Below are 108,008 nucleotides of genomic sequence, written 5' to 3' on the forward strand. Positions count from 1 at the left end.
GTTATGATTTCAGACAAACAGTAACGTCTTAGAACCTCTATTATACTATATATATCCTCAGACCTAATTTCACGTACAAATTAAGTTTTTATAGTGGACTGATAATTAAGTACCTTTTATACAAACGCTAATTGTGCATGCCACTGAAAGTAAACATATATAGTGCACTTACAATCTAGTACATGTAGTTCACTATAAAACACTTTGTTTACTTGGGTCTCTCGTACGAATCTTTTGGCTATGTATGACAGAGAGGAGAAATTGTGATTAGACAATGTCAACAGCCAGAAGAGAAAAGAAGAAGAAGCTAATGCTATCTTAATGTGAATCGAGGGAATTAGATTGGGGAAAAAATGAATATATATATATATATATATATATATATATATATATATATATATATATATATATATATATATATATATATACACACTAATTTGTCCCTAGTTGGCGAAAAGACTTAGTCTAATTTGTCTTTAGCACCTTGGTCCAAATGGAAACTTCAAACTTTACACTTTCTCTATTGATACAAGGTTAGATAAGTAAAATATAGTTCCGTTGATTTGAAATCAATTTTTTTTATTTTGCCAATAAATTGGGACATCCGACCTTTAGATTTTTTAAAATAATTTATATATATATTTTATTTATTTAATATATTTAATCCAAAATATTTCATATAAATTGCGACATAAAAAATAGCAAAAAATAGGGCTAGACATATGCAGAAAATATTAGATTTTTTAAAAATAATTTATATATTGAGGCATATATATATATTATATAGAAATATTATAATTTACAAGGATTAACAATTTAATATATTTAATCCAAAATATTTCATATAAATTGCGACAAAAGTAGCAAAAAATAGGATTAGAGTCATTTTTAAGAATATGCAGAAAATATCACAGGAACCACTCGTGCAACATGAGCCCACGATGGTTTCTTTTTCCATGGTTGAGGCATATATATATATTATATAGAAATATTATATATATATATATATATATATTCAAAGTAGCAAAAAATAGGACTAGAGTCATTTTAAGAATATGCAGAAAATATCACAGGAACCACTCGTGCAACATGAGCCCACGATGGTTTCTTTTTCCAAGGTTGAGGCATATATATATATATATATATGCTATTTCACACGGCATCTGTATGTGCTCACTAGATTCTATTCTTATCCAAAATAGAATATTGAATTTAACTCAAGGAATTTGAAAATACTTAATTAGAAATTGTATAAATCAGTAATATAAATGAATTCTTGCCTGAGAAATCAAGATGTCAAGTTCAAGAAATTAATTCACATGTACGACAAGAAAATTATAGTGTCTTTTGTTTTCGTTGAAAAGAAATATTCAGGACTTTCAACTTGTAACAGCCCTAATTCACAAGTACAAATTTGTGTTCGATTTCTCCATCTCCACCTAATATTATTGCCCTGTTTTGCACGCTTTGTGCCCCATTAAACGTGTAGCCAGTTTTATTACAAGCTCGCAAGTTGGGTTCATGCATCATGCATGTATTTAAGTTATTACTCTGAAAGCTTAGTTTCTATATATACAACTTAAAAAATAAAACAGTTGTTTTAGTGAATACACCTCTAATTCTCCTTTTTTGAAAAAAAAATAAAATTGCCTTCTCTCTGCCAAAACCATATCTATCATTAAATTCTACTATTTATTATTTATTTGCATAACGAGAAAATTGGAAAACATACCTTCGTCATTTTTCGATGAAAACATATTGTGATTAATAGAGTGATTTATGTTAAATTCAATCAAAGGAAAGAAATCATAGAAGTCAGAAAAAGTCTAAGCTAATTAGGGGTCGCTTTTGGTCTTCGAAGCAAGTTGTGGTGCATGGATTAATAATGCAAAGGTGACCTAATATACGTGTGGATTAGTAGTACATGTATTCTAAAATAAGGATTAGTTTTTAGTGGATGTTTGAGTTGTTATCAATATGTTATGAGTCAATTCCATTTTATCCCCTAACATTTAAGAGTTGGGAAATAGTACCTCCTTCACATATTGAATGAGAACGATAACCCCCTTATACAATATTTTTTGGCGAGAATTTTCTTTTTTCTGAAAAAAAGATCTTTTTTCTTTTCTTGCTAGAATTAAAATACGAAAATATATAATTCTTATTATTTCCTTATTCACCTATTCCATTGATAATAATGCACTACTTTTAGGATATATATAACAACTACTTGGAATAATCTAAGCTATGCGACATTCATTTTGCCTGCATGCACATTAAATTTTTGGATTCTAATAGCACATCAACAGTCTACCTAATTTCTACCTGTGACATTACCTCGGGTAATTCCATTCTCTAAGATATATTTCACAACAATTTTCACATAAATCAATTAAAGCATATATATTTTTGTATTTTCAATACCACTTACATGTTAAAGGTTAAATCCATAAAACTCAAATCCGAAATCCATCTCTGATTAATCAATTCCATGCTTTCAAAAGTAAGCACTATAAAATTTTCTTTTAACTTGTTCAATTTAAAAGCAGTGACTTTTTCCATAAGTGCACCAAATCTGAGTTACTGCTCAGACGAGTTACTTTTTCCGGTAATTTTTTTTTATTCTCAAAACCACTCAGATGAGCCAAAGGTAACGTTACAGAAGAAACTTAGGTAGACTATTGATGTGCAATTAGAACCAAAAAATTTAATGTGTATGCTAACCGATTTATGTGGAAATTGTTGTGAAATATATCTTAGGGGATGGAACTACCCGAAGGAAATGTTACAGGAGAAATTAGGTAGAATGTTGATGTGCTATTAGAACCAAAAACTTAATGTGCATGCAAGTAAAACGAATGACATATAGTTTAAAATTTATTACAGATTACTTCAAGTAGTTGTTACTCCTTCCGGATCAAAAAGAGTGTCCACTTAGCTTTTTTTTTCTTGGGTCAAATCCACTTATCAAATCAAGAATGAATTAACCTTATTTTTTCATATTTTCCCCTATTAAGTGTTATGTGATTAAATCCTAGTACCTATTTAATTAGGGGTTTAGTCAAATTACCTATTTAGTGGACCCTTTTTTATATCCGGAAGGAGTATATCCTAAAAGTAGGGCATTATTATCAATGAAATAGGTGAATAAAACAATAATAAGAATTATATATTTTCAGATTTTTATTCTAGAAAGAAAAGGAAAAAAATCTTTATAAAATATTGTATATGGGGTTATCGTTCCCATTCAATACGTGAAGGGTTTATTGTTTCTCAACTCTTAAATGTTAGGAGGAGTAAAATGGGACTCACTCATATGTTATTTATTCTTCTCATAACACAAAAATTAGTTTTTAGATGAAGGGTTACTAAGTACTATCCAAACGCCACCTTAATTAAGGTTGCCCTAGCTAGTTTGAGAAAAAAACTAAATTAAGGAAATTAAGGTTGAATTTTCTAGGCATACTTACACACCCTACATTAAATGTCTGACGATGAGATCAACAATATTGTTGAACTTAATATTGATTGCATACACTGACTGGAAGCAAGAAAGGGGTTTTAATTTGTTTCTAACTGATTGAGAAGGATGGGCTTCAACTTAAAAGAAAAATGGCAATAATTTAGAGCAAGACTTTGATATCATTCATTAAATTCAAAACCTTATTTTGGCATGGAAAGCTGGGAACGGAACTAATATTACTTCCTCCTATTTATTTTACTTGTCATGATTACTAAAATATCCGGTCCAAAAATCTTGTTATTTTTAGAAAATTAAGTAGTTATCTTATGCCACTTTTTATTCTTACTTTAATAAATTTGGAAAGAGATTAATTTAGTGAAAGAAAGAATAGTAGTATTAAATTAAGATCAAGAAATAAATATGAGTTGTTTAGTTAAATTGTTCTCTTAATTACTACCTCCAGTCCAAACTAACTGATGTTTTAGCCTCTAAAAGTGTAACGACCCATTTGGTCGTTATAGTTCTTTTGGCACTTTTGCCTTTCTCGAGCATTGATTGGCTCACTTTTGACTCGAGATTGACTTTTGGGCAAACGGAACTTTTTCAGAGTTTCGTCAACTCTGATGGTCCGCATGGTTGTTTAGAACCTGTATGTATAATTGGTTCGGTTCCCAATGCATTGTGGTGCATTTCGGGACTTTGGATGGGAATAGGAAGTAGGCATCGGTGGATCACTCGGTCAATAAGACCTTCGTTGGAAATTTTGAGACCACGAGTGCGTTCGTAGCATATTTTTGTATGGGTTTAGGTGGTCGGGTTGTGAGCAGATGGCCTTGCGAATAACCCGGAATTTCGATTGAGGACTTATAAAATTTATGGAAATCTAGTGTCTGGTGCCCGCAACGGCGGCACGAAGCCGCCCAGCAAAGACCGCCATGGTGGTGTGATAGCCGTGGAAGTCATGAGTGAAATAGGTTGCACCGGCGATGTCCCGGCCGCCATGGCGGCGCATTTGTGGCGGCCCTCCACCAAGTGGCAGATCACGGGCAGTGATATTTCATTTAATGTGTCATAAATAAGTCTTAGACCCTCATTATATCATATCTCGATATTGGAGCTTGGGAAAGCTGTTCTTGGAGACAAATTGAGGAAATTCTTGGAGGTAAAACTTTGTCCAATCCTTTATTCTTCCTTAATCACAATCATCTTAGAATTCCTCCTTCCCTTTTACAATCCCTTAGAGTTGGAATTTGAAGAAGGGTTTTGGGAGATTTTCCCTTAGGGTCCCATATGATAAATTGATGATATTGATGATAAAACTTGATGAATCTAAGCTTAGTAATCATATATCTTTCACTTTTAACGTTGAATTTCGAATTTGGAGAATTAGGGTTCATACCCAAATTGGGGGTTTTTACTTGAAATTAGATTTAGACCAATTCTTGAGTTAAATCAATAATTAATGGTTGGGTTATGATCATCTAAGACTTCATTTGGTATTTTGCCTCCGAAATTTCTGTTTCGCCCTTGTGGGTCCGTTTTCGCAATTTCTAGGGTTAAAATAGACCTAATTGATGTCATAGCAATATTAGTATCATTTTTCCTGATTTCTAATATACAGTTTACTTATGCTTAGACTACTTTGGTTCTGAGCTTCAGAGGAAGGGCAAGGCAAAAGAGTGACTTGTTGGTGTTGCTGTTCGGCAGTCCAGGTAAGTTATGGTTTACCTTTGGTGAAACTTCGTATAGTGAATCACATATTTGGATTATGATGTCGGAGACAGCATGTGAACCTTCGGGTGTGAAGTTGGGATGGATATTGCTTAGGTTGGGCCTTGACGTGTGTTGGGACTAGCCACCCTGTTATATGTGTTTGATTATTCAATTGTGTTGGCTTGATGCCATGTGTAGTTAGTAGATAACAAATGTTGCTTGTTGTCCTGATTTGGATAGGATTGGCATACCCGTTGTTGGTATTTATACTTTGATATATTATTGGTGTACCCACTGTTAGTACTTGAGATTATTGATACATTATTAGCGTACCCGTTGTTGGTACTTGATTTATATATACTGGCATACCCACTGTTGGTATTGTGATGTGATGCATTGTTGGCGTACCCCGTTGAGATACTTGTGATATTGAGCTTGCTTGTTGATGATTGACATATGCATTGCACGCATTCCTCATATTTATCATGCACGGCCGATATCCGGTGATGATCCAGTATCGTTGATTGAGTGGAACTGACATTTGATAAACTCTTTTACTTGAGTGATTGTGAAAAGGTCGATGTCCGAAGATCCATTCCGGAATCGTTGTTGATATGAAACTGACACTTGATAAACTCTTTTACTTAAGTGATTGTGAGGAGGCCGATGTCCGAGGTTCAATTCCAGAATCGTTGATTTGTGAAACTGATATTTGACAGACTCTTTTGAGTGATTGTGAGGAGGCTGATGTTTGATGGTTATAGTCGGGCATCATTGTTGCATGGCCGATTCCGATGTTATTCCATAATCGTTGTTAGTGCATGGACTCTGCGGGTCCCCCAGGGTGGTGTCGGTGAGACTCTCCCTGTGAGCAATTAGCTAGGATCCCGTCTGTCTGTTGGGCAAAGATCCGGAACGGGTGACACTGAGACTTCGCGAGTCACGCTGGGTTGTGCTACCGAGACGTCGATATTTCCGTCCACAGTACATGTGTACACCTCATTTGCATGGCATGACGTCGCATTCATACCATTATTGCACTGCATTGTATTGTGACTTGAGTGAGATGTTGTGATATTTGGATTGTGGTGACTGTGTTATGATGATCAGATTGTGATGATTCCCCCGTGGTGATTGGTTCGAGTCGGATGTGCTCAGACTTATTATATTGGGGTTTAGATGTTACATAGGTGATGACGAATACTTGGTTATGATTATATTGTCTCATGTTGGTTGGGTTATTTGCTTATCTGCTTTATTTTCTAGATTGTGTTAACTATGCTTAGTCGGCCGATGATGCCTACCCGTCATGTTGTTTGTTGTTTGGCACTGCACTTGCTACATTCCTTTATGAATGTAGAGTACTGAAACGATCTACCTCTCGACTCGTGGTCGATCGACTCCTTTCTACTCTGAGTTTTCCGGGGTAAGCATGGCGTCCGCTGACCTCGAAGACTCTTCTATTGCTTATGTCTTACTTTTCTTTCAAGACATGATTTGAGACTATTTATGTATTATTATTCAGACCTTAGTATTCGATTTAAATGCTCTTGTATGACCAGACCAGATACTGGGGTGGATTTATTTATTTCCGCACTTATCTATATTATATTATATTATATTATATTATATTGTGAGACTTACGTCATTTTACTTCTTCCGCTATTATTTTATTGATTGCGAATGTTGAATTAAGGGTTTGCCTATCGAGGTGGGAAAGGTAGGTGCCCGCATGACCTAGGTTAAAACAGGTTGTGACAAAAAGGTGGTCCAAAATAATTGATGTTTCACAAAACTAAGAAATTATTTAATTATCTTTTCTAAATTTGCCCTTGACACATTCTCATATTCCTATGATAATTATCAACCTAAAAATAAAAGAAAATCATAATTAAGGGTATTTTACTCAAAAGCCCTCTTAATTTTTAGGAGTTAGTAAATCCTTAATTTATGTGCCCAAGTTTAAAACCTCAATTATTTTGGATCGGAGGGAGTAATATTTTCTTGAGGGGCTTGCAAAAAAAAAAAAAAACACAACAAGAAGTAAAATAGACCGGAAGGAGTAACAAAATATATCTGAACTATCTTGAGGTAGTTGGCTGCCCGCAGCTTATCGATTTTCAAGATCTCTCTCCTCTCTCTTCTCTGTCTCTCCTTTCTATTTGGTTTTAGTTCTTAATGTATTTTATGTTTTACCACTATGCCACTAAAATAGTTATGCATTGAATCCAGAAACGCGGTAAATTTATTACACATTAATGCATCAAAAGACTGCGTATTATCAAAGAAGAGAATATTTGTATCACATATTATTATTGAGGACTGCCACTATTAAAAAACAGATAAAAATTGACGGAAAAAACCGACAAACTATGGGTCATCGGTTTAGGTCATGTTGGTTTTGGAAAACCGTCGGAATCCATCGGTTATGTTAAAAAAAAAAAAAAAAAATTGTCGGACTTTTTTTTTTTTTTTTTGAAAATAAAATAATGAATGTAGCAACTTGGAATCGAACCCGGGTATGTTCCTTGCCATTAAAGGGTTGTACCATTAGACCACTCATGCTCTTTATTTAAATACTTCCATTGTTTTAATTTATACTATTTGTTAGCTCTAAAAACCAACGGACTCCGTCGGTTTTTTTATAAAAAAATAAAAAATAAAAAATAAAAAATAAAAAACCGACAGAGTACCTCGTTTTATTTTAAAAAACAATATAAAAGATAATTACAAAAATAACAGATGCTATCCACCGTTTTCTTAAAAAAAAAAAAAAAAAAAAAAGATTTAAAAAAAATTATGAAAAAAACCGAGTCGGTTTTTGCCAGTTTTTAGTAGTGTGCATGCAATTATTTGCCGGAAGCCATCAAGATCACTACTTAATATATTTGGCAACAAATGGAATCCATGCACATACTTAGAAGATTTGCTAATATGAATGTATCTGCCTAAAGATATGGAGTTTCTGCTCCTGACATAGTTGAACCATGTTGTTTATGAAGATTTTGAGAATTTTATCTAATTTTATGATGTATCAAGGAAAAATCAAACCTTTTGAAAGAAAACTTTGTTTTAAAATTTGTTGTCTTCAAAGTATTTTTGTTATTTATTACGAAAGTAAAGATCTAATGCTTGAAGCAACAATATTCTACTTTGTGAATACCTATTTACTAGTTGTAAGTTCCTAATTCATTATGTGAATTTTGATGATGAAGTAAGCTAGACGTCATGTTTGAAGAAAAAATTGTTCAAAATTTAGAAATCTAAGTAGCTATAAAAATAAAATTGCGATCCAATATTAATTACACGCGTGAAACACCAGTGACTTCATTCTATTTGGTTTTAGTTCTTGATGTATTTTATGTTTTATTACTATGCCATTAAAATAGTTATGCATTGAATCCAGAAATGCGGTAAATATATTACATATTAATGCATCAAAAGAATGCGTATTATTGTCAAGTTTATCAAAGAAGAGAATATTTGTATCACATATCACATATTATTATTGAGGACTGCCACTACTAAAAAACTGGCAAACATCGATGGAAGTCCGTCAGTTTTTCAGTGAAAACCGATAAAAAACGATGGACTATGGGTCATCGATTTAGGTTGCATTGGTTTTGGAAAACCGACGGACTTATGTAAAAAATAATAATAATAATAATAATAATAATAATAAATAAAAAAAAACGACGGTCTCCGTCGGATTTTTTTAAAAATAAAAATAAAATAATGGATTTTTTTAAAAATAAAAATAAAATAATGAATGTACTAACTTGGAATCGAACCCGGTTCCTTGGCATTAAAGGGCTCTACCACTAGACCACTCATGTTCTTTGTTCAAATACTTACGTTGTTTTAATTTATACTGTTTTTTCGCAGTCCGTCGGTTTTTTTAATAAAAAAAAATACGACGGAGTCCGTCGGTTTATTTTAGAAAACAATATAAAAAATAGTTATATTTTTCGCGCGAATAATAATCGACTCTGTCCATCGGCTTTCTTAAAAAAAAAAAAAAAAACGGTTTAAAAAAATTATTGAAAAAACCGACGGAATCCATTGATTTTTGCCAGTTTTTTAGTAGTGTGCATGCAATTATTTGCTGGAAGCCATCAAGATCAATATTTAAAATATTTGGCAACTCAATGTGCAATTTTTTTGACAAATGGAATCCATGCACATACTTAGAAGATTTGCTAATATGAATGTATCTGCCTAATGATATGGAGTTTTTGCTCCTGACATAGTTGAACCATGTTGTTTATGAAAGATTTTGAGAATTTTATCTAATTTTATGATGTATCAAGAAAAAATCAAACCTTTTGAAAGAAAACTTTTTTTAAAATTTGTTGTCTTCAGAGTATTTTTGTTGTTTATTACGAAAGTAAAGATCTAATGCTTGAAGCAACAACATTCTAATGTGTGAATGCCTAGTTACTAGTTGTAAGTTCCTAATTCATTATGTGAATTTTGATGATGAAGTAAGCTAGAGGTCATGTTTGAAGAAAGAATTGTTCAAAATTTAGAAATCTAAGTAGCAATAAAAATAAAATTGCGATCCAAAATTAATTACAGGCGTGAAACACCAGTGACTTCATTCTGATAAATTAATAATTTAAGGAAAATTTAGTTAAGGCAATCTAAATACCAATCACTTGAAAGCTTGCAAAATTGAAAATTGAAAATTTGTTGTTAATTGATCTTTTTTTTTTTTTTTTTTTTTTTTTGCGTGGTGACCAATATGTCACAAGACTAATCAGATCTAAAACTCTTTCCCTATGACTTCAAAATCTTGAAATGTCAATGTGAACCTAAAAAAAGATCTAAGTCGTTAGCAAAGGTGTCAAGGTCAAGATAGAAAATTACAAATTAGAACTTTTTACAAAAGTGAGGATAGAAATTGGGAGGTACATTAATTAGGCCTACTAATTAATCAAACGAAAACATGAAACATCAATCATATTCTTAGCAATAAAAGTTAAAAGTGAAGAAAGAAAAATGTGTGGTTTGGTAATGCTCAAGTAGAAAGGGATTAAAATGCATATATATAGTGACAAATATGTGCCCTAAAAGAAACATAAAAAGATTGGTCGGACGGCTTATGATCCTAAAATGGTCGGTTGATTAATTAATTGACTTCTCTCCAAAATGTGTCAAGATATTATTTTGGTCCTCGTGCATTCAATAGAGAATGTACATACAAAACTTCAATTGCTTCTTACTAATTCCCTATGAAAATAAATAATCGGCCTTATTTTTGAAATAACAAATTCTATTTATTTGTAGATATCTGATCGAATGGTATAAAAGTTGCTTACACTTATGATGTATATAACTTAAAGTCTGTATATTAATGGTCAAAATAACATACACTGAACTCTGATGTAATTTCTAAACAGTAAAATACTCTATGTTTTTCTAGTCTATTCTTTTCAGACATAACAATTTCTCTTTTACAAATGAAAATTACAGTCTTAATTCCTTAATCAGTGCCTATATCCCTACATATAATCCCCTGTCTCAAGAAAGTTCTAGACTGGATAACCTCTTGTCTAGTAAAAGGATGGCAATTTGGCTAAGAAATGCTACAAAGGGTTGACAACCGCCAAAATGGTCCAGGCCACAAGACTCTCGTGGGGATAATAGGAATTATTGATGGGCCCCCATCTGGTATGCCCCAATTTTAGCTAGTATTAGGACCAGCAGCCACCACTCTGATATTATTTGAAAGAATTTTAATACTTATTTGTTTCCAAAATTGTGGATAGAATTAATAGGGAACGAGGTCGGTATACATTTAGGAATTCACCAAATCGAACCTTTTTAGGAAAAATTTACAAATAGTCACTTTTTAATTTCTATTATTGAAGAATCTCAGAAGTTAATTGTGATATTTAATATTTCAGGATAGTGATTATTTTTCAAATATAAGATCGAAAAGTAACTAGTGGACGTTATCTCTACATCCATACCGGTTATGGTTACACCACTTGTGCCAACTCTGAATTTGTCATCGAAACCTAGAAAAATATTCAATTTGTGAATTTTTTCTAGTTATGTGCAACATAAAAAGTCATTTTCTTTTATTTAATTTGTAAGTGAGCATAAGAGATCATCTCCTCAAAAGGATATGACTTGTCGTTAAATGCAGTTAAAAACATAGGAGTATATTTTATTGGCTTATTATGTTCTAAACATAGAAAGCATGGTTGTCAGAATTAAGCACAATCAACTTCAATGACTAAAGCAAAGATATGAAAAGCTAAATAAACTACCGAGAGCTTTTATAATTTATTCTTGAAACGGTCGGAAGGACTTCAACAATATTACTGTTAATCACGACTGTTGGTGCAATGCTTATATAAAAATTAAATTAAACCAAGTGGTTCTTCTTCCTCTTTATTATATATTTATTATCTATGCGTTTTTTATGGATACTTTTTTTTTTCATTTTTTGGTGGAGTTCCAAGTGTCCTTTCTTAAATATCTTATAATTTCATATATTGTTATAGGTCACATCTACTTAGATACGGCAGTTCTCTAATTTTGATCTAGCATGTAACATAAAATACATAATAAATCGTTTTGCCTCAGTTTTACAAGCAATGATCCTGCAAACGACTATTGGAGAACTATATTAAATTGTTGCTTACCCATCTGTTTGACCCAATATGATGCCACTACAGGAGATATTAATCACAAGTCCAAATAGGGAAATGAAACTCTACCTACTTTTCCCCTTTAACCTAAGTCTTTCCATTATTGTTATTACGTGACAGCTCGTAAGAATGACGTAAGATGGTTACCTATACAATGTAATTTGTTAAAGTTTCATGACGATAGATTTCCCTGGTGCTAGACCACCTGAAGAAATTAATCAATAGATGTGTAATTAGTACTATTAGTCATGTTGTTGTTGCTGTTGTTTATGTGTCTGATAATTAAAAAGTTGTAAAATAACATACTTACATGCAAATTCTTGGGTTTTCAATACGGTATTGATGTTGCACTCAACTAGCTAGGAGCTTTTTATAAAATCTTTACACGCCGGAAATTATGAAGAAAAATTGAAAATTGACTTTTGAGTTGAAGTATTTTCCATAAAAAGACCGGAGTTAGTGGCTGTGCCACCCTGTTTTTCGATCAATGCATAGCTGAGAATCCATGTATGTGGGATGGATGAGATCCCTCCAATCTTAATAGGAAGTCCCGGATTCGAGAATAGAAATTCTTAATAGGAGGCAGTTTCCCCCTTTAATTGAACCTACATACGTGACGCGAATCCGGATTAGTGCCCAATGATGCCAAATAGTTATATAAGAAAGTACATAGGTGAGGGGGCCAGTCAAAAATTTACTAGGCTAACGGAAAGTCTACACTTTATTTGAAGTTTAATTTCAGAAATTGATTTTTCTGTTTCCTTTTTTCTTTTCTTTTTTTTGCTGAACAGAAGTTGATTTCATATCACCAAATGGTAGGGTTTTTTATTTCCAGATTTTCTTTTTTTTTTTAAATGTAGATCTTTGAGCTACAAATTAGTTGTTACTAGAGATTCACAAATCTTGAAATATTATTTTTCCTGAGCTTTGACTTATGACACTTCAGGGTGAGATGAAGACAAGAATGGATAAGTAGAAACCAAAAGGGGGTAAATTAGAAGAAACCAAAACTATAGAAACTCATTTATGAAATAACAGGAATTATGAAGTCAACCATCTAAATTGGAAGCAACTTCAAATTCACGAGAGAGAAAACATTCATGGGGTTCTTTTTTTTTGGTGGGTGGGGGGGGGGGGCAGGGGCGTGGGGAAACAAGTTTCTAGTAGACAAGACAAATAATTCATCATGGCTGAATATTACTACGTAAGAAATTAATAATCTGAAAAATTCTTTGTAGGAGGCTAACTGAGTATTCCAATAAATGGGGTCCAGTGAAAATGATTGGGGGCGGCAAAATAAGGCAAATTCTAGTCTCCAATAGGATTTTCTTGATTTCTCCTAATTAAGAAAATTAATGAGAAAAATTAACAGAGTCAATAGGTAGTCTTGTCATCATAATTTATATTATATGAATTAGGTGAAAATAATTAGCCTAACTTTCATCATTCTTGTTAAAGCACGTTACCTAATTGCAATCGAAGCAAATCAAATCTTCATTTGTTTTCTAGTTGGATGGATTATTAAACTATTTCACTGACTTTACTGTTTTAAAATAAATACTTATTCAACTCGCATGCTTTCGAATTGAAATTTTGTTTAGACAATTTAGGAAGAATATGATAGGAAGGCAGTCCTTTCATTGAAAAACTTTTCTATTAATACTGAATCATATAGTTGAATGATATTTAATTCATTAGAGTGTGATGCACAAAGAACATTCAAGTTATATTAGTAGTTATATTCTGGAACTTCTCTTTCTATTCTTTTCCTTTCATACTCCTTTCTATTCTTTTCCTTTCACACTCGTGACTAGAGAAACTAATATTTGTTTTTCCTCTACAATTCCAAAAGACCTGTGTGAATATCTTGTTTTCTCTGAAAGAAGACATGTTTTGACTCTTCTATATTGCAAACAACAATGTATAGTTTTTCTTCTTTTATTTTTTTTGGTTGTTTGTGGGAAGACTATCATATTAACGGGGCGGAGCCCAGCCATAGGATTTAGGTTCGGACAACCAAACCCGTAAATTTTTTGTCGAACTATATATTTGTATTAAAATTTTTGTCAAATATGTACAAATTATTAATTAAGAACCCAATAACTTTAAAAATTAGAACTTCGAACGTAAAACCGGATCACGACTCGCCTTACGATCATATATAATGAAATTAAAATTATAACTTTTTAAATATAATTGAATATACATTCAACAAAGCTGTGTTTAAATATTACTATTACTACTACATATAAGGGAGAATACCAATTTTTTGTAGTCCTCACATGGATTTTTTGTCTCTTTTTACCCCTACTTAAAGTTTTTATTACTTTGTGAACTCTTACAAATTTTGGTAAATTTTGAGAACCTTAAGGGCTTTTTTATGCCACTAAAGATGATGATGTCATGGAAAAGATTAGTGGTCCCCACAAAACATGCTTATACATATTTGAGTCTTTTATGAGAGATATATTAAATTTGTTTAAATTATATATTTCCTTAAGAATTTATTATAGACACTTAAAGAATATAATTATCATGTCAATCAAATTCTATAATATAGGATTAATTATTGAATTAAAATATTATTTTTATAATATTGTTTATTATTTGTTGATGTTAATTACCAATTATCATATGCTATTTAAAAATTTCCCGATTATAGATAAAGTTTTTTATTTTCTCCTATAATTCTGTGTTGTACATCTTTGGCAAAAATAAGTAATTAACAAAGATTTCACTTAAGGTAAAATTAGGTTTAAAATCAAAAGAATAAATTCAAATAGACTATCTTTGTTAAATATACTTAAAAATGAATCGAAATTGTAAATTACAGTCCGAAGTACGTTAGTTAATTATGCAAATTTTACGTGCGCACGCTTTCAACATAAAACTTATCTAATAATTTACTATATTAAAAGAGGAACTATAAAATATTATAGTTATGAAAGCAATGTAGTTAAAGAAACCAAACAGTAATAATACTAAACAATTGAAAAAAGTGGAGTATATTTTTTACCTTTTTAATATTAAAATATTTTGCAAAATACTGTATAATAGAAGACAAAATATTTAAATTCAACATGAAAAAGTTATTACAATGTGAATTTCATAAAATGATTTATTAAATTAAGAAAAAGAAAAAGATGTTATTTATAACATGCATCTTTTGGAAGGAAAATGAAAGCTTAAGGTAAGAACAATTTAATTTAATGGACTTTTCAATATTTTTTTCGTGTGTTTAATTTGACAAAACATCTACAAATATATCTTTTAATATCAAGGGTCTTAATTATTTATATTTATTTATAAGTTAACTTTATTGATTTCATCATACAACAATATTTTTTCACAGTATATATTTTTGACATTAATTGAATATTGTAATATTTTTTGGTAAAAAATAAGTAAGTTTAATTCAAAAAACAAATGAAATTAATTTAACATATGAAAAGCTGAATATGGATCATCGGAGATTTTAGTCTAAAGTATTTAAGTTAAATAGCAATTAGAAAAGCCAATGTTTGCTTTTTTTATAATATATAAACTAAAAAAAATGTTTTCCCTTAACTTTCGGATGGAAGTCTATTGAAAGTATCAAATTGATGCTAGAAAAACAAAGGAACAATAGCAGAAAATTTTTACAAAATATCTGCAAAATAAATTTTATAAGATCAGTTTGGGCCCGGGCCTAGCACAGGCCAAATGAAAATAGTTATGTTGTATATGTGGCACGTAATGGTTGCCCTTTAGTTGCAAAACAGTCAATAACATTACTAGTAGCTAGTATTTAGTGCCGTCAGTAATTATAATTAACGAGTAATTTGTTCATTATTTAAGGTAAAAATAACAAAGCAAGATGAAATCAAAGATTAAGTTCCTGTGATATTATTCATAATCATCGTAATTAGTTGCAGAGATCTGTCACGGGATTCTCTTGACAATTGCAAGCAGTCTCCCCCACACTCTATAAGTGGACTCCAACCCATTCCCAACTTAGCTAGGTCTATGCTACCTCTTTATCCTGCGTCAATTTTGGCTTCTCAAAAAAAGAAATCGTGTGTATATAAGTTAAATCCGTGTGTATATGTGTGCATGCGCGTTCATGTGAGTGTTCAAACCGAACAAAAATCAATTGATGACCTAAGGAAATTTCTTCAAATGAGAAGCAAACGAAAATATTTTATTAATAGACTCTATGAATTTCTATAATATCTTTTATTCTTTTTTGGTTTCACTTGTTATTAAAATAGCTAGCAGAATCCGTATTTACAATAATATAAAACCTATTTTAACTCAAAACAAGAAAATTTATTCATATATTAATTTAACTTTAAATCCTAACTAGATATGGATTAAAATATCAAATCCTAACCAATTTTGATTTCCTACAATTTGAATTATTATTTCCAACATTCTCCATAATTCAAAATTGTATATCTAATTCTTGATCCACTTGTCACAATCTTCAAATTGTCGAGGCACTTGTTTCCAACCCATCAATTGTTGAAGGACTTTCTCTTCAACCGTCACTCACCTTCTTCCAATTTGTTGAAACACTTTCTCTTCAACCTTTACAATTGTTGGAGCACTTTCTCTCCAACCTTCACAACCGTTGGAGCACTTTCTCTCCAACATTCCATTGTTGAAGCACTTTCTCTTCAACCTTCAATCATTGGAGCACTTTCTCTCCAACATTCCAATTTGTTGATGCACTTTCTCACCAACCTTCAATTGTTGAAGCACTTTCTCTTCGACCTTCACAATCGTTGGAGCACTTTCTCTCCAATATTCCAATTTATTGATGCACCTTCACACCAACCTGTAATTGTTGAAGTACTTTCTCTTCAACCTTCAACCATTGGAGCACTTTCTCTCCAACATTCCAATTTTGTTGATGCACTTTCTCAACAATCTTCAATTGTTGAAGCACTTTCTCTTCAACCTTCAACCGTTGGAGCACTTTCTCTCCAACATTCCAACTTTTTTGATGCACTTTCTCATCACCTTAAATTGTTGAAGCACTTTCTCTTCAACTTTCACAATCATTGGAGCACTTCTCTATAAATATTCCAATTTTGTTGATGCACTTTGTCATCAACCTTCAATTGTTGAAGCACTTTCTCTTCAACCTTCACAATCATTGGAGCACTTTCTCTCCGACATTCCAATTTTATTGATGCACTTTGTCATCAACCTTCAATTGTTGAAGCACTTTCTCTTTAACCTTCACAATCGTTGGAGTACTTTCTCTCCAACATTCCAACTTGTTGATGCACTTTCTCATCAACACCCAAGCAATTTTTTTTTTTTTTAACCCACTTCTCCGACTTCTAGAGAAGACAGTTCATTCCTCTTGTGCCTATTTTCTTGCACCTCTTTAAGCTTGCAATATTTTGTTAGTCCTTCTCAGCATCATTGTTTTTCATGCATATCATTAGCCCGACATTTGCCAACATCATCATCATTGGACAGACGGGCGGCATATATGAGTCATAGCCGCTCGCCGGCAGCGAAAGCTCTTTGATTTTCTACTAGGATCGTAGAAGCTCTGATGCCAATTTGAAGAAAAATATTTTATTAACAGACTCAATGAATCTCTACAATATCTCTTATTCTTTCTTGTTTTCACTTGTTATGAAAATAGCTAGCGGCATCCCTATTTATAATAGTATAAAACCTACTTTAACTCAAAACAGCAAAACCTATTCCTATATTAATTTGACTATAAATCCTAACTAGACATGAATTAAAATATCAAATCATAAACAATTTTGAATTATTATTATTATTATTATTTCCAACACTGCTCAAATAAGTAAACATGCAAAAGCAACATTATAATCATGAGAATATAGGTATTATGGTTCCTAATTAACATTATACGTGTATCTATATTATTTTAAAAGCATGAATATAAATGTTGGTTGACCAAAATATCCTTCAAATATTAAACGACTTTTATACCCTTTAAAGTTGAAATTTCTCTAAACAATTATTTCATATTGGATAAAATTGTAATATTACTTTTTTCCTAAAATGTAAGACTTTGGATTCAATTTCAACCGAAAATAAAAGCACGAATATAAATGTTGGTTGACCAAAATATCCTTCAAATATTCTTTCACAAAAACTCACAAGGAAGGACATAATTGAAAATACTACATATTAGGATGAAGAGTTGAAGTAGACTAGGTTTCTAATCCTATTTCAAATAAAATACTGTCTATTTACGTGTGCTGCTTTTCTTAAAAAAAAAAAAAAATCGATTTTAAAAAAAGTAAATTATAAAAAGAAATGGATTGAAATTCTTCTTCAAAATTTTAGAGGAAACAACACGTAAGAATACACCGAAATGTTTCAAATCCTATTTCTTTTTGTAATTAGATTCTTTAGTATTTACATTTTTTTAGCCGTATTTCTTTTACTACAATTATACACTAGAAGCTCTATTTATCATGAACTTTGGGATTCAATAACTAAAAAGCATTATTGTTCCTACGTATATTCTAAATTGTAAATAATAAGCAATTGTTTTCATATTTTAATTTTTTATTTGTCAAATAACTTGCAGTAATGTTAAAGACACCCGTACAATTATTAATTAAAAAGTATCTCGAATCGTTCATAAACAGACGACCTTTGAAGCCGAGGCCAAGGATGCCGACGTGATAGTTGGAGATAAAGTTGAATTCCTTGGCTTTGGAATTGGGTCACATAATGAAATTCAATCGAGTAGTGGGTAAAAAAAAATTGTTGGGGAGGGAGGGGGGGGGGGGGGATCTTTTTTATTTTTGAGCTGGCACGTGTCATTCCATTAAAAATAAGGGTTGTTAAAGTATAAAATGAGGGGTATATTTGGAACAAAAGTATGGCGAGGGTATATTGAAACCATTTCTAATAGAACAACGGTATGTCTGGCCCTTTTCAGTAAATAAATGTACATAATTATAAATATTATTATCTAATATTCCATCCGTCCCAATTTATATGACACTCTTTTTTTTTTAGTTAGTCTCAGAAAAAATGACACTTTCTATATTTAGTAACAATTTAACTTAAAGTACCCATTTTACTCTTAATGAAATGATTTGACTAAACAAATATCTATCACGTCTCTTTTTTTACCACAAGTTTCAAAAGTCTTCATTTCTTTTTTAAACTCCGTGTCAAGTCAAAGACCCCACATAAATTGGGACGGAAGGAGTATTTTTTACTATGATTGAAATTGCGTGGGAATAACGTGCAACTGCATGTTTATAGAGACTAGTTACTTTAAAACACGCCTATGCATGCAGAAATATTAAAATATTCTACTAAACTGCATTATTTAATTGTTAGTAAAGCCTTCCTGTTATAGCAGGTAATACCTTTGATTAATTTTTCACCGGTTTCTTCTTAGATAATCTAATAGGTACTACACACACAAACAAAAACAAAAAGAAAACAAAAAAAAAAAAGGGGCACAACAACAACTCATAATTGTAAAACATTGGAAAGGAAAGTAGTACGTAATGGTATAACTGGTAACTAAAGAAGAACAACTTTAATGGCAGATTTAAGAAAGCTCCAAACCCACCGCTAGACATTTATATGTAATTACACTAATATATGTTGAGTAAATATTTCTATTTTAATCTGTGATAGAAGATAATAACTTGTCTTATTTTTCTGGTCATTTTTTTGTTGTTTTTCACTCTGTGTTTGGTATTTTTTTTTTCTTTTTTCATTCAAATAGCTTGAACCCAAAACCTTTGATTACTTTTGGTGATTTATTTCAATTGATTCTACTTTTTATGAATGATTACAATTAGTTATCTCATGGGATTGTTATACCATCAGGGTGTAGATGTTAAATTTCTTAGAAATAAACTAAGAAATGTGAAATCTTGGATATGAAAGTACTAATAATAATAACAGTAATACAGTAACTAACAAAAACAACTTTATTAATAGCAGAATTACGAAAGCTCCAAACCCACCGCTAGCCAACCTGTCCTATTATTTGTGATGTCCCTTTCTCATCTTAACTCAACATCTTCTCATGTAGGGTCGATAGATAGCTATGTAGATCTTTCGATTAACTCCTCCCCCCACCCCACCTCCAATCAACAAAATTAATTGTAAAAATAATTTTTTTTTAAAAAGAACCTCCATTTTTTCTTCTACGTACCCTCTAGAGTAAGAGAGGGTACTATAATTAATAAGACTTTGACTTATGGGTTTATTTGTTACTCAATTTATCAATCTGTCTCTCGTCCGCAACTTGCATTATCGTACAATAACTCCAGGTAATATAAATCGACGAAGACTCCCCCCTTTTAACCTAAAAGATATACTTATCATTTTGGGAGTTGGATTCCCTTCATGACAAGTTACTGTTACTAAAGTATTTTTATGGCAATTGTCCCATTTACTACAAGCATCATGAGCCAATCCCAACAACAACAAGATGACAACATCGATAACACCATTAAAGGAGATCCTCATCATAATCATGAGGATGATGATGATCATGAACATGACATGGTCATGCCTGGTTTTCGTTTCCATCCTACTGAGGAAGAACTTGTAGAGTTTTACCTTCGCCGTAAGGTTGAAGGCAAACGTTTTAATGTCGAACTCATCACTTTTCTTGATCTTTATCGCTATGACCCGTGGGAGCTTCCTGGTATATACTATTCATTTTTTCCTCTTTTTTTTTTTTCTCTCTCAATTCCTAATTTCTTCCTTTCTCCACAATGGTATTAGTGCCGATCAGTTAGAGGCGAATTCAAAATTTAAATTTGATTAGTTCAATCTTTAAGGTTCTTAGACTGAATTCAGTGAACTTTTGTTATTATGACTTCATAATTAGGGATTTTCGTTGAAATTTTAGTGTTTTTTTCATAGATATATCTACATCCTATATCAAAACTGTTGGGTTCACACTTCTTGTACAAATTGCTTAATCAACTTTTCGGCGCTAGCTAGCACATAATTTGGATTATATTGAGTTTATGTGGGGGTTTTTTTTGATTTTTTTTGTTTTTTGTTTTTTTGTTTGGAAGTTTTATAACTTTATTTGCTTTGTTGGATTTAGCTTTGGCAGCAATTGGAGAGAAGGAATGGTATTTCTATGTGCCAAGAGATAGGAAGTACAGAAATGGGGATAGGCCTAATAGGGTCACAACTTCAGGTTATTGGAAAGCTACTGGAGCTGATAGAATGATTCGAAGTGAAAATTCGCGGTCGATTGGCCTGAAAAAGACATTGGTTTTCTACTCAGGCAAGGCTCCTAAAGGCATAAGAAGTAGCTGGATTATGAATGAATATCGTCTTCCACACCATGAGACTGAACGCCTACAAAAGGTATAGTCAATTCTCGAAACTTGCTCTAACTAAAATATGAGGAACTTCAGAAATTCTTTCTTTTGTTTGATGGTTTTTTGGTGTTCTTGATTATAGCAAAGGTGTCCATAAATATTTATCAAGCTTGACTATTGAACTTTCTGTTTATTTCGGAGAGGGAAGCTAAATAAATCTATATATGTTATAGTTCCAAATGGTTCATTAGAAAACCTAGTTATTAATTCATTCTCCTCCTCTTTGGGTTCTCATAGTTTCATAAAGGTCTAGATGCTTAGACACAGAAAGAAACTTAGATGATAAAGCAAAGATGAAAGCAGGCAATATATGAGGAAGAAAATTGTAAAGATCGAAGAAATGTGTTCAAGTTGATTGAGTTCTTAAATGCCAGTAAAAAAAGGCAGTACCAATTAAAACGCATGAAAGTTATAACTTATAAATGAGGATTCATTTCACTGACCTCCTCCTCCTTTCTTTAAATTCACAAGCACAAGATGTCAAATTCCGATTGTTATACTCCATAAGATATTACACATCTCTTCTTTGTTTTTTCAGGCAGAAATTTCACTTTGTCGTGTCTATAAAAGAGCCGGAGTGGAAGACCATCCATCTCTCCCACGATCCCTTCTAACAACAAGGGCGTCATCATCTTCTTCTTCAAGAGGAACAACTTCCATCAAGAAACAACAAGTAGCACAACAAGATTCGTCATTAATCTCTCCATTGTTTGTAGGACAATCTTCCCAACAAATCGACGAAAAATTAAATACTGAAACAAGTGCAAGCAGCACTAGCACTGATCACCATTACCATCATCATGTTGCTACATCACTTGGGCTCAATTCCCTTTCAAATTCTTACACTAACATCGCGTTAGACCCCATGGGGGGCGGTGTCACTTCAGCACTCACAACATCCACCTTGTCCTTGACACCTTTCACTTCATTGATATCATCAACAAATACTAGTGGTGTTATAGTGGATGATTTCCAGAAACTAATCAACTTAGAGCAGGCCGTCGCGTTTCATAATAATCAGCTCCATTTTCATAATCCCATTAACCATCCTGTTGTTGCAGCCCAGCAATTTTCTCCATTATTATTGCAGCAGCCACAATTAGCATCACAACAGCCACAATCTTTACTGCTTCAAGGGTCGTCGGCTTTTTCGGACAGATTGTGGGAATGGAATATTAATCAAACAGATGCAAACTGCAAAGATCACTACCAAGCCAATAATCCGTTCAAGTAATCATTTCATCACTGAACTGAACATATATATATTCATATAGATATCTTACTATATTGTCTACTGATATATTATTTTAGTTGTTGCATTATAAGTGAGGAGCAGTGATCAAAATAATGCAGTGCCTTTGTTAGGGTTTCGGGTAATTCTTGGTTAGAGTACTAGTATTATTTTAAGTACTTGTAATTTCTCTAGTTACTTTCAGCAGTACTTGATTAAATTAGCTGTGATGAGTTAGCTCTACTTTTCTAAGGAAAAGGTCAATCCATCTTCTTAGGGTTTTAAATTAACTTTTATGCTAATATATCCAACTTTTTTCTTTTTGTTTTTCTCAAGTAAAATGCCTTTTAGTGTGCAAGTTCCAGAAGCTATATATGGGAGTATGACTTTAAACTTTTCAATAAGCAAGATGAAAAACCAGCTACTTACATCAAGAAATATTTTAGGTATCAAAACAATTTCCTGATGTCCCTTCATTATTCAGGTAGTTCACCAAAAATGATAACTAGGCAAAATACTCCCTCTCTCGTCCCAATTTATGTGATGCACTTTCGTTCTTTATTTGCCAAAGTGCATCACATAAATTGTGACAGAGGATGATTTTCTATTGATGACAAAAAATAACTTTCATATCAATTGCTTGTGATGAAATTCTTACATCCCTTGTTACTTAAGAAATACGGGAAAAAAAAAAAAGCAAAAACAAAACAAAAGAGTTCAATCTCATGTTACACATTGAAGTTTTTGGAATGAAAATGGATGACCTCAGAAAGTAGTCTGTCAATAACACACTGTTATACGTGAGAAATAATGATGTAATTATTTATTCACAAACGACTATGAAAGACAAAGCTACAATAGCGAAAGGTTGGAAAAGGAGTTGGGCCATATAATTTCACAAGCCAACATCTAAATAGAAGACAAATTATTTGTATTAAGATTTGCCTGTATAGTTCTGGCAGTAACAAATCCATTACAAAGATTTCATTGTTTAGTAAAAAATTAAAATTTTTGCACGGATTGCCCTTCATACGGACTGGTTTTTTATTTTTTTGTCCTTGGTCGTTATTATTTAATGAAAATATCCAAATATACTTCGCTCGGCATATATTCTGTAACATTTTAATCTTTGAAAATTAAACTTTTGTCTCGCTCGGCACAAGTTCCATAGGAATTAGGCAGCATAAGTTATGTAGTATTTTTCAGATTATGTTGAGTCTTTTGAAAGTTTTGCCTTTTCCGGCATGACTTGTGTGGATGTGATGATACACATGCCGAAGCGCTAGCTAAACGCTAAGTCGCTAACTATGCAGAGCGAAATCTAAACTTATGCATTTTTTCAGATTATGTTGAATGTTGAAAGTTTTGTCTTGTTCGGCATAACTTGTGAGGAAGTTATTGATAGAATATGTAAATATTAAGTAGCATATTTTGTATATTGTGTAATCTCCTATTTTAGGTTAGAATATTATTCTCCTATTTTGTATATAAACCAATTCAAGTAATGAAAGGAGGACAGGGAAAATATTTCTTACATGGTATAAGAATAGGGTTTCTTTCTTCTTCCTCCTTCAGCTACGCCCTAAATCCCTATTTTTTGTTTTCCTCCCTAAGCCGTCGCCCCCTTCCTTTCTTTTCCCATGGCCGACGCACCAACCACCCCGGCTAAGCCCACGTTCCACCCGGTCCTCGCGGTCTCCAATATCAAGAATCACATCTCGTTACTTTGAGATGGAAAACTCACAATATGGTACATGGGCCGAGCTTTTCAAAATTTATGCTCGTTCTCACAAGGTCCTTCATCACATCATTCCTCCACCTAAGGGTAAGGAGAAGCGGCTCCCAAAACCGACGAGGAAATTGAATTATGGACCACCATTGACGCCACCGTGATTCAATGGATTTATTCGACGATTTCGAATAATGCGTTAAACACTATCCTCGAACCACGGATGCATCGCCATGGAGGCTTGGGACCGCTTACGTGATATCTTCCAAGATCATCAAACTTCTCGTGCAGTGACTCTTGAACAATAATTCACGACGACTCGTATGGAGGATTTTTCCAATGCCTCCGCCTATTGTCAACGTCTCAAGAGCCTTGCCGATCAACTGAAAAACGTTGGGGCTCCCGTGACGAATAGCCGCCTTGTCCTTCAACTGGTCTCGGGTCTCACTGATGCATACAAAGGGGTTGGGACACAAATTCGCCATGCAAAGACGCTCCCACCATTCACTGAGGCTCGGTCTTCTCTTGTTTTGGAAGAACGTGAACTTGCGCTATGGTGTCTCACGGTCCGGCTCGGCTGGTGGCCTCGGTCGACGACGCGCCACTCCCTCGGATAACTCAAGCTCACGCCGAGGGAAATCAAAAAAATTCCCGCGGCCAAAATTCCGGAACTAGCCGTAGCGGGGGGCTCGGCCGCGGCTCGGTGCGGGCGACGGCAAAATCACCGGTGGCCGCGATACCCCGCCCGGCGGCGGCGGTCGGCGCCGGTGGACTACGGCAGGTGGCGGTCGCAGCGGTTGGCCACCGGCGGGTCCCCCGCCCCGCCGGGCGCTCCTCCTCCTCGCCCGTACCCGACCTCTTGGGCTCGTCCGCCCCGCTCCCGCCACGGCACAGGGGTATTTTGGGCCCTCCTCCAGCTCAGCAGCTCTACATGGCGGCGGTGGCTTCTCCCGGGTCGTATGTTCCAACCGACATTGAGTCCGCAATGCACACCATGACCTTGAACCCGCCCGACCAAAATTGGTACATGGACACCGGAGCCACTTCTCATATGACATCCTCGGACGGTAATCTCTCGTCTTATTTTAATTTGAGCAGTCGAAATAATGGTATTGTTGTGGGAAATGGTCATTCGATTCCAATTCGTGGTTGTGGTCACACTAGTTTGCCTCCCCCAAACCCCCCTTTATCCTTACGAAATGTCTTATATGCCGAAGCTAAATGATAACTATGCCGGCTTAAATTTAATTTTTGCCACGCCAAAAGTGTTGAATGACCAAAATTAAAAACCACAAATTGAGGGGTAAAAATTAAAAAACCACCCCGAGATAGGAGCATTTGTGCGAATAACCCGTAAAAAACAGTATTAAAATTAAATTTCCCTGGTTGTATCCACAGCTATATTAATTCTTGGAATTATCTGTCCTATCAGTTAGCTTGAAAAGTTCTTTAGATATAGATTTATATTTGCACTGGTAGCTTTATTAACTCTGTCCGTTCACCTAATATCATAGCTTGAGGAGACGAGGGAAAAATTACTTAATTATGTAATTTTGGCAGTGTAGTTTAATTTGGAGAGGTCTAGGAGTAAGTGGTTTGTCTTGAATTTGGGCGGATAAAAAATAGCTCTAACTCTGCCCAAATTACTTGGGCTGAACGAATTGCCCTTATTTTGGAGTGGTATTGTCACGCCCCGAACCATGGCCTGGGCGTAACACGGCACTCGGTGCCTTACTGCATGTGACCGAGCGAACCACATGGCTTGCTGAATCATCATGAGGCATAACATGAGCGGAATACAACGTGAATGCATGATGAGCCTTTATAAAATGCAATAAGTCATAATACTTAATCAAAATACTTATTTAAACATGAGTGCGGAAATAACATGAATGAGCCAAAATGGCTAAACACCTTGCATGTCTAATATAACTAAACTGACTAGTCTATGAAACCTCTAATCGTGAATCTTGACTGGAAAACGTACTTCGGAACAAGGCCCCCAAAGATACCTTTAAATGCATGACTAGTAAAATAAAGATAATCGACTAAACCCCGAATGAGATGGGGCTCACCAATGAGTCGATACGAGCAAATCCTACCGAGCGTATGCGGTGTCCGTAAATACGTACTCGCATCGTGAAATCCAGGCCCTCGGGCAATAGAAAGGGGACGTCAGCACATTGAATGTACTGGCATGTAAAGCAACTGAGTAAAAGAATAAGGGACATGAAATAACATGATATACGAGAACTGAAACCTGTACATGAGCATGAGCATGATTACATGTAAGTATAACATGAGAAAAAAAAAATTATACGTGGGGAGTGCAATAACTTGTAACCGATCCATGGTCTGGTGCTTGCGTCCCGCCAGCAGAACACTCAGTCCTTGCCAGGGAACATGAGATTTAATAATGTATGAAAGGATCCAGTCATTATGAGAATCATCCTAAACATAAGTGGAGTAATCCTCATCCTACGGTGGCAACGTAGTTTCAGGCTATCTGAGCCCTCCTCGGTAATTAAAGCAACTCCCAAAACGTGAACATGTAAAATAAGTGACACTTGCTGCCCATGGTTTTTCATGGAACATAACTTGCTTGTACACGGTTTTCATGAATTATAACTTGCTTGTACATGGATATCATGAATCATAACTTGCTTGCATGAACTTGTAAAATATGTATAGTATTTTCTTGAAAATAGCATAATATATCATAAACTAGCATGCATGAACCCATGGAATGAGATATATAGGTTTTTCATAGATTACGGACAGATTCTTAATAATCATAAAGAAATATTAAGAACTCAATGATGGAACTATAATAATTCATACATAATATAATCATGGACATAGACCTAGGGTTATCATGAGTGTGGTATAGAAACCCTAGTTTTCGTAGAGAATCATAAATTATGGATTATGAGGCGTGGAGAAGAACAATGATGTTCCCACACATAGATAGTAATTCTACATACCTGGTAATGCTCCAAAACTTGAATTAAAGACTTGAACTTTGAAGAAGATTTCCAAAATCTTGAATTCTTGAACCTTGAGATGGGTTTTCTTGAAAACCCTAGTTTTGGAATGATGATTTCTTGTTTAGATTACAAGGATATGTATTAAAATTGACTTGGAATAATTAGAATAGGCTTACCTTGGTGTTCTTGATGATGGAAGAGGGTAGGAGGTCGTTCTAGGGTTTGAAAGAATGAAAAATAATGATTTGAACTGATATGGACGAATATATACTGTTCTGGAAAAATTGAATTTTACACCCAGCAAATTACTGGCCGTATTTTGAAAGACGGGCCGTATTTTGAAATACGATCCGTATTCCGTGTGGACTGCACTGCGTCTCTTCAAGAAATGGTCATAACTCTTTGCACAGTTGTCCGTTTGACCCCCATAATATACCGTTGGAAAGGTATTTCAAAGCTCTATAATTTCATTAAGGAAGTTTTTTCATTAAGGAAGTTTTCCCAAATCCAAATAGGTTTTGAAATACAGGCCATATTTTGAAATACGGGCCGTATTTTGAAATACGGGCCGTATTTTGAAATACGGGCCGTATTTTGAAATACGGGCCGTATTTTGAAATACGGGCCGTATTTTGAAATACGGTCCGTATTTAACAATGTAGCCTCCAAATGTCAAATTCTAGAATGCTCAGAAATCTTTGGTACCAGTTTACGACTTGAAATACGGGCCGTATATTGAAATACGGTCACTGTTCATGGGCGTAAACCACCATCTTACAACTGAAGAGGAAATTTCAAATTCCCACATTCTTTATCTGGTTTTCTAAGTCTAGGATCATGGTCAAAGCTTAGGTTAAAGGTACGGGGTGTTACAGGTATTTAATTTTTGTCCATTAAATTGGTAACCTTTAATTTTGCCCTTCGTTAGAACCCTTGGTTTCGGGTTCGAACCCCTGCTCAGTCAAAAAAAATTTAAAAAATTGCATAGTAGAGTTTGAATTCGCAAGGCAGAGATTTGCATGCAAAACTCTACCTCAGGCAGAATTTTCCTACCTTGTGCTTTTGCCTTCAGGCATGCCAAAATTCTCCCTTAAGGTGAAGTTTTGCCTTATATTTGAAGGCAAAACTCTGCCTTAAGGCTTAACTTTGCTACAAAACTCTGCCTTGCGAAATTGTCCCTTTTTTTTATTATTTTTACTGAGCCGGGGTTCGAACCTCAAACTTCATGGTATTAAGCGAAAGGGACAAAAATTAAAGATCACCAATTTGAGGGACAAAAATTAAAGACCAGTGCATTGAAGGACACTCCGCGCAAAAAAAAAAAATGAAATGGTCATGATGAAAATGAGTTAAACAAGTATAATCCAACTTACGCACTCTTAGAAAGTTTAATTAATTAATTTTCTTATAATTTGTGTAATTACCAAACAAACTAATTTTGTTTTTCTCTTTTTTATTATACCTATGTATAACATATCCAAAAAAAAGATTTTTATTTAAACATTTTAACAAGGTTTCTCATGGGTCAATTTAGATTACATTCTTAGCTCAAATCAACACAACTTTTGGATAGACTGAATTTGGGTGGGTTATTAATCCTTCCAAACATTAGCAGATTGGACGCTCAAGTTTTTTTAGTTGAAACTGCACTTTCCTTTATTAGGGAAAAACCGAGTACAAAGAAGGGGAATATGGTCTTACCTTCCAAACAAAAAGTTGAATTGTCCAAAGAAAATTCCATTATAGATGGGAAGAAAGAAAAGATGATGACAAAAACACTAGATATTCTTCCCCTATACATATCAGAGTCAAGGAACATCAAAGAGGTATCTGTGTTCTATATTTCTATCCAAAAATAAGGTATTATTGAGTTGCTTCATTCTGAAAGAAGGAAATTGTAAAATATTCATTTTGATCTGCTTCTTTTGAATATCTTGAAGGTTGTTGAACCAATTTAGTTGTCCTAGTTTCAACCCATGATTTGCAAGAATGTCAGCCATTTTATTGACTTCTTGATGTAATCTGCGTTGCCTCAACGACATTTCGAACCATCCTGGGAATTCCAAGTGTGGATGATTGCATGGGAGGATGAAGCGGAGAAAGAGGAGCATCAAGATGGTCAAATGAGTGAAGAGGATAGCTATGTGTAAAAGAGGGGCTATTACTTAAATACAAAGACATCATTTCACAAAGGAAGACCAATCAAACAAGGCCCTTACTTCATTAAAGGTATAATTGTAATAGAGCTAGTTGTCTTCCTTATTTTCCTAGTATAAACAATAGGCTAAACATTTCATTATAGTTAGACTATTTTGATGAATGATATTTTGATGCTCTTTTGAGAGTTTGAGGGCTTGTTGAAGCCATTGATTGTGCTTGTCACATTGTTGAGAGGATTGGTTGCTTGGGACATTAGTTCCCTTGAGGTCATCCTAAGAGTTTAGGTGCTTAATAGTGTGCAATTAGGAGGTCTTAGTTAATTAAGAACTTTAATTGCCTAACTATGCATATTTTTGTGTCAATCTATCTATCCTATTACTTTTCTTCTTAATTTCTTGTTTTCACGTATCCGTTATTATATCACTTCTCTATAGCAGTGAGGTATACAGTATTATATTCTTCCATAAATAGGATCTTCCCATTGATGTTGGTAATTATATCTTTGATAGTCTAGTAAGACAAATCATATTTTCATAAGCTAACTTTGCTACTATGAGGTTCATAGTCCATATGGTGCATATGTGTCACTTTGGTGCCCTATTCAATTCCTCGTGGATGTAGCTAGCGCATGTTCCTCGTTCTACCACAATGCTACCCATTATATATCCATCAAAATATTATCTTGTACTTTTTCTTAAAATTTGTAATAAAGAAAGACTCAGAATTTGCGTTTTACAAATAGATGAATGATTTTTCTCACAAACTGTTATTTGGTTGCCAAGGTTTTCATAACTAGAGGGTCAAAGAGTTACAGTGTATAAGAGCTTAGAATTTCTTAACTGGAGAACTTTATATATTTATTTGCAAAAATGAAATTATAAAATGACTAGGCCAAACATATTCTAATTTTTCACATGTGATACAAACGAAAAATGTGATTAGTATGTATATCTGTGTGTATATTTGAAAATTACGAACATATATAAGATTAATGGACTGAATAAAAACAAAAGTTTCAAGAACCAAGTCTTCTTAGTTTTTCTTATTTGTAGGGGCGGAAACCTTGAATCATTTTATTGACCATATGCGAGTAAGACTGAGTCATTTTATTGACTAGAAACTCAAATGTGGAAACATCGAGTGTGACATTAGCAGTCTAGGACAAGTCAAGAGGAAAATGAATTTTTTTTTAATGTTGTTTGATGTGCATTTCTGCTGAGATCTTTTTTCTCATTATACAAAAATTAAAAAAATTAAAAACTACTAAAACTTGAATACCAATGTTTTTTTGAGTATTATCAAGGTTTAAATTTGCCCATGTGGTTGAAATGTTGGTTCAATAATGACCTCGCCGTTAGTGACTTAGGAAAATTTCGAGCCAAAATTGTAATGGCAAGGACATGGATGCATCAAACAGCATCAAAATTATACCTTTTGTAAAGTACAACGGCAAATTTGGACATTTTCCTTTAGGAAAATTAGAAACATATCTCACATCAAGATTTGACTTTTAAATCAAGCTTGAAGTGTTCGAAATTAGAATTAAACATCTGTGTACATACTGGAATTCATTTAAGGGGGAAACATCATAAAGTATTTGAATTGTTGAAATTGGTGAATCGGATAATGTATGATTACTTATTCTCGGAACTGCTTAAAGTACAAATTTGGGAATGTTTGACATGTCCTAAAATGGAAGTTGTCGTATAATATGGGAAAGAGTAACTTATCTGAAAGAAAAAAGAAAGGGATAGGAAAGAGTACCTTTAACCCTCAACATTTAACAGGGTTATAGATTAAGTTCATTGACACTAAACATTTGAGCACATTAGTACTTGTATATTTCTGAATGCATAATCAGCGCCAAAGTTATATTCAAAATGTGCGGAAACAGCTTATAAAAAGCTGCTATATGTCATGACATTACTCATTAGTTAGTGGAATGTAAACCAAGTTCACGTTTTGGTAAAATTTGAGAACCATCACATTCACCTTCTTCAAGTGCTCAGGTTTATTCCTCACCACAATAATCTTGATTCAGATATATTGTTCCTCAATCATTTTCCAACATCCAAATCCATAAGTTGTTACCCCTCTCTGGTCACAACATACCCCTTTCTGGTCACAACAACATCTATTCAGATAGTTATATTTAAGAGTTCAAGCTTGACAACGCGAGCTGATAACTTATAAGTCGAACTTTAATAAGATTTTTGTCATCCAGTATGCGAAAAACTGCCGATATTCATTCATGAAAGATTGTCAGTTATAGGAGCATGTGATTTAGACAAAAACAGACAACTTATCTGTGAAATAATTTAACTCAATTGGTAGCAGCAAAACTATGTAACTGAGTTTAATTCTATACCAAGACCAACAAGAAAAGAATGCTACATGAGATCTTGCCAGCACCTTTTCCAGTCATATTGGCACTTCTACCAAAAGCAGAAATAGAAGTTTCTGTAGTAATATTTTAAAGATTTTTGTGACTAATGTATTACTTGGAGAAGTGGTAAGTGAAATTATATGTGGCAATATCCATGGAACCTTTTTGACAAGTAGCAAGGCACTTGTCATGTGTTGCGAACATTTTTTAGCCTATAAATAGGCACTTTCTCTAGACCAAAAAAGCATCCGAATTTTTTTTACTCCGTCTTCTATTTACACGATTCCCTCTCTCTCATTTATTGCTACTATATCTTTTATGTCCTTTTGTGGTCTTTTAACTTTCCTCTTCTAAAACTTGCTAGTATTATAATAATTTTGTTGATTCTTGTATTCTCTAATTTAATTAGAGAAGGGCTTGTTTAATCCTGAAAAAACATTTCACATTGTTGAAATAGTTTCTTAGGACAGTGCCTACCACGACTCAAGTCATATTTGCTAAATATATTATCATAGTACTATTTATTTTTACAAGTGTTATTATTTTACTTAGATAATAAATAATATTTATTATTACTGTGATTTTATCTCGATTACCCAACAATCTAAGAAACTATAGCAAATAATGTTACTTGTGAAATTAGTGATAATACCGATATTTGTGTTGTCATGGCTGCTCCCGTTCCCATCATCTTGCCAGATGTCCCTGGTGATGCAGATGCATTAATATGTCCACAATTTAGCCAAATGATGATGCCAAAATTCAAAATGGACATGGTTACAAGCCCAAAGCCAATAATAAAACCTTTCATGAAAAATACACATCAATGCAAGAGAATTTTTGTGAGAAATGACAATCCCGTTAAGTAAAAAATAAATTTAATTTAGCAATTTTATCATTAGGATGATATAATTATTGTAAATGGTCATTTCAAAAATAAATATTGAGGCAATGTGTGGGGCCGGGCCGACACCCTTTTCCCTCTCCAAGCCCGGGCCGCCCCAACTGGTAATAGACTCTGGTGCTACTAGGCACATTTGTGTAACAAAAATGATTTTGTGTCATACACCGAAGTTGAGGAAGGAGAATTATCTTGGTGACTCAAACTCAAGTTCTTGGGAAAGGAAAAGTTCTTCTCAAACTCACATCTGGTAAAATTCTAGCATTGAGTGATGTATTGCATGTTCCTAATATCTAAACCAATTTGATTTATGTGGGATTATTAGGAAAAGTTGGGGTGAAGGTGTCTTTCAAAGAAAATGAGGTTGTGTTGACTAAAAATAATACTTTGGTGGGCAGAGGATCTTGTAAATATGGCCTATTTGTGCTTAATATTTGTAATGATATCGGTGAAAATGTATCTACTTCTACTTATATGGTTGATTCTATTTCTTTGTGGCATGCTAGATTAGGACATGTTAATACCGCATATATAAAGAAAATGCAGTCGCTTGGTTTAATATCTGGTTTAGACTCAAATAATTTTCACAAGTGTGAAATATGTGCTGAAGCTAAAATTACTAAAAGGCCATGTTTTTCAGTAAATAGAGAAACTGAGTTATTATCTTTGATTCACACTGATTTAGGTGATTTAAAGCAGACTATGACTAGAGGTGGTAAAAGAAATTATGTGACTTTCATTGAAGATTTTTCTAGATTTACTAAGTTGTACTTGCTTAGAAATAAAGATGATGCTTTTAATGCCTTTATTTCTTATAAAATGGAGGTTGAAAATGAAATTAGTAGAAAAATCAAGAGAATTAGATCTAATAGAGGTGGAGAATATTTGTCCTTAAATGCTTTTTGTGGAAAAGAAGGTATTACTCATGAAATAACTCCTCATTACTCATCTGAGTCTAATGGAGTAGCTGAAAGGAAAAATAGAACATTGAAGGAAATGATGAACTCCATGTTAGTTAGTTCTAGTGCACCAAATAATTTGTGGGGTGAACCTGTATTATCTGCATGTCATTTACAAAATAGGATTCCTCGTAAAAGAAGTGGCAAAACTCCTTATGAATTGTGGAAAGGTTATAGACCTAATTTGAAATATTTAAAAGTGTGGAGGTGTCTTGCTAAAGTTCCTTTGCCTGAATCTAAAAAGAGAAAAGTAGATTCTAAAACTGCTAATTGTATGCTTATTGGATATGCTGAAAATAGTGCTGCATACAGATTTCTTGTGTTGTTAAGTGATGTGCTTGATTGCAATACTATAATTGAGACAAAGAATTCTGAATTTTTTTAACATATTTTTCCACTGTCTGATTAAATTTGTCATGCACCTGTTGAAAGAAATAATGAGATTATCTCTAATGAGGAGCTGAGAAGGAGCAAAAGGCCTAGAAAGGAATATTTTTCTAATGGAAATTATTTTCAAATTTTTCTTGCCGATAACGAACCATCAAATTATTTTGAAGCTATATCTTCTTCTGATGCTAAATTTAGGAAAGAAGCTATAAAAGTTGAAATCGATTCTATCATGAAATGTAATACATGGGTTTTAACTGATTTATCTCCTGGTGCAAAACCTATTGGTAGTAAATGGATTTTCAAAAGAAGCTTAACCCCGATGGCTCTATAGATAAATATAAAGCTCGATTAGTAGCAAAAGGATTTTGAGAAAATTACACCGCTGGTCACGATTTTAAAATTGAGCACCTAATTAGCATATCTTAAAAAAGAGCAAGTTTTATTACATTTTTGACATATTAAAAAAAAACGTGTAAGAAAAAGATATCCTCTAAATCAGGGATTTACCCACATTTCCTCTAAATGAGGGTGAGGAGAGGTGTGTCTATTTCAGAGAACCAGTTTAGATTCATGCCGGGGCGCTCGACCACAGAAGCCATTCATATTGTAAGGAGATTGGTGGAGCAGTATAGGGAGCGGAAGAGGGACTTGCACATGGTATTCATTGACCTAGAAAAGGCCTACGACAAAGTGCCAAGAGAGGTCCTATGGAGATGCCTGGAGGCTAAAGGTGTACCTGTGGTGTACATTAGAGCGATAAAGGACATGTATGATGGAGCTAAGACCAGGGCAACGACGGTAGGAGGAGACTCGGAGCACTTCCCCGTTGGGGTTGCGTCGGGATCGCCTCTTAGCCCGTTTCTATTCGCCTTGGTGATGGATGAATTGACGCGACAAATACAAGGTGAGGTGCCTTGGTGTATGTTGTTCGCGGATGACATAGTCCTGATTGACGAGACTCGCAACGGAGTTAACGATAAGCTGGAGGGCTGGAGACAGACATTGGAGTCTAAAGGATTTAAATTGAGTAGGACCAAGACAGAATACTTGGAGTGCAGGTTCAGTGGCGTACCGCGTGAGGCTGACGAGGAAGTGAGGCTGGGTACCCAGGCCATTCAAAAGAAAGGAAGTTTCAAGTATCTTGGGTCTATTATACAGGGAGATGGGGATATCGACGACGATGTTTCACATCGTATTGGTGCAGGGTGGATGAAATGGAGGCTAGCCTCCGGAGTGCTGTGTGATAAGAAAGTGCCACCAAAACTTAAAGGCAAGTTCTACAAAGTGGTGGTTAGACCGACTTTATTGTACGGAGCGGAGTGTTGGCCAGTCAAAACACATTCAGAAGATGAAAGTCGCGGAAATGCGAATGCTACGGTGGATGTGTGGGCACACTACGAGGGATAGAATTAGGAATGAAGATATCCGAGATAAGGTGGGAGTGGAATCGGTGGAGGACAAGATGTGGGAAGCGAGACTGAGATAATTTGGGCATGTGAAGAGGAGAGACACAGATGCTCCAGTGCGGAGGTGTGAGAGGCTGGCTATGGACGGTTTCAGGAGAGGTAAAGGGAGGCCGAAGAAGTATTGGGGAGAGGTGATTAGACAAGATATGGCACAGTTTCAGCTCACCGAGGACATGACCTTAGATAGGAGGTTGTAGAGGACTCAGATTAGGATAGAAGGCTAGGTGGCTTATCCTTTCACCATAGGAGTTGTAGTTTTGCTCATTTGTTTATTGCCATTTGATTTTTGCATTTGACTGCTGCTTATATTTGTTGGGCCGTGTACTTTGTTTATCCTATTTATCTATAGTAGTTAATGCTCCTTTCTTTCCGGACTGTTCTTCCATGACTTTCTCGCTTTTGTTATTCCTTGTTTTCATATTGTTTTCGGTATGCTTGGCCCTATCTGACCTTTTGTCTTGTTTTCCTTGTTCTCCTCTCTTTTCCTCTCTTGAGCCGAGGGTCTTTCGGAAACAGCCGCCCTACCTTTCAAGGTGGGGGTTAGGTCTGCGTACACTCTACCCTCCCAGACCCCACATGGTGGGATTATACTGGGCTTGTTGTTGTTGTTGTTGTTGTCGTCCTTATTTCTCTCTTTTCTTTAACTAACACACACCTATTTTCCTCACTTCTCTCTCTTCTTCAACCAATAAACCCCCATTTATTTCTGTTTCCAAGGACGTGTAGAAAGAGGAGGCATATATTTAAATTCTCACACCCAATTTCTAAAGAAAATGTATAATTGTGAGGTGATGATTAATAATTTGGATCTCAATTAGACCTTATTATTTTCTTGTGTTGGTTTACTGCTAATGGATGTATTTTAATTTATGTTTTAATTTAAATACAAAATTTACATTAAACCATTATTATACAATGTATATAACATGTGTTTTTAATTTATAATCTTTAAATACATGCTTAAATATACATTATACCTAGTATATTCATTTTTAGAGGTATGATATGTATACTAATGTGTTAATATACATAGTATAATTCAAATATATTTTAATAGTATATATAATATGCTTGGTGTAATATTTTCTTGAGAAATACTTTGTATATTAAAGTAATAGTATAAGTGATCTTTTATTTTGTCATGATGCTAATGTTATTGACGCTTGAAAGGAAAAAAAAATTAAAAGGACCCTTGAAATTAAAACAAAAAGACCAAAGATTACATAATGGAAACACTGTGTAAGGAGAAAATGATTGGAACCTATGGAGAAAGTTGAAAAATGGAAAATGTCGTAAAAAGAAAAGTTATAGAGGATATAGAGTCCCACTAAAAAATAGCGAGTAGTTACCTTATGCAAAGCAACTTATTTTACTATAAAATTCTTAACCTGTCATAAAAGGTTAATTTTATTTACCTGCTAAGTGTATGTAAATATTATTATATTTTTGTCTACTTATGTTTTTCTCCCGAGGATTTTCTCAGAAACAAAATATTGATACATTTGCACCAGTAACTAGAATTTCTTCTATTCGGATTTTAATTGCCTTAGCATCAATTCACAAGCTTTTTTATCCATCAAGTGGATGTTAAAACATCTTTTTTTAAACGGTGATTTAGAAGAAGAAATTTATATGGTTCAACCTGAAGGATGTATTGTTACTGAACAAGAAAATAAAGTTTGTAAATTAATGAAATCACTTTATCGCCTTAAGCAAGCTCCTAAATAGTGGCATGAGAAATTTGATCAAGTCTTATTGAGATACGGGTTTTCTTCTGTTGAAGTAGATAAATGTGTTTATACTAAAGTGGTAGACAATGATTATGTGATAATGTGCTTATATATTGATGACATGCTCATATTTGGTAGAAGTTTAAATATTGTGGAAAATACCAAATTATTTTTGTCTACTAATTTTGATATGAATGATCTGGGAGAAGTAAATATGATATTGGGAGTTAAATTTATAAGGAGTGATGACAATATTTTGTTGTCAGAAGAACATTATGTGGAGAGACTTCTTAAGAAGTTTGAATGTTTTGAGGTGACACCGATGGCCACTCCTTATGATATTAACTCTCAATTGAAAAAAAATAATGGTGACCCAGTTGCTCAATCTAAATATGCTCAGATTATTAGGAGTCTGATGCATTTAATGAATTTTACTAGGCCTGATATAGTCTATGTTGCGTGTAGACTGAGTAGATATACTCATAATCCCAATCAAGAGCATTGGTCTGCATTAATTAGACTGATGAATATTTGAGAGGAACCATGAATTATGGTATCCTGTATAGTGGATTTCCTTCTACTTTAGAAGGGTATTGTGATGCAACCTGGATCTCTAATTCAGATGTGATAAAATTCACTAGAGACTATCTGTTCACCCTTGGTGGGGGTGCAATTTCGTGGAAATCAGCTAAGCAGACGATCATTGTTAGATCGACAATGGAGTTAGAGTTTATAGCTCTGGAGTTAGCTGGTACTAAGGCTGAGTGGCTGATAAATTTCTTAGCGAATATACCTTTAATAAAGGATGAGTTACCTCCTGTGTTTATGCATTGTGATTGTCAAGTGACAATAGCTATTGGAAAGAATAAAGCTTATAATTGTAAGTGCAGACACATGAAATTGTGACATAATGTCGTTAAATCGTTGTTGAGAGATGGAATAATTTCCATTGATTATGTGAAGTCAGAAATGAATTTGGCCGATTCATTGACTAAACCCATGGGAAGAAAATTAACTCTTCAAACCTCAAAAGGGATGGGGTTAAGGCCATATGATTGTCAATAGAGATGGTAACCCAACCTATGTGATGGAGATCCCATGAAGTAGGTTCATAGGGGTAATAACAAGTCGATATTGACTCTGCGCACTTAAAAAGAGTGCTTGAACTGCTACTAATTGTGAGGATGAGTTATTAACTCTTAATGAATTCATAGTCCATATGGATGGTGTATTTAAAGCAGTGTACACTTGATGAATTCACCTACATGAGAGTGGAGTGAGGCCGCTCCTATGAGATTTTGGCCTAGTCTCTAGAGCTCTCATGAATAATCGAGCATGCGTATGGCCTAGGGCGTAAAACCGCGTTGAATAATAAAATTACAGAGTTGAAATGTGATTGATAAAGTCTCTGTCTTACAATAACAATTATTGGTTCATAGAAATTTTATATTTCTCCAGTAATTCTGTAAGTTAAATTTTATCGGTCTAAGGGCCCAAAAGGCACCAGTCCTACTGCATTTCAGACATGCAAATCTAGCAAGTTTTACATTTTTTCTAAAAATCTTTAAAATAGTGGGCGACTGTAGTAATATTTTGAAGATTTTTGTGACTAATGTATAACTTGGAGAAGTGGTAAGTGAAATTGTATGTGGCAATATGCATGGAACCTTTTTGATAAGTGGCAAGCCACTTGTCATGTGTTGAGAACATTTTTTAGCCTATAAATAGGCCCTTTCTCTAGACCAAAAAAGCATTAGGAAGGTTTTTACTCCCTCTCTTATTGACACGATTCCCTCTCTCTCATTTATATATATTTTTTATTGTCCTTTTGTCGATTTTATTTTTCCTCTTCGAAAACTTGCTGGTATTATAATAATTTTACCGATTTCTGAATCCTCTAATTTAATAAGAGAAGGGCTTGTTTAATCCTGGGAATATATTTCACATTACTGAAATAGTTTCTCGGAGTTGATTCCAAGACGCCTCAAGTCATATTTGCTAAATATATTATCATAGTACTATATATTTTTACAAGTGTTATTATGAATATGAAGATGATTGTGAACTCTTTGATGGGTTCTCATATGGTGATTGCGAGAAATCAAAAGACATTGAAAAATTATCAATTAGAATCAACCAAAGGTCAGTTAGTTGTGATTATTGCGGTGAAAATCACCCCAGTCATGAATGTCAAGCAGGTAACGCTTTCTCATATGGTGGTTCTCGGAGACTGAAAGATCTTGAATAATTAATTGATAAAATAAGTCAGAGATCAGTCACATGTGATTTTTGTGGAGGCAACCACCAAAGCTTTGAATGCCAAACAAGTAGGGCTGGGCATAAATACCTAAAACTGAAAAATCGAACCGAACCGAAACTTCAACAAACCGAAACTTGTTTGGTGTCCATCGTCAAAAAATCGAAACCGAAATAGCCGAACCGAAGTTTGATAAAACCGAACGCGCACCGAAATTTAATACATTACCCAAAAAAATTAAAATAGTCCAAGCCCATTAAGTTTAAAGCAAAAAAAAAACCCAATTGTAATAAGTCCTCTTTTGCATTTGTATCCCTAATTTTCCACTTCAATTGAAAAAATCAACTATCCTTAACAAAGAAAGGTAACTAGGATGTATCTTTAGGATTAATGTATGTCCTTTATGTGTTTTCTTAATTATTCTTACGGTATGTATATAACACCTAGTAATCCTATGTCATGATTATAGTTTTCTGTTCTTGTGTATCCTGTTTGTTTCATTTTGATTTCAATTTATCAGTTTTATGTTTTATTGCTTTTGAGAATATGAATTAGTGTCAATGGAATCGCTTCTAGTATTATATTAAAAAAACCGAAACCGAAAGAACCGAACCGAACTAGTTTGGTTCGGTGTTTGGTGTCCACCTTAAAAAAACCGAACCCGAAATAGCCAAACCGAACCGAAAAACCGAACGCCCACCCCTACAAACAAGTAACACAATCTCGTACGGTAATTCTGAAAAACTAAAATACATTGAGGAATTAATCAATCAAAGGTCTGTTATTTGTGAATATTGTGGTGGGTGTCACCTTAATCATGAATGCCAATCTGATAATCCTGTCTTTTTTTATTCATTTTATGAACAATCTCATGATGCTTCTAGTTCTTACATGTATAACCATTTTTATGGGTATAATGGCAATCCGGAATGCAATCAATACATAAATTCTATGTGGAATCAAAGCAACATGAGTCAACCACCTCAAGAGGAGAACAAAAGGTTTGAAGAGACTTTGTATATCTATATGAAAAAGACAGAAGAAAAACATTTGTAGGATCAAATAGCCATGATGCACTTAACAATGCAAGTAAATCACTTGGTAAGTATTGTAAACACCTTAAATTTTGGTGGTGAACAAATAAATGACATAACATCATGCTAGAATGAATCAACTGAAGAAGAAGAGCCTTGTGAAAAAAAGGTTATCACTCAAGAAGAAGGTTTAGATCTAATGGAGATTGCTTACAATGAAGATTTGGATGAATTTAATTCAACAAATGATGAGTGTATATCCGATTTTTCTTATCCACATAAATTGATTAATTTTGAAGAAAATGAGAATGAAGAGGTCACAAGCACAAATGAAATATCCTTTGATTGTTATTCTTCAATTTCTTCTAAACATTATAATTTTGTGGATTTTGTTATTGGAGATTTTCAGGAAAATGCACGGAATGATCTTCTTAAAAAATGCAAAATAGAGTTAAGGAAGATCATACACAATTATTTGACTCCTTAAGACAAGGAGAAAAAAGAGCGCTATGTGCGAAAAAGAAAAATATTTTATGATATTCATGGTCAAATGAACTCCACGAGGAACCAGAAAAAATAAAAAGAAAACTCGATTCACAATTAGGAGTGGAGTACACAAGTTCTCGGAGAAAAAAAAAAGATTTAAGGGAGATTCTTTACCCCTCTTGTTTTTAAATATGTGTCACGAGGACATGACACCATTTAAGTGTGGGGGTAGAAGAACATATTTTTATATATGTATATTTTTCTTTCTTTTAATCTTTTTTCTAGTTATATATTTGATTTTTATGATTTTTTTTTCGTGAGTTTTTTTTTTTTTTTTTTTTTGGGTGTCTTCGCAATTTTTTCCCTTCAATTTTTTTTTTATCTTCCCATAGCCATTGGGGGTGAAGCAATGGAACCTTATAAGTCCAGTAAGAAGGAGTGAAAGTGCACTTGATTAATTGAGTTGGTCAGTATTCATAGCAATGTACAACTAGAATACAAAATGATGACCTCTGCAAAAAAAAATAAAAAAATGTGCCTTATACAGGAGTAACTCCATAGTGATTGGCATGCCTGAATGGCTGGTTAATCAACCGCATTTTGACTGGTTCATTATTGGCACAAGTAATTTTCTAGTTTATACTTAAGCTAGGCTCCAAAAGTTAACAGAGTTAACAAATGAAGTTATTGCACACAGAAAGTGTGTGGTTGCAATTTCTTTCAAGCTTTCTTCTACAATTGTATATTTGAAATCCAAAAAGATTTCTACTTTATTTTAAAATATGAATAATTTAATATATTATATAAAAATATGCGTATTGTAAAATACTAATCTATCAAAATAAAATTCTTATCATCCAATGTCAAATATATTTTTTATATTTAACTCATAACTTGCTTGTTTGTGAGTTTATTTTTGTGAAGGCAAGAACTAATATCTTCAATACTTGGCCGGACTTTTACGGGATTGAGAAGCATTATGATCAAAAGCAAGCAGAATTTACAATCTTTATTCTAGAACTTGCCCCGAATGTCTTTTGAGGGGAAATCCTAAACAACACTGATTTTTAAAAAATGAATTAGGCTTTCTTTGTTTACCTCAGTCTTTTCTAAATATTGGACCAAAAACTCAAAACAAATTATCCCTAGAACCTGTTTTGAAGCCTAAATATACTTTCTTTTTATTGACATATAAACCAACTCAAATTTAAATATGCAATTCCATGCTTATGATTTGAAAGTCCTTTTTCAGAAAACAAGTTTGGAGCTCATTTTGAAAAAGATCAAGAATTAAAGAAAAAGAAAAGAAAAAAAAGTGAGGGTGATCTCATGTACAAACATTATAAGTGCATCAAAAAAAAAAGTATCAACTATCAAATATGTGAAAAGTCTGTAAAAAAAATATGCTCCAAAGCTGGAAAAAGGTAAGTCACCACAAATATAATCTTTATCTTACCAGCTTGAAGCCGAGATTACAAGCCAAAAAAGTCCTAAATGATTTTGAAAGTCAATGTTTAGTCTACATTATTGGAGGTAGACATAAAGGGCAAGCCTATGGACAAAAAGATGAAGAATACTCAATGTCGATGATCATAAGGTTATCAATTTCAGAGAAGTCTCAAAAAGAGAGAAGGTGCAACTTTTGTTGAATAAAAATAAAAGCAGAAACACGGTAAAGTTTTGATAAATATAGAAAATTTGTAAAGTTCAAAAGCATGATAGATTTTGTTTTTGATTAAATTTTCATTTTTCAAGAGTAGCCGAATTTCAAAAAAAAAAGAAGAAGAAGGTTTCTACTTTTCTTTCAAAATTCTTTTCCTCAAGGACGAGCAAAAATTCAAGTGTGGGGTATTTAGTGTATATAAATTATTCATGTAATTTCAGTATAAAAGTATAATATTTTAAAATAAAATATGAATAATTTTATCATATTCTCGCACTTTTCTAACAAATCTTGCAGGAAAAAGAATACATAGAAAAAGAGAAGAAGCAAGAAATAAAAGTCCAGGAAGGAGGATGTATCCATGAAAACTTCACCAAAGACTACACAAAATCAAGAGATACAAAGTTGTGGCAAATTGTCACCAAGATTTCATGACAAATTATCATGTCAATTTCTCACCAAGATTGCATGATAAATTGCCATGTAAAATTCTCATCAAGGATATAATATTATATTGATATTCTCTTGCAATTTCTCACCAAAGCCTCGTAGGAATTCTCCTATAAATAGGCACATGTTTGTACAAGAAAAGGAACCCATTTTTCATCCGATTTGCATCCAATAGCGAAGAGGACACAAGAACTAGTCTTGGTGTCTCTCTTGGCTGTTTCTTGTAGTAAATATATTTTCTTAGTTTTTATTTCTATTTAGTTTTTCTACTCCACAATGGAGTAAGTTTCCTTAGTTGGGATACTAGATGAAACTTGACTATTATAATAAACATCTTTATTTTATTATCTTCTTATGTTGGAATTTTCTCTTTATCGTCTACAAAAATCTTTATCTTGTTATTTTATTTCTTATTCTAGAGAAGAGAACGATTTAAACAAGTTTATTGATTTAGATGATCTTTATCTTATTTTTTTTAGTCCTAATTCTCGCGGAGGGATTAACTCAAATAAGTTTATTGATTTATATGATCTTTCTCTTATTTCTTTCAGTCCTAATTCTCACAGAGGGATCGACTCAAATAAGTTTATTGATTTAAGGAATCTTTGTCTTATTTCTTTCAATCCTAATTCTCACGGAGGGATTGACTCAAATAAGTTTATTGATTGAGCAAAAGCTAATCGAAAGAGGCTTTTGTTCACTTGGTGCACTCAATTAAGATAATTCTTTTTTGAAGCCATTACTTTAATTGGTTAACTACACTAATCGAAAGAGGTGTTATTAATTAATTATTGCGTAATGTCACTAATTAACTGTTAATAAATTAATAGTATAAGCGAGAGTGGTGCTATTAACATATTTTCGTTGTGTGGGGTGATTGTATTAGAAATAAGCAATCATTCTTTAAATAGGGAAATAAATAATAAACTTTTGATTTTATTATAATAATTTTATCTTGCTGATTCAAAATATCCTAACCTCTATCTTTTATTAGAAAAATTCAAAAAAAAATTCTTATTTTGTTATCTTAATTTTCAAGACTTTTGAACAACTCCTTTTTTTTTTTTTTTTATCAATTTGATCTTTTCAAATAGTAATTACAAAAATAATATGAATCTGTAGCTTAGGTGGTTCCAATCTCTATGGGACGATATCTTAAACTTTACTATAATTTGACAGGGTACGAGCAGAAAATACCTATTCACATTGGTCTCGTCACTTTATGGGATCTTAAAGGGTTGCCCTAGAGAGGCTACAGTGACCCATCCAGCTTGATAAAACTCAGAATGCATATGTTTGTAATTTCAAAGAAGCATCACCAAGTGGTTCTAAGAATCAAACATGCAAACCTTGGTGCCTCCAATTACTCATCATCTGTTCATTAATATTAATAAAACCACAACTTAGCTCTTCCTAGTTAGTACATAGCTGTAATTGTTGCAACAATTGCAACACATGAGGTCAATCACCTTAATAGTAAATGTAAGAGAGAGCGGATAAAGCATGGCTAGATAGGAAAATGGACACAAGTTGAAGCGATTACTTCGGCCAACTCAGTTCAACAAGCAGAGCACGAGCATCATTCGAAAAGCCAACATCTATAGTGTTCTTCTAGCTAACATGTATGCAAATTAAGGCCAATCGAACAAGTTTATAATTAATGGTAGGAGCAGGGGACTCTAAAAGAATTTAATCTAGCTTGATTTATCAAAAAAATGTAACAACTAGTGCAGAAACTAAAAAGTTACTCACCTTATTTCTATGTTACCAATTGTATCTTTACTCAATTCGTTGCCTTACTTGATTTCAGCAGAAAAATATTCAGTACACTTGTTCTCTCATATTTTGATAAAATCTACTATAGAACCTCTTCCCTCTTTCTCCAACTTAGGCTCCTTTTTTCACCAATCAGTTGATCTGCAAAATAAAATAAAACTTGTAAGAAACAAATCAATCAAACCCTAAAAATTATTCCCAAATTAGTTAGAACCATTTTTGGATCTATTCAAAGAAATAATCACGTTTAGATTAATTTATGAGTGAACCATCGAATTACAGTAACCCTTCCTTTTTAATTCTAACTCGGAATTGACTATACTTGGCACAAATAAACAAAGGTTTTTCTCCATTTAACCAGAAGAAAAAAGTAAAAAAGAGAAAAAACAACCGTACTCCATATGGAACAATGCTGCAATTGAAGCCGAGTCTCAACCAAAAGAAAATTTTCAGCCAAACTCGCACCCTCAACTAATTTAAGCCCCGTTGCTATATCTTCCACCATATCAAACAATTAGGCTCTTCCTCGTGCGGGGCCTATGAATACATTCGAAAGGTAAAATGGAAAGAGTTTCATTTTGCCAAGAACCATAAAGATGGGAGTGATAAAAGCAACAAGGAGCGGACACGGGTAGGAACAACTGACCTTATTTGCAAGATTTTTTCTTAAAAATGTACATTTAATCATAAATTGCACTTACCTTTTTTTTTTTTTTTTTTTTTTTTTTTCAGTTAGGCAATTCTGTTCAACAAAACCTGGATATAGTATAAAAATTTGCCCCCGATTGAAATTTGAATTTGAGACTTTGTGATTCTCAACTCACGACCAAATCACACTCTTGAATACACAATCAAAAATACGTAACCCTTTATACTTTTCCCTTGAAAATAAAAATAAAAAAATAAGACCTTTTGCTATTTCGATCCCCCTCAACTTTTATTGAAAACAACAATGTCAAAATCAAAACCCACAAAACGCAGCATCACAGCCTTCTTTTTTACACCTCTGCCTCGTAATCAAACAAGAAAGAAAGAAGATAAAGAAACCCTTTTCATTCTCCAAGGCAAAAACTTCATCTTATGTTCCTGACCAATAAAATATTCTCAACTAGGACTATTATAATTTAACATGAAATAAAAACGACATTTCACATCAGATTTCTCATCTCTCCCACATTTTTTTTTTTTTTAAAAAACCCAATAGATCCAAGTACTAGTATATACAGTAGTTAGTAGTATTACATATAGTATATATATATATATGTACTATTTACCAAAGATGAAAATAAAAGCAGCTCTTAAAACCCTCTCTCCCCACTTTCCATTTTCTTCCCTCTCATTCTCTCTCTCTCTATCCATTTCGTACAATTTCTCTAATTACTTACTTACAATTTCTCATAAAAATTTAAGCTTTTTCCTTTTATGAATCTTGATTTTCATACCACATAGCAAACTAATTTTAAAATTAGGTCAAACATGAAGAGAAAACCCTAGCTCTTAAGCAAAACCCTAATTTCCTTCAACCCTTTTCTTGTTTTTTCAAAGACTCAATTTTTTTTTCTTTTTGTTGTGGGGTTGTTAAAAATTGCGTGAAGACAAAGATAATATGGAAAATACGGTACCTAGAACTGTAGAAGAAGTATTTAACGATTTCAAAGGTCGTAGAGCTGGTTTAATCAAAGCACTTACCGCAGGTTTGTAAATTTGTTTCCTTTTTTTAAAAACAAAAATTCATGCACTTTTATGGGTTTTTGAGTATAAGCGCTTTGTGGGTGTTTTTGAATTTTGTTAGTTTTGCTAATTGTGATGTTTCTTATTTATTTATTTTTTTGTTTGAAAAATTATTGCAGATGTTGAGAAGTTTTACCAGCAGTGTGATCCTGGTGAGTTTTTGTTGCTCAGTTTTTGATTGGGTTGTTGTGTTCCAACAATATTTGCAAATTTGAATCTTTTTGTGTTATTGAGCTTGTGGTGTATTTCTGAATGTAGTATATTTCCTATAAGCTATAGCTTTTATTTTCTTGGACTGTTATTCCCTTTTTTTTTTTTTTTTTTTTTTTTAATGTTCATGTTCCTACTGTATTCTGGAATTTCATGTCAATGTGGTAGAGTTATGCTACTTGATTAGGACTTAGTGATTGTTAATATTTCAAAATTTTATAATTTGCTTCTTGTCCTGTTTTTGTGTAACCGCAATTGTGGGATTATTATACTGGGTATGTTGTTTTGTTGTTTCGTAATTTCTATGTCGTTGTTCCAGGGAGTGGCCTAAAGCACATGGTTATAGCTTTCTGATTGTTAGCATCATTTTGTCATTTGATGTTCTTCTTTGGCTGTTATGCAGGAATGGAAAGATCATATGTATATTAAGTAGTTAATCGTGCTTCAACTGAAAAATTAATTCTTCTGCATTTACAACAGAATTATCATGATCTCAAACTGCATTCCAGAATATGAGTTGTAAAAACGAGATCGTTACTTAAAATTTTATGTCATTTAGTGAGAGTGTCAATGTCAGAAGTGTTTTTATCGTAATCCTGATGGCTGCGTATCAATTTTCAAGGAACAAGAGATGTAAAACTTCCTTTATGTAGCAGCGATCGTCATTTCTCTATAGCAGTGACGCAGTGTCTCCAACCATCATTAATCTTGTTTATGATGGGTAAATAGGAATGTTCCAATGTTGCATTAAAGAAACGTCAGACTTTATCCTGATTGTATCAACTGGTATACTTATAAGGGTAAAAAGCATATGATTGCAGTTTTGAAAACGCTTTGATGTTGTCATGACCTTTTTGGTATAGATGCATTTGGTGTATACATACTTAAGCTGTCTGGAGGCAGTTTAGTTAAAGTGGGTTGAAGTTTGTGTTCGGTGTGGGAGGATAGTATCTGTCAACTTGTGACTAATAAATGCCCGTCTTCTCTTTTTCTCTTTCTTGATAAGTTTGTTCTCCTTTTATTTTTCTTTTGGGGGGAAGGTGAGAGTTACTGTTATTTCTGTTCTGTGAAGTGTGAACACAATTTCAGATATTTGGAATTCCTTATTTGCTGGCAGTAATAGAGGTGCATTTTTGTGCCAGCATTCATGAATTGTTTTTGAAGTATTTGATATATTAGTGAAACATACCCTAGCTTTATTCCGAACGTTTGACTCCTTTCTTTGATGCGGTGTCTAATTTGATTAATGATATATACCCTAGCTTTATCCCGAACATTTTAATTCCTTTCTTTGATGCTGTGTCTAATTTGTTTATCTTTATTCTATAGTCTCAGTAAATAACTATATCTGAAAAACTGTTAAATTCTTTATTTCATTCTTATATTTATGTTGTTCCCATTTGTAGAACTGCTGATTATGACCTTTGTGACGATGTATATCAGTACACTACTCCTGTATCAAACAGTTGTCTTGGTCTTTATGACAGTATATATCTCTCCTAAATGTTCGTAGTCCAATCGCATAGTTATTTAAGGACTTTGTGGATTGTTTAATCCGAACTGGAACTTGTAAGGATAATAGATTTTTCTTTTTGTGTTATTGCATCATTCCTCTCCCCTTCACTTCACAGTTTGCCCTTTCTTTTTCCTTGTTTTGAGGCTTGTTGGGTGTTTACCCTCATTGGATGTTCAATTCTTGTTTTCTTTAGATTACTTATGCAGATCATTTATGAAGTGTTTATGACAATTTGTGAATCTAACCATATGTTTACTTCCAGAAAAGGAGAATTTGTGTCTCTACGGGCTTCCCAATGAAACATGGGAAGTAAACCTCCCTGTGGAGGAGGTTCCTCCAGAACTTCCGGAGCCTGCATTAGGTATTAATTTTGCACGTGATGGAATGCAAGAGAAAGACTGGTTATCACTTGTCGCTGTTCACAGTGATTCATGGTTGCTTTCAGTTGCTTTTTACTTTGGTGCACGGTTTGGGTTCGGCAAGAGTGAAAGGTAATATAACATCTGTTACCTTTAGATTTCAGCTTTATCTCTTTTAACTGTCTTGTGAACTTGCTCCTTTCTGTTGCATTTCATTTGAATGTGTATGTTATTCCTGTTTGTTGGAAGACGACATTGGAACCTTGGGGCTACCTTTTGGCAAATGTGATAAGTGTTGTGCCATATGCCTCCCTCCCATTAAATTCTGTCTGGATTTTCTACCCTCCCTTCTAAACTGTCTTTGCAGTGTCTGTTAGGTAGTGTGCGCGTGTATCTCATTTTATCTGTTCAGGGGTGGATATACTGGCATAAGTTGAGCTACTTCTTTCCATAGTAGCTCCCCTCATGCTGCTTAAAGCTCACCTCCCCAAGCATTTAGTGCATCCAGAACTTGTGTGCTCCATTCATCGATTTTGGGGAGATAAGCTTCTGTCATTGCTGTTCCTTTTGTTTCATCGGTGAGATATAGTTGTTCCATGAAAAAATCACAGAAAAATTTACTCAACAATCATGTTATGAAAGTCTTCTCTTTTCCGGAATTGTTCTTTCTAACCCAGACAGCAGGGCCTCCCCTTTTTTCTCGTAATCTTGAAGAAATTGGTATACATATTCCTTTTTCTTGTCCTCTCGCTTACTACATATTGTTTGACCTGCTTTCTGCCTCTCATAGAGGTATGGTTAACCCAACAGTGAATCAATCAATGAGCTAGGCCTGATCCAAACAAGTTGGGTTTGATTCACCGTGTCTGCTTCTCTCTCTCCAAGATTCAGTATTTAGAATGCATCTAGTTAGACAATCTTATGCTTGCCATTAATCAACCACAACCCTTCTGCTTTATTGGCATAGGAAGGCTCCCATAGAAAGTTGTGGTTGATTGATGGCGTTGAGTTTAAAACATTTTCATTATTCTAAGGTTTCACAAAAGCGCCAAGAAGGTGCAAGCATAGTGAGTTTAAAAGTTAAAACATTAGAACTCTACAACTCTTAGCTGTAACTAGGATTGCACTAAGTTAGAACTCTAGAATGAAGCCAGTCGGATTTTTGGCAATATAGGAGTCCACCTTCAACCTAAGTTCATTTAGTCAGTGTTTCATATTCTCTGTGTCATGAAAAGATGTGTTATTTCTTTGTCTTGGTGAGTGCACCATTGACTTGTTGCAATGATATTCTTGGTGTGATGAGATCCTAAACATCTTCCGTTTTTTAGGTTTCTATTGTAGAATATGTTTACCAACCTTATCAAAATGAATATGGAGTTGCAATGCCCTTTGTCCTTTCACTATTCAGGGGAAGGTTATTAGGTGCTAGTTATTTGCCAAAAGCAAATTCATGCGCTTAGTGGCATTGGTTGTGGCATCACTGGATAAGATAGTGTTTGTTTGAGTGAAGCTAAGGATGTCTCACATGTCGAGATATTTACCATCAGCTGGTATTTCATTAAATAATATAGTGCTCTGTTGAGTGAACAGCAGGAGGTCTGACATCTTGAAAGGATCAGCCGTTATTATTCGCTGTAGCATCATTGAATAGGTTAGTTCTTAGTGAGTACGTGAAGGATGTTTACTATGTCGGGTCATTCAGAATGGCACAATGCTGTATAATACTTGGATCAACTTTTGTGTAGCAGGTTTTGTCCCTCTTTTCTACGCTTGAGTCCACTTTTGTATCTGCTGCTACTGTAGGTTAGAGAATCTTCTCGATGTGAAACTATGACTGAAATTGTTATAAGCTCGATTTATACGGGGAAACTGGTTGCATGGGGTTCCATAATCTTGTGTACTATGACCAGAAATTTTAACTTAAATTTGGTTTATGTTTGTCCAGTGTCTGGATAGTTTGCCTAGCTAGTCCAATCTCATAAATATGGCTTCCATTCGTTAAATGGTTATCTGAGATCAATTTAGAGAGGATAATTGTTTTATTTTGGAAATCATGTATCAGGAAGAGGCTTTTCCAAATGATAAATGATCTCCCAACAGTGTTTGAGGTTGTAACTGGAGCTGCTAAACAGGCGCGCGATGCTGCTCACAACAATAGCAGCAAAAGCAAATCAAGTGGAAAGGTTCTCATATACAGGACCTAACATATATAATTACAGTCTTGTTTTTTCATTTTGTTTGAACACATGTTTTCTGATATCATCTTTGATGTGCAGTCTCGACATCCAGAGTCCCAGCCCAAGGCAGCAAAGGTGTCTCCACCCAAAATGGAGGATGAAAGTGGGGAGGAGGAAGAAGAAGAAGATGAACAAGGGGCAACTCTCTGTGGAGCTTGTGGTGATAATTATGGCCAAGATGAATTCTGGATTTGTTGTGATATTTGTGAAAGATGGTTCCATGGCAAATGTGTGAAGATTACTCCAGCAAAAGCTGAGCATATCAAGCAGTACAAGTGTCCTAGTTGCAGTAGCAAGAGAGCTAGAGTTTAATTTGTGGCAACTTTAAAAGAAGCATCAATCAAGTGGTGATGTTGGAACGTCTAGGACTTCTAGTTCAGTTATCAATTGTCATCTGTGTCAAAGTTAAATGTTTGCTGATGCGATGTCCATTTCATGAACATTTGCTTTCTGTTATCTTGTTGGATTGTGTTTTAGATAAAATTTGTGCCTGTGATCATATTGTGTTTGGGGATCCATTTTTATCTTCTTTTACTTTAATGGCTTATCTAAATACTACACTGCGGTAGTATGAGAAATTCAGAACTTTTGCGATCCTTAGTTTTTGAGTACAGGAACAACGATCTGCTTAAACTTATTAAAATGTGAAAATGAAACGAATACAGTTTCTGGTGGACAAGGACAATATAACAATTATAACCTGTTAACTCTTTGCATTCATAGTACTAAAATCAGATCAAGTAACAGCCTTCGCTGAACCATTTCTCTATGGCGAACTGTAATATTCAAGTGTATTTATATCCACACAACATAAATATTGCTGCTGGAACAAACTAACCAGCCGAATAGAGCTGTCATTAGCAGTCTCCGAACATACTGGAGAGATCCAGCAAATTGCCATAGCCTAACATGCCTAACTATTTTTCTGTAACCTAGTCAATATTGCTGATCTGAGAACAGAACATCATATATCAGTGTGGTTTGGTATAGTAAGGCATGACTACCAATAGTCTCCACATGAACACTGCCCTTCACTGAAGCAGTGGAACCGATTATTATCCCTTACAATGATCTCCCTCCCCTCCAACTTTGAAATGATTTTGATTGCCGTGTGGCAATCCCTACATATTCTTAGGTTCTTCACCACCCTTATGACCGAATGTGGTTCAGTAACAAGAAGTGCAAAAGCCACAGCCAACTTCTCACTATGAGTCCCTACCATCTCTTCCATCTCTTCTTCTTCAACATCTTTTAAAACACAGCTCTTATCAGCCATGTATCCAGCTTGCCTCATCTTCTTTTCTGTTTCAGCGAGCACTCTATAAACATCTGCTGATCGCTCATGTGACCTGTCACCCACTATAAACCTGTGCATCTCACCCTCGTGTTCAATCCAACTCCACCCAGTCGTCTTATTTACTCCTCCAATTGTCATCAACCCTCTCACCCTGTCTACATCTTCCCATCTTCTTGCTGAGGCATATATGTTTGAAAGCAATACATAATTACCTGAATTTTCTGGTTCTATTTCAAAGAGCTTACTAGCAGCAAACTCTCCAAGGTCAATCCTTTTGTGAACTCGACTAGCATGTAAAAGGGAACCATATACTCCAGCATGTGGATGCATTGCCATACTTCCAATCAAACATTTTGCTTCGTCTAGTTTACCGTTTCTACCTAACAAATCAACCATGCATGCATAGTGATCGGAGTCTGGATCTTTGATTGAATCAAATACCCTTTGACCTTCTTCTAGCAATCCACCATGACTGCATGCTGTTAGTACCCCAATATAGGTTATTCGATCTGGTTCAATATTTTCTTTCTTCATCTTCCACAACAATTCAACAGCTTCAATGGCATTGCCATAAGCTGCCAAACCTGTAATCAATGTGTTATAAGAAATCACATCTCTGGCTTCCATCGATTGGAAAACTTTCTCAGCATCTTTCATATTACCACACTTGGAATACATGAAAATCAGAGCATTATAACCTGAAATGCTCAGTTTGATTTGATGTTTTTCCAGGAAATTCACTGCCCAATTGCCAAATTCTAAAGCCCCAAGGTGTCCACAGGCTGCGATCACACTAACCATGGTGACTTCATCAGGTAGCACATCTTTTGTTATCATATCTTTGAAAAGGTCAATAGCTACTTTTGATTGTCCATTTTGAGCATAACCAGCTATAATTGAGTTCCAAGAGATGACATTCTTCTCAGGCATCTTATCAAAGAGCTCACTCGCAGAAGCCAAATCACCAACTCTTGCATACGCGGAAATCATTGCATTCCATGTAACTAAGTTCTTATATTTACCTAATTCATCAAAGATCTTCCTAGCCATATCAAGATTCCCACACTTAGCATACATGTCAAGTAGCGCAGTCTTTGCAAAACAATTCAAGCGAACACCCTTCTCATTTATCATCTCCACAAGCCTCTCGGCAAGGCTAGCATCGCCATGCGAAGAACACGAAGAAATGACAGTAACCCATGTAGTTTCATCAGGGCAAACCCCACAACTCATCATCTCATTAAACAACCTTATCACCTCTTCAGCACACCCATTTTGAGCATACCCCGACAACATTGCATTCCAAGACACAACACTTCTCTCCGGCATTCGATCAAAATACTTTCTAGCATTCTCCAAATCTTTCCTTCTTGAATAACCAGTAACCATTGTAGTCCAAGTAACAACATTCTTCTCATTCTCAGGCATCAAATCAAACAAACCCCTCGCTTCAACTTCATTACCCCAGTTCCAATACCCTGAAATCATAGCATTCCAATCTGCAACAGCTCTCTCAGGAATTTCATCAAACAGTTCTCGTGCAATCTCTACAGGCCCAAACTTTCCATACATATCCATAATCGCATTACGAATAAACCTATCCCAATCATAACCCATTTTAACACAATAACCATGAAACAAAACACCCCACTTTCCAGCTGCTTTGATGAGAATCGGGTACACAAACGCATCAGGTGTAACATTTCTTTTCTGCATTTTGTGAAACAGGTAAAGAACCTCAGTTTGATCACCCAAATGGGAGTAGAATTTGAGGATGTTGGTGAAAACGAAGACATTGGGTTGGTGGACTGAGTCGAAAACTCTGCGAACATATGAGGGCGGCGCGTGGAGGCGCGTGCAGAGATTGATGAGCTGCGCCACCCAGTAGTTGTCGGAGTAAAGAGAGTGTTCAAAGAGCTGTGCATGAAGCTGTTTTATGTGGTTTAGTTTGGTGGCTTTCAATGCAGCCGTGTGCAAGTGTGACATTACAAGTACGTTATTTCAGTGCTAATGTTGGTCCTTTTTTTGTTAACCAACCTAACTGTTATTTACGTCACAATTTACAACTACCCTTGTTTTTGTTTTCTACTCCCTCCGTCCCAAAATATTATCGAAGTTTGACTTAACACATTTAAGTATAAAGAAAGATTTTTAAAATATGTGGTTCAAAATAAGTCTTAGATATTTATGTGATTGTAAATCATATCATAAAGTTAAATTGTTTTTAAATATAGAAAAGTAAAAATCTTTTGAGACAAACTAAAAAGAAAAGGAAGACAGTCTTTTTGAGACGGAACAGAGTATTTAACTTTTACACCAGAACTACATGAAGAAAAAAATTATTACTATAATTTGTTTTTGTTGATAAGGGACCTGCAGCTACGACTACCCTTGGTGCGCATAAAGTAAACCAGGCTCCAAGATAAATTAAACCCAATATTATATTATTATAAAAAAGGTACTATTTGATTTTTGATTTAAGAAAGGAATCAAATTATCTTCAATTCTTAAAATATACTAATTGTAAAGTGAAGAGGAATATACTTTCCAAGATGGATTCAACTTTTGTCAGTTTAAAAGTAGTATGTGCTAAAAGAGGGAACTATATTTTAAATTATGGATCAACTTTTCAATTTTAATAGATAAAAAAAAAAAATATTTTTTAGAAGAAATAAAAGTGTCTTCAAAGTAGAAAACATTTGGAACAATTCCTAACACTAAAAAACATTTTAATTGTATTTTCAAGTTTCTTCAACATAAAATATATTTTTTAAGGATTAGAAAAATCTATTCATCCACCGTCAATATTTAAGTGGTTTACTTTCTTTTTTAGTCTATTTTAAAAAAAATGTATCTTTCTATATTTAATAAGTTTCCAATTTCAAAATTATAAATGATAAGTTTAAGATTACAAAATTTTAAAAACTACACACATTTTTAATTTAAGAACATAAGATTTTAAAATTTTCTTTTATTTCTTAAATTGAAACAGAGGGACACTTAAATTGGACCAGAGGGACTACATTTTGCATGGGCAATTTGTCGAATTGTCCTTCATGAGGGATTGCATTTTGCATTGAGTGTTCTCCAAGTCGAACCAATAATCTCGGCAATTCAGCAACTAAAAAATTGCTCCACTCACCTGATGACAAAAATTAAAGACCACCCCCACAATCCCCAAAACTAAACCAAACCCCAACCGTCCAAGCCCAACCGAGGCCCATATATATCTCCAAATAAACCCAAAACCAAACCCCAACTGCCTTACCAATTCAGCAGCCCAATTCCATTTCTTCCCCAAAAAAACCCCTAATTCATTTCTACTGCTTAACCACCCATCACCTTTCACCCCCCTTATTCCCTTCACCGGCGAGTTCGCCGGAATGGCAGAACACAAACACGTAATTACAGTTGGCGGAAAAGGCTCGTCACTCTCATCATCTTCCGTCTTCCAAATATCCAACGGACTCAGTCGCCTTAACATTGACTCTTCAGCACTCTCCAAAGCATCATCCTCCAATTCTAAAACCAACAAAACAAACACGCCTACACAATCTTCCACATTGTCAATCCTCAGTAACTTAACACCCGAGGAATCTAAAGCCTCTCTCGTAGTTCTCCTAAACAAGCTCTTACTCTCTTCTTCAACTCCCGCAACTATCACTCAACTTTCTGACATCATCCTTAATGATGTGACGTCATCCTCTACTATTGATGGTGTTTCCCCTGGTGATTTAACTGTAGCACTAATAGCTTTATCTTTTGGCAAAATGATTTAACAATAATCTTATAATTTTTTATTACTCCTTCCATCCCAATTTAAGTGTTTTAGTTTAACTAGGCACAAATTTAAGGAATAAAAGTAGACTTTTGAATATCGTGATCCTAAGTTAAAGTAAAGATGTGTGTAATGTATTAAATTGTTCTTTGAATCTTGTGATTTTAAACTTGCCATGTAGTATGTTTGAGTTATCAACTTACTAGAAAGAAGCGCTCTTTTTGGGACAGACCAAAAAGGAAAGCAAGGCACTTAAATTGGGACGGAGGGAGTAGTAGATAGGAGGTTGTGGAGGGCAAGGATTAGGGTAGATGGTTATTAGGGAGTAGTAGATAGAGCGTTGTCTCGCTTATTCTTCATTACTAGCAGTCATAGTATTTCTCCTGCAGTTCCTTGTCCTTCGATTTCTGCCATTATTTACTGTCTCTTGTTCTTTTGCTTAAAATATTGTTTTGTTGTTGTTATTGTCCATTTTTCTTATTTGACTTGCTTTATTATGAGCCGAGGGTCTACCGGAAACAACCTCCCTATCTCCCAAGGTAGGGGTAAGGTCTGCGTACACTCTACCCTCCCCAAACCCCACTTATGGGACTTCACTGGGTATGTTGTTTTTCTTGTTGTAATTTTTTAGGCCACAAACCGAACAAGTTGTTGGGAGAATTAGATGTTTTAGCAACAATAGATATACTTTTGGCGACAATGAAAATTTATTGTTTGCAAATTTGTTTTATATTTTGAAATTTATTATAATGCCCATAAAATATAGCTAACAACATTTAAATGTTGACGGCGTTTCCTCAGGTGATTTAACTGTAGCAGCAATATCTGGAATCTCTGCTATCTTAGACCATAGAAGTTCAGCTTTGTGTGTTATTGTTGATGCTATTGCTGCTTTGTCTTGTGAGGCATTGGGAGCCGATATTTCAGCTTTTAACTTGAATGATTCTGGTGATGGTTCCTCTGATAAGGACGTTGTTTCCGTGGCTGCTGATTTGAAGATCTTGCTTAACGGTTCGAAGTTCGTTAACCGTGAAAGTGATGAACCCGCCGTATCTGATGTTCCCGTAGCTCATGGAAAATTTAGAGAGATTTCCCGGCGTTTGCATTCCAGTACACGTGTCCAATTGAACTCTGCCATTGTATCCAATTTGGGATCTAATGGTACAGCCAGGGCAATGTGTGCCACATTGTTTTCTTTGGCTGTGGTCCTCAAGGATTTGGGTAACATCAGTTATAACCGAGCAAAACACATTGTTGATTCGCGCATTACTGGAGATGATGAATTTTGTGCAATGCTGTTAAAAGAATGTCCTCGACCTGATCAGCTAAAAGCGCTATTCGTGTCTTTGGTGTCAGCTCATTCGGAGGAGGAATATGTTAAGTTTGCACATGATGTCAGCTCTTTACTGGGGATGGTAGAGCAAATAATTTCATGGGAGGCCCTGGCTGCTTTCGTATCCCTCGAAGGAAGGGACTTCTGAGAGGTCAGACGCCCAGTAATACGAGTGTAGGAGAGGATAGTGCAAAGGCAGCTAAGAAAGGAGGAAAGAAAAAGAAGATTCTGGGTAAAGGTACCACAGCTCTGGTGCAGATTTTGAAGGATAGGCTGTTGAGCGAAGCATCCCAGACCGTCAGGGTTTTGGGGGATTTAGTTCACCATTTCTTGTCGCTACTGGACCCGAAGGACTCGGGATTTGACACTTTACTGAGAAAGGTGAAAGACATCGTGGAAAGCAATGAAAGCCGCCGATTGCCTAAACTCCCAAAGGTAGAGAACCATACTATGTTATCTTTGTCACTCATCTTTCAATTCTTTTTGAGAGAACAGAGTAGTTTTTTTTTTTTTTTTTTTTTTCCTGCTGCTTCAATATGATTCCCTCGTCACCTTATTGAATTATTAATAGCAGTTTGATTCTGATAGTTTGGCAACTGGCTGAAGACTTGGCTGTCTCCTTTATTTGCTTATGTGAAAAAGATGTGTCGGAGTAGGCCTCTGAATTTGCTTTTAATACGAGGTCATATGGTATGAACACCCAATCTGAATCCTTAAGACAATGGTATGGAGTGGCGCAAGACCCTTATAAACAAGTGTACACTATTAGATCAATAGTTTGTTTATGATTTTTGCAGAACACAACCAGTAATTAGCTGGAAATAGTTAAGTTCTTCTAGTGCAACCTTGGCGATTAACCAGAACTGTGGAAATAATATTTTTTAAAAGTGCAAGAACATCAGAAATTGGCAGCTGTCATATAGGATATAAATGTATTTCCTTTAGTATTTTCTACTTCTGAATAAAGTTCTGATATTTATTCTTGTAATAAAGTCTCAAGGATAACAACACTTTAAACCTGATTGTAGTTCCGAAAGGTTCTGATCAATTTACGGCGAAATATGTCTTCATTTTCTTCTGTAACATCGTCTTTTTTTGTCTTTTCTTTTTTAATCTTCAGTTGTTGGGTTTTATTTTGTGAATGAATTCTAATTTCAGATGAACTGAGAAGGGCTTTGGGTTGCAAATAGGGGAGAGCTTCTGAATTATAGCTCTGAAATACTTACAGGTTTTCTGTGGGGTGCCTTCCAAATCTAAAGCATTCAACAGCAAATGAAAAATGGCATCATAGTACGGATTTGTTGCAGTTCTAAGTGGGTTTTTGCTTCTGAAAGTGATTTTTTATCCTCTTTTTTGAGCCAATGTTTGCTTTTCAGAAGCTACCCACTTAAGACTCTTCCGTTCACAAATTCGTCTCCAAACGCCATTACATTTTTTATTTATTTTGACTGTTGATCTTGATAAAAAAAAGTCTCAAGTTTACCGAAGACAGAAGTAATCTAATTCTTATGCTTCCTCTCAATTACTTTTTAAACACTTTAATATTCAATTTAGCAAAGACAATTGTTATGCTTTCGCTTAATGTCTGCACCTGTCGAATAGTTACTGTCCATTTGGAGTTTGGTGGAGGTTTTCCAGCAACTGGATGGAAACATTGATGATGTACGCTAGGTTTTAGGTGATGCAATAACAGTAATTGGCTGACCTAGAATCAGAGGATACAGAGGTGGAGTTTGAGTTATGAAAGCCTTTTTGCGTCTGGATAAGTGTGTGAAAGTAATGAGGCCATAACAACTATAAATCCCTTTGGACCCAAGAGAGATTGTTGTGATGAAGGTTTTTGATCAGCTTTATGGCTAATATTGCTTAGAAGGCTAACTAACTTAAGGAGCTGAGGCATTCTGCGATAAACTTGATGCTCAAGTGTATCTAATTTATTGGGAGCCTTGCATGTCGAAGTTGGAGTCTTATCTCTGAATTTTGTAGGTTTCAGCCCCTTGACAGAAAGAGCAAGTAGATTTTTAATTTGCTGTCACAATGTTTTCTATTAGGTAATTAATTTGCTGTCACAATGTTTTTGATTCTTTTGTGACAGGGAACTCGTGATTTTGCAAAGGAACAGATGGCTATAAGAGAGAGAGCTTTCTCAATTATAGTTGAGGTTTTCAAAAGGCATGGTGCTTCTGCTTTGGATACTCCTGCTTTTGAAATGCGAGAGACTCTGATGGGAAAATATGGAGAAGACTCAAAATTGATATATGACCTTGCGGATCAGGTTTACTAGTTAATTCATCTTGCTATTTGTTCATTGATCTTTGTTGGTGCATCTTATCACATGGGAGCTCCACGCGCGCGCGCGCACACACACACACACATATGATTGGGTACGTGCCCTCAAGGGTGTGCCCTTCATCGATGAACCTTGGGATATATGATGGTTCAAATTCCAATAGAGGCAAAGAACGTTGGGAGAATTCTTTTCATTAGCCTGTGCTGATGTGAGGTAGCAGGTACCTCGTGGATGGGTTAGTGGAGATGCCTACAAGCTGCCTGTAACCCACCATTGTCAAAAAATAAGCAAACATATAATTATAATTGGGACAACAGTGTGGGTAGTTGGACTTTTTTCAAAAAGAAATTGTGTGAGATTTTGTTGGATGTATTTCATATTTTCGCTAAGATTTCAGTAACTGCAACTTATCCCTATCCGTCATTTAACTATAGAAATTAGAATATTGGTAATTTCACTTTTGTACATGTTTTGTTTGCATTTGATTTTCCGTGTAAAAGGCTTCACCTTTCTCCATGATTATTAGAAATTTTATCTTCCTGTAGAACTACCTGTGTTCTTCCAATCCCTACCTTTCGTAGTGCAGAATTGTATGCTTTGCTGTACTTTAAATACAAAAGTGGTATTTGGGTTGGAGAGTGAGGTTTTTTAGAAGTTACAAGTAAAAATGAGTCTGATTGTGTTAATATTGACATACTATTATTTAAGAGGTCACTGGGTTTTTTGTTGTTGTACTTTTATTTAAGAGGTGTTCATTATTTAGTGCATACTTCATGATCTTTTTGATACTGATTTCTCCTTTCCCCGGTACTGTTTGCAGGGGGGTGAACTTTGCTCTCTTCGTTATGACCTGACAGTTCCGTTTGCCAGATACGTAGCAATGAATGGTCTGACATCCTTCAAGCGTTATCAGATAGCTAAGGTGTACAGAAGAGATAATCCGTCTAAGGGTAGATACAGAGAATTCTACCAATGTGATCTTGATATAGCTGGTCAGTTTGAGAAGATGATGCCTGATTTTGAGGTCATAAAGATTTTGACCGAGTTGTTAGATGAGCTTGATATTGGAGAGTATGAGGTAAACTTTCTAATGGTTCTCTAGCCATGTCCAAATTCAATCTATGCTTGTTGGTTGACCTTGGACTGATATTCATCATGAAAGGACACAATTTAGATTTTTAGTTCCCATCACTTGAAAATTGTCTTTTGATTGTTGCATGCACTCCTCCTCCCAATGCGTCCTCTCAAATCATCAACTTACATTACCACTGTATTTTTTGGTTATTTCACTGGAACAATTTCTATTTGTTTGGCTATGCATATCTATCAGGAGTTATACCATTTCTATATGTATATATTTCTCTTTATGTTTCCTACAATCGAGAACATTCTGGTATTTTTTCTGATGCAATCTCAAGGAATCATCTGTCCTATTAGTGGTGTATGGCATTAATAATTATGTGAAGCTTCTATTCTTTATTCAGGTAAAGCTTAATCACAGAAAGCTGCTTGATGGTATGTTAGCTATATGCGGGGTGCCACAAGAGAAGTTCAGAACAATTTGTTCAAGCATTGACAAGCTAGATAAACAATCGTTTGAGCAGATAAAAAAAGAAATGGTGAGGCATAGTCTCCAGTAGGCATAAAGTTGTACAATTTATTAAGATGGCTATCCAATATTATATCTATTATTGGGGATTTTCCTAGTATTGACACACTATTGCTAGTTTCGGTATCTTCCATTGTAGTTTCGGTATCTTTCAATTATTCTGTAATTAACACAAAAATGAAATAAAAATTGTAACAAAAAGTGCCGATTCATGCAGTGTTATTGACAATCTATTAAAAACACCTAATGAATCTTATCTTCTCCCTTCCATATTTCTGATTATGTCCTTTCCAATACCAAAGATCAATTTTCTCTTGATTAGAGTACTTGAAATGGCGGGGGTTGGGGTTGGGGGCCTCTAAATTCCAGAATAGTTTGAGTTGTTTTTGTTGTGATGTGAACATTATAGCCAATCATTAGGGCAAGAAGATGAGAATGTTTGATGACCCATTGATCCTGTCTGGTCTGATTTTACCATATCTCACCGGTGCTTTTATGAACTCATAGCTTGGTCTAACTGGACGGGTCTACTACTAATTCCCAGTTGAACAGTTCAGCTGACTGGTTCTGGTTTTAAAACATTGAAAAAAGGATAATATAATGAAGGGAAGAAATGTTCATGTTCTTCTATGTTTCCCTCGCTTTTCCCCTGGGGCGTGGATACCAGGATGATCTCGAATTTCAATGTGAAATCGTACTTTGGTTTTTATAATTCTTTTTCATTTGTTCTTGTGGGCTTCTAGCATGTTAGAATGTAAGGACTCTCTGAAGGTTACTCCCTCTTTATGGTTTTTGTTAGTATCTTGCTGCTATATTTCATTAGTTTTTTCGAGTTAATTTGATGCTCCGTTGGGTAGTTTTTCTTCTTAAATATTTGATTCTCTAATTTTTTAAACTCATTGCTGTTTCCCGCCTCTTAAGGTTGCTCCATATTTCAGTCATTTACTCCCTCGTAATTTATTCAGGGCGATTAATCAGTTTCAGGGTGAAGTTAGACATTGTATGTAAACTAAAATTAAGCAACTTAGGAATGACTTGAAAAATACTGTGTTTCTAGACCTTTTAATCAAGTCTCCCGAAACTTGTGTTAAAAATCTGTCAAATTTTATCTTTGAAACAGAGCGAGTATGTAATAAGCACTCTAATGCTACTGTCATTTTGTAACAGGTGGATGAGAAAGGCTTAAGTAATGAGATGTCAGACAGAATTGGTACATTTGTCAAATGGAGGGGACCTCCTGTGGAATTATTATCTAAGCTCAAGCAGGAACGCAGTTTTTTGGAGAACAATGAATCTTCACTTGCATTGAATGAATTAGAGATTATGTTTAAAGCTCTTGAGAAGTCCAAGTGTATTGACAGAGTGGTTTTTGACTTGAGCCTTGCAAGAGGCCTTGATTACTACACAGGAGTCATATTTGAAGCTGTCTTTAAAGGAGAGACTCAGGTAGATCTCTGGGTTAGCTAAAAAGTTCTAGTTCTAGTTACCTATGCTATGCTTTATTACTTTGGCTTGTCGATGTGGTGATAATCAATTCATATTTTGTGCATTAGGCATCTAAGAAGTATATATAGATGGTTCGAGTTCTAAACATTGATTTTTTTAGGCGTATAAGAAAAGTATATATAAATTGTTCAAGTTCTCAACATTGTCAGGAGTCGAAAGTATCTCTCTCAAGTACTTTTGATGATTTTGCTTTGACTTCCATATTTCTGAAATGTAATCTACACTGGAGTAACCAGTGTATATTATTCTAGATTTTTCTGTCTCACATACTATGTTCAGTGGTGAACACTGTCAACCTAGGTAATTGACTCTTCCCAAGGCAACAGCAGGTTTGCAAGCCTCCAAGTGCAGCCTTGTTTTATTTAAATGTCTTCTGCATCATTATACCCTGATGAATGGCCTCCGTTGTGTAGTATCAAATTTGATGGTGGAGTTCTAGTAGTTTGATTATGGCATAGACCTATATAAAACTCTCTGTGCCTACTTCTATGTTCCTCCTATTATATGTGTCTGTGCATGAAATGTTCATAAAATAAAGTTTCTCTTCACTGAGCACTACCGCTGGTCTGGAAATGCCTGCAGGTTGGTTCGATTGCTGCTGGTGGACGTTATGACAATCTAATAGGGATGTTTGGCACACGGCAGGTTCCTGCTGTTGGGATTAGTCTGGGAATAGAGAGAGTATTTGCAATCATGGAACAGCAGAAAGACAAGAATCAGGTGATAAGAGCTAAATAATCATATTTGATTTGTTTCGAAATAGACTTTGGTAGTTTTCACCTTTTCTACTTGTTGCACATCAAATCAATAAGTAAATAGAAGTGTCTCATCCCACAAGTAGGGTCTGGGGAGGGTGGTGTTTACGCAGCCTTACCCCTACCTTGTGAAGGTAGAGAGGCCGTTTCCGATAGACCCTCGGCTCAAGTAAAGCATATCAAAATCAGAAAGAAGGAAATACAGTAGTGAAGAAGCCATACTGTTTTAAAAAAAAAAAAAAAAAAAATACAGTAGTGAAGAAGCCATACTGTTTAAAAACAAATACAGTATTGATGAAGCCATGTAGAAATGAACAGTAGCAACAACAAATAATACGATAACCGAAGCAAAGGAAACAATAGGTAACGTAGAATAAGATAGTAGGAGGGTAAATTAGTAATACTGCTAAGGAAACTAGATAACACTCGACTACCTACAAAGCTTGTACCCTAATCCTTGACCTCTCTCTAGGGTCATGTCCTCGGTAAGCTGTAGGTGTGCCATGTCCTATCTAAGCACCTCTCCCCAATACTTCTTCAGCCTACCTCTACCTCTACCTCTTCAGCCTAGAGGAGACAGTTCACATAATTCAATATGATAACAAAGCGGTCGAACTGATACTACTGCAAACTTACTCAAGACTTGATAAATGTCCCTATTTCATGGTGCACATAATGCAGTTAATAAACAAGTGTACTCACACAAGAAGCTGAAAATGAATGAAAATGGGGTAGGTCGAGAACAATAGAGAGACATTGTGTTCTGTTTTTCTTGTTTTTTTATTTTATATTTGTCCACTCAATGGCACGTGCAGTCTGCATGTCTGAAGATGTCCTAAATTTTTTGCATTGTACTAGATCCGTTCCGTTGCTACCTATTATCTTATAAGCTCCTCTCTCTCTATCTCTCTCTGAAGTGTTAATTTGTGCACACTCTGTGTCGTTGATGGTATCATTATTTCTCCTTGAACAATTTCCAGGAAATCCGTGCCACTGAAACTCAAGTTCTCGTTAGCATTCTTGGTGATGATAGTGCTTTAGCTGCTGAGCTGGTTGGTGAATTGTGGAATGCTAAAGTGAAAGCGGAATTCATGATACATAAAAAAGTGATGAAACATATTGACCGGGCCAGAGATTCGAGGATCCCTTGGATGGTAATTGTTGGTGAGCGCGAACTTAGCGAAGGAGTTGTTAAATTGAAGGACGTTAATGCAGCTATTGACTATGAGGTCCCCAGAGGTAAGCTTGTGGACGATCTATGCAAACGATTAGGCATGTAATTTCTTGAGTTCTTAGTATTGTTAGATTGAAACAAGCTTACATTTTGTTTTTTTTTTTTTTTTTTTCTTTTTTTTTTTTTTTTGTTGGAGGGGGGGGGGTTGGGGGTGCATTGGCCCTACTTGTCCCCATTAATCCACAAGACATTACATTTTTCAGAACCCATTACGTGTGAAATAAACTAAAGCGAGACGATGTAAGTTCATTTTACAGTGAGAACACTCCTTCCTATTAACACTCGGTCTAACTTTAAATAATATCAATATGTACAAAAGAACTACTGTGAATTATTTCTGTGTTGCCTGAATCTGGAGCGCGGCAATTGGGCATCTATCATCCTAGCTCGAAGCCTTGAACTTGACTCGGCAATCCCTTCTCATGAAAGAAAAATTACTGGTTCCAGTCCTCCTTGCTCACGCTAAACAGTTACATGTGTCATTCGTCTGGCTGAAGCAATGTTCATGTGTGCATTGTGCCAGTGTAAGCATTTCTAATGTCTCTGCCTTAGCTTGAAGTTGCCACTGTGCAGTCAACCTTCCTAGGATAATGTCCCTAGCCAAGGTTAAATATGTTTCATTATGTAGTCAAATCTCTCTATAACAACATCGTTGGGTCCGAAATTTTTCAGCTGTTATAGAGAATAATCGTTACACACCTATAACAAAGATTGACATTTAAATAATAGTTCGTTGTTATAGGCCAAAAAAATGCATAAAATCCAACTTTCATTTTTAATTGTCAAATTCTAAGCTTAATCACACTTTGTACCACGAAGGGAAATTGTTTAATAATGAAAATATATATATTCATATGATATTTTTTTGTCATAAATAGTGTATTAAATGATCAAATATTTGGTCAAAATCTATACACTTATTACTGGTAATCGTAGGTATTCTGTTATTATAAAGATGATTAATTATTATATTATCAAAAAAGAAGATACTGTATATATGGGGCGTAATTTTACAAAGTGCGTCATCGTTATAAAATTAGTTGTCGTTATGAAGGTGAAATGTCGTTATAGTATAAGAAATATAACATAAAAAATCTGCCCGAAAAAACTTTCAGCTGTTATAGAGAGTTCTAACTGTATACCCCTTTTCCTTCTTTTTGCACCAGCTAACACCCAAATAGATAGCTTCCATTTCTGCTTCAATGTTGCTGTCAAAATATGTGTGAACAGAGGAACTCATCAACATTTGCCTTTGAGTCCCTCAAAATTGTAGCTATACTCGATTTACTACCGCCCATCAAAATTCAACTTAAAGTCTGCCAGTAGGAAGATTTTCCATTTGACTTGGGTAACAATGATTGGATTAGTGTTTTAAAAAGCGGGGCGTTTTATATATGCTTAGGCGAGGCGTAAGTCCAGGCACGGGGCGTAGCCCCATGGGTATTTAATTTTTAATATTTCATAGAATAATATAATTACAATAAATACTTTTAAATAGGTAAAATTACAGAAAAAAATATAAAAATGAATTGTAAATAAATGAAATATATATGTGTGCGCGCGCGCGCGCGCTTGATCCTCACAAAAAAACTAATCAAAGCAATCCATTATACGCCACTTACAACTTGTAATTATATATAACATAATTTTACAGGTATAAACAATACAATGAAATAAAAGCTATTATAAAATGCAAATTAACTTTAACATCTTTAACTGTCAAATAATGAAAAAATCACAATTTCTTAAAATAGTATTACTATCATACTATTCATTTTATCTCCCTATAAGCAAATAATCAATAAGCCTTATCAGTATTATAATTAAAACGTAACTCCTTCATGAATAAAAATAAAATTACTTTCAAATGGCAAAATAATAAAATATGATAATTTTGATACATAGGACAAAAGACCAATAACAAAGTGAAAATTTACAATTCGATTATGTATTTTTAAAAGAAATATAAAGTGATATTCACCCCATGATGTTCTCAAATGTATGCAATACTACGACTTATTATTTGAGTTACAACCAATCTTCTTATTTCTATAGATGAATTTTTTTTAAGTACCATTCATTTGTTAAAGAATTATAAGGGCCAACGATTTTAATTAAGGTATTTAACATATAATTTGTGTACGAACTATTAGGCGAGCCCCGAGCGTTGGACGTACAGTCGGGCGCTTAGGGCATAAGCCTCACAGGAACTAAGTCCTGCACATGAGCCCCGAGGCGAGTCCTGAAGCTACCTTTTAAAACACTGGATATAGGATAGCTCAAGTTCTCGGCCATCTCCACCACAGCTTCCCATCCTTTGGCAATATCAGATGTTGCAAACTCCAGTTTCATTAATTGTCTTACCGAATGAGTTATCTGATTAGACAATCATTAAGTTGACGCTTTCTGGTGAGTGCTTTGCACATTGCATTACACCTGGTTTTCCATAATTCCCTGCACAGTTGGGTAGGATCTTCAAAAGTAGACCATGCTTTTTGTTCTTTGGTTTCTCATTTCAACGTCTCCCATAAGAAAAAAGAAACTCGACTGAGGTACTCTTGTGCCAAATCAACATAGAGATCAGTGAAGGTCTCGATTGTCTCAACACTTTCCGGCTGCTGAACAAGAATACATACAATTACATGGGATTATATGATGAAATTATCTCCATTAGAAATGAATAACTATTTAGCAGATATTCTGTATTTTTATCTTGTGTTTAAAGGCAGGCACTTAGAGCCAAAATAGCATGTAATAAACAGTATTTTTATTACCATTCAAATACTCCTTCCACTTTGAAGAAATTGCACGGTTTACCCTTTAAATGGACTGGCCTTTAATTTTTGTCCTTCAAATGGGCTGGTCATTAATTTGTCCTTTAACAATCAAACTTATGACTAACGACATAAGTTCTTTAAGGACAAAACGCATAACTTGTGGAAACAATATATCTGATCCTATAAATATTGGATGTATATAACTTGCTCGATGTATGTTACTAATGAACTCGAGTAACAATGTGTAGTAACCTTACTATACCTCCGTTGAATGTATTTCTGCAAATTTTGAAAACAGTACATCTGATCCTATAAATATTGGAGGCAAATTGACAGCAAAGGCGCAAATTAAAATTATAGATCTTAAATGTGGACGATTGTTATCATTACGAAACTCAAGGATACACATGAGTTAGTAGCCAACAACCTTTCTCGAGGCCTTGGACGGATAACCACAGCATCCGCCCCCCTCTCCCCCTCCCCCGCCCACCCAAACCCCCCACATACACCTAACACACACAAACACTAGATTCTTTTATTAAAATAAAAAACAAGTAAGAAAATACAAAAATAAATTTGCACATAATACAAGCAAAACTTAACTTAATTATGACCTCTTGATCATGGGACCGCTACTTATAAAAGCTTCACAGTGTCTTGTTTTATATTTGTGCGGCTCGATTGAGACTCGTTCAACAAACAAACATGTCATGATCCTATGAACATTTCTTCAACTATCTCAATCGAACTTTATATCATTACCCAGAATACAAATGAAATGATGCTCCTTAGATAAATTCAAAATAAAAACCTAATCTAAAAAGGTTGTATTGTCTATGTTGGTACTTACTTCTTGGATCATATGTATAGTAGTAGCACACTACTTTCATTTCATGATGTCCCAAACAAGCCTCACATTCATTGAATATGTTTCAGTCCCTTAGGAGTGGCACATAATCAAGTCCTTTTCTTTTTGTTTCACAGTCTCCTCCTCATCAAATCATCAAGGCGGCCCCTTTTAGCAAGTATTAGAACACGTATATGCACGTTACACCACTTATCTATAACCCTGTTACAACCATGTACTTTAATTTATTAATCAATATTTCGCTCTCAATGTATATAATCTGCTTGACTTGCTTTCTGACTGCTCATGGATGTATACATGAATTTAACACATTCTTGATAAACAAGTAAACAATATCGCGTGTACAAATTTTCACCACATCCTTCTTTAATGTGTAGAAATATATACAAATCGAGTGCATGCACCGAAAAAAAGGGGAAACATAGTTTTATTCTCTTTTAAAAAGATGACTATCAAAATCTTAGAATAGTATTTTGTGACGTTGAAATACCTGACATATTGAAAAGTATGTGATCTGATTTGATAGACTGACCGCAAAAAGGGAAGTGTTTATGAACAATAATACAATTTCTTGTATGTAGCGTGTGGCTATGTCTTCAAATTTTTTGTCCTCTCGACGAGATTAAATTTTAAACTCACTCTTAAAGCAGTCTATTACTATCAGATAATGTTGGAAATAAAGCTACTAGTAATGCAAAGGATAAAGAAATTCTCTTTACTCTTTATTCCTGTGAATTCTTTTTCCTCTATTCATTCCTGTCTTATGTGAAATACACTTTCTTCCACATTGGTGGTGGAAAGAAGTGGTGGAAAGAACTTTCTTCTTCTTTATATTGAATTGTGTATTATTGGGCTAGTAAAGAACTAGAAAAAGGGAGTGACATCACACACATGAGAATTGGGCTTGCAAGGCAAAATGAGTCGATTATCCAGATATATCCTTACCTTAATATGTCCAGATTCGTTCCATGAAATTGATTGTGCAGATTCGTAACCTATGGAATGAAATGAGCCATTGTTCAGATTTGTAACCCATAGAATTAAGTGAGCCACTATTTGGTCATTACGGTCATCTTCCGGGTGCAAGCGTTTAGGAGTGTTGCGGAATCTTGGGGAGTGACCAAGCTAAACGATTTGCACAATAGCCGGTCTGAAATCACTTTCAAGACAATGACTTGTCATGACGCAGCGTTGATTCGATAAGTTGTTTTCTTGTTTTACTTGTTCTTGATAATATTGTTTAATTTTTACTAACAGATAAATCATTAAATGCTTGATTAGAGTAAAAAGGATTCAAATTCAATATGTACTAATCACAAATGTAACTATATGTCAAATTTAGGTTTTGTAACTTTAAGGAATGCACATTAATAAGTCTAGAGAGTTCGAGGTATTGATTTTGTTAAATTCACCTCATTCATTCAAATAAGGTTTTCCTTTTTTAGCTTATTGGATCATGCTAGAGATATCTTTATTTTTTACACAAAGGAGATCTAAAATGAAAACACATAAAACATTTTTGTAAAGTCATTTTCTTCTATTCAAATTGTAAAGAGTTATGTTCACTCATCTTCTCGTTCCAAACCATCAATATTTGTTTCTTGACTTATACAATGGTGCAACTACCAAGAGATTTACACTTAACTATGAACTCTAGATGGGATTCTTGAAATATCACTAAATAAAGTGAGATCGATCGATCGAAGAGCTTATCCATATGCTAAGAACATGTTGGTGAAATGATTAACGAATAGGACATCAAAACAGTGCATGTGGCAAGTGTTTGCAGGCTACTATTAACGTCTTCTTAAAGAAAGCGATAGTAATTATCTCTTGTACATGTCTTAAGACAGATCTTTGTAACCAACATTTGACTAATGGATCCATCATGTGCTTAATTAGCAAAACCATATTGTCATTACTTTTCCAATCTGATCCCGTTAAATCAACAAATTTAATTTTCAGATAAATGAGGACATTTAGAAAAGGGACGTGGTTAGAAGAGAGTGTCTAATTAAATGAGGACCAAAAAAAACATGTTCCTTTCAGAAGTGGCGAATTTAGAATTTAGAATCAATGATCTTTTTATTTTTTTTACATATGTATCAAATTTCATGCACAAATATATGTAAATACAAAAGAAAAGGGCGATAAACATAATATCGAACCCGTTATGTCTAATCTAGATCCGCTAGTGGGAGGGGTTGTTTAATTGTGGGTACAAGCACATGCTTTTGCAATAGAAAAATAAAAAATTATTAGGGTAAGGGTTGGATGCTAAGCCACAAGCATATATGCTACTTTAACATTTTAATATTATTTGCATATATTTGACCAAGCAGTATAGTTTGAAGATTTGGATCTTGACAAATGGGAAAAAAAAAAAACTGTAGTGATGGATGAGGACTTGGTGTTTAATTTGATCATGTCTTTCAAAATCAATAAAGGGGCCCCTCACAAAATAAATACAAACATGCCTAGCCCACTTCTAATTGTTAGTTTTGTGAAAGGTTTTATCTCATTTCTGTTCCTTTAATCGTTAAAAAGATATAAATATTACTTGTCCTGGAAGTTGAGTTTGTTCATATGTTGCAATTTATTCTAGAGTTGCAATTGTATGGACAAATTGTACAAAATGCATTGTTTAGTTTACCTAGGTGAATTGTACATTTCTATACTACCATCACAACAACTTTTGGTCTCTCATTGTTTTAAAATCTCTAACCATAAAATTACTTAGAGATATTTCTTTTGAGCGGATGAAAAAAGAAAAAATTTGTTAGTCTTTTGCTTGAATTATATATATATATATATATATATAGGTCTTTCTATCTATTAAACCTCTTCTATCTGGGGTAATTCCAAGGATCAATGATCAACTTTTACTTTATTGCATTAAAATTACTAAGTTATTTTTTAAATGAAAAAGTCACAATTAGTATTTTTAGCTAACTATCAGAAAATGTTAATAAACAAATAATTTGTAACAAAAGTTAACTTCAATAATTGTAAAAAATTCCCCTTTTTTCTTCTTCTCCCCTGGTGACTTTTTGTATATATATACTTAAACAAAGTTGAGTAATTTTTTTATTATAAAAAATAATATAATGACTTACGTGATACTTTGGTAAATTGGATAACTTTTTCGTTTTAAAATAATCGCTTAATGACTTTGGTGCAATAAAACAAAAATATATATGATCATCCATGAAACTTGTCCACTTTTTGCTCTTTATATCTTGCCTTTTCTTTCGTTGTTTAGTTGATATTTCATTTTAGAGTATTGCTAAGTTTTCTTCAAATTTTATAAAGTTTACTTATATCCACCAACTTTGTATGAAATGTTTGAATTTGACCTAAAATCCATAATGCCTTGTCATTTAAATTTGTAACTACATGTTCCTCAATGATTTCTTTCCATTAGAAAAGTGCACACTCTTATAATAAATGCTATCATGAATTTACTGCCTTATTTGGTTTACAACTCATAGTAATTGAATCCACCTTTCTTTCTTTTTATTTATATCTCCACACGGCTTTCTTCTTATCATTTTGGTTCATCATCAACTCCACCAATCATGCAGTGTGAATTTATTTTCTTCTACTAACTTAATTCTGCCAATGATGTGAAAAAGCCAAATTCCTAGCCGTGATTCTTGATTGATTACAGCAATCACAAAATATGCAAATTAAATGAATATACATTTATGATTCAAAACAAAAACAAAAAAAATTAAATGATAGTTTGCTTTCTTTACAATAAAAAGGAAACTAAATCAGGAAATAAGTGAAAGTATATTCACGAGAAATGCGGTGTATTCATTAATTTTGGAGTGGGTAATAAATAACTTGTCTCGTTCGTTGCCTTTAATTCTTGTTATTTGAATGGATAACCTTTGAAAATGGGTGTCAAAATAGTACACCTAATAATTATAATAATTTATTTTCTTTATTTATACGCATCTATTTTGTGGTCCAAGAATTCATTTAGTACGTGCGTATATAATTGAATAATTCGTTTTCTAGTATGGACTTTTCATATTTTAATTATAATAGCTACTATTCCTATTTGGCTGAAAAAGCAAGGTTGTTTAATTTGGGATAAAACCAGACGATACTTCCATTGGCAAAAGAAAAAAGAAAAAAAAGAGAAATGTCGAAATACACGATCTATCACATCAAATAATAAGATATTATTATTCATTAAATAAAAAGAAGAAAAAAATGAAAATATATGGAAGTCTGGATCTATTTTTATTTGGACCTACATTTACGCTCCTCTTTCAGTAGTCTGAATACTGAACAAGCATTTGACTCTATTACACATTATCATTCAAATGGACCAATTCATCAATAATTCCACTACCTTACAAACATCAAATGGGAGGGAAAATATAAGGAGAGAGAAGAAAAAAGAATCACACACACACACACACACACAAAAAAAAAAAAAAAAAAAAATAGAGTAATCTTCATTTGGTGTTTTTATGTTTGATTGAACTCGAAATTTCATTTTGTGAATTTTAATTTGTTTGAATACGTAGTTTCAAAATGTAAGGAAAACTTTTGAATTTTTAGTGTTAAAATAAGGATGGGCGTAACATATTAAAAATATTCTTTAAATTTTGTTGATTTTACATACCATTTCATTTTTTAACAAGAGACTTTAAAGATAAAATATGAATATTGGAGTTAGAAATTTACTAAATATATTAAAAGAAGACATTCTTTTTTAAGACGAAAAGAAAAGTACACTTCAATTTGGGATTAATTTTACTTGTACTCCTCTAGTTTCCCCATGAACAGAGAGCAATTTTCCCTGCATTTTAAAATTTTTAAAGCATCTATCTATGTAATGTCGAAGTCATGTGCACCCTAATCAAGTAAAACTTAGTCATGTGCGCTCTAATCAAGTTAAACTTGATTTTACACTTAAAGTTTAAAGAAAAAGAGTTATCCTTATTTCAATTATCCTTTTATTCATTTCTAAAACTGCAATATGTTATTACAATCGTATTTCTTTCCATGCGAAGTGTTTCCAAAATATTTTACACAATTTGAATTAGGTGCTATTTATACAATTTTCAAAAATTCCGATTTAATGAACTACTCAAAATTTGAATCCACTCAAAATTTGAATCCATTTGATATTTTATTACTTATCAAACTAAATCCTTTGACAATTATCTTTATATATATTTTTATTCACCTACGATTAATTAAATTATACAAATGAGAGTTCCACTACCATTCATATAATACGTAAAAGAAACTAGTAACATTTTAAACACCATGTCAATTAAACATTATCATATAAATTGAGATGGAAGAGTTTAAAAAAAAAAAAACACTTAATACTCCCTCCGGATAAAAAAAAAGAATTACCACTTACCTTTTTTTTGGATCAAAAAAAAGTCTACTTAAAGAAATCAAGAAAGTTAATTAAACTTGCTTTTTCATATTTGCCCCTATTAAGTGTTATATAATCAAATCCCAATGCCTATTTAATTAGGGGTAGTTTCGTCAAATTACTTATTTTTATCTAGAAGTTAGTATTTTCATAAGGGGTGTGCAAATAGCTAAGTGAACTTTTTTTTTATCTGGAGGGAGTAATATGGTGGATATAAGAGTCTAAAGAAAATAAAAGAGCCAAACACCTTCTACGACTTTTGCTGTTTTTGTTATCTAAATTAAAAGAAAACAAATTAATAAGGGTTTCAAACTCTTTTAGCAATAGAACTCCATAATTGGGATGTTTAATAACTAACCATTTTAAGGCTATAAATGCATTTATTAAAAATCAAGATCACAAATTAAGTTAACTTTAGGTACTTTACTAACATTAGAAAAACACAGTACACTGACAATAAGACACTAAAACAATAGTCAAGAACACTAATTTAGACAGTAACAAAAAGGACAATAGCAAAAAGCAGACAAAGACCAAGATAGGAAAATAAATCCCAGACAAGAAACCCACAAAAAACAATGAGAATCTTTTACTAATACAAATTGATTCTTCAAAAAATCTCCAAATTACATTAGGCGGGTTTGGAGGGAAATTTTCTTTTTTCACTTTGTTTTCTTGATTTCTACGAAATTTTTTACTACTTCTTCTTTCTGCTACTTCTGCCATTACCATAACCTTAATAACCAGTTTAACCTTAACCCTAGTGTCCATACCACATTAACTCACTTGTTTGTACATTTTTTCTTCATTTTAGCTTCATTTTTACCATACCCATCTCCTCTTTCAAAGTCTAAATTCATTGCTGTCACCCCCTGATAAAGAAAAAAAGAAGAAGCTAATTTTGTCAGATCTAAGCATACTTTTTTCTTAGTATGGTCCCTTTCTCTCCATATTTCTGAATGCTATGTGGTGTTATAAATGAACCCTTTTTATACAACTTTATATTTTCTTGAAAACTACTCACTTTGAAGGAAAAAAAAAAATAATACTATGTCATTGGAAATGCGCAACCGTGGTGGTGGTGGCAATAGTGGGGTTGTTGGTAATGGTTTTGATCCAAGCAATCTTCATTTAAAGAAAGAATTGACACAAATCAAGAAAGCTGCTAAAGTGTTAAGAGATCCAGGAACAAGTTCTTCTTGGCGTTCACCACTTAACTCTGCTAGATCTGTAGCTGCATTAGAAGCAAGAAAGCACCATTATTATCATCATCACAAGGGTAGTAGTAGTACTCTCACTAACCATCAAATCAATGGAAACTCCCTTGATGCTAAAGGAGCTATCTTTGAACAAGTTGACAGAAATGGTGCTACTAAAGAAAAGGGGGAGAAAAAAGTGTTTCTTTATAATTGGAGGTCACAAAAGTCTGAGAGTGAAAGAAGTAGAAAACTAGGTGATGAGGAAGACAATATTGGAAATGGAAATGATAATGGGGGGTCTTCTTCAACTCCAGAGGAGAGTGTGGAAGATAGTTTGAGCGATGCGAGGCACGGTGGCAATGATTCCAAGAGTGATACTTATGTAAGTGATAGGTACGCTTCGATGATTTTAAAGTGTAAAGATACTAACTTTATGCCATCTATTAGACGAAACATGAAGAAAAAATCAAGTAGAAGTAATTATTCTAATGCCATTTTAAAGCAGCAAGTTGTTCCTAGTAGGATATCTAGAAGAGCGTCGGAGGGTTTAGGTATAGCGAGGGATGATTCCACGAGTTTGGTTGATCAATCTGACGATACTGAGGATTATTGTAATTCCGAGGATATAAGGAGGATTTCTGCAGCTTCACCATTACTTGCTAAGCTTAGGAATAGGAATCGGGGTTATTGGTCATCTAAGTTGAGATATAGTGGGAGGGAGGATTCGTCTTATACGTATAGCACCCCTGCATTGTCTACAAGTTCTTTCAACAGATATGCAATTAGATATCCAAGTACCATTGGGTCATGGGATGCCACAACGGCTTCTCTCAATGATGGGGATGATGAGGTGGATGATCAGCTTGATTTGCCTGGTCGACAGGGATGTGGGATTCCTTGTTGGTCCAGGAGGTCAACACCAAAATATAGGGGTGGGGGTGGAAGTTGTTATTCACCATCCTTTTCTGATACTTTGAGGAGGAAAGGAAGCAGCATTCTTTGTGGAAGTCAAACTAATCAAAGAAGACGCCGTGGATCATCTTTGGGGTACACGAAGAGGAGACATAGTTCGAGGAATGCTGCTCAAGGCCTTATTCCATTGTTGACCAATGGTGATGGACAAGGATTATCCTCAATAGGAACTGGACGAAGTGATGATGATGAGCTGTCCACAAACTTTGGGGAACTTGATCTGGAGGCATTGAGTAGGTTGGATGGAAAAAGGTGGTCTACAAGCTGCAGAAGTCAAGATGGACTAGAGCTGGTGGCACTGAATGGAGAAGATGGAGAGGAGGGCTCCCCAGAAAATATCAGAAGCCTAAGCCAGAAGTACAGGCCAATGTTTTTCGAGGAATTGATTGGGCAGAATATTGTTGTTCAGTCCCTAGTGAATGCAATCTCCAGGGGACGAATTGCCCCTGTTTATCTTTTCCAGGGCCCACGAGGAACTGGAAAGACATCAACAGCAAGAATTTTTGCTGCTGCTTTAAATTGCCTTGCCACTGAAGAAACTAAACCCTGTGGGGTCTGCAGAGAATGTGCAGATTTCATGTCCGGGAAATGTAAGAATCTTAGAGAAGTTGACGGGACGAACAAAAAAGGAATCGATAAAGTTAAGTATCTGCTAAATAATCTGGCAGCAAGTCAGCAATCATCTTCAGGATTCAAGGTTTTTGTTGTTGATGAATGTCACTTGCTGCCTTCGAAGACATGGCTAGCATTTTTGAAATTCCTTGAAGAACCACCAGCACGAGTTGTCTTCATATTTATAACTACTGATCTTGACAATGTGCCACGTGCTGTATTGTCCCGGTGTCAGAAGTACCTCTTCAATAAAATTAGGGATGGTGATATTGTGCTCAGATTAAAGAAGATTTCTTCCGATGAGGATTTGGATGTGGAATCAGAAGCATTAGATTTGATTGCTTTGAATGCAGATGGATCACTTCGAGATGCAGAAACTATGTTAGATCAGCTGAGTTTGTTGGGAAAACGAATCACTACTTCTTTGGTAAATGATCTGGTGAGTTTGATGTGCATGTTTACATCTTTCCATACTAATTTCTTCCTTTTCTTTTTCCATTCATGGCATGAAACCAAGCATTCTTTGCCTGATTTATTTTCCTTCCCTAGGTTGGTGTGGTTTCAGATGAGAAGCTACTGGAACTGTTGGAGCTAGCCATGTCATCAGATACTGCAGAAACAGTAAAAAGAGCCAGGGAATTGTTGGATTCAGGCGTTGATCCAATAGTTTTGATGTCCCAATTGGCTACTCTCATCATGGATATAATTGCTGGAACTCATCCAATTGTTGATGCCAAGCAAACTGATACATCTGGCGGTAAAAGCTGTAAGTAGCAGATGTTCACCCTTATTAGAACCATTGTCCTTTCTGTTGATCTTTTGTTCACAAGCTTTGACTTATATTCTGCAAAAGACACTAGATTTATGCTTCTGATTGTAATTTCAGTATCTCAAAATCTATCAACTTTTGCCTGAACTTAGCCGACCTTGTGAGAGCTTTCATTGGCTTCTCTAATTAACCGGGTAGTGCAAACAGGGTAACTTTTAAATTTTTTTTTGCGGAAGCAGAGTGGCCGCTTTGTCCATTTTCCTAATTTACTTTTTCCATGTTTGTTTAATTTATTCAGTATCCTCTTGACTATGCTACCCCCTCCATTTCTGTCACGGAACAATTTGTAAGGGCAGAGATTACTTCGATTTACGATGTAGTATTAGCAGAAAAAAAACTGAAGCAATTGCTCAAATTAGCCTATGAAGTTGGTTGAGAGGAAAAGAAAGATTACATCATAGACTGTCTAATTTAGAACTTGTCAGACGTGTAGAATATTGTAATCTTACAATCTTGTAGAGCAGACAATCATTTTCTGTGACCCTCTTTGAGTTCCCTTCCATTTTCCACCCACTACATTTTCATTTTAATCTTACTTTATTTTGTGGTACTTTGCTTTCTTTTAAGAACACGTTATCATTCATGAAATTCTGTGTTGGAAGTTTTAAAAGGTAGTGGTGAGTGGTGACCGGCACAAAAATAGAAGGGGAAAACAGAATAATTTGAGAAATTGGATCTACCATATAATTCTTTTACATTAATGGATGGATATTGATTGTTGAGAAATGCTACATGGTCACCTATAAAAACTAAAAATAAAAAGGAAAAAGAAAACAAAAGAATGCCAATCAGGTCAAATTGGTCCATCTATTAAAGAACCATAATTTTCAATACTCTCTGTACATTTCAATGTGACTACTTTATATTTTCTGGATGTTTCAATGTTTCTCAAACTTTAACAAGAGCAAAAGTAATAGTCACTTGTTACAAGTTCCAAGATTTGAGTTCTTTAAGCCATTCAAATTTGATTTGTGGTTTTTTTCTTATCACATAACTTAGTTCAGCTCTGTAAGTAGTCTAATACAGTTTATATCTGCACTTTGTACCTTAAACTATATTGGCTATGTGTCATGTACATTTCTACATGTTTATGACTTATATTCATGAAGTGATTAACTCATTCTGCCTCAATGAATTGATAAATTGAAGTAAAACTCAAAATTTTCTCCTGGTTGTATCACTTCCAATAGTTCTGTGTCTAATGTCTATATCTTTGTTATGTAGTTTCCAATTTTTGATCTGATACTGTAGACTTTAAAATGGAAAATTTTTTTTTTTTTTTTTTTTTTTTTTTTTTAAATCAGATTTTCGCTTGTGACTTCTTTTTCAAATACTTTCTAAAATTGCTTGGATTCACCTGTCAGTGACCGAGACAGAACTGGATAGATTGAAGCATGCACTAAAGCTTCTTTCTGAGGCAGAGAAACAACTTAGGGTTTCAAGTGAACGTTCGACTTGGTTTACAGCAACCCTGCTGCAGTTGGGTTCTGCTACTTCACTAGATCGAACTCATTCAGGAAGCAGTCACAGACAGAGTTCTAAGACAACAGAGGAAGACCCTTCTAGTACATCTAGAGAAGCTATATCCCTTAGGCACAGAACTGATACTCACCATGCACCACGTAAGTCAGGTTCTCCCTCATCTTTTGCAAAAGCCAACCGCCGAAACTCAGCTAGTAGAGAATTGACAGTCTCATCAATGAATGGGGAGGCATTGGGTGGTCCAAATAATGACATTAAGGACAGCAAGGCAGCATCTAGGTGCCCCAGCACAAACGTGTTGGACGATATCTGGATCAGATGCATTGACAAATGCCACTCCAACACTTTGAAGCAACTGCTTCATACTTGTGGAACACTTCTGTCGATCTCTGAAGTTGAAGGTAAATTTCTCTTGTTTATACTCACTAGTATGGACTGAATGTTAGGTCTTCTAGTTCTCTTTTGGTCTTCAGCTCTCCCAGTTGTTAACAGTTGAATTAATAAGGAAAACATAACACTTTGAGCTGCATTATGTTAACTTGAAGCTGAGCGACACTATTCAGAATTTAGTTACAGGTAGAGGGGACTTGGGATTAGAAGGTCAGTGGTCACTTTATTTTACTTGTTTTCTGCTTGCTGCAAAAACTGTCATGTAGCATGTTAATCCAACTGTTAAAGTATAAAGCTATTGAAGGCAAAAAAGAACTTTTGAACTCATGTTAGTAGTGTTTGAGATTTACAGCTGGTAAATCTAGTCAAAATTGAATTTTTTGATGTCGAACTAATTGAAATTGGATTACAAAGACCAAGATATCTTTGTCTCTAATAGGTAGCTTATCACTAATCTGCTAGGTCAAAATAGAGTGCCTCTAATTTCAAGGAATAAGAGAAAGAACATTGCTAGCTTTTTCTATTTCTGTGACTATTAAAAATGAGTAAATCTATTTGTGGTACTCATTTCATCAAATTACATAATAATGTGCAGAACTGCTCCATGTGACTTATCAGCTGTTTTGACTTACTGTCTGCAGGTGGTTTTGTTGCTCATATTGCTTTTCGTGATAGCAAGGTTAAATTGAGAGCAGAGAGGTTTCTTAGCAGTATCACAAATTCATTTGAAAATATTTTACGGAGCAATGTAGATGTTAGACTTGTTCTGCTACCGGATGGGGAGACGTCTAATGACTGTGAAAAGCCAATTACACTGATCAATTCTGGAGGTCTGAAACAGATGGGTTTGCCAAACATGGTGAAAAGGGAAACAGCAGTTTCCTCCAATCAGGATCCGCTGCAGGCATCAAGAGGAAGTTTTAATGATTGTGAAAGCAAGTTGGTTGAAACTTTTGAGTCAGTAAGTGGAAATGCTGGAGCGAGTAGTTCTAAAGAGAGGATCTCAGAAATTCCAGTACAGAGAATAGAATCCATCATACGTGAGCAGAGGTTAGAAACAGCATGGCTACAAGCAATGGAGAAAGGCACTCCTGGATCAATGAGTCGCTTGAAACCTGAGAGGAACCAAGTCCTGCCACAAGATGGTCTTTATCATAATAACCAACTAGAACCGATTAATTCGAGGGAACTGTCCTCCCAGCATTGGCATGATGATCTAAATGAGGAAATTAGAAGTCTGAAGATGATTGATGGAAAGGCAGTTCAGAAGGATCAGACCAGTAAAAAGGGTGACAGTTATCCCATTTCACCGAGTTTGTTGCATAATGGCATATATGCAAGTAATTTCAGCAAAGAGAGCATGTAAGTTATTGTTCTCTTCATAATTTATCTCAGTATACACTTAACACATGTCAATACTTGCATAATGCAGTAAATTTCTCCCAATGCAACTATATTTTTTTGTGGCCTGCTTTAGATATAGATGAGCTCTTGCTAAATGTTGATTCTACTTTTTTTTTTTTTAGTTGTTTGTTCAATCAATAAGTTTAAATTGTGGAGATAAATCTTTAAGGATTTGGCAACACAATCTTATGTTCGGCTGTTCTAATTTGTCAAGAGGTTGTAACAATCTGGGACAAAGTGTAATGTTTGCTGGAGACTCATTATTTGTCCCTAATTTCGAAAACCAGGAAAGATAGACACTGCTTAGTGGTTAAGCATCTTGTTCTTATTTATGAGTATCTAACAACTGTTAGTTATTGGTTTTATTTCAATTGCTTGATCCTGGTTATACACGATAATATCTCAATGCTATACCCACCCCATCTTCCCCTTCAAATGAATAACGATGTCATGTGTTGTATACTATCAATGCATCCATTATATTCCTTCCAGTTCCTTCCCTGCTTATAAGTTATATTGACAGTTTTCTTTTCTAGAGAGATGTTAACATAAGACGGTCTCTCTATGTGGACCTTCTGTCGGCACTTCCTTGTTGCATCTTTAACTCTTTGTTTGGCTTGTATACAGGGGATATGAATCAGGATCTGGAGCTGGAGGTTGTTTTTGTTGGAACAACACCAGACCCCAAAGAAGGGGCAAGGTATATTTTCCGGATAATCTATAACTAAGTTTTTTCTATGATCAGACAACTAAAACATATGCGATATTAAACATAAACAGGTTAAACAAGGGACCCCTGTGCGACCACCTAAAGGAGGGCGGTTCTTATGGTTCGGGGAGTGTGCTAAAACAGGGAGAACGGAAAGTAGATTGAGAAGATAGCAATGAAGCTCCAGATTTGAGAATGCTCATTTTCTTTTAGTTGGTCTTTCTGTATTTATTCCATCTGCTCGGGCCATTCTATTCTTTCATGGATTTCAAGCTCACTAAAGGATTATGTAAAGTTATTGATCTCCCTCTAGTCCAGCCAGTTCTGTGAAATTAATAAAAAAGTCGAATCGGGAACATTTCTCTCTCTCTTGCCATTAAGTACATTTTTTTTTATTACGTCAGGAGTCTGGAAGTATGCACTATAGGTCTCAAATTCAAATTCTAGCGAAGCCAAAAACACTCCATCTAAACCAGCCTTGTTGCAATAATAATCCAGTAATATAGATGTTTATACCAAATTATTTGTTCTTATAGGGTAAACTAAAGCCCTAAGAATGAAATATAGCTGTAGTTTTAGCATTTCTGCTGGTAACAAATAGAAAACCATTCTTTTCCATTCACCATTTTCTACTTTAAAAATATTTCTCCAAACTTGCAACTTTATAACAAGCAAATGTTTCATCATATCCACATTTTTGTCAAGTTCTCATTCATTAGCTGGAGACCTGGGGAAAAATTCTTTGCTACAAAGTTTACAAGACTCAAAAATTTCTGAGAACTCTGTGAAAGGCTTACTTCAGCAATTCTTTTTTTTTTTTTTTTTTGGTACTTCACCTATTCAGATTACAAATTTCCGGGGAAAGTATAATGGTTGAAAAAAGAAAGCCTAAGAAAATTAAAAACTCTAAGATTCTTCAATGTGCAATATTCTCTCTGCGAGTAGCATATCATCAGGCGTTGTGACCTGCAAACCACAACACATCGGCATATATTTCACATCCACAAGAAGCTCAAAGTGCAGTAGGAGAGGATACTATGAGCCAACAAGACAATAAGTTTTTTTGGCTACCTTTATATTAGTGTAAGAGCCTTCAGTAATATATACAGGATGTTTAAGGTGCTCCACTATTGATACATCATCTGTTACTTCAAGTCCTCCCCTAAAAGACCACATGAAACACAAAATAAGCAATCAAAATAAGAAGGGCTAATATTTGTTTATATCCTCCATTTTTCTTTTTCCTTTTATTTCCTTTTTAGTTTGCCCCATTTAATTCATCTTTCTTCCATTTAATGGAGATAAAGACGCGCAGATGGATGAGCTGCCACTTTTTTCTTTTTCAAGTTTCCTAATCTTTTTTTTTTTTTTTTTTCTTTGGAAGTAACATTTAGTAATCTTTTACTTTCTCTTTGGAATCATTGATTATTGAATGTCAAAAAATGCTAAAAACTTGAATTTAAGATTACCTATTGACAAGCTCGAAACCCTTCTTAAGCAACTCAGGCTTGATTACCTGTGCCAGACAAATTTGTTTAACGGTCTCTGCAAGTGCAGAAGAAACTCAAAAAGAGAAAGGCTTACTACCTGAGGTGTCTGCATTTCCCAAAGTGTTTTCCTGTCAAGAGTTTTCACAACAAAAGACTCACTGTTTGCCTGCACCAGAATTGGCAAGAAAATTATTAGATCTATCAACCAGGTAAAATTGAGATAATATTATGAGGAAGACCCTGAGTACAATGTCAATGCACTTAAACAAGATGCTTTATCGACATTCCTGGGTCCTGGGTGTGGTCTTACATTTCATATTAGATTACTAAATAAATATGCAATTTATTTCTCTGAAAAAGTTTAGTAGAACTATAACACCTAAGTTAAGTTCTGTTAACAATAGAAATTAAGGGGAAAATAATATTAGACGGCAACTTTAGGACAACTGGTCAATAACAAAGGTGAAAAAGACCAAATTGAGACTGAGTACCATGCTGCAACTTAAGAAGCACTTGAAGTATTTTTAGGAGATTATGCAAATTAATATAGATGAAATAAAACACAGTTAACATGTCATCCTAATAGTTCCACAGAAAAAGCCTAGAGCAATTAGTCTCTAACAGGCAACTATCAGCTTGAATGTCTGCTTACAGAAAAGCTACATAAAACTCGGAACATGCTTCAATTTGCTATCATTTCATTTTGTCATTGGAGAGGTAGGACACCTGAAGCTTCATTTTAATATAAACCAGATATAATGAGGATACTAACAATAATTAAATGGTACCTCTTTGATTGTTGCTTTGGCAGGAACACCAAGAACTGCTGCTCCAACCAGCCAACCATCCTTCAAGACCTGCAAAGAAGATTCTTGGAAAAAAGTAAAGGAATATTTGTCCTTCAAAATCTTAGACATAGATATGACCTATATAAATGTCAAAAATCTGCAAATTATGTGATGAAGAAGAAAAAGAAGATGGACCTATTCTTGTCCTTCAAAATCTTCATAGATACAACCTATATAAATGTCAAAAATCTGCAAATTATGTATATCATGTTATATTCGACAGGAGTACTTCCCAGAATACCAGAAAGCTCTTGCCCAAGCTGAAAGAAAATATAAAGGAGGAAGAAGGGCTTATGTAATGATCAAACCTTTTCTACATCTTCGGTTAGTACAAGAGGTCTTGCCGAGTCATGGATGCATGCAAGTTTGGAGTTTGAATCAACTTCCTGACATGCAAAGCATCATCACTTTCTAAAAATCACAATAACTACTGAGAAATATCATGGCAATAACATTGGCTTACTGCATAACATAATAACATAAATCTCAACAATATGTGCTACCAGATAAGATGAAGATATTTCACAAGTTCAGCTTTGAATACGGAGTGAATGCAAAAGCTTTTTTAGACAGAGAAATTAACTGAACCAACATGACTCAAGATCCCATGTTGATATCCAAACCACCAAAGAAAGATGAAATGCAATGGAAAAGGTAACTCTTGAAGTCAAGCTTTTAGCCCCTTGTTGTTCTCCCTAGAAAGTCAAACATTTCAATAGCATTTGGAATGAGATCAACATATCACTCCTGCTCGTATTAGAAAAAAGACAAAAGAATCTAAGGCCAAAAACTGAGCAGTGAGGCCTGATCACTTAAGATCCTAATTCTTTTAGCACCTCTGATGAAACCAAATGTAACAGGAACTACTAGATAACTAGCTAATAATGTTTGCTATATGAACTATTCTGTACGAAATCAACTACAGAACCCAAGTTTACAGGACACGAGTCCAATATTATGACTGAATATTCAGCTAATTACATAATGTGGAGAATGAAAGCTGAAAAAGGACTCCTGGTAAAAGATAGAAAAATTAAGTTATCGAACATAACCAACTTTGTTTTTGGAAGTTGGAAGTGTGAGTCTTATACCATTTGAGATAGCATATAACACGCACCTGAAGTCCGCTGTATACAGAATCTTGTCTTTCCTTCCCAGGCAATGCAAATTTTAAGTCGACTTGGATATTCTCTTTGGCATCTATAAAATAAATGAAGAATTCTTATATAATTACCTTAGTGTCTGCACAAATTCCTAGAGATATTGTAATCTGAATAAGAAAGGTAAATGCATGTTCATTGCTTTCTTGGACATATTTCTCTTGGCTGCATACGCGCACACACACTATAAGAAATTTGAAGTCCATACCTTCAAAAATGTCTTTATAAGAAGGGTCACATACAACAATGATTTCCTTCACCTGAGGCATCCGGGAGAAAGTGTAGAAACTGCAACATCCCAATAGATGGTCATCACAAATGCAAACATGTGATTGAACTGGTTGAGTAATACAGAAAATTTCTCTCCAAATTGTGGTCTCAACACTGTTAAATTTATACAGTAAATGCATTTAGTTTCGTAGAGTCCAACGATAGCGTAAAATAAACATGGGGTACTTGATTTGGTCATCTAACAGTTCGGAAGACTTTCTGTGAATTGATAGAAAGATACCCAATAGTACCAGCATTCAAGACTTGCACTAGTCCAGTTAAGTTGGTATAAACTGGCCATCTTTCTTCTGATTTAACCATCTTGACTTGCACTAGTTAACACACAGGTTATGTCAAATATCAAACCAACTCGATTCAAGAAAAGGGGTCATGCCTATGACTACCAATTTTGTGGTGTCACTAGCTAAAACTAGCTAGACCAGGCTGTTATGTTTGTAACAAGCAATAAAAATTCATCTATTGCCAATGTGAATTCGTGCCAACTTTACTATTGTTCGCCACAGCATAAGTTACAGAAACTCTCAAGATTTAACCTATGTCTAGTACTAGGAAAATTGTTTTAGACAGGCTTATCATAATTGAATCAAGTTGACCAGTTTTGCTTGTACCTGTACAATGCAATTGGCTGGCCTAGAAGTGGAAGATACTGCTTTGGCATGCTTGCCTATCCCAACAAAATATAATAAAAACATCATCTGGCAGAAGAATGATTAACACTGTAGATATTGAAGATATGGGAATAAAAGATGCAAAAACCCGAAAAGAGAACAGTTTTAGCAACATGTTGAACTCTAAACAGAACAAACAATGAAGATAGAATTACAAATAATAGGAAACAACAATTTAAGTTATTTCAATCTTCAACTCATAAATATAAAACTGCATAATACTTACACCCATTCTTTTCCCCTTCCCTCCAGCAAGGAGAATCACAGAAACACTTTTCTGCTCCACCACTACTACATCTGACACCTGAAGATTTAAAAAATGCCAATTTTCAAGACCCAGTTTTTCACTCTAAAGTACAAGAATTTATTTTAATTACATCACATGACACATAACCTTGTTTAGATTTGCTGAAGTGGCAGAACAAGTAATCTTGAAAAGACCCATTCTTGTGTCACCATGACTATAGGTTCTTCTACAGGTAGAATTAGCAAAGTAGAAAGGACTCTTTAAAAAGCTGGTTTTTGAAGTGGGAAAAAGTGAGAGTGAGGGTAAGCCATTTTTGGGTATATGAGAATTACTGGGCAAGAACATTGGAGATGAAGAAGAAAGGGTGATACCCAAGTGAAGAGTAGACATATTGTTGTGTTTCTCTCCCTCAGCTCAACCAATGAAGAGGGAGTAAAATAGACTGATTCTTCAAATTGAATCAAGACAAAAAAGTACTGTAAAGTTGGGAATTGGGATGCCTTCTTACCAAACATTCTGGTCCAAAGACCACCCTTTATTTTCAGCTCTTCACCCTCCTATAACCAAACAACAATAAAAACGTTTTTCAATTTTTACTATAGTTGAAAAAAGTATTTGTTTGAAATTCTTTTTAGAAAATTGAGAAAAGAACTTCAAAATTTTACTATTAACACTTGGAAAACAAACACTAAGGCCTCATTTGTTTTCATTAAGATTAAAACGTCTGAATCTGAATGCACATCTGAATGATTAGAATGTTGTCTCTAGGTCTGAACACTGAATGATTAAGAGCCCGTTTGGATTGGCTTATAGCTTAAAGCTGTTTGCGCTTAAAGCTGAAAAAAAATAAGTTGGGGTAGTCCAACTTATTTTTTTGGCTTATAAGTTGTTTTCGCCTTATGAATGATAAATTAAGTTAAATGGGTCCAATTATTTTTTTGAGCTTATTTTAAGCACAAAATGACTTTAAGCCGGCCAACCAAATACTCAAAAAAGCTAAAAACGGCTTATAAGCCAACTTATAAGCCAATCCAAACGGCTCTAAGACCCGTTTGTTTTTCAATATCTGAATGTGCATAATGTATTTATTTAAACATAATAAATATACAATTTAAATTAAAAAGTAACTAAATAGTAGAAAATAAATACAAATTTAATAAAATAAAATATTATTTGATAAAAAAAATGAAACATTTATGTTCACTAGTAATGGTGGAGATGTTTTGTAATCGTGGTGGGTGGTGAGTGGGGGTGGAGGGGTGAGCGGGTGGTAGGCGGTTGGGGTGAGGGGTGGGAGGTAGTGGGGGGTGGGGTTGTTGGGGAGTGGGGGCAAAGTTAGTGGTGGGAGGTAGGGGTAGTAGGGGTGGGTGGTGTGGGGTAGGGGTTGGTGGTAGGGAGTGGGGCTAGATGGTGTGGGATGGGATTAGGGTTGTTAGTAGGGTGGGGGTGGTGGGAAGTGGGGCGGGAGGGGGGGGGTTGAAGTGGAGGGTGGGTGGGTGGTGGGTGGGGTTGGATTGGAGAGTGGGTGAGGGTAGGGTTGAGGTGGAGGGTTTGGGGTTGGAGTTGGAGCTGGTGATAAAAAAGTTCCATACAAAAATACCTCTTAATGATATTAAGACTTGGTTCAAGATTTTAATGATTAAGACGTATTCAGACCCAATAAGTGTTTAGATCTTAATGCAAACAAATGCACTTAATGGCTTAACGTCTGAATCATTCAGATTTAGACCTCCAATAAGTGCAAACAAATGAGGCCTAAGGGTCTGTTGGAAACTACGATAGAATTTAATTAACGAATTTAATCATTTCAATACTTATGTGAATGTAACATCTAAGTTCATATTTTAATATACTTCTAAACTTAAACAAAAAAAAAAAAAAAAAAAAAAAAAAAAAAAAAGAGGATAGATATAAGTTTAGAAAGTATTTTCTATAATAAATGAAATTATAAAGGAAAATTACCTAATTATTCAGTTCCATCAAGCAATTAAATAAAATGTGAACGTTATCTGTCAGTCTAACTTTAATGTGACAAAATTGTTGTTTTGTACTCACCATAGTTTCATATGTCAACCGGGTACATTAGAGCTCCAAATATCAATCGGTACCACTAGATTAAAAGAAAAGAAAGTTCAAACAATTTGGATTTATAAAAATATGATAGTGTCCAAATAATCAATTGCTCATTTTACTACTCAAAATCCTTCATCTATTCCCACAACAAATGATGGTAATTATTGGTAACTTTTTAAAAAAAAGATATTTTTCTTGAGAGATAAGGACTTTTAATTTTTGAGAAGTTTGACCATACAATCAACTAATAAAGGGAAAATTACAGGCAAATACTATTCGACCATATAATTTATAAAATATGTACATAATGTATAGATAGTGTATAGTTTCTATTAAATACACATTTACTATACATACATATACAACCGAAGTGTATAGATAGTGTATACTTTGACCATGTTTGACAAACTAGATGCCTTAAGGATACATTTCCGCAAGTTAACAAAAGAAGTTCAAATTGGGCTTATAAAAATATGACGGTGTCATTTGCACGATTATCCTTCAAAGGCACTGGTATTTAATTTTTGTCCCTCAAATTGGTGGTCTTTAATTTTTTATCCTTCGCCTAATATCATGGGATTTGGGGTTCAAATCTCGGCTCAGTAAAAAAAAAAAAAATCTCAAGACAGAGTTTCGTAGCAAAGTTAGGCCTTTTCGGGCCAAAGTTAGGCCTCAGGCAGAGTTTTGAACCTCTGCCTTGCGATTTTTTTTTTTTTTTTTTAATTGAGCTGAGATTCGAATCCAAAACCCTCGGGATATTAGGAGAAGGTCAAAAATTAAAGACACTAATTTGAGAGACAAAAATTAAAGACCAGTGCCTTTGAAGGCCGATCCGCACAAAAAAAAAAAAAAAGAAAAAAAAAGGGACAATTTGGGCTTTATATAAAAATATGACAGTGTCCATATAAAGGCCCAAGCCCAATCTCGAAGTCCTGAAAGGCAAGTGCTCCACTTATTCATCAATCAATCAATCAATTTGGGTGAAATCAGGAAGAGAGATCGAAAATGGGGAAACCATTGGGAGCGACCGGAGAGTTTTTCAGGCGAAGGGACGAGTGGAGGAAACATCCTATGTTGACCAATCAGTTCCGCCACGCTTTCCCTGGCCTTGGCATCGCTGTTGTAGCATTCAGCATTTACTGTGTAGGCGAATATGCTTACAACAACATGTCTCAACCTTCTCACTCCACTACCTCTGCTTCTCATTCTCACTGACATGGTACGACGTTGTTCTGGTTTTTTGATATATTTTATGAAATCTCAACCAACTTTTTTGAAGTTTGTGTTTTGTGGAATTTGATTTGATATGCTTGCTAGAGTTGGCGTTTGTGATTTTTTTTTTAGTTTTAGGAAATGGGTCTCATTAATATGCCACTGATCCGAAAGGGGAACACATATTTTGATGAATTAGGTCTTATTGATGCGAAACAGTTTAAGTGTTTAAATACGTTCCTGTTATAATGGATTGGAGATTGTATGATCCTATGCTAAGGAATGTCTTTGGTGATGCTCAATGGATGCTTGATTTGCGTCCACTATACTACTTTCAAACACCCTAGTTATGCAATTATGTGTAGAGATTCTAGTATAATGATTCAATCTAGTGCCTTGAGAAGATTTAACTAAAGGGACCTCTCAAGTCTTGATTTAGAAAAAGGTGACTTTGACTAAGTCAAATATAATTAAGGGAATTGGTAGGGGTGTCAATGGTACGGTTCGGGCGGTTATTTTATAAGATTTATACCATATCAATTTTTCGGTTATTTTATTTTGTATAACCAAAATTAGACTTTTCAAAACCGTCCCATCATCTCGGTTTTTCTTCGGTATCGGTACGATTCGGTTAATTATTCGGTATTTTATAAAGAAAACGTCATATAAAAAATGTCATATAAAAGTCACAAGTAGAAGTTGTACACGATACCATTCATACTTGCATAAGATTTTGGCAAAAATTCTCTAGACATTTTATTGTTTAAAAAGTAAAGAATCAAGAAAACATGAATCACAATAAGAATAGAGATTCATCCCACTATTTTATAGTAGTGTAAGATAATTTTAAATAAAGATAAAAAATTATATCACACGAGCTGGAAGTAATCAATCAAAATGAGACACAAGAACTAAGTCTAATAAGATTTGATATCCAATAAAAGAATTGAAATCATACGAGAGGAAATATATCTATTACCTTGTAGCTTGTTCCTCAAGATCGTTGGAATACCTTGTAACTTAGTGGTTATCGCTCGAGTTGCTAGAACTAATTAGTTTCAATAGGGGTAACAAACAGGTTGCGGAGTTGGGACTTTAGTGTTAATTACTTGTTGCCGACTTGTAGTCATTTTCATCACCTCAGGCACAAGACGAAAAATTTAATGTTTTATTAATCTTAAACTTAATATATAAAATATATTTTACACATAATGTATTCGGTACGGTTCGGTATTTTTTCGGTTTATTTTTATGAAATAAAAAACCTACCCAATTTTTCGGTACGGTTAGAAATTTATATAAAAACCGTCGGTTTTATTAAAAAATCCTAATAATCGGTTCGGTACGGTTTGGTTCGGTCAGTTAAGTCGGTTTTTACAAAACCATTGACACCTCTAGGAATTGGGGTGTGATTATACTTATAATAAGTTTGAGGGTAAGATTAAAATGCAAATTCTTATAAGAATAACTAATCACCACTTTTATTTCAAATTTGAATTTTACCCCTCTCCTCTTACTTTTCATCTTCTTCTTCCTTCTCCTCTTTCTTCTTCCTTCTCCCTCCTCTCTGCTATGTTTTTCCTTCCCTTTAACTACCTTCTTCTTTAATTTGGGATTTTTTTGAGCCTATGAAGGAGAACAAATTGAGAAGTTGTTGCTACAACTCTTGAATTTTATCGCAACAACCTACAAAATTTGTTGCAACAACTTCAATTGTTGTTGCAACAACTCAATATTTTGTTGAGTTGTTGCTATAACTATTGATAGTTGTTGCAATACTATCGAAATTGTTGCAACAATTTACTGAAGTTGTTATCAACAACTTAATTTGATAACTAGCACAAGTTAAGGAAGTCACTTGGATCCTTTAATTAAGGCTGACTTTTGAGTCTTTTATTTGGAATAATCCATACCATCCGAAGCTTGTTTTCCCCTTCCCCCTTTCTTCACCGGGGTTTGCGTGGATGCATGTAAATTGAAGTTTGAAATCGGCCCTAATTTCGAGCTGGTTGAAGCCCCAAATCTAGGGCTTTTACGGGGAGGAGAATTGATGGAAGTTTTTTTTTACTCATTTTGTCACAAACTAAGAAACCCAAACACAACGATGTATGATCGAAAAACCGATGCTATAAAAAAAACTTAGATTAACGGTACAAAATGGTGATAATGGGGTTGAAGAAGATTGAATTGATTGGAGAAGAAGATGAGATTGTGATGAAGATGACCAATTTGAGGAGAAAACTAAAGCTGCTTCGTACTGTAGAGAGAAATATTCAAAAAATGAGGAAGATCGTGTTCCTTAACTGACCGCGATTTGGGCTAAAGAGAACTCGGACTCTTCTTAAATTAAGCCTAAAACGTGAGTTATGAGTCAATCCCAAATATGTCATGTTCCGTAAAATATCGTTATGTTTTGTAAATAAGAAAATTTATCTATATATTTAGTAATAAAGAGTCTTAGCATATCAACGAGACCCATCTCATAAAAGTAAAAATATTTCACTACCCCCCCCCCCCGACGAAATGGGTCTCGTTGGTATGCTAAGACTCTTTATTACTAAATATATAGATATTTTTCCTTATTTACAAAACATAACGATATTTTATGAAACGTGACAGATTTGGGCTTGACTCATGCCCCACGTTTTTAGGCTTAATTTAAGAAGAGAAAAGGAAAAATCCGATTTCTCTTTAGCCCAAATCGCGGTCAGTTAAGGAACAGGAGCTTCACCATTTATTTGAATATTTCTCCTACATTATGAAGTGACTTTAGTTTTCTCCCCAAATTCCTTCAGTACGATCTCACCTTCTTCTCCATTAATTTAATCTTCTTCAACCCCATCATCACCATTTTGGATCGTTAATCTAGAGTTATTTTTGGGATAGCATCAGTTTTTCGAACATACATTGTTGTGTTTGGGCTCCTTTGTTTGTGTGAAAATGAGTAAATAAACTTCCATCAATTCTCCTCCCTGTAAAAGCCCTAGATTTGGTTCTTAACAAGCCCGAAATTAGCGCCAATTCCAAATTTCAATTTACATGCATTCACTCAAACCCCGGAAAAGAAAGGTGGAAGGGGAAAACAAGCTTCGGATGGTGATGGATTATTCCAGTATCCATCAGTGAATGAACTTAGGACTAAAGCGAAACACGATCTGCGTAGTGTTATTCCCGCATTAATTGAAGTCAAATCAACCCCCGGAAAAATTAGGTTTTTAAAATTAGTGTCATTAACACTAATTTCAAAAAGTCACCCCTACCCAATCATCACTTTTATTTCACCCCTCCTCTCTGCTATTTTTTCCTAATCTTTAACTGCTTTCTTCTTTAATTTGGGATTTTTAAGCCTATGAAGAAGAGCAGTTAAAGAGTAGGAAGAAGAAAAAATATAGCAGGGAGAAGGATGAATAAAGAAGAGGAGGAGGGGAAAATTTGAAATTTAAGTGGTGATGAGTTCTTTTTGAAAGGATTCTGTATTTTACCCTCAAGTTTTTAATAATTTTAATCACACCCCAATTTCCTTAATTATATTTGACTTTGTCAAAGTCACCACTTTTAAAATCCAGATTTGAGAGGTCCGTCTAGTTACATCTTTCCTCATAAGTGATAGTGTGTTGGTTAGTAGCAATTCCCTAGAATGACAGACCATTAAATTGCATTGGTGTACATGGAAGCACCACTACAAATGCATAATTTAGTGTGTTGAGGCGCTTTCATATCAGGAAAAAGACCAGTCATTGCAGCTTCAGCAGCCACACACCCATCCGTTGAGTCATACCATTCCTCTACTATATACAGGATAAACAAAATCTAGACATGACTATTTTTCCTTGTGAAAGTCTTCTAATCATCTGTCTGAGTTGTATGATCTTGTTCCAGTAGGCTGGTACATGACCGGTAAATGCAGGGAAAAGAGAGTTCAGTGCTCTCAAAAACCCTCTTGTCCTCCTCTAACACTCCTCTCAATTGTCTACATCAAAGTGCGTTTTGCACTTCCCCTTAGTGTTTTGTCCCGCACTATTTGTTAGGGTTAATTGGACACACAGTTTATATGTGCTTTGTGCCCTTTGTTTTTAATTTCATGTTGTGGTCGTAATTTGCTGTGCTGTGTTCCAATAGGACATCTCTCTAATGGTATGAACTTTAAAAACTGAAATTCTCACATTCTCAGCTCATAACATTTTCTAATTGCACCTTGTTTACTCGGTTTATGTGGTGTGCTGCTCTAAAATTCTCATATGAAAGATTTGAAAGTTGTAGTTTACTTTCTGAATGTGTTTGATTTGCTGGGTTGCAATCTCAGTTGCAGTCATTTTTTACTTCCCTTTTCCTCCATTGGAGAATGGCAAGTGCATGCCTTTGTCAATTTTACAACTTTTTTATGAACTACAGAGAGAAGGGAGAGAGAACTAGAGTGTATTTATTTGTCTCTAGATAGGCCCCCACTGGTTTGGCTAGGTAGTGAGGTTTTTTTTTGGCAGGAGATGTGGAGGAAAAGCCTGGCTCTTGAGGCAATATCTAAGTATTCACATGAGCGTTTAATTTTTGACAAACAAGATTTAGCAAGATGAAATTACCACGCTGCTAATTTGGAATATTGTGTATCTCATCGTACTTGTCCAGGAGTGTTGTTCTATTTGGTAAGTTGGCAGCTGAATTTGCAAATTGAAACTTCTTGTTGTGCAGGTGAAGTGGTATTTGCAAGAATGGGGATGACAATATAGTTCAGTTGTGTTTTTTCTCAGTCATCAATAAGATATTTAACAAACATGGACTTGTTGCCTCAAATTTTTTGAGACTTGTGTTGTAACAAGATTAATGAGCAGTTTGCTTTACAATGTGTCACCCTCGCTTTTGTGGTTTTCTTTCTACGATTCCATGGGCTCTCTCCCTTCTTCTTTGCAGTTTGTACAATTCACTCTCTCCATTGCATTCATATCCAGTAGGGAAAACATTAGGCTAGTAGTTCATAGTATTATGGAAGTATTTCAGTCAAATTATGGTTAGAAATCTAATTGAACTGACCGCATAAGCTCGCTAATTCTGCTGTTAATTAGGTTCTGCATACAACGCTTAATGCAGTAGGAGACTGTCTACTGTTAATCAAATCCTGCTAGTTTTTTTTAAGCTTTTATGACAGCCATAAAATGTCTATCTACAATACTTATTACACCTTTAGTGAAACCAAAAGTATCAATCTTACGATCCATGAACCTTACCCTGCACAAATACTCTCATAAATAATACTGTGTTTGATAGCTAGTTATGAGGTTATTTATTCATGTATGAAATTAGCTGTTTGGTGTTAGAAAAATTTATGAGAGAATTTATATATTATTTTATGTAGGGCAAAAAGGTGGAATAATTAATATATGAATAGTAATTAATACATACTTTACTGATGTTTTCAGCTTCAGATTACTGTGCGGAAGAGAGTCCAAATAAAGCTATATTCGTTTCAGAAATTTTGAGAACTTCAAAAAAGAGTTGCTTTTTCGTCAAAAAAGAAAAAAAGGCAAACACATACTTGTTCAAAAACTCGATAACATTTGCAAACTACGTGTACACATTGTTAAAGGGAACATAGGTTTTAACTCAAATACTACTCTCTCGCAAATAAATAATTAAATAAAGAACTACAGTAAATGTTGCAATTTATAAATTCTAGGAGGTAAATATTAATCTACAATGTTTTCCTGTTGTTTAAAAGGAACCTTCCAATTGAGAAAAAGAAACTCTTATGTATGTGTGGTGATGTATGTCTTGTACAGTTGGCGTATATTTTTAAGGGCAAAATGAAGTTGGAGCGATATTTCATCATTTAGAAACTACCGACCACTTTCGCAACACGCAATTGCCTTAACGAACAAACATTATTCGGACCAAATAGAAATAGAAAAAAACAAGAAACGAAAAACAAACCATTTTCCCTTGACACGGCATTTGTATTGACTTCGACTCCTCAAAAACTTTCCAAACTTTACTCTTCTGTGAATTTTCACTGCCCTCCCTAGTTTTCATTCTTGCAAGTCTAAGTCATCAAAATCTTAATTGGACCATCATCCTCTTTGACTCTTCACAAATTATCACTTTCAATAACATCTCTAAGTTGGGTCATCATTTTCTTGAACTACTTCCAATGTCAACTTCACAAACCCCACAATCCCGTCATTCTTTCCATGTTTTCTTGAGTTTTAGAGGTGAAGACACACGTAAAAACTTCACTGATCATCTCTACACAGCTCTCATCAACGCTGGAATTCGAACTTTTCGAGATGATGATGAAATCCGTAGAGGAGAAAACATAGAATCTGAACTGCAAAAGGGTATTCGTGAATCCAAGATTTCTCTAATTGTTTTCTCCAAAGATTATGCTTCATCAAGATGGTGTCTTGATGAGCTTGTTAACATTCTTGATAGAAGGAGGAAAGAGGGTCATACTGTTTTGCCTGTTTTTTACACTGTGAGTCCTGAGGATGTTGAGAATCAGACAGGGAGTTTTGCTGAGGCTTTTGTGAATCATGAAAAGAGAGGAAATGCTGAGACTGGAGAGAAAAGGAAGGTATGGATGGAGAAGATGGAGAAGTGGAGAGTAGCTTTGAAAGAAGTTGCTGAATTGGAAGGAATGTGCTTAGCCAAAGAAGTAGATGGGTGAGTTTCATAAATTATCCAAACCCTTGGTATTTTCATCTTCTTTAGCATTTAAAGTTATCCACCCCCCCTCACTAATTAGTCGTGAGAGCTAATGTTAGTTCTAATTGTTTCTGGTGAAAGAAAAAAAAGTATACTTTATAAGAAATTGCAAAATTGGTGGCGTAATACTACTTTGATGATGTTAGAGAAGCAGCATAGATAATAGCCTAGAAGTATGTTTTCTTCAGTTGAAAGTTCTGATGTATGTTTGCCATTCACTCAGTACTAGTTGTCCTATACTTTTGGGCTGTGACAATCGCAATAACATAGTGTCAGTCTGAACATAAATAAGTAAACAAGTAAATTGTAAACATTGTTTTCGGAGAATAGTTAGTGAAAAGTATGATTGTAACTTATAATATCTATACATCTGACTATCATATATGTCGATGTGCTTGCAAAGTCCAACTGACTAATATGCCCTGCAAAATCATCTATTGTAAAAGGTTATTTCAGGAAAAGATACTCTGGAAATGCTAAATGGGCAAAATTTAATTGAAGGATTGAGGAAACTTCCACCATGGACATGAAAAATTAAATCTGAGCAGCCCAATATGTTGAGCTCTAAGCAAATTTGAGCAAATAAGTATAACAAAGTTGGCATAAGTCTAATTCGAAAGGTTAATCAGTTTAAAGACACAGAGTTCAAAGCTAAAGATGATAAAAAGCTACCTCAGGTTAGATTCTACTCGAGTGTGAAAACTCACGTGCGAGTGCTCCAAATGGTAAATGCTATGCATAAACCCTTAACGATTGAACCTCGTGGGGTTTCCCTACAAGATAGCGATTCCTAGCTTTCATATATATTCCTTTTCTCTGAATTTATTGCTGGTCATCCACTCCAGAGACAAACCAGGGTTGTCTCCAGGGCTTCTTTTGTTGCTATGAAGTGTCACTCATGTCATGTGGATCCCATTAGAGAAGTCTCATTACTGATCCTTTTTCAATATTTACAACCTCAAACCACTGAAAAGAGAGAATCTTTTCCCTATTAGATTCATGTTGATTTTGAAAGGAGTCCTCATAGACAACATAGTGACTTCCTCTCTCTACCTAGTGGAACTGAAAAACTTGGTCAACTAGGGACTCTTGGATTTAAACCTTGCTCTCAAGTTATTCTGATTAAGATAGATGGGCTCAATAATTTCTTGCTTTCGACGTAATCTTCCTTCATGTCTGTGAATGCTCTTGACTTGTGTGTGCTTTTAGCTTTACCAGTCAGCAGTTCTTCAAGACATTGTGTCCTCATTTATTTGTTAACTTATCAGTGTCAAAATGATCTGTTTAAAGAGTGAAGGATATATAAAGAGATGATACAAAATAGCTGAATAGACAAACCAGAATGTACAAAAATACGAAATGTGTTCATGATACACTCCATTATCTAAGCATACATACACTTTGTATCAGTATCTTTTGGAAATTTATGCATGATATACTCCATTCAGTTATGATGAGGCTAAACATGTCCTTGTCTTGATCATTTTCCTAACTGGAAATGGTTCTCCGTTTTTTTTTTTTATAAGGGATCTCTTGCAATATTTCTTGGTTTTTCTATTTATTGTACTACTACTCTCTTTATTTTGCTGTCCGTTTCCCTCTTTGTTGCTCCAATATTGTCAAGTTTCTTCACAGCACACAGTAAAAGTAAATATCGCTCATTCTTTCTCCTGTAGCACTAGTAAGCCACATATATTTTCATCCTTGTTCCTTTTCTGGGAAATGTGCAGTTTTATTGATTTAGCATTGAGAAAGTGCTTTAAACGTATACGTCCATCTTTGTTCCTAATTGTTCCTAGGCAACCAACCAGGTTATTCAGTTTACTGATGCTTAATATGACTGATCATCCTGGCAGTGTTATGCTTGCTCTAAATGTGAAGTATAACTATATTAGTGAACTCTTTTTGTTTGTTCTCCAGTACTTGGCTAGTTGCAGTGGTTTATTAATTTTTCATCTTGTTTCATCTTTTACATTTGCACGTTATTCAGGCACGAGGCAAAATTCATCGAAAAGATCACCAAGGAGATACTCAAAAGATTGAATCGCACAGTACTTAGTGTACCTTCATACACAGTTGGATTAGAGTCCCGAGTGATGGACATTAACTCATGGTTACAGGATGAGTCAAATGAAGTTGGCATTGGGGTGATCTATGGACTTGGTGGCGTAGGAAAGACTACTGTTGCTAAAGTAGCTTACAACTCTAACTATGACAGATTTGATGGCAGTTGTTTTCTTGCAAATGTCAGAGAAATCTCAGAGAAACATCCAAATGGTCAGGTTTATTTGCAAAAACAAATTTTTGAAAGTATTTTGAAAGGCAGAAAGGAAAAAATATACACTGCTGATGAAGGAATTGTCAAAATGAAAGATGCTATTAGCAACAAAAAGGTTTTTATTGTATTTGATGATGTGGATCAGCTGGATGTCTTGGATTCACTTATTGGGACAAGGGATTGGTTTTATCCAGGGAGTAAAATTCTCATAACAACAAGGTGCGAGAAATTGTTGAAGGCCCATGAGAGGCACATGTTATTCAAGATTAAGGAACTTGGAGACGATGAGTCCCTAAAGCTATTTAGCTGGTATGCTTTTACACAAGACCACCCTTTAGAAGAGTTCGAGGTGCTTTCAACAGAGGCAATACGGCATTGCGGTGGGCTTCCATTAGCCCTTTGTGATTTGGGTCATTTTCTTTCAGATAGAGGTATGGATATATGGAGAAGTAAACTGCAGAAAATGGAAGCAATCCCTCATAGCAAAGTTCAAAAGAATCTTGAGATAAGCTACAAGTCTCTAGATGATCATGACCAGAGGTTGTTCCTCCTTATTGCTTCTTCTTTTGTTGGGAAGGACAAAGATTATGTTATCAAAATATTAGAGAACTGTGATTTGCACCCAACAGTTGGAATTCAGAACCTCATTGATGGATCCCTCATCAGCATTGATGACGAAAATAAGGTGATGATGCCTCCAGTTATTCAGGAGATGGGGAAAGAAATTATTCGTAGAGAATCACCGGATGATCTAGAGATTGTGTAAATTGTTGAACAGGGTCTATCAAATTACGTGACGGAGAACAATGTAAGATATTAACTTTTCTATTCACGTTAGCTTGTCTTAGTAGATTATGAAGTGTTCTTGTTTCTCACATAATCTTTCTGGAACAGGAAACTGATGCAGATGAAGGAGACATTCCAAGTGGACATGTGTCGGAAGATGGTCTTGTCCCAGCAGTTGGTCCTAATGGTGCAAAAAGACCATATTATCAAGATTTGCCAGAAATAGCTATTCTGCCATACCTTGGTAATTCGTTGAAAAGGCGTTTTGTAGGACTTCTTTCAACGTTCCCCTTATCTGGTGGCCTCAAAAGATTCTTCCCAGGATGAGAGAAGTACTTGTGAAGATGCCGCCTTCTTTTTCCAGACAAATCAACATTTTACCGCTTAATGATGTGGAGCTAGAAGATACACACGAGTGCTGTGAGAATAAGGTTTCAATCAGAATCATTATCTGATAATATCTGACCATCTTTATGCTTGGCATACCGTGTTAGTTGCACAATTTTGTAAGTTATGGAGGTACATTCAGTCCAGTTCTTTTTTATCAGCTTCGGGTGGGCGATGGTGTAAATTATGTTTCATTAACTCGTTGTACAGTCATAAGATCGTTTCTGGTAGCTGCATAGTTTGCTTTAGCAAATAGTTCACAGGAATGAACTAAAAATATAACCTTTAACCATTCCTTTTTAGTCTCCAAAAATGCCGTTTTCGTCTTTCAAAATTAAAAAATAACTATGTAATTATATTTCTAACTAACCAAGTAATAAATAATAACAATTATATCCGATTCCCACTAACCAAGCTTAGTAAATGAATATATCAATTCCAATTACAAGGGCTTTCCATATAGGTTAATACAAATGAGAAGAAAGGAAATGAAAGATAAATAATATAAAAAGAAGAATATATTTTGAAAATAAAAATAATTAAAAATTAAAAATATAAAGAAATAAAAATAAAAATAAATTAAAAAGGAAAAGAAAGAAATTAAAAAATAACCATGTAATTACACTCAATTCTCAACTCAACGCTCTCTTGAGAATTGGAGAGCGTAATTATACCCTCTCAATTATATCCACCAAGTAATAACTTAGTTAATTACACACTCTCAATTATATTTATATTTAGTAGCTATAGTTTAAAATAATTCCCAAATAACCAAGTAATAACTTAGCATATATATATATATACAAATAAAATACCCTATCAATCACATTATTCACTTCCAATCAAATCCTCTCAATTTCTCCCAATTACACCCAAAAGCTTTCAATTCCGACGTTCTTCTGGGTGGCTTTCCAGATAGGTCCTTAATATTCTATATTCATTTGTGGCTTGAAAATTACATTACAGGCTTTAATACCGTAGAATAAGTTACTGATTAGGAGTAATAGTTTTGCTAAAATTGTTGCCATTTGGGCTTTGCTCAGGAAAAGCAAGCGGGCAGCTTCAATTAATTTTATTTAATGTGGAAAGTTGTGGGATTTAAATAGAGTGAATGGATGGAAAGAATGAAACAGAAAAGCAAAAAAGATTTAAAAAAGATCAAATGGCGTTGGGCCAAAGAATTTTAAAAGACCATACGTGAAGTTCATATGAAAAGACGATGCATTCATTTTAGTACCGGTGGAAAGCTAAAAGAAGAGGAAGGCCGGCTAATATTAATTAGCAGAAGATGAAGATCCCCTTCTCATTAAGTAGTATGCACATTAATTAGTTCAAATTAATCATTTAAATTGGAGGTGATTTTATTTATATTTGATGGAGTAGCATGAATATTAAATTATAATGTATGTTCACACTTTTGTACAAAAATATTATAGGAGTAATGATTGGTTGAAGGTAAAAAAGGTCGTTCAATATTTTATGGCATTTTGGTAATCCAACTTTTAACTTAGAGGCTTCCTACTTTTATAATATACTAGTTTTTACGAACGTGCCTTGCACGTTAATACCATTCAATTATTAGTAAGGCCCTTGAATCAAAAGACGCTTTGTAAAATATCAGAATTATAATTAGATGGTAATCGAAAGTGAATTTACATATAAACCAACAACTCAATTATAGGAAGTTTTGGTCCTTAAAATCATTATGCGTCATAGCATTTCAATCCTACTGACTTTAGTCCTAAATGCAGATGTTATGAATATTTACATATTTTATTAAATTAATGTTATAAGTCATGGGGCAGAAACTAATAAGGCAAAAAGTTACCGCTTGGTCATTTGAAACTAAAATATGTTATTACATTAATATTATTTAATTGAAGATTTTTTTAAAACTAAAATATGTTATGACATTAATATTATTTAATTGAAGATAGTAATTAAAATTATTATTTTTTCAATACAAAACGCAAAGCTCCACACAAAGGAGTCCATATATTTTCTACTGGGCATCCTTGAAGAAACTTGGGCAGACCTTCTCGAATAGGGCAAGATCTAAATATGTAGTATGTATGTGTTTTATGTCTTAAAAAAACCAAAGAAACTTGGGAAGACCACACAACTTCGACAATCTCTAACTAAATAGGATTGGACTATTTAGACTTTGTGTTTACATCAATAACTGGTTATCTTATGGACTCTTTTAACGACAATTCTATCATTTTCTAGTAGAAGTTAAAGTTAACCGTTAAGGGTATAAAAGTCGTTCAATATTTGAAGGATATTTTGATCAACAAACATTTATATTCATGCTTTTATAATAATATAGATGATGATTATTGTGTACTAGCTAGTGAATTTATCCGCGCGACCTCATCAAAAATTCTTTTTCTGGCACCCAAAATTCGAAAGTAATAACAAAGTACATTTTGTGAAATTTAAAGCCTTCTTTAATTTATTTTATTCATTAGATAAACTACACGTATATGTTTATACATTCAGCCTATATGTATTTTTCAAAAGTTAAATTAACATCACCAACATCTTTTAGTGAGATAAAAAGACAGATGCACGGAAGCACAATAACAAAAAGGCTAAAATTAAAATCTCAAAATATCTCCCGTGTCATCAATAGTGTGCGTATGTGTATATTGAATGATCAATTTGTCTCGTTTGGCTTATATTAGCCTATTTAACTAATAAAAGAAATGAATACTACTAATCAACTAAGCAGTAATAAAATGTATGTCTTATTAGTTAAAGCATAATTTACTTTCTAAAATATTTCATTCTTATTTTAGAAGAAATATTGATTATTTAAGATTGAATCTCTTTTTAAAAGCTTTAGTGAACCCAAAACAAACAAAACAAATTTCACGACAGAGTGACTTAAAAGATTTTATGACAAATAATACTCATATAATTAAAGTAAAGAAGAAAAAAGAACTTAACTAGTGGAAATTTTCATTGTGAGACCGCACCTTCTTACTCACTCTTCTCTCACTGGCAAGGAAGATCTTTCTATAAAGCTCATGCAATACATTCTAATCTTGTCAACGTGTATATTCGTTTACTTACAATAAGTTTATCGAATTAAAAAAAATATTTGAACAAAATTCACTTGTTTTTTTTATTGGAACTAAATTTGAAACTTTAAATATGACCAAATTAACCTTGACTCTTTTTCTCAATTAATTATTTTGGTATAAAAGAAAGAATGATTTCATTTAAATTATTTTTCAAAGACTAAGACCCAATCGCAGCTTCCGCTATTTGAATAATGGCAATGAAAGAAATAGTCAACTAATGTCTAGCTGATGAAAGAATTTTCTTTTCAATATCACTATTCGTGATACTTACAAAAAATAATGAACAAAGAATAAATAGAAAACAAAATATCAAAGGGACAATACATATCAAGTAAGTTGTTTAAATACCTAAAATATAAAGAAGAGGTAATACCTTTATATGTGGTAATTTTAGCAAGCCATATATTTTATCTTGATGGAGATACACAACATGAGTGATAAACTTCGTTAGAGACACTTCAATTTTACCAAAGACCGTTCTAGCACTAATATTTATTCTCCAAAAAGTATACAACTAATAAAACTCATAATATGAGGCAACACACACATATTAAAACTAAATTTACAATATACAAGAGAAAGAAACATATGAAAAACTTTAACCAAAAAAATAAAAATCAAAAAAAAAAAATTACATATATTCCTGAAGTTTAACAATGAACTATATATAGCAACAAATTGACTGAACATGTCTACATAATTTCAAGAAAGTATAGGAAGGCAATGATAAGTTACATTTCAAGGAGTAATGAAAATTAAATAGACAAGTAAATGATTAGAATTTAATGGCAAGTAACGTACACAAAATGAAAAAATGCCGGCAGCATAATTTCTTTCAATATGGACTCTTTAGAACAAATAAAATAATGGAAAAAAATGTCACAAAAATGAGATGATATAGTAACGTGGGGAGGGAAAAAGGTTGAATAATACATAAATGCATATTAAGTTAAGTTATTTAATAAAGAAGACAATTAATAGTGGGAGGTGGAAAATTGATTAATTGAAATTAATGATTTTTTGGGCTATTAAAAATCAACTAAATAGATAAATGGAGGAGAAAATGTCAAAAAAGAAGAAGAAGAAGAAGATAAATGGATATATATATATATATATATATATATATATATATATATATATTATATATATAAAATAGTAGAAAATTACATCACTTTTTTTATTGGAATTAAATCTTGTTTACTTGGCAATTAATTCTTCGGTATATAAGAATAACATTTATTTATATATATATATATATATATATATATATATATATATATATATATATATATATATATATATATATAAAGAATAATCTTCGTTTACTATTTCAACGTGTATATTCGTTTACTTACAATAAGTTTATCGAATTAGAAAAATTATTTGAACAAAATTCACTCTTTTTTTTTATTGGAACTAAATCTCGAAACTTTAAATATGACCAAATTAAGCTTGAATCTTTTTCTCAATTAATTCTTTCGGTATAAAAGTAAGAATAATTTCATTTAAATTGTTTTTCAAAGACTAAGACCCAACCGCAGCTTCCGCTATTTGAATAATGGCAACGAAAGAAATAGTCAACTAATGTCTAGCTGATGAGAGAATTTTCTTTTCAATATCACTATTCGTAATACTTACAAAATAATGAACAAAGAATAAATAGAAAACAAAATATCAAAGGAACAATACATATCAAGTAAGCTGTTTAAATACCTAAACCGTAAAGAAGAGGAAATACCTTTGCATGTGGTAATTTTAGCAAGCCATATATTTTACCTTGATGGGGATACGCAACATGAGTGATAAACTTCGTTAGAGACATTTCAAGTTTACCCAAAACCGTTCTAGCAATAATATTTCTTCTCCAAAAGTATGCAACTAATAAAACACATAATATTAGGCAATACACACATATTAAAACTAAATTTACAATATACAAGAGAAAGAAACATATGAAAAAATTTAACAAAAAAAAAAAATCCAAAAATGTGGAATTACATATCTTCCTGAAGTTTAACAATGAACTATATATATCAACAAATTGACTGAACATGTCTACATAATGTCAAGAACGTATAGGAAGGCAATGATAAGTTACATTTCAAGGAGTGAGTAATGAAAATTAAATAGGCAAGTAAATGATTAGAATTTAATGGCAAGTAACGTACACAAAATGAAAAAATGCCGGCAGCATAATTTCTTTCAATATGGACTCTTTAGAACAAATAAAATAAAGGGAAAAAAATGTCACAAAAATGAGATGAATAGATGATATAGTAACGTGGGGAGGCAAAAAGGTTGAATAATACATAAATGCATATTAAGTTAAGTTATTTAATAAAGAAGACAATTAAGTGGGAGGTGAAATTTTTTTTTTTGGCAATAGAATGTAAATATTACCATACCCACAAATTGAATACATAGGAGCACCTATCACTTAATCACCAGCTGGGATCAATATGTAGCCCTCAAACTAGTTACATATTCTTGCAAAAAACCATGCACATGCTTTGTATATGTTAATTCTCTCCCTAACCGTTATCTTTATGTTATAAAAATTTTATGTACCGTTTGTCCTTTGAAAATTTTATTATCGCTATATATGGTATACATATAAATTCGTTTAAATTTAATCTTGAAAGTACCGTATCCTCTACCAATCTTGTAATTTTGAGTCCACAAAAATATGTATCCGCACATCACATAACACGCATCTATTGTCCTCGCATTCAATGCTGATCGGCCCTTGTTCTAGTTAAGTGATCAACGCATCACCATACCACCACTCTATGTTTTGGTAGCATAATCTTACTCCAAACAAATTCGCCGAGCAAAGGTAATATCGAATATTTACATTGCTTGTGAGGGTACCTATCCGCGAGAGTAAATTTATCATATTTAACTTCTATGGATTTTGTATAAAAGTGGTTCCAAAATCTACCTCATCCTTCATATATAAATGCCATGCACCCATCTTATGCTCCTTATATGCATAAATTGCCATATTAGCTTTATAGATGCTATGTTCCACAATATATACATTCAATCCACCTTGTTTCTTTTTGGCAATGCGATTGAACTACTAGTGCAATCTTCCTTCCTTCCTTTTAACATAGGAAATCCCTACATTGTTTTACTCTTAGAGTACGAATACCGATCCTCAAAAAATTATACAAAGCAAGGAGAATAGCGAATTACTTGATTATGATAAGTGCCTAGTTAAATATCTTAATTATATAGCATTCCATCTTACTCCATTTCTTGTGGGACAAAGGCAACCCGAGGTATTTTATTGGGAAGGATCCTACTCCAAATCCTGTAATCTCTAGCAGCCTCTCTTTGACATTGTCTTTTACCCCTGCTATGAACATGCTGGACTTATCACTATTTGCCTCTAATCCAGTGGTATCGGAGAAGCAATGTATGGCTTCCATGACTCTATTTACCGAAGCCTCTGACCCTTTGCATACTATCATTAGATCATCCGCAAACGTAAGGTGGGTGAGTTGTTGTTCTTTACACATTGGGTGGTACTTGCTCATCCTTATCATGATTCTTCGAGAAATACTCCATGGGAGACAAAGAGGAGGGGTGAGATTCTCCCTTGTCTTAACCCTCTTCTCCCCGAAAAACCCACATCCCTCTCCATTAATTTTCAGAAAACCAGAGAGTAGAGATTCCAGAGAGAGAGAGAGAGAATCTCTAGCATCTCCCTCACAAATTCCCACTTGACCATGTCGTATGCCTTCCCAAATCGATTTTCAATAAATATAGTTTGTCTATTGTAGTGCCTTAAAAATCATGGCACACAAGAACATTTCCCAGATTAGTGATCTTCCCTGGACAAATAATTGTGGTAGGATTCACTATGGTTGGCAAGATCTTTTTAAGCCTACTACAAATCAATTTGGATATGCATTTATATAAGACATCATAAAGACGCAATCGTCCGAACCGGTTGCTCAACTTTGGGTATAATAGTTATCATGGTGGCATTTATTTGTTTCAGTATTTTGCCACTTTCAAAGAATTCCAAGACAGCTTCACATACCTCATCGCCAATTATATCCCAAGCTGCTCTATAAAACCCCCCTCCATAACCATCAGGACCTGGGCTTTTATTGATTTTGACATCGAACATCGCTTTCTTCATATTAACACACTTAGGACCTTGCGCAAATATCCTAGCATCAGCCGGTTTCCTTGGGCCCCCAGTGTCCCCCAAGAGTCGTTGGTAATATCTCACAAACACCTCTGCTACTTGCGCTTGTTCATATTGCCTTTGCCCATGTTCATCTTGAATTTGAGTGATATTTTGAATTAGCTTCCTCTTCTTAATCACTGAAAAGAAATATTTGGTGTTATCATCTCCTTGCCTAATCCAAGTTGCTTTGCTCCTCTGTAATAACAATGATTCGGCCAAATAGATTGATCGTCTGAACTTAGCATTTAGTTCCTTTTCCTGAAGTTGTATATCAACATTATATATAGCAACAAATTGCACTGCATTTGGTCGCCTCAAAGCCTCCCGTCCCGATTTCCGTTAGTTGTAAGGCATTGCAAAGCTCCCTTTATGTAGCACTTTTAATTTCTGTTTGAGTACCTTCAGTTTGCGTGCTACCTGGAACATTTTACATCCCTCGATATGCTGGTTCCAACCTGATTGAATGATGTCGCAAAAATCTGGGTGGGTGCTCCATACATTGCAAGAAGAGAGAGAGAGAGAGAGAGAGAGATCTCTCTCGGTAGTTTATAAATCCACCCACTCATTGAGACTAACACTCTATCAATTTTTGAAAAAATCCTATCATCCTGTTTATCGCTCCATGTATACCTGTTCCCTGAGATGGCCATTTCCTCTAAACCACAATCATCGATATAGTTGGAAGTCGCTTACTGCCGCAGAGAATCGGGTTTCCTCCCATTCTAAAGACAACGTTAAAATCTCCAAGTACTACCCACGGCTCCTTATGATTTCCACTCAAATAACTTAAGTGATCCCACAACATCATTCTATCTTTTTTTAGATTGTAGGCATACACAAATGTTACCACGAACTCAATTTGCAGGGGAATGAAATTTACCCTACATGTGACAGCTTGTGCCGTCTCTTGTAGAATATTTATATCAAACCAGTCCGGCCTCCATATGACCCATATCCTTCCATTATAATGGGAAGCATGGTTACTATGGTGTTGCCATCCATTAAACATACTATTAGCTATTGCATTTATCTTATTGGCTTTGATTCTTGTTTCTACCAACCCAACTAGCCCAACTTCCTGTTCACTGCAGAGGAGCCTGACCTCCTTCTGCTTATTGAGGCCATTAAGGCCCCTTACGTTCCAACATAACATCTTAACCATGACCTGAGGGGTAATTCTTAGTCCCCTCAGTCTGGCCAGCTTTAGTGGCTTGCACTTCAGTTTCCATCCTCGCATTCTCAAGCGGCTGAAACGAATTTGCAACTTCCA

General features: G+C 34.4%; 8 protein-coding genes across 11 annotated transcripts; 6 read left to right on the plus strand and 2 right to left on the minus strand.

The window, feature by feature from the left end:
• The first annotated feature begins 20,094 nt into the window (after positions 1 to 20,094).
• Positions 20,095 to 22,727, plus strand: LOC132064472 (NAC domain-containing protein 35). Its single transcript, XM_059457463.1, has 3 exons — positions 20,095 to 20,506; positions 20,918 to 21,186; positions 21,739 to 22,727. Exons 1-3 carry the CDS (start codon positions 20,233 to 20,235, stop codon positions 22,432 to 22,434), a joined length of 1,239 nt encoding a protein of 412 aa, XP_059313446.1. The 5' UTR covers positions 20,095 to 20,232; the 3' UTR covers positions 22,435 to 22,727.
• Positions 22,728 to 46,096: 23,369 nt separating this feature from the next.
• On the plus strand, positions 46,097 to 51,357 carry LOC132064474 (PHD finger protein ALFIN-LIKE 7-like). Its single transcript, XM_059457466.1, has 5 exons — positions 46,097 to 46,499; positions 46,656 to 46,688; positions 48,525 to 48,753; positions 50,684 to 50,804; positions 50,898 to 51,357. Exons 1-5 carry the CDS (start codon positions 46,412 to 46,414, stop codon positions 51,168 to 51,170), a joined length of 744 nt encoding a protein of 247 aa, XP_059313449.1. The 5' UTR covers positions 46,097 to 46,411; the 3' UTR covers positions 51,171 to 51,357.
• LOC132064473 (pentatricopeptide repeat-containing protein At1g14470) lies at positions 51,209 to 54,220 on the minus strand. Of its 2 annotated transcripts, XM_059457465.1 has the most exons (2): positions 52,854 to 54,220; positions 51,209 to 52,739 (listed from the first exon to the last, which is right to left on the minus strand). In XM_059457465.1, exons 1-2 carry the CDS (start codon positions 54,139 to 54,141, stop codon positions 51,859 to 51,861), a joined length of 2,169 nt encoding a protein of 722 aa, XP_059313448.1. In that variant the 5' UTR covers positions 54,142 to 54,220; the 3' UTR covers positions 51,209 to 51,858. The 2 variants fall into 2 exon arrangements, with proteins under 2 accessions (XP_059313448.1, XP_059313447.1); XM_059457464.1 differs by having other exon boundaries at positions 51,209 to 54,218.
• A 1,290-nt stretch (positions 54,221 to 55,510) lies between these two features.
• LOC132064475 (histidine--tRNA ligase, cytoplasmic) lies at positions 55,511 to 64,994 on the plus strand. The gene is given in 9 exon segments (XM_059457467.1): positions 55,511 to 55,852; positions 56,700 to 57,402; positions 57,405 to 57,701; positions 59,362 to 59,541; positions 60,377 to 60,634; positions 61,041 to 61,175; positions 62,333 to 62,611; positions 63,254 to 63,391; positions 64,407 to 64,994. Coding segments are annotated over 9 exon segments (2,604 nt in total). The 5' UTR covers positions 55,511 to 55,538; the 3' UTR covers positions 64,707 to 64,994.
• A 9,247-nt stretch (positions 64,995 to 74,241) lies between these two features.
• On the plus strand, positions 74,242 to 81,678 carry LOC132064476 (protein STICHEL). Its single transcript, XM_059457468.1, has 6 exons — positions 74,242 to 76,937; positions 77,048 to 77,264; positions 78,692 to 79,210; positions 79,841 to 80,561; positions 81,231 to 81,303; positions 81,384 to 81,678. The coding sequence occupies exons 1-6, from the start codon at positions 74,766 to 74,768 to the stop codon at positions 81,483 to 81,485; spliced, it is 3,804 nt and encodes a 1,267-aa protein (XP_059313451.1). The 5' UTR covers positions 74,242 to 74,765; the 3' UTR covers positions 81,486 to 81,678.
• A 328-nt stretch (positions 81,679 to 82,006) lies between these two features.
• LOC132064477 (2-C-methyl-D-erythritol 4-phosphate cytidylyltransferase, chloroplastic) lies at positions 82,007 to 86,519 on the minus strand. The gene is made up of 11 exons (XM_059457469.1): positions 86,164 to 86,519; positions 85,996 to 86,073; positions 85,710 to 85,765; positions 85,019 to 85,098; positions 84,768 to 84,850; positions 83,959 to 84,036; positions 83,591 to 83,659; positions 82,900 to 82,968; positions 82,782 to 82,828; positions 82,384 to 82,474; positions 82,007 to 82,278 (listed from the first exon to the last, which is right to left on the minus strand). Exons 1-11 carry the CDS (start codon positions 86,404 to 86,406, stop codon positions 82,219 to 82,221), a joined length of 954 nt encoding a protein of 317 aa, XP_059313452.1. The 5' UTR covers positions 86,407 to 86,519; the 3' UTR covers positions 82,007 to 82,218.
• Positions 86,520 to 89,027: 2,508 nt separating this feature from the next.
• LOC132064478 (NADH dehydrogenase [ubiquinone] 1 beta subcomplex subunit 3-B-like) lies at positions 89,028 to 94,144 on the plus strand. 3 transcript variants are annotated; one of them, XR_009416558.1, is made up of 2 exons: positions 89,028 to 89,371; positions 89,409 to 89,627. XR_009416558.1 is itself a non-coding variant. In XM_059457470.1 (2 exons), exon 1 carries the CDS (start codon positions 89,095 to 89,097, stop codon positions 89,302 to 89,304), a length of 210 nt encoding a protein of 69 aa, XP_059313453.1. In that variant the 5' UTR covers positions 89,031 to 89,094; the 3' UTR covers positions 89,305 to 89,315; positions 93,994 to 94,144. The 3 variants fall into 3 exon arrangements, 1 of the variants encoding a protein (XP_059313453.1); XR_009416559.1 differs by having other exon boundaries at positions 89,028 to 89,367; positions 89,407 to 89,627; XM_059457470.1 differs by lacking the exon at positions 89,409 to 89,627 and adding an exon at positions 93,994 to 94,144 and having other exon boundaries at positions 89,031 to 89,315.
• A 1,083-nt stretch (positions 94,145 to 95,227) lies between these two features.
• On the plus strand, positions 95,228 to 99,681 carry LOC132064479 (disease resistance protein RUN1-like). Its single transcript, XM_059457471.1, has 3 exons — positions 95,228 to 95,952; positions 97,985 to 99,080; positions 99,167 to 99,681. The coding sequence occupies exons 1-2, from the start codon at positions 95,441 to 95,443 to the stop codon at positions 99,036 to 99,038; spliced, it is 1,566 nt and encodes a 521-aa protein (XP_059313454.1). The 5' UTR covers positions 95,228 to 95,440; the 3' UTR covers positions 99,039 to 99,080; positions 99,167 to 99,681.
• The last annotated feature ends 8,327 nt before the right edge of the window (positions 99,682 to 108,008 follow it).

This window comes from Lycium ferocissimum, chromosome 7, assembly GCF_029784015.1.
Source record: "Lycium ferocissimum isolate CSIRO_LF1 chromosome 7, AGI_CSIRO_Lferr_CH_V1, whole genome shotgun sequence".
Classification (NCBI taxonomy): domain Eukaryota; kingdom Viridiplantae; phylum Streptophyta; class Magnoliopsida; order Solanales; family Solanaceae; genus Lycium; species Lycium ferocissimum.

What these genes read in the sequence shown, in the direction of transcription:
- LOC132064472 (XM_059457463.1), top strand. Translation starts at nt 20,233, where the DNA reads ATGGCAATTGTCCCATTTACTACAAGCATCATGAGCCAATCCCAACAA. An exon ending in TGACCCGTGGGAGCTTCCTG is followed by an intron (nt 20,507 to 20,917) that starts GTATATACTATT and finishes TGTTGGATTTAG; the next exon opens with CTTTGGCAGCAATTGGAGAG. An exon ending in AGACTGAACGCCTACAAAAG is followed by an intron (nt 21,187 to 21,738) that starts GTATAGTCAATT and finishes TTGTTTTTTCAG; the next exon opens with GCAGAAATTTCACTTTGTCG.
- LOC132064474 (XM_059457466.1), top strand. Translation starts at nt 46,412, where the DNA reads ATGGAAAATACGGTACCTAGAACTGTAGAAGAAGTATTTAACGATTTC. An exon ending in TTACCAGCAGTGTGATCCTG is followed by an intron (nt 46,689 to 48,524) that starts GTGAGTTTTTGT and finishes GTTTACTTCCAG; the next exon opens with AAAAGGAGAATTTGTGTCTC. An exon ending in AAAGCAAATCAAGTGGAAAG is followed by an intron (nt 50,805 to 50,897) that starts GTTCTCATATAC and finishes TTTGATGTGCAG; the next exon opens with TCTCGACATCCAGAGTCCCA.
- LOC132064473 (XM_059457464.1), bottom strand. Translation starts at nt 54,141, where the DNA reads ATGTCACACTTGCACACGGCTGCATTGAAAGCCACCAAACTAAACCAC.
- LOC132064476 (XM_059457468.1), top strand. Translation starts at nt 74,766, where the DNA reads ATGTCATTGGAAATGCGCAACCGTGGTGGTGGTGGCAATAGTGGGGTT. An exon ending in TACATCTGGCGGTAAAAGCT is followed by an intron (nt 77,265 to 78,691) that starts GTAAGTAGCAGA and finishes TTCACCTGTCAG; the next exon opens with TGACCGAGACAGAACTGGAT. An exon ending in GACCCCAAAGAAGGGGCAAG is followed by an intron (nt 81,304 to 81,383) that starts GTATATTTTCCG and finishes AAACATAAACAG; the next exon opens with GTTAAACAAGGGACCCCTGT.
- LOC132064477 (XM_059457469.1), bottom strand. Translation starts at nt 86,406, where the DNA reads ATGTCTACTCTTCACTTGGGTATCACCCTTTCTTCTTCATCTCCAATG. An exon ending in GGAAGGGGAAAAGAATGGGT is followed by an intron (nt 85,766 to 85,995) that starts GTAAGTATTATG and finishes TTGTTGGGATAG; the next exon opens with GCAAGCATGCCAAAGCAGTA. An exon ending in GGGAAATGCAGACACCTCAG is followed by an intron (nt 82,829 to 82,899) that starts GTAGTAAGCCTT and finishes TGTCTGGCACAG; the next exon opens with GTAATCAAGCCTGAGTTGCT.
- LOC132064478 (XM_059457470.1), top strand. Translation starts at nt 89,095, where the DNA reads ATGGGGAAACCATTGGGAGCGACCGGAGAGTTTTTCAGGCGAAGGGAC.
- LOC132064479 (XM_059457471.1), top strand. Translation starts at nt 95,441, where the DNA reads ATGTCAACTTCACAAACCCCACAATCCCGTCATTCTTTCCATGTTTTC. An exon ending in TTAGCCAAAGAAGTAGATGG is followed by an intron (nt 95,953 to 97,984) that starts GTGAGTTTCATA and finishes CACGTTATTCAG; the next exon opens with GCACGAGGCAAAATTCATCG.